General features: G+C 33.0%; 18 protein-coding genes and 1 long non-coding RNA gene across 32 annotated transcripts; 11 read left to right on the top strand and 8 right to left on the bottom strand.

The window, feature by feature from the left end:
• LOC109332310 (AT-hook motif nuclear-localized protein 24-like) lies at positions 5,721 to 7,339 on the top strand. Its single transcript, XM_019567255.1, has one exon. It carries the CDS (start codon positions 6,030 to 6,032, stop codon positions 6,915 to 6,917), a length of 888 nt encoding a protein of 295 aa, XP_019422800.1. The 5' UTR covers positions 5,721 to 6,029; the 3' UTR covers positions 6,918 to 7,339.
• On the bottom strand, positions 14,397 to 26,441 carry LOC109333139 (kinesin-like protein KIN-UA). Of its 3 annotated transcripts, none has more exons than XM_019568447.1 (19): positions 26,142 to 26,441; positions 25,735 to 25,835; positions 22,671 to 22,793; positions 22,028 to 22,213; positions 21,613 to 21,834; positions 21,331 to 21,487; positions 20,723 to 20,872; positions 20,078 to 20,166; positions 19,692 to 19,895; positions 19,337 to 19,450; positions 18,831 to 18,962; positions 18,595 to 18,726; positions 17,416 to 17,551; positions 17,216 to 17,308; positions 16,686 to 16,811; positions 16,449 to 16,574; positions 15,270 to 15,413; positions 14,939 to 15,067; positions 14,397 to 14,850 (listed from the first exon to the last, which is right to left on the bottom strand). In XM_019568447.1, the coding sequence occupies exons 1-19, from the start codon at positions 26,284 to 26,286 to the stop codon at positions 14,690 to 14,692; spliced, it is 2,670 nt and encodes an 889-aa protein (XP_019423992.1). In that variant the 5' UTR covers positions 26,287 to 26,441; the 3' UTR covers positions 14,397 to 14,689. The 3 variants fall into 3 exon arrangements, with proteins under 3 accessions (XP_019423992.1, XP_019423991.1, XP_019423993.1); XM_019568446.1 differs by lacking the exons at positions 25,735 to 25,835; positions 26,142 to 26,441 and adding exons at positions 22,930 to 23,030; positions 23,337 to 23,636; XM_019568448.1 differs by lacking the exons at positions 25,735 to 25,835; positions 26,142 to 26,441 and adding an exon at positions 22,930 to 23,035 and having other exon boundaries at positions 22,671 to 22,804.
• On the bottom strand, positions 31,609 to 34,405 carry LOC109333490 (ycf49-like protein). 2 transcript variants are annotated; one of them, XR_002106023.1, is made up of 5 exons: positions 34,061 to 34,405; positions 33,881 to 33,959; positions 33,690 to 33,758; positions 31,979 to 32,152; positions 31,609 to 31,794 (listed from the first exon to the last, which is right to left on the bottom strand). XR_002106023.1 is itself a non-coding variant. In XM_019568992.1 (4 exons), the coding sequence occupies exons 1-4, from the start codon at positions 34,330 to 34,332 to the stop codon at positions 32,048 to 32,050; spliced, it is 525 nt and encodes a 174-aa protein (XP_019424537.1). In that variant the 5' UTR covers positions 34,333 to 34,405; the 3' UTR covers positions 31,886 to 32,047. The 2 variants fall into 2 exon arrangements, 1 of the variants encoding a protein (XP_019424537.1); XM_019568992.1 differs by lacking the exon at positions 31,609 to 31,794 and having other exon boundaries at positions 31,886 to 32,152.
• On the top strand, positions 35,140 to 38,706 carry LOC109332919 (transmembrane protein 64-like). The gene is made up of 4 exons (XM_019568077.1): positions 35,140 to 35,594; positions 36,123 to 36,362; positions 36,599 to 36,816; positions 38,147 to 38,706. Exons 1-4 carry the CDS (start codon positions 35,337 to 35,339, stop codon positions 38,325 to 38,327), a joined length of 897 nt encoding a protein of 298 aa, XP_019423622.1. The 5' UTR covers positions 35,140 to 35,336; the 3' UTR covers positions 38,328 to 38,706.
• On the bottom strand, positions 36,823 to 54,713 carry LOC109332918 (leucoanthocyanidin dioxygenase-like). 2 transcript variants are annotated; one of them, XM_019568075.1, is made up of 3 exons: positions 54,136 to 54,713; positions 53,106 to 53,653; positions 36,823 to 37,664 (listed from the first exon to the last, which is right to left on the bottom strand). In XM_019568075.1, the coding sequence occupies exons 1-3, from the start codon at positions 54,636 to 54,638 to the stop codon at positions 37,420 to 37,422; spliced, it is 1,296 nt and encodes a 431-aa protein (XP_019423620.1). In that variant the 5' UTR covers positions 54,639 to 54,713; the 3' UTR covers positions 36,823 to 37,419. The 2 variants fall into 2 exon arrangements, with proteins under 2 accessions (XP_019423620.1, XP_019423621.1); XM_019568076.1 differs by lacking the exon at positions 36,823 to 37,664 and having other exon boundaries at positions 52,736 to 53,653; positions 54,136 to 54,711.
• On the top strand, positions 41,772 to 45,711 carry LOC109332916 (probable LRR receptor-like serine/threonine-protein kinase At1g12460). 2 transcript variants are annotated; one of them, XM_019568071.1, is made up of 3 exons: positions 41,772 to 43,763; positions 43,850 to 45,389; positions 45,460 to 45,711. In XM_019568071.1, the coding sequence occupies exons 1-2, from the start codon at positions 42,595 to 42,597 to the stop codon at positions 45,348 to 45,350; spliced, it is 2,670 nt and encodes an 889-aa protein (XP_019423616.1). In that variant the 5' UTR covers positions 41,772 to 42,594; the 3' UTR covers positions 45,351 to 45,389; positions 45,460 to 45,711. The 2 variants fall into 2 exon arrangements, with proteins under 2 accessions (XP_019423616.1, XP_019423615.1); XM_019568070.1 differs by having other exon boundaries at positions 41,989 to 42,049; positions 42,087 to 43,763; positions 43,850 to 45,711.
• LOC109332917 (protein TPX2-like) lies at positions 47,016 to 52,361 on the top strand. Of its 2 annotated transcripts, none has more exons than XM_019568074.1 (17): positions 47,016 to 47,371; positions 47,469 to 47,561; positions 47,644 to 47,697; positions 48,290 to 48,431; positions 48,824 to 48,932; positions 49,355 to 49,405; positions 49,808 to 49,905; positions 49,992 to 50,067; positions 50,161 to 50,223; positions 50,389 to 50,475; positions 50,695 to 50,753; positions 50,839 to 50,917; positions 51,117 to 51,182; positions 51,290 to 51,352; positions 51,481 to 51,558; positions 51,666 to 51,710; positions 51,883 to 52,361. In XM_019568074.1, exons 1-17 carry the CDS (start codon positions 47,197 to 47,199, stop codon positions 51,913 to 51,915), a joined length of 1,371 nt encoding a protein of 456 aa, XP_019423619.1. In that variant the 5' UTR covers positions 47,016 to 47,196; the 3' UTR covers positions 51,916 to 52,361. The 2 variants fall into 2 exon arrangements, with proteins under 2 accessions (XP_019423619.1, XP_019423618.1); XM_019568073.1 differs by having other exon boundaries at positions 47,026 to 47,371; positions 51,875 to 52,356.
• Positions 57,113 to 57,367, bottom strand: LOC109332196. The gene is made up of 2 exons (XR_002105882.1): positions 57,279 to 57,367; positions 57,113 to 57,248 (listed from the first exon to the last, which is right to left on the bottom strand). It is a non-coding gene; the product is annotated as an uncharacterized LOC109332196 (long non-coding RNA).
• Positions 57,204 to 62,316, top strand: LOC109332195 (protein FIZZY-RELATED 1-like). The gene is made up of 10 exons (XM_019567087.1): positions 57,204 to 57,661; positions 57,797 to 57,919; positions 58,245 to 58,349; positions 59,703 to 59,882; positions 59,991 to 60,053; positions 60,155 to 60,349; positions 60,961 to 61,062; positions 61,160 to 61,222; positions 61,362 to 61,430; positions 61,832 to 62,316. Exons 1-10 carry the CDS (start codon positions 57,233 to 57,235, stop codon positions 61,883 to 61,885), a joined length of 1,383 nt encoding a protein of 460 aa, XP_019422632.1. The 5' UTR covers positions 57,204 to 57,232; the 3' UTR covers positions 61,886 to 62,316.
• Positions 63,606 to 65,551, bottom strand: LOC109332267 (protein STAY-GREEN, chloroplastic-like). 2 transcript variants are annotated; one of them, XM_019567194.1, is made up of 4 exons: positions 65,155 to 65,544; positions 64,880 to 65,053; positions 64,221 to 64,388; positions 63,606 to 64,129 (listed from the first exon to the last, which is right to left on the bottom strand). In XM_019567194.1, exons 1-4 carry the CDS (start codon positions 65,281 to 65,283, stop codon positions 63,734 to 63,736), a joined length of 867 nt encoding a protein of 288 aa, XP_019422739.1. In that variant the 5' UTR covers positions 65,284 to 65,544; the 3' UTR covers positions 63,606 to 63,733. The 2 variants fall into 2 exon arrangements, with proteins under 2 accessions (XP_019422739.1, XP_019422740.1); XM_019567195.1 differs by lacking the exon at positions 64,221 to 64,388 and having other exon boundaries at positions 65,155 to 65,551.
• LOC109332318 (ubiquitin carboxyl-terminal hydrolase MINDY-2-like) lies at positions 67,537 to 73,572 on the top strand. 2 transcript variants are annotated; one of them, XM_019567262.1, is made up of 12 exons: positions 67,539 to 67,956; positions 68,877 to 68,995; positions 69,091 to 69,197; positions 69,282 to 69,369; positions 70,097 to 71,159; positions 71,282 to 71,336; positions 71,452 to 71,533; positions 71,692 to 71,772; positions 72,213 to 72,320; positions 72,405 to 72,454; positions 72,669 to 72,789; positions 73,071 to 73,572. In XM_019567262.1, the coding sequence occupies exons 1-12, from the start codon at positions 67,785 to 67,787 to the stop codon at positions 73,155 to 73,157; spliced, it is 2,133 nt and encodes a 710-aa protein (XP_019422807.1). In that variant the 5' UTR covers positions 67,539 to 67,784; the 3' UTR covers positions 73,158 to 73,572. The 2 variants fall into 2 exon arrangements, with proteins under 2 accessions (XP_019422808.1, XP_019422807.1); XM_019567263.1 differs by lacking the exon at positions 71,282 to 71,336 and having other exon boundaries at positions 67,537 to 67,956; positions 71,469 to 71,533.
• On the top strand, positions 77,476 to 82,686 carry LOC109333189 (homeobox protein HD1-like). The gene is made up of 5 exons (XM_019568518.1): positions 77,476 to 77,960; positions 78,051 to 78,171; positions 81,487 to 81,677; positions 81,777 to 81,908; positions 82,172 to 82,686. The coding sequence occupies exons 1-5, from the start codon at positions 77,691 to 77,693 to the stop codon at positions 82,310 to 82,312; spliced, it is 855 nt and encodes a 284-aa protein (XP_019424063.1). The 5' UTR covers positions 77,476 to 77,690; the 3' UTR covers positions 82,313 to 82,686.
• Positions 83,207 to 83,803, top strand: LOC109332575. The gene has a single exon (XM_019567552.1). It carries the CDS (start codon positions 83,207 to 83,209, stop codon positions 83,801 to 83,803), a length of 597 nt encoding a protein of 198 aa, XP_019423097.1.
• Positions 88,427 to 94,045, bottom strand: LOC109333188. 2 transcript variants are annotated; one of them, XM_019568516.1, is made up of 9 exons: positions 93,827 to 94,045; positions 92,636 to 92,787; positions 92,254 to 92,341; positions 91,429 to 91,663; positions 90,586 to 90,639; positions 90,194 to 90,291; positions 89,737 to 89,862; positions 89,511 to 89,600; positions 88,427 to 88,785 (listed from the first exon to the last, which is right to left on the bottom strand). In XM_019568516.1, exons 1-9 carry the CDS (start codon positions 93,896 to 93,898, stop codon positions 88,660 to 88,662), a joined length of 1,041 nt encoding a protein of 346 aa, XP_019424061.1. In that variant the 5' UTR covers positions 93,899 to 94,045; the 3' UTR covers positions 88,427 to 88,659. The 2 variants fall into 2 exon arrangements, with proteins under 2 accessions (XP_019424061.1, XP_019424062.1); XM_019568517.1 differs by having other exon boundaries at positions 92,636 to 92,740.
• Positions 95,199 to 98,995, bottom strand: LOC109332426. The gene is made up of 3 exons (XM_019567407.1): positions 98,417 to 98,995; positions 96,058 to 96,172; positions 95,199 to 95,962 (listed from the first exon to the last, which is right to left on the bottom strand). Exons 1-3 carry the CDS (start codon positions 98,876 to 98,878, stop codon positions 95,436 to 95,438), a joined length of 1,104 nt encoding a protein of 367 aa, XP_019422952.1. The 5' UTR covers positions 98,879 to 98,995; the 3' UTR covers positions 95,199 to 95,435.
• Positions 100,264 to 102,804, top strand: LOC109332288 (pentatricopeptide repeat-containing protein At4g39530-like). The gene has a single exon (XM_019567226.1). It carries the CDS (start codon positions 100,328 to 100,330, stop codon positions 102,620 to 102,622), a length of 2,295 nt encoding a protein of 764 aa, XP_019422771.1. The 5' UTR covers positions 100,264 to 100,327; the 3' UTR covers positions 102,623 to 102,804.
• On the top strand, positions 104,012 to 105,565 carry LOC109333096 (HMG1/2-like protein). 4 transcript variants are annotated; one of them, XM_019568372.1, is made up of 7 exons: positions 104,012 to 104,216; positions 104,345 to 104,446; positions 104,558 to 104,615; positions 104,710 to 104,754; positions 104,906 to 104,986; positions 105,073 to 105,144; positions 105,236 to 105,565. In XM_019568372.1, the coding sequence occupies exons 1-7, from the start codon at positions 104,176 to 104,178 to the stop codon at positions 105,248 to 105,250; spliced, it is 414 nt and encodes a 137-aa protein (XP_019423917.1). In that variant the 5' UTR covers positions 104,012 to 104,175; the 3' UTR covers positions 105,251 to 105,565. The 4 variants fall into 4 exon arrangements, with proteins under 4 accessions (XP_019423917.1, XP_019423915.1, XP_019423918.1 ...); XM_019568370.1 differs by having other exon boundaries at positions 104,014 to 104,216; positions 105,233 to 105,565; XM_019568373.1 differs by having other exon boundaries at positions 104,014 to 104,216; positions 104,906 to 104,987; positions 105,077 to 105,144.
• Positions 106,986 to 109,376, top strand: LOC109333095 (cancer-related nucleoside-triphosphatase). The gene is made up of 6 exons (XM_019568369.1): positions 106,986 to 107,036; positions 107,116 to 107,203; positions 107,294 to 107,384; positions 108,271 to 108,355; positions 108,832 to 108,988; positions 109,098 to 109,376. The coding sequence occupies exons 1-6, from the start codon at positions 106,995 to 106,997 to the stop codon at positions 109,211 to 109,213; spliced, it is 579 nt and encodes a 192-aa protein (XP_019423914.1). The 5' UTR covers positions 106,986 to 106,994; the 3' UTR covers positions 109,214 to 109,376.
• Positions 109,702 to 119,609, bottom strand: LOC109333094. 2 transcript variants are annotated; one of them, XM_019568367.1, is made up of 24 exons: positions 119,148 to 119,609; positions 117,098 to 117,234; positions 116,869 to 116,947; positions 116,671 to 116,724; positions 116,405 to 116,496; positions 116,207 to 116,310; positions 115,996 to 116,071; positions 115,506 to 115,893; positions 114,978 to 115,304; positions 114,666 to 114,869; positions 113,957 to 114,052; positions 113,793 to 113,850; positions 113,556 to 113,683; positions 112,851 to 113,097; positions 112,525 to 112,679; positions 112,309 to 112,433; positions 111,990 to 112,113; positions 111,851 to 111,909; positions 111,568 to 111,667; positions 111,303 to 111,492; positions 110,974 to 111,075; positions 110,723 to 110,844; positions 110,336 to 110,395; positions 109,702 to 110,023 (listed from the first exon to the last, which is right to left on the bottom strand). In XM_019568367.1, the coding sequence occupies exons 1-24, from the start codon at positions 119,190 to 119,192 to the stop codon at positions 109,919 to 109,921; spliced, it is 3,177 nt and encodes a 1,058-aa protein (XP_019423912.1). In that variant the 5' UTR covers positions 119,193 to 119,609; the 3' UTR covers positions 109,702 to 109,918. The 2 variants fall into 2 exon arrangements, with proteins under 2 accessions (XP_019423912.1, XP_019423913.1); XM_019568368.1 differs by having other exon boundaries at positions 117,098 to 117,231.

Here is a 120,942-nt window from a genome sequence, read left to right as displayed (position 1 = left end):
TGTAGAAAATGAGGCTGATATTGTTGTTATTTGGCATGATAGAAATCAAAGAAAAGTTAGATGAAAGTAAAGTTATATTTATATGTAAAATGATGTATATCTCGTATGTTATGATTTTTATCCTCCTTTTGAAAATTACATAAATAAGTGTAAATAAGATAATATTGATTTATGTTTTTAACTAACATGTAAATTAAAAAATATAATATAAAAATAGCTATACATCAAAAGATAGAAAAATTGGGATGAACTAACGAAAAATAGCATAGGATGAAAAATTAGAATATTATTAAACATTGGAAAACATAGTAAACATATGTCCCGTTTCAGACTGCTTCGCTTTCACCATGGTGAAAATTTGGTCAAATTGATACGGCACATATTAGTTACTAATTAATAATAATCTGATAAAAAAATGCAAACATAGCCTAGTTAGTGAGTGAAAAATCTAGTTAGACAAATGGAGGAACGATTTATCATCTTTTGATATAATAATCTCTTCTCACCACAGTTTTGATATAATACTCGAATCAGATTTAGTGATTAGGTAGAGAGCTCTTATTAAAGTAATGACTATTGACTCAAATATATGGCGTGCACATAAAGTTGTATACCTAGAATTGCTCATGTTTAAAAGTTTTAATTAGGTTAATACAAACATAATTCAATTATTGAAAAGATAGTATAATATACCTTAAAAATTAATTTATAGACACACTTTAAGTTTAGTTCAAAAAAATAAGTAATAAATAAAAAATTAAATAATATTATTTAATGTACAAGAAAATCGTGAAAAAACAGGGACAATCCAACAACTCAAAAAGAGCTTAAGTTAAATTTAACCTCTATTATATGCCTAAAATTACTCCCAATTATTTCTCTATGCACGTGAATACATGCATCAAAATTTAGAACCTCATATCTAAGAGATATGATGAGTCTTTTTTTTCTTAAAGCAACACACATTAGATATATAAATTCTATTCATAAAGGGTTTTTGCTTAGGGCAGTGATTTTTCTAAAGTAAAAGAAAACTATTTTTCTAAAGTGAAAGCAATCACAAAAACCCTAAATACACTGATAACCACCAAAACTAATAATAACAAAATCAAAAGTATAATAACAATATTAAAAGTTGTATATCTGCCAACTTTTAAAAAGTCAATATTTTAATTGTCCAAAAATGACTCTACATATATATTTTTTATTATCCATTGCTCTCACCGGAATCATGAACAAATACTACTGTTCTCCTTCACTCATTCAACAGACACATAAATCAATGTTATAAGGTCAAAATTTAAATGAGTTAAATCAATTAAACAGAAAAAAAATGGTCAAAGGTTCTACTAGGAAGGCTTGCTGCCCTTTAGATCTGGTATAGGGACATGATGATCGAGGTTGTTCTTATCACTATTCACATGGATGTACCCCACATGACATCCTTATTGTCTCTCGATGTATCTGTATATAAATAAGACTATTTTAATCATGTTCTTGAGTTTTGAATTTTAAATTGGAGTCAATAAATGTAATGGGCTGTTTGGAATGAACAATTTTATATTTGTTTTCGGTCACAAAAGTGTTATTACATTATATATAAAAGAATAAAAATGTTTTATCATTTTTTTTGTTTTCTATAATAGTTGCCACTCCATTTATATTAACTATGAAAGTCAGAAGAAAGGGAAATGAAGTCAAAACACTAACAATATCTTTTACTGTTTAATTCGAGTTGAGAGTATCTAAATTTGTTTAATTCATACTAGTACGTCAACCTGCAATTCTAATATTATATTGATATCAAATATGCATAACTTCACTTAAAATTCAGTTTTAATCAAAACCAATTTTTACAAAATCACATTAGTTAAAAATAAAGTTTGCAAATGCTACTCATCCAAACATAGACACATAAAAGTTTTAGTGAAGAGTGTAAGTAGATAATGCATGAGTAATATTAAGGGATAAGAGTTAGAGAGTTAAAAATGGCATGCGTGTATGAATCTGACAGAAACACGCAAAGAGAGAAAGTGTTAAGGAGGCCGACAAAGAGCATCTTAGGGTGCATGTGGTTTTATTTTACACAGGAGACGAGAGTTGTTACATGTTAGTAGTTATGAGAAAGAGATAAAGGAAGAAGAGTTATCACTCTTCACTTGGTGTCTCGTGCTTTTTAAAGATGCTTCAGTTTCAGTAATATTTCAGCACACTCTCCGGCGATCGTGCCGTTACAACTCTTTTATTTATTATATATCTCACTCACCTTCCAGCGCCACTTACGCGTCTTTTACTCTCGAGATTATGCGGTCAACTATACGTGCTTTCCACTAAACTTCACACCCTCTCTCTACTTTCTTCATTCCTCTCATGCCAACATGTTACTTTAAAGTCTACATACTTCACCAACATGACCTAACATATTTAACTTGTTTTATTAAGAGAACGATGGTGTATCATTCATATTTAATTATTATTATTGACTCAAAGATGAATAATGTAGTAATAATATATATATTCAAAGAAAATACACTAGTACAAAAAAAGTAGGCACACATCTTATTAAACAACTCAATTAATTACCTAATTTGTTTGATCTTAGCTTTATTTAGAACTCATTATATTATAAAATTATTAATTCTATCCAATCAAGTTTCTAACCTACAATAGATAGAGATTGTTTGTCTTTTTTAGTGTCCCTAATTGTGTCCTAATCTAATTAGAGAATGACACTTAATTAAAAAATCATAAAATAATTTTTTTATATTATTTGTTGGAATTTGATTGGCTAGAGATAATATTTAGGACACTAAGTTAGGACAAGTGATCTCAATCCTCATAGTTAATTAGTTGGATTTTTTGAACTGTGGGTCACAGGTTGTGCCCCTACCCATTTAGCAACTCATATAGATGTAGGTTCCCACATTCACCCATCCATCCTTTCCAAGTTCTAATCGCATCCCAAACAACTTGAAGCTGTTTCCCATATCTTAAAATGTTGCTACATCGTTATCTCTTTTTTTAAGGATGAAAAGAGTCTATTTATGTATTAAGTAAGATGTTTGGAACATGACCCCTAAATTATGATTAGAAAAGTAAGCCCCCACAGACATCACCCAAGCCTTTATAAAGTAAAGGTGCAGAATAAAAAAAATGGGCACCAAAATGTGACTACAATTCAGCAATACCTAAAAAACAAAAAACAAAAACTGAGCGAAACTTGCAGCAGTAGGATAGAAGATAGATAGAGACCAAACAACATCGCTATCTCTCCCTTTCCGTTACTCATATTTATCCTAGAAAATTATGCTAAAACAAAATCAGCTTTTGCACTTTATGAACGCTTTATTAGTTTTGTTCTGTATATTTTGATCCAATTCGATGCTTAGAAAGTAAAAATTGGTAGAGTTAATGAGGTAGTGCATTCATATACTGTACCTTCGATGCTTGAAGTTTGAACCAACCAAATACACCAGATAGATATAAATTATTTTATTAGGGCAGTGTAAGAATATGCTGAGCCTATTCTAGGTAGTTTTCTCTTGTTCATTCATCAGGCATGCGTGGTTTGTAACTTGTTAATTATAAGAGTTGTAGCTTGTAGGGCATGAACATGAACAATTATTTCACTCCAAAGGCCATGAACAATTAGATAATTTGTACCATGGACAACAAGGAAAATGGCCTGAAAATTAAAGGATTCTTGGAGCTATATATGCATGAAATTAAGATACTATTTAGTATCGAAGAGTTCAATATTGAATGAGGACTGTGACATGTGACACAAATCAAATTTTAACACATACAATTTAAAGTTATATTTCAATAAAAATATAAAGTAAAGACTCATATCCCAATATTAGAGAGTTGAGTATAGGAGATGAGTTGAGTACCAGTACCAATACGAGAGAGGAGCTGAAGCTATATGCAAGAGTCATGAAATAGTTTGGAAAATTAACATAAAAGTGAGTCCTGGGAAGCAAAGATAAACCGAAAGAATCGGGGGAGTTGACACTTGTCATGGTGTGAGTAGTGGAATTCATAATTAAGATTGATAAAAATGAAATTGACAGTGCATGTGGCTGGTCATAGAAATTTGAAGCAGAAACAAACAGAGCCAGGACTATCACCTTTTCTCCATGCCGTCCATGACAATAGTATTCCATTTAAGTTGTTTTAATTTTGCCAGCTATTTTGTTTCATTAATATAATTAAGTCTGCCATATTCCACCGCATTTCTCGTTTGTGTTGTGGATATTGTCAGAACACGACAAAATAAAAAGTACTTCCCGCACAATCAGATAAATTAATGTTTTTGTTTGCTCTCTCCTTCATTGTAATAATCACTACATGTAACCAACAATTCAAGTTTCTGGTCTTTTCCGTAGTTGAATAGCTTATCAACCTAAATTTCTGATTCTTTTAGTAATGTAACAACATATAACCTCATAATATGTAATAAAATGTTTAACTGCAAAGTGATTTTGATAAGCTTCAAACTTGGTAGGAATAATGCTTATTGCTTGTCTTTCAGTTTATTATTAATGCATGACTTAGAGTTCAATTTTGAAAATCTTCATCATATAAAAATTTGTAATCATCCCATCATAATTAGCTCTTTCTAGCTAAGATTAATAATTTGTTCAAATATTTAAATGAAAGAGCCTTCAATATACTCAAAACTCTTATTTAGAATATAATAATATATAAAAGCAGCTGAATGCATTTTCTAACCCAAAAAATAGGTAAATGCAATCTCCTGTTAACATTTAGTCTTAAAAAAGAAAAAGCGTTTCATGAATATCAAATATAGTATTAAGTTTGTCCAAATCGACACAGATTTTTCGCACACAGCATGTGAAGGGTTTAAGCTATTCATTGTGTATACACTATTAACAGCCTGAGAGTTGGGTTAGGTGGAAGGATGTCACGTAAGGCATGCACCCTTGACCCGATAAATAGCTTCATGATTGGTTGCTTAGGTAAATTATTCTTGCATTTTCATTCTTACTACTCACTTTTCATTCCTCTTATTGAGTGATTTGGTTCCTGGAATGTTTCTTTTAATATCTATGATAACCACATCCCACATACCACATACCACATACATATAAGGATTATCTGTCATATAATTTTCCTGTCCCTCTATTCCGGATCAATCAAACTTCACAAAAAATTATTAAAATATTAATTTCTATTTTTATAATTTTTCTTTTTAAATGAATGTAGCTTTATGATTGATTTGGTACACCAAATAAAATATGAGTGAGGACATATATCTCCATTCCCATATAAACCCTTGGCCTTGAGGAGTGGTTCTCCTTACCTTAACCAATGAGACCCACATAACTCTCCTAGGTATTGTTGGAACAAAATATAATGAACAATCATTAAAAATCTCATAAAATCTCTGAATCATATATATCTTTTTAAACACTGCTTTTTAAATTGTATATCAATTATTAATCTTCAACTGAAACTAAGTCGTCCTCAATCAAATTACTTGCATTTAGATTTATATAGATAAAGAATTAGTCTCTTTTAAAATATATGACTATCACTCCAAATAAAAATCTCTCACACGAATTAAATTTGTGATCTATTTAAGAGGACAGTTTGAATTAGGGAAATAATTGTCCATTATGATGGAACAGTGTACATCCTTAATTGAGGAATACAAAAATAATTAAAATCTATCTGTAGTGCAGAGGTGGGGACCCATCCACCGCCCATAAACACGCAGTGTTACCAAAACCTTGGATCTGTTATCTCAATCTAACCCTAACCCAACACACAACACTTTCAATCCAATCTTATATCCTCTTTCTTACATGAATTCATATCAGCAAGAAGATCCTCAAAGTTAGTAAGGAGAAGAAGAGACACACTCATCATCACCGGTTATCCACCTTCTTCTTATTCTTGTTATTTGCAAAGGAGCTACTAAATAATTAAGTATTAAGAGTTAGAAGTGAGAACTCATAAGTTTGAGAAATATTATTATTACATAGATACATAGAAGTACAATAATGGATCCAATTTCAGCGCATGGACACTCTCTTCCCCCTCCTTTCCACACAAGAGATTTTCATCTTCAGCAGCAGCAACAACAACAATTCCACGCTTTACATCAAAACACAGAAGACTCTCAAAGCGAAAGCAGCGGTGGATTAAACCTCAAAAGGGAGCGCGACGAAAACAACAACAGTGAAGGGAAAGAACTCGGTGGTGAAACTGAGATGTCAAGAAGACCTAGAGGAAGACCAGCTGGATCCAAAAACAAACCAAAGCCACCCATCATCATCACACGTGACAGTGCTAATGCCCTAAAAACGCACGTGATGGAAGTCGCCGACGGTTGCGACATCATAGAAAGTGTGTCCAACTTCGCTAGGCGTCGCCAGAGAGGTGTTTGCATCATGTCCGGCACTGGAACAGTTACTAATGTAACTCTTCGGCAACCAGCTTCTTCTGGTGCTGTTGTCACCCTTCATGGAAGGTTCGAGATCTTGTCCCTCTCTGGATCCTTCCTCCCACCACCTGCTCCGCCCGCCGCATCGGGTTTGACCATATATTTGGCGGGCGGACAAGGACAGGTTGTGGGAGGAAGTGTGGTGGGGACACTTTTAGCTTCGGGTCCGGTGGTGATTATCTCGGCTTCATTTAGTAACGCTGCTTATGAGAGGCTACCTTTGGAAGAAGATGATCCTTCTTCGCTTCCACTTCAAGGTGGTGGTGGCTCGATTGATTCCCCGAGTGCTGGTGGTAGCGGTGGTGGAGTTGGTGGTCAACAACATCAGAATCAGCTTTTAGGAGATGCAACTGCTCCACTTTTTCATGGTTTGCCTCCAAATCTTCTTAATTCTGTTCAGATGCCTTCAGAAGCATTCTGGAATACTGGTCGCTCTCCATACTGATTGATGATGACTACAATGATATGTAAAAGCCGATGTTTTATATTGCGATCGTGGTTGGTGATGAATATGGTTTATGCAATAACAACTGCAGGTTGCAATGAAGTTACATAGACAATACAAGACAACCGAAAACAAAATCGAGCCCTAAATTGTGGATTGCAATATAAAACCTTGACAACAGTGTATCATTGTATGTCCCACGCACAGTATTGCTGATTTCTTAATTTGAGTCGTTTCTATCATGTCATCAGCTATTTAGCAAACAATTCACCATCTTTTTAAGTTAGGAAATTATGCTAGGAAATAGGGATGTTGAACGTTTCATGGATGCGGTTTTATGCGCTTCTTTTGTAGAACTTGTGTGTTATTTTGATGATTAATTGGGTGAATTGAAATATGCTTACGTGCATTATTGAGATTGTAATTAAATTTGAAGGATTCTGTGGCGAGTTTGATTCTGTTTATGAGAAGAATAATGTGGTACATTTACTTCCATTGACTTTGAGAAGAAGTGGTAGAAGTTACTCTAAAGTAGTATGAGGAATGAATGTGTTCTCACCATCATAACACTGTTGCATAAATGTTATGCCTTCTATCATAACTTAGTGAAGTGTTTGAAACAGTCCTTTGCAGGTGAGACAGACATATATATTTGGTAAGTTATCGCATTCTTTGATATCATTTTTTGTGTTTCTTATTATAAGCATATATATTATATATCTAAACATTTGCATATATTTCTGAACTGGATTACACATAAATTTATGTGGTTTCTCAGTTTGAGTTAAGGTTCATTAATATACAGGGTGACGTTCTGACGGATTCAGTTGTAGTGGCTTCTTGACCAAACACTTGAGTTAGATTTGAGAGCATATTTATGATCTTAGGTTGCTCAAGTTGGGATTTGCTTAGTATTACAATAGAAGGTAATTAATTAATTCAAAATGGTAATATTAATTTAATATTTTAAATCTTTAAAAGCTATTTTAATATTTATTAAAATATTAATTAGATAGATTTTGTAAATGACATTAAATAAGTTTTAACCACTATCCTTAGAAAACTAGTGAATGAGTGACTACTAAATGTTAAAATAATTAGATATGCATTTCATATTTATCTTGTTCATTTTAATGTTTATTTACAAATTGAGTTTTAAATAAAATATAAAAAATGAAAAGAGTTATATCATTCTATATATATAATGTTTTTCCTTCCATCCATTACTTTCAAGAGGAAATTGACAAAATGACCCTTAATAAACATTTTTAGGTTAAGTTGAATTTTTCTACTTATTTTCAATAACAAAAATGTAATTTCATGTTAAATAAAAGGATAAAAATATTATTACATTCTTTTATTTATTGTGGGATACATGTATTTCCAATAATAAAGAGAATCCTTACTGTGTAAGTTGGGCAACTTGTTGACACGTGCAGTGTCTGATGGAAGCTGTTTTTGGAGGCAGTCACCCACAGTCCATCAATAGAAGGCAACGTTAACCAAGAAAACAAGGTTCCCGAGCGTTACATATTACCTTGTCTCTCCCACCCTCCTTCTCTCTCTATGTTCAAGTCAAACCCGGCTCAGATTCCATGCACCTATGCTACTTGCTCCACCTTAAAAAATTAGACGTGAATCTATTGTTCAAAGTCTGTCTCAAACCAATCACAATAAATCAAAAATAGATAAAGTCATAAATGTTTCATTTTTCTTAACTGATGTAGTATGTTGTGATTGATTTATATAGATTGGTTTGGTTGGATTACTATATGAACCAAACAAAACAGTTCGGTTTAGCTTAATTTTGCATCTGTTACATTATTTAGTAATAATACAGCTGAAACAATCAAACCAACCATATACAAATTAGCTAGTTTCGTTTGGTTCATATCGTTTTACTTGTTCATTAATTTATGAGAAAATAATTCATAGAAGATAAATTAATTAGCAAGTCATTAGATAAATCTAAATCACATAAACAGTAAAATGAGATTATTAAAGGAAAAAAGTTATAAAAAAGAAGAGTGAAATTTGCATTGCAAAAGGAGAATATGATATTTTCTACTTTCTAACTTAATAAATGTCTTTAAGAAAATGTTAAAGACTACTTCGGTTCGAAGCAGGCTCAAAAAACAAAAACAAAAACGAATTATCTCAGTGACAAAAAATCCAAAACAAACCATTGATTGATCCAAACTGTAATTATTTTTGTTTTGAAATGGTTCAATTTCATTGATTTCGCATTTTAGTCAATAACTGCTTATGAATGTAATGGTGACTATAATCTAAATGAAAAAAAAAATGAAGTTATAAAACATATTTCACAAAATAGAGACATCAAATAGTGTTTGATTTTAATCCCTTTTTTTGATATATTTTTAAGTGAGTGCATAAAAAATAATTGTGTAATAAAAGATAAATGCATGTTATTATCAAATTTGATATTCAAATAAAATGCATGTAAACTTAATCATCCAATCATTTTCATTCCCTAGGGACAAAGTTTTGAATCTTCAATGTAACTTTTGTACTATTTGAATGTTGTACTTACTCTGTTGGTCAACCTAATTTCCAAAACCCTAGGTATGATTCTTTTCAAAACAAGAATATGTTTTTTTATTTGTTTATTTTTTAGTAGTTTTAACTCAGTAGTTCCCTTAAAAAAATTACATAGTTGTGGATTCCTTACCAACCCACCTTCGTTGAAGTTTTAAACATCATTTGCCCATGTTGCAGCTCTAACCACTATTATTTTCAGATTTTTTTTATAGGTAAACGTTAATATTTGTTGTGAATTATGTGGGTAAGTTTCAAATCCTTATTCAAACTTATGACCTTTTTTACTTTAATTTTTAAACTCTTAATTATCAGATCACCCTAATAATTCCAATATTGTTTTCAATTAATTACTTTTTCTTTACGAAAGAAATTTTTTTTAGAAAGGCTGAAATTTAAGTGCTTTGAGAAACTGTACCACTTGGATATGACATAGAGAACAAATAATACTATCTAGGTAATGCTATTTGTACGATGAGAGTTTGGGTATTGAACATAATATTAGACATAATTTCACCAATCTCATTTTGGTGTTTCCTCCAATTCACACTAATCAGCCCTTCTCTATTGTTTTTTTTATAAGCAAATATATTAAAAATAGACATAAGGGTCTTGTTCATTAATTGTTTGCTAACCTAAAAACTAACTGAATAAAAAAATCACATGCATAACTACAAGTGAATTTTATAGTTGGGTATCGGGTTTTTAGGATTTTAATGATTTAAAGGATTCTGGAAGATTGTTTTGATGATGTGTGGTTGATTTTGTAACAACCCGATTCTTTTGTGAAATAAATAAATAAAAATGTTTTTATAGAATTTATTTCTCAACAACTATTTATGACTATGAATTTCTTCCTTCATAGATTTTATTTATTGTGGATACATTTAATAAATATGAGTTTCTAATTAAAAACCATGGCCCAAATGACATAACAATATATTTTTAAGACTTCAACAATTCAAGTTCATTTTCTATAATTATGTGAATAAATAATTTATTTCCAAGAATCAATTTTCCTTATTTTAATGACTAAGTATATATATTTACTTATCAATACTTTTGTCATTCTAAAGCAACCTAATAAAAGCACATGTGATAATATCCATCAAAATGTCATGACTAAAAGTCATATATAACATGTTTTACAAACAACTACATAATAACTATGATCTATCTATGGGAATGCAATTTCTAGTTAGTTTTAGTTGCATACATACAAATAACTTATAGTTTTTCCAAGTAAAGTAAAACTTGTGTTCCTAGAGTATCAGAAGTTAATTTCATCCTTACAACAGGGTACCCCAATACACAAAAACATAACACAAAACAGAACACCTAAGGTAACCCATTTTACCAGTCTTCCAAAAATATAAGTATCCAACATATCATTCCAATCACACACCAAGAGTAAGATAAGATATACCAGTACACAATATACAAAAACAAAGAGAGAGTAAGTTATCCTTTTAAGGCACAATATGTGGAATTATATGGAAATTAAGTATCATGACATAATATAAATAATAGATATCATAACATGGACAATCATAACTCAACATAAGCGATTATAACACAGTATAAGCGACATGACACAACATAAACGATTATAGCACAACATTAACAATCATATTATAAAATAAACATATCACATTTCTCAAACATAAAACTCAATCTCATGAGTATGGTGCATAAACTATGCAATGTATCACCAACTAGTCCAATATCAAATGCAATGCATATGAATCCATATTCAACCTTTCACTTTTCAACTCAACTCCCATTATTTTTCAACTCAACTCCTTTTGGAAAGCAATCGGGAGTACAAGACATCCTGTATGATATAATACAATAACTAAGTACACCTATCAGACCAGGTGACTCTCATACCAGGAGCTCTCTCACCGATCCAGATAACTCAAAGGGGGTGTCAGAAATCACTTGGTTAAGCAAGACTATCCTGAGTATGGTGCATAAACTAAACATATCACATTTCTCAAACATAAAACTCAATCTCATGAGTATGGTGCATAAACTATGCAATGTATCACCAACTAGTCCAATATCAAATGCAATGCATATGAATCCATATTCAACCTTTCACTTTTCAACTCAACTCCCATTATTTTTCAACTCAACTCCTTTTGGAAAGCAATCGGGAGTACAAGACATCCTGTATGATATAATACAATAACTAAGTACACCTATCAGACCAGGTGACTCTCATACGACTCTCATACCAGGAGCTCTCTCACCGATCCAGATAACTCAAAGGGGGTGTCAGAAATCACTTGGTTAAGCAAGGCTATCCTGATCTACAGGGGATCAACCTGGACCATCACTGGACTACCCTACCCAAGCAACCCTCAAGGTTTTCATGATGAATCACCATCATTAACCACCCCTATTCATTTCCCAAGATATTACTATCTTGAATCTTTCCATTCTGCCACAAACCTTCCTCCAATGTTATGATGAATGTATGTATGTCAAATACCATTTTATATGTACTGAAACTACATTTCCATTCTATTTTTATGTACATACATAAGTGTATGTAACATCAACAACAATCATTTCATTTCAACCACATCAGCTACAAATTCATCACAACATTCACACTATTTACAAACATATATTTTGGATATCACAACATTCACAGAATCTATCACACCATTAATCAATGTGGGTTTACTAACTATACTGTTCTCAATATTGATTATTATACACACACAAAAAAAACAAAGGTAATACAAGCTTGCATCCGACTTTGAGGTTATCGGACCATGCTATGACACAAAGACCAAGACCACAAGGGCCAAGAATAAAGTCTCTCTCACCTTGAGTACTATGGTTGGGTGCTTGAGCTTCGCGTAAGCTTACTGGTGTTCCTTCAACACTAGAACAAATTCCTGATGACATTAACATCATCATAGCATACCAGTACTAATTAATAGAAGTACTTATATTATTATATTCTATTTTAATCAATTACTAAGTACATTTCTTATTGTTATTATTCCAAAAATTTATATTAGTCATAAGGCAATTTGGATTGATAAACCTATAACAAATCTTATAATTTAAAAGAATCAATCTAACTATGCTACTAATCCTAAATATATTATATCATACTCATATTCAAAATCTCATGTTCTAAAAATATATGAATAGATTTAAAAAAAGAAAACATTACACTTTAGTACAATGTTTTAAATACACATATATTCTCAATTATATAATAAAAATCAATTTAATACACTAAACAAAATCCTAATTCATATTAGGAAAAATATAGGCGTTATAGATTTAATTTATAGAGTAAATATCCATTTTAGTTCATCGTATTTTTTAACCTTACTAGTTTAGTCCTTCAAAAAAAGAAAAGATCTAAAATAGTTACCAATTTTTTTAAATATGAGTCAAATTAGAGAAAAAAAATTTGAAAGTTGGTCAATTATGAAGTTTTAGATAGAAAGAAATAAGAATGAATTAAAGAAGTAGGAACGAGGAGAAAATAAAGAATGAAGTTAACGTATATTTTTTTTAGTTGAAAGTTTACATTTAGACTAATTTGTTTGAGATAAAATGTATCATGAGAAGAAAGTGAGAAAAGAATACAAAAATAAAAGTGAAAGCTAAAATAAATATATGAAACAATTTATCTATTTTCTTTTGTATAAGTATTTTAAAACTACTATAAAAAATAAAGAGACATCAAATGATGTCCCATTAACATATGTTGATGAAAGATACTAAATAGATTGATCTTGAACTATGCCCAATTATCAGAATTCATCCATTGCAATCTATCAAACTATTACATCCCTAACTAATTATTAGTAATTGAGAACCAGGTTGAGGTGCCATTGAAGATGTCATTATTGATGGAGACAACAACTAAAACTGTCTGACTTATTTTTATTTTTATCAATCACTATATTTTAAAGTTGTAACCCCAAAAATAAATAAATAAATAAAATAAACGTTCAGCCTAGTAAACGGTTGGTATATCACGGGTCTTGATTAATTTTTCTTCAATATGTTGGGACATTAGGATTTCAATTAAAAAAATATTAAAACAGTAACTTCCAAGCATCAATTTCTGCATGTGTGAAGAAGATAGAGATGTGTATATAAAAAAGGGTTTCAATTGCTGTATATCATAGGCTATTTATTTATAAAACGATGTTGCCTTTTAAAAGGGGATGCAGTTTATTTTGATTGGTAAGTTATCCCCATATATTGACAAAATTACAACTATACTAAACCAACCAGCCATAAGAGTACTTTGAATTATTGATTTTAATTTTTTGATTAGACCCATTAATGCATGATTAATGATTTGGAAATATGGGACCATGCAGAAATTTCTCATGTGATCACCAGTAAATAAGGGCGCTAAAGGTGATTACAGCTTTTGGCTTTCCCTACTAATTTACATATTTACCATGCAATTTCTCCATCAATAGACCATTGTCCCTTAATGAGTTTAACACTTTAACTAGGACAACATTAATTTTTTTGTACTATCAATGATATCTTTCATCCTTTTAGGTAAGGAACCAATCCTTTTTAGAGTACATGGTTATCTTCTTAGCAAGTGTCGCTCTCAAGAATCGGACATTTGATATTTTAGTCATCCTTAAATATAGTAAGACCTTACACCATTAGATCAACTGTTTGTTGGTCCCCACCATTAGTTTGATGAGACTAATTAAATTCAGATGCAAACACCTTTCCAAGCCCCATTACCCCAATGATAATAATAATAACTAAAAGACTACTTTTTCAAATCCTTTTCTCAGTCCCAAGTAAGTTTGAGGAGCATATGCCATGATGTTGATATTGACATTATAAATTGTCTATATAATTTTTGAAAGAAGGCCCACACTATATAATAAGTCTATAACAAGCATATTTTGGTTGAAGCAATTCAAATCACCACTAATCAACAAATCAATTCTTGTCCTTACATTAGGCAAACTGGCTAAGAAAATCAAAACAATCACTACCCTTCTCTATATTTATTGTATATACAAATCAATTTACAACCCATTGACTAAATTAGATTAAATTATGACAGGTTCATTGATGGAAAGAAGCCACTTTCACTTGTTTAAAATTTCAGCTGGAACACTAAAGATAGCCATCCAAAATACTGAAAAGCATTACTTATAATGGGAACATTAAGCTCACTTTAGTTTTATTCTTCAGTAATTTATCCGCAAGCGCCGCATTTCAGTTTGGAAAGTGGGACTGGAGATTAGTGTTCTATGCGCAAGAGTCTTTATATCTTCTCTTGAACATTCTCGCGAGATACGAACTAGCTCCCATAACGCACCTCCACTAATCATGTCTCTTGCATTTACTTCTGGAGTTCATCAAACAGAGGATCTTAGTGACATGCACCAGTGCAAGTTTAGTTTCTAGTTCATAGAAAGAGTGTGCTTAGTACTTACCATGTTGTGCTAAGTGACAGAGTGCAAGCTCAATATGTCGCCTAATTGATGACGATTCATTATTCGCATTTTGCACAATCCATTGAAGGGCACCATCCTCGATAAGGAAAGATCTTCCACTCTTTGTCCCTGTACAATGTGGTAAAATTTGAACTCCGGGCAATAGTAGGGTATTTGATTGACCATAATATTACATCCAAACAATGCCAAGTGCAAATTATGAAGGGTAAAAAATATGGATGTAATGCGTTAATGATATGGAAGAAATCAGTATCATTGCAAGGCAAAAGTGTGATTTTGATGAACTTGGAGAAATGCCGATGTAAGTTACCTTGACTAGATGCTCTTGATTCACACTTAGCGAAGTTCGCTATTCCACGAGCAACCTGTGCATGTACATCAGGATGTCTGCATCTGACCATTCCCAGGAGTGCCTTGATACCACCTTCGCTCCTTAGTTTCGTTTGCAACTTATCTAGATGCAGGGACACCGAACTTGTTAGAAACAGCATGTTATTTTGTTTGAAGGGAATCGACTTGGTACATGACACCTAGACTAGAATTTACTCCCACTCTTAATCCTACCCAGTCCGTGAGATTTATCAACCAACTGCATGACATTTCCAACTCAGGATACCCAATTAAATGTTTTCCCTTTACTCTTCAACAGTTCAACGTGAAATTTTTTTAGCATATTCACCGGACATACAACAACCAAGCCTTAATCCCACTAGCTGGGATTAACGACGTTGATCGAACAATGTCATAATGTTCTATTATAAATCATGTTCATTGATAAAACATTGATCTATAAATCTTTTATAATTGTTTCGTCTATGGTTTTCCTTAGCCCCTTCTTCCTCTAGGAATTGGGCTAACCTCCACTTACTCTACTTTCCTTATTGGGGCTTCTATCAGTCTCTTCCACACACATTTAAACCACCTAAAGCGCGATTCACCAGACATAAGGGCAAAAATACTATAGAAGACAAGCAACTGATTTTAGTTGAAAAAGTAAGATATAATCGGTTGAAATCAGCATCCTGGTGAAGATCTTAACAAATTCGACATCAAACATTTTAGTGATCAAAACTTCATAACTTTCAGAGTCAAATTTAGTTTGCCAGTGATTCTAATTATACACATATATTCAACAGATATCTGGAATTTCAGCTAACAAGTAACAAGGGGAGCAGATTGAACTTTTTTTACCAGAAGTAACAAACATTGAAGTATGACTGTATCCTACTAAAGCTAGAACAAGCAAATTATTCTGTCTATAAAGCTTGTATTACACACCCAAAATAAAATAGAACAAAACATACAGTAAAGCATGTGACTCAACGAGTTTGTTGTTCATGATTTCTATCCTACTGTCCTAAATATCACCAGAAGGATCTTTTCCCAAGAATGAGTCAGTAACATTGCATGCATTAGCTACATGGCAGTAAAATCCCACCACAACACATCAGGTGATTAAACAATTTAATCAATAAGATCATCATCTTACCGTTGCCACAAAGATTAGCGATGGCTCCAGCAATCATTCGAAGGGTTTGAGGATCATCAGCATTGTCTGCTGTCATTGACAACAAACTAATGCCCCCTTGGGCCATAATGAGTTCTTGGTTGGTTTCTGTTATGACACATAACAAGGTTGCAAAAACCAGGAAAAAAAGATAGCTAGTAATAAGTATTTTTATTTTATTAAATTACTAGTTGTAAAGAAGTGGTATAACAAGATTACCATTCATTGCCAAATTTGCAATTGCACCTGCAGCAACTCTATGTATGGTTTCATCTTGTGAGCTCTTAAGCAGCGTAAGCAAGGATGTGAGTCCACCCGCTTCTACTATCTTCCCCTGATTTGTTTCTGTAACATCAAATTGGACAGAAGTTAGGGCTTGTGATCTTATAACACCTAGTTTTATACAATAAATATAGTTTAGAAGGAGATAGTTTCATTCCTTCTCCGAATCTGTGCATTTTATACAACAAACCAAATATATGGTGTATCAATATATCATAGGCAGAGAAGGAAGAGAAGGTTCAATATGATTTTGTGAATTGTGATAATATTTTCTTTTCCCAAAAAAATCAGAATTCTGAACTTTTAACTTTCTCCATGGATTCATTGACTCCAAATAAAACAATTCATGGATCACACTAAATTTTCAGTATTTTTTTTTGTTGCTACAAATTACATTTTTGAATCTTAGTCCTAGAAGCAAGACCACAACTATAAGGACTTTCATCATAAGCAGGTAAAACAGCAACCTTCAGCAGCTAGATTTGCCACAACTTTTACAGCATGAATTCGCACATCAGCATCTTCGGCTTCAAGCAATGATAAAATCTTGTGCAATCCCACTGTAAGTATTTATTTCATCAGAAAAATATAATTTTAAAATAGACACAACAATCTATAAACAAAATATGTCAATTTGTCAACACGCCCAATATATACTAGTTCCTACCCTGTTCAAAGAGCTTGGCCATTGAGGGCTTCTCTCCATTTCCTGAAGCATGTTGTTGAAGTTTAACCTGGGAAATGAGAGAATCAAGACTTTCCACTTCTTTTTCAAATCCAGCTCTGCCCACTTCTCGTCTTGTCTACAAAATAAATATAAGATAGATGACACCAAATAAGATTCTGACACATGACCATAGATGAAGATGCATGAGCAGTGCACATAATGATCGGAAATGACAGAGCAACAATTGATTTGTTCTCATTTACAATGTCTCAATAAAACTCATTTGCTGATAGTTAAACTCCAAAAGTTTACTCCAGCTGCTCAACACTCCTATTACACCTCCAAAGAATCAAAGATGAGTGTATTTAAGAAAAGGGAAAAAGTTGCAAAAAGAGGTATACTAGATTATAGTTTTCACCAAGGTGCTTTTAAATTCTGCAGTATTAACTAAGTGTTTCCATCAGATAGACATCATAAGGACTTCAATGGTTAATTCACAGTCATTTCTTTAATGGCCCATAAAGACATAAATCCTTCAATAGTCTGCCCGAACATGACAATCAACATAAGCCATGACTTATGGCAAGCGAATCAACCAACATGTTAAGCTCTCAGATTTCAGACTACTGCAAGTAGCCAAAAGTGAAGGGCTTAAAGATGCAATACCTCCCGTTGGCATAAATATGACTCCACAGCAAAATACATATACACACACATTTCACATAATCATGTCAAGTTAGTTCGAGCTGAACTAAAGATATTGAAGAGTACCACAGTTTAATAATTGGTTCACCCTTTGTGCTAATCAAATGGGGAAAATGGTATTTGGGACTGTGGTATCTAAAAAAATCTTTAATTGCTAGATTTCAAACAATAAACAAGTAAACTGTAAATGATAGTCATTTCTTTCTCGTAATTTTTCGTTCATAATCATACAGTGAAGATAAAAAAATGGGTATTGAGTTTTTGTTACAACTTACAAAGGCTCTGTAAATGAGGTTAACCATTCATTTATGAATCAACGAGTATACATGGCAATAAACGCAAACTGACTAAAATACCTATTTTTTTGCCATGAGAGGAAACAAAACATAATGAAAAATTGGTCATCCTATTTGAAACCTCAGCTAGATAAAAGCCAATTATCTATGACATTTATGCAATTCAGATATAGCTTACCTCATGTGTTTCAAGACTTGACTGCAACAATTGACTTTGTAATATTGCTATTTCTTCTTCTAGTTTCTCTTTCTGACGTACCTCATCTTCGAACATCTTATGAAGTTTTAACATCTCTGTCTTTCCTGATGCCTACCACAGTAAACATAACTCCATGTAAAACTAGTTTAGGTACAAACAAGATGAGGAAAGTTAATGCATGTAAAAATACAAATATTGGAGGCATAAAAACATACCTCTGACATTTTTAGTTCAGCCACTTTAATTTTCAGATTATTTACTTCCCCTTCGGCAGCTTTTCTTGAAAGAGTCTCTTTCTGAAGCATTCTTTTCAAATCACCCAGTTCTTCAGCAGACACCTTGGGAATCTTGGAAAAGATAACGCAAGTGAGACTGACACAGAAAATGCTTGATTGGGGGAAATCCCCAACACAAAGTGGGCATGCTTTATTATTAAAATGTCAAGCTATCAAATTGCTTTCAAAACCACAGATTGCAATTTCGTTTGGCTTCACTGGAATATTTAAGTCCTTAAATATTTGAAGAAAATGCCCAAACATAACTCAAATGATAAATTGAGATCATAAATCACCAAGAAAACCATTAAATTAGCAAGTTTGGCTACTAAAATCCGTATCCAGATATTACTCCCCTGAGTCATATTTCTCCTCCAAGTTTCCCAGAGGACTTGATCTTAAACCCTTCCCCTATTGTATTAACTCAAAACAATATAGAATACTACCTCCCCACTTGGTTTCTTATGAAGGTCGTCATTCTTTCGATGATTTATTACCAACTGCTCTTCAAGCTTCTTAATTGACTCCATATAGTCTTTCTGATATTTCATTCTTTCCTTCTGAGAAAGGAAAATGAGTATCAGTACAAGTTCAGTACGAAATCAACCACATGTTTTTGCAATTGAACTTCAAGAAGTTACTTAAGTCACCCTATCATTGCTATGTGCCAAATATTAGTTACATGTGCTACTATGGACACGTTGTACCAGAAACTATGTGATTAATGGCTGTGTCAAAGAAACTCTTACAAAAACCTCCAATACATATGTCATACACAAATAAAACTGATATAGAATCAACCTCCAATGAATCTGAATGGTTTCTTTCAGCCTCAGATATCCGATGTTCTGCTTCTGTGGCTAACCTTTCGATTTCATCCTCAAATGCCTTCTGCTGCCTTTCATGTTCCATTATGAGTTTCTCTAATTCTATGTCTAGCCTTCTAGATAAACTTTTGTAATCAAATTCCTCCTTTAACTTTACCATATTTTCCACCTTCATAGCCTGCAAGAAGCACAGATATGCAGCATCTTAATAATAATTACAAGACATCCAGTCATATCTTACTCTATGCATTACCTCATGAAATTAATTTGCAACACCACGGACTGGGTAATCTGGTAATGGCATGTCAATCTTAAAGTAGAGAGAGAAATAAGAAAGTTAGCAACGGAATTGGAACCTACCCTCTGTCCAAACATTATAGTACTCGCAGTCTCTCCTCTATGCCGTGGAGATGGTCCAATAGTAATGATCAGTGAAGTTCTTGCTGTACCTGTTAAAACTTTTACATGTCAGGAAACTCAATGCACATATTTGATTCATAAAAATTAAGTATTTCTGGCAATCTTAACAAAATATGGACAACATGATACTATCTCTAACATAGAATTAATTATTTTATCTAATAATTTCTAACCCAATATTTGTTCCCTCTAATCACAGTGTACTTCAAAAAGAGGTGAATTCAGAGTCATTCAGCACAACTTTTTTAAATATATCTTTAGAAAGAATATACTTAACAGTGATCAGCAACATATTTTTAAATGCCAAATTACTACTTCCAAAGCATCCTAAGTTTCTCCATCTCTTTTCTATGCATGGATTGAATTTTTTACAGAATATTTCCTTAATTACAGAACTAACTTTTTATTTTTACATGCAGAAACTTGTGATTGACACATGTTTCCAATTTCCAGAGTGTTATACCCATGTCAACATTCAATACATAACATACCATAATTGAGAATATGGTGTTTCATAGCAAAAAAGGCTGATAAGATCAAGCCAAAACAAAAGAAAATATCAACCCTTGTATCACTAAATCTTACCTCCAAATGAATCACGTAACAATCTAGTAAGCTTTGAGTCACGAAATGGCACATGCACACTATTCTCTGCAAGTGCATTAATACACTTCCCCAATGCACTCAATGACAGATTGATAGATTTGGCTTCTTCTAAAGTATGTCCTTCACTTCCTATTAAGCAACAAATAGTGAAACAATCTCAATAAGTAGTGTGGATGTTTTACCAAGCAAAACAACCTTGATTACCTAAACTAGAGGTCTGTGACACAATTACATGATTTTATTGGCCTTAAATTCTTAAACATGGCATTTAGTTTTATTTCGATAAGAATTCATATGTTGTTCACAAGCAACTCATGTAAACCTGATGATAACCTTTTGTGTTGGGTAACTAATACTTATCTTGAGTATGGAAGACTGAACTATGTTAGCCAGGCAATTAGAAAGATTTTGTGTGTTGTCAAAGTATTTTCGTCTATCATGATATATACAAAATAAAGTAACAAAAAATGTGGTAGAGACATGGATTTTGCTGGAAACCAAAACGTCATATAATATAAAGCCCCTAAGCCACTACAAACCGACGAAGATGGAGAGATCACAAAGTCCCCTTTATTAAATCTACTAACCTGACTTGTTAATCCGCTCTGAACCAGCAAGGTCTATGACGACCAACTTGCCTTTCCGAACAACAGGCAGCTTTAACGATTTAACCATGTGTTGGTGATTACCATTTTCAGTTGAAAGAGTTGCATCTCTTCCATTGATGGATCTCTTTACATGCACCTATTCCACCGGAGGTATATTTCGTCATCCACCAAGATTAGAAATGGAAATATTGAACAGTGAACATTAACACCTAGGAAAAGAAGAACACGAGCACCACAAACAAGATATGTGAAATGATTTACCATCAGAATAGCATGACTTCGAGATGATTCTGTATTCAGCTTTGTATTTGCAGCAAAGCGTTGAGCTTCTCCTAATCTTAGTAGTTCTATAAAACTCTGTTGATCCCTAATCTCAACTATGGTAGCCCCAGGTAGTGATACATCACCTGTTTTGGGATCCTCTACAATGGTTATGTTATCATTTGTGGGATCCAGAAGATCTTGTATAGTCTCCATATAAAGCTAAACATGGAAATTCAGAAATGTCATATTAGAAACTGCTGATGTAGTTGGATGTTCTTTACCCTGAAACTTAACAGATACTTCATAACATATGATAAATTTGACTATATAAATGTGATATATATAGAAATGGCAAGAGGCAGTGAAATTAAACTATAAAAAGCATACCAAAATCTATTTTATTGCTAAGTACCTGCAAATAAGAGACTGAGACTGAATCAGTTTCAAAAGAAACATTTGCAAAAATATCCTCCATAGCACGCACCATTATTCCTCGTGCAGCCGTGTCTTCCTCCCCAAGGCGCCCAAGAGTATAAGTTTTACCAGTACCTGTCTGCCCATATGCCATAATTGTCCCATTGTAGCCATCCAGTACAACCTGCAGAATTTCAAAGTTAGGCGTGTAAATAAAAGGAAGTTCCATTGTTGCACAATAAGAAAGATAATGGTTGCTCGAATTCATATATTTTTTAATATGCAAAGTCCACCACATTTCCCTGTGATGAGATACATGCATCAAAATAAAGGTAAAGTCTAAAGAATTGACTCTTTACAAAATCAATTATGATGAAGTCCATAAAGCGGGGAAATTCCAAGTGAGAAATCATACTGACTCATACAGTCAATCTACCTTACTTCACTCAGAGAAGCATTGAATGCTGAACATTAAAGCATATTTGATCAAATAAAACAGCAATTAAAGTTCCACTATAGATCCTGAAACCAGTTTTTCATGCACTCTCCCATATTTTCTGAGATCAAACCTGATTCTCAAATGATTACAATTTTTGAACTTCGAAACACAAACTACTGGATGGTGATTGATGAAAACCCACCTCCACAACAGGCCTGGCCACAACTTCATAGACACGTTTTTGCGATGCAAATTCAGTGAGCACCTCATCAAACTGATAAGTATCAGCATCCCAATTGTTCTTCCGAAGTTTTAACCTTTTGAGCTGAAATAGAGCTAGACAAATAGGATTAACTGTCCAACAAACAGTATAAAGATACACAAAATTGAAAAAAGATAGTAAAACAAACCGAAATTTGTTGAAGCAGAAGTTATGGAAATTGATTTAGTATGTAATATACCTCTGGTTGTAGTTCTACACAATCAGCAAAATCAGCATCTGCCACTGATTCCTCTGCATTACGGGGTCGCAACCTTACTGCTACTCTAACTCTTCCAGGAACTTCATCCCAAACCATGTTAGCATCAAAATAAGATTAGTCCTATAAATTAAGCTTCAATAAAGACTACCCTTCACAGTAATTTATTTATTGTTTATTTGCAGGTTATCCATAACAATTTAAACAATATTAAACAATTTTTCCTACACAACAGAAAACCATTCATTTCTGAGATGTTATACATCATGGAATTAATGCATAATTTAAAATTATTCATCTTACCCCAAAGTAACAGAAAAATAAAAATGCTTATGATATATAAAGTAGAGAATGTATTGTAAGGTAAAAAGGGGAAAAGAGGAAGTAACCAGCAACATGGTGGTCCTTGGCGGTGCTATTCCGGCGATGGGTAGCGGTAGAAGGTGGCAAAGATTTGGACTTTACATTTAGCTTCGGATTTGAGTTTCTATAAGTGCCATTTCTGTAACTGTTACCACCACCTGAAGTGGCCATTGTTCAAAATTGAAGAGAAGAAAGAAAGGGTTTGCTTTTTTTCTACTACAATTTTGCTTAGAAGTTACTCCATTCATTCAAGTATAGAGTATTTGACTTGGTGTTCATAAATGGAGGTTTGTGATGTGAGTGATGGTCCTAACAGTGAAAATCGTGGGCCTTCAACATTGATTTTTTCCTTTTTCTTCCGTATCTATTTGTTGTCCCATAAATTAAATAACAAAAAATATTTTTAAGTTAAAAATTTAATTATTAAATATTTTTATGATAAATTATAAGCAGTGATATAGTGTGAAGCAGAAGATGTCCACCCAGTTGAAGTACTAAAACACCCTTACAAATTTCAAAATTATTGGTCGTTAAACATGGGTAGGATAGGAATGTTGTTGGTTTTCTAATTCCAATTATGGCAAATAAAAGAGAATAAGGTTTCTAGTCATAACTATAACTGCATTTAATCGAATCGGAGGCCGGTATCATTCAATTAATCAATTTCAAGTCCCTAGCCTCTCAATCCATCCATTGATTTCTTCTTTATTCAAAGAGATTCTCATGATGTGGCTAAAAAGTAATTAGGTTCTATATTTTATTTCATAAAATTGAGTGCTTTAATTGTTCTATGTATTCACTAAAAACAATATTTTAAATTTACTAAAGCTTAAAGGAGTAATTTTATATTTGAAAAATATGAATATATTTTGTTGTACTACCATTTTACCAAGGGTATCACCTTAACTTTTGGGTAATGAATCAATTTCTTTTAGGATGTATGATACTCTCCCAATAAGTGTCGTTCTTCAGAATTGAATTATTGAATTTTTGGACTTTCTAAAAATCTAATAGAACCTTACAAACATCTTTTGGCAATATGAATTTATTATTATTTAAAGATGGTGAACTTAACTTTCCAAAACATAATTATGAATTTTATTCCATTATTATCTAGTTTGAAGCGTCAAGTTAACATAATCCAAAAAATATTTAGACTAGATTGATATTACATTCCTCTTTCTATATTTTAGCTATATTAAATAAGAGTTTAAAATATATACATTCACATTATAAATATTTATACACATGTACTTCACTATTCACTATTGATTTGAATTACAATTTTTGAAAAGTCAATCATAATTAAATATTATTGGCGAATAATATAATAACAGTGTATAAAACTCACTAAACACATATTTTTCTCATTAAATAATTGTATTGACTTTTACCCATAAAAAATAACTACATCTATCTATGTGTTTCTATATGAATGTATGGATAGTAGATAATGGAAGGAGATGGTGTAGCACATAAAGTTATAATGTCTAATAAGTTAATTGTCGTTTATGCCATTTCTTAATGATGTTTGTCCATTCCGCAATTGGCATTTTAATTAGCCAATACATCACACGTGGTTAGAGGAGTTCTTACCACTCATTAATGCCACACACATGCGTCCAAAATCGTAGACCGATGAAGTTTCCTAAAATTAAATATTACTTCAATGTCAAACTAAGGAAATCATAAAACCAAATGAAGATAGTGTATATGTAAAAAGAAATTATGAAAGAATTGTACAACTTATAATACATAGATATTATACTTTAACATCAATGTTTATTTAATTTTAGTGCCACATAACATTTTGTATACAAGTTTTTCCAACGCAACTCAGAATGAAAAATTGTCCTATCTTTATCATAAATCACTCAAAATAGAGTACTACAATGATATCTCAAATTATGTGTATTTCCTTGTACTACTTTTAAATGTGTATAAATTAGAATATGTAGTGAATTGGAAGATTTATCTGCAACGCAAGAGTTTATAACTCACCATAAATACTTTATAATCAAAGTCAAATCAATATGGACAAGCACATTTTATTTGTTAATGTTTTTTGTGTTTTTAAAGTCAAATAATGATATAAGAACCATTAAAAAGTTGTTTCACTAAATCTTGGAATATTATATATGCTCAAAAGTCAAGGTTTCTCAAAATTTTTACTTGAGTACCCCAAAACAATTTAACTGCAGACTTTGCAGTTGTCACAAAAAAGTTTGACAATCAAACTGATAAGTATCAGCATCCCAATTGTTCTTCCGAAGTTTTAACCTTTTGAGCTGAAATAGAGCTAGACAAATAGGATTAACTGTCCAACAAACAGTATAAAGATACACAAAATTGAAAAAAGATAGTAAAACAAACCGAAATTTGTTGAAGCAGAAGTTATGGAAATTGATTTAGTATGTAATATACCTCTGGTTGTAGTTCTACACAATCAGCAAAATCAGCATCTGCCACTGATTCCTCTGCATTACGGGGTCGCAACCTTACTGCTACTCTAACTCTTCCAGGAACTTCATCCCAAACCATGTTAGCATCAAAATAAGATTAGTCCTATAAATTAAGCTTCAATAAAGACTACCCTTCACAGTAATTTATTTATTGTTTATTTGCAGGTTATCCATAACAATTTAAACAATATTAAACAATTTTTCCTACACAACAGAAAACCATTCATTTCTGAGATGTTATACATCATGGAATTAATGCATAATTTAAAATTATTCATCTTACCCCAAAGTAACAGAAAAATAAAAATGCTTATGATATATAAAGTAGAGAATGTATTGTAAGGTAAAAAGGGGAAAAGAGGAAGTAACCAGCAACATGGTGGTCCTTGGCGGTGCTATTCCGGCGATGGGTAGCGGTAGAAGGTGGCAAAGATTTGGACTTTACATTTAGCTTCGGATTTGAGTTTCTATAAGTGCCATTTCTGTAACTGTTACCACCACCTGAAGTGGCCATTGTTCAAAATTGAAGAGAAGAAAGAAAGGGTTTGCTTTTTTTCTACTACAATTTTGCTTAGAAGTTACTCCATTCATTCAAGTATAGAGTATTTGACTTGGTGTTCATAAATGGAGGTTTGTGATGTGAGTGATGGTCCTAACAGTGAAAATCGTGGGCCTTCAACATTGATTTTTTCCTTTTTCTTCCGTATCTATTTGTTGTCCCATAAATTAAATAACAAAAAATATTTTTAAGTTAAAAATTTAATTATTAAATATTTTTATGATAAATTATAAGCAGTGATATAGTGTGAAGCAGAAGATGTCCACCCAGTTGAAGTACTAAAACACCCTTACAAATTTCAAAATTATTGGTCGTTAAACATGGGTAGGATAGGAATGTTGTTGGTTTTCTAATTCCAATTATGGCAAATAAAAGAGAATAAGGTTTCTAGTCATAACTATAACTGCATTTAATCGAATCGGAGGCCGGTATCATTCAATTAATCAATTTCAAGTCCCTAGCCTCTCAATCCATCCATTGATTTCTTCTTTATTCAAAGAGATTCTCATGATGTGGCTAAAAAGTAATTAGGTTCTATATTTTATTTCATAAAATTGAGTGCTTTAATTGTTCTATGTATTCACTAAAAACAATATTTTAAATTTACTAAAGCTTAAAGGAGTAATTTTATATTTGAAAAATATGAATATATTTTGTTGTACTACCATTTTACCAAGGGTATCACCTTAACTTTTGGGTAATGAATCAATTTCTTTTAGGATGTATGATACTCTCCCAATAAGTGTCGTTCTTCAGAATTGAATTATTGAATTTTTGGACTTTCTAAAAATCTAATAGAACCTTACAAACATCTTTTGGCAATATGAATTTATTATTATTTAAAGATGGTGAACTTAACTTTCCAAAACATAATTATGAATTTTATTCCATTATTATCTAGTTTGAAGCGTCAAGTTAACATAATCCAAAAAATATTTAGACTAGATTGATATTACATTCCTCTTTCTATATTTTAGCTATATTAAATAAGAGTTTAAAATATATACATTCACATTATAAATATTTATACACATGTACTTCACTATTCACTATTGATTTGAATTACAATTTTTGAAAAGTCAATCATAATTAAATATTATTGGCGAATAATATAATAACAGTGTATAAAACTCACTAAACACATATTTTTCTCATTAAATAATTGTATTGACTTTTACCCATAAAAAATAACTACATCTATCTATGTGTTTCTATATGAATGTATGGATAGTAGATAATGGAAGGAGATGGTGTAGCACATAAAGTTATAATGTCTAATAAGTTAATTGTCGTTTATGCCATTTCTTAATGATGTTTGTCCATTCCGCAATTGGCATTTTAATTAGCCAATACATCACACGTGGTTAGAGGAGTTCTTACCACTCATTAATGCCACACACATGCGTCCAAAATCGTAGACCGATGAAGTTTCCTAAAATTAAATATTACTTCAATGTCAAACTAAGGAAATCATAAAACCAAATGAAGATAGTGTATATGTAAAAAGAAATTATGAAAGAATTGTACAACTTATAATACATAGATATTATACTTTAACATCAATGTTTATTTAATTTTAGTGCCACATAACATTTTGTATACAAGTTTTTCCAACGCAACTCAGAATGAAAAATTGTCCTATCTTTATCATAAATCACTCAAAATAGAGTACTACAATGATATCTCAAATTATGTGTATTTCCTTGTACTACTTTTAAATGTGTATAAATTAGAATATGTAGTGAATTGGAAGATTTATCTGCAATGCAAGAGTTTATAACTCACCATAAATACTTTATAATCAAAGTCAAATCAATATGGACAAGCACATTTTATTTGTTAATGTTTTTTGTGTTTTTAAAGTCAAATAATGATATAAGAACCATTAAAAAGTTGTTTCACTAAATCTTGGAATATTATATATGCTCAAAAGTCAAGGTTTCTCAAAATTTTTACTTGAGTACCCCAAAACAATTTAACTGCAGACTTTGCAGTTGTCACAAAAAAGTTTGACAAGTGAATATATAAAGATAGATCCTGTATGTAGATATGTTCAAATTGAACGAGGTATGGAGGGAAGAACCCATTAAGGTTTGAAAACAAAATATGCAACTTTTATCCTATGCTTTTCCATTTGATCAATTAGTTGCAACTTTCATGAGTTACTTTTTATTATTTGAATCATGTAGTATATCCAAATTTCGGTAAAGTTTCTTAGTCTTATAAAGTGAATCCAAGTCCCATTGTTTGAATTTGCCCTTTTTCTATAGCTTGGATATGAGATTGATAAATTTGAAAGTGTAGAGATCACTTAAATGAGTTTTATCGTTATTAATAAAATATTAGTCATACTTATATTGTAACTTTGGCATGTTATTTAAAAAATCTCAGTTATTTGTTAACTACGTCCAATGTTATTGATACTTCCAAACAGTGTTGTGAGAGACTACAATAGAGGATAATGTTGCATCTTACATATGCCCTTTGAGTTAAATACGACATTAATGTATCCAAAACCTCATAAGGCATACACCATGAGCTAAAAGATAAAAAGTTTAAAATATGTGCGCACTGACAGTGTAAAGTCAGCACATCATCTACTATTGACTTCTGACTTGTATTACTTTTGTTTGAGAATCAATAGTGGTTAACAAATCAATGGTGGATAATTTACTGACAGTGTAAAAAACACTTACGCTATCAGTATACACATATTAAATCCAAAGATAAATTATGTTACCCTGAATGAACATGCAAGTCCGTATGAAAGTGATAATTTGATGTTGCAAAGATGGAAAGAATAAATGAATACGGAAAGATGATGATGTGTATTTAGGTAGTTGTCAGAGGTTGTATCATATTCTCACCTACCAATGTTAATTTTTTAGCCAAGGATTAAGAATGATCTAACTTACAAGTAAGCAGTAACATTCAAGTAGATGTGTACCAACAAAAGAAGAAGAAAAAAGACATTCTAGTAGTTATCTTGTCCATTAATCAAATGAGGCAAAGTTAGGGCCCTCTTACTCGTTTGATGTTACACAACACATAAATTATAATGAAGTGCTTCAGCGGGAGGTTAATTAGGACAAATTTAAATCTCAGGGAATGTTTTAAGTTGGTGACCCCGAGATACTTTATCGCGAGTATGGTGTGAACAATGATCCACTGTTCTAAAAATCATAATATAAGAATATTAATTTTTGTTTTTTTATGATTTTTCTTTTAATAAAATGAAATTTTCTAATTATGTGAGAATATAAAATGAGATAAGAATGAAGACATGTGATCCCAATCGGTAAGGGGAAGCTCTTCCCCTCCTGCTTTCATCGTAGTGTCTTAACATTTGAGTTGAATTTAGCTCAAGTTTTAAATCATGGTTACGTTAGGGACAAGCTAATGAGGCAACAATTGAAATTGTGACATGGTTGCGAAGATAACCAAAATCTTATGATTATAGTTTTGGTCTGATCTTAGCTAGAACATCGATCCCATAACAAATGACTTAAACATCTTCCCTAGTTTTTGTTGTGATGTATTCTCTTGGTCTCCAAATTCAAGGCTTATCTATTGCCACATTAGGACATAACTAATGTTTCTTTTTCTTACTAGTTTCACCGGTAGGATATGATTTAACTAAAGGAACTCTGCAATGCAAAAAGTGGATGTTATACTTTATCTTTTCCTAGTCCAGAAGGTTAAAAAGCATAGCCATAGGACACTTTTTACGATGATTTCGAGAAATAAGGGAGGAGGAAGGTGTGCTCCACCAACATAGACCTTAAGATTAAGGGTGACGTTGAACCTCCTTGGATTCACACTTTCACTTTGCATGATGAAGACTTCCCAACAAAGAGTTCAAAAAGTTCAACATTTAGAGTTCAGTGACTGGTCCCTGGTCCAATAATAATAGCCCATTTGAATGTATATGTTGAATTCCCTTATATCTCATAATTTCACAGGAAGAGCTTCAAATTTATCAATGTTTTAAGAACAACCAACTTTCAACAGCAAGTTGGTGTGGATAAGAATGAATGAAAAGATAAGACTTAAAAGTCATGAAATATACTGATGAAATAACTCTAAAGTTTATTATAAAATACATTTATGAAATATCTCTAAAACTCAATTCGTAAATAGAGCGTTAGACAACATGTATTTATCATGCGAAAAGTACTGCATAATTGAAACCTTTAAATGTGAAATTCTCCTAGTAGTGTTTGGCAACATCATCCCATAACTTACACATTAGTCAACTAATTTATTTATTAAAAAAATCCACTAATTATGTTTGGTAAGCTATTAGGTGTAAGTTGTAGCTCATAAGCTATGAGGTACACAATATATTTATACATGCCAACTAATCTTATCAATTGCTTCCAATTCAAAAGATTAGGTTATAAATTTTGAGCTCTTACCTTATAAAAATTCAACTAGCTTATATGATTTCAATTAAGTTATATAGTTTAAGTGTAAGTTATCACGTCATTCTCATTGTACCAAATGAAGTGATAGTTTATCCAGTTCTATTCATTATATTTATCTCATTTTCCCGCCAAGTTATCACATTCTATGACTACTTTTTAATACTCAATGACAAAAAAATGTATGCATGACAATGTATGAGTTTTATGTATTATTATTGCACCATCTACTATTCGAATGTTTTTCATTATTGACTTTTTAAAAAAAGTAATATAAATGAATGGTAAATAATATATTAAATATATATAAATCTTTTACACAAACAATGCATATATATTAAACTCTACTTATATTCTCTAAATTTCCCCTATCTCACTCTTTCTCATTTTCAGATGCACAATTCCAACTGAGGAAAAGCTACAAAGGGATATAATAAGAATTCGGCCCATTCAAGATTTGAGTGTCATGATTTTCTATGAAAACAAGTGAATAAAAACTCATTGATGTCAATAATGAATAACAAGAGCATGTTATAAATCCATACTCAGTGGCATGAACATGTAACTTTATTGCAGAATCTAGGCCAGCATACAGAGCTAACTTTAGATTCTTCATTCATGTAGAGCCGTGACTTGTGAGCCATGCATTTTTCATAATCATGATAATGGATGTCAGAGCTTTCCAATAGATAAGATGTAACATCAAAATGACATTGCATAATATGGAATGGACCACAACTTTGGACGAGTTAAAAGCACTACTACTAGAGCTTGTGGATTGAAAAATTGAAAAAGTTATATTTGATTTCCCTTCATAGTTTTTCTTCTTTTCAATAAAGCATTACAGAACTTATATTCAAACATGTGGTAATTGAAAGCAACAAAGAACTTCGGATCAATACACTTGATGTACAAGTAAGCTAAACAATGGAGGATCTTCATCATATACAAGCTCATAAAATAGTTTAAAAAGTCATTGATCTGAGTCACAGGTAAAAGCCACTTTCAGAGAAATTGAGCATCTTGTAGCATGTCTATCCTGTTACAGTTAAATAGAAGACAATTGGAAACAATAAAGGAGACCGAAATCGGGAGGTAATGATAACTCATTTGGTAAAAGGAAGAACTGTGTATCTTCTGGATTCGATCTTTGTTACACAAAATATCTTGGTAAATCAACAAACTCTTCACATATTCATACAAGCTAATGAAGGATGCCTTACCAAGCAACATAAGAATAGGTCTCCTATCGAAGCATATATACTGCTTTCAGATACTCGAATGCGAAGAATTCAAAAATTCTTGGAGCCTTCGGATGATTTGTATATCCGGTATGCAGCTATGCACATAGTCGCATTACCAATAACAGTCAGTGCCGCTTGAATAGCCACCAGTACCTACAAGGCTACGACTAATTAGAGAACCCCATTCTTTTGCAGACTCAACCTAATTCACATTCAATCAAATGTTTTACAAGATAGGACAGTATATCAGTTTGTCACACTGCATAGATAACAATATGTAAGACGATAATGGATCTAAAAGTAAAACTCAGTAACCCAAAATTTTTACTGTGTCATGTTGTGGCAAGTATAGATGTGGATAAATCAAAACATAAGGCAGCATTCATATAGAACTGGCAAGTAATATCTATAGTTTAGTAGAAAAAGGATTCTCCGGCATTGTCTCTAACTTTCACCTTTCTCAATAACCAAGTTTTCCCTTCTACTATACCTAAAGGAGAGAAAATAGTCATTTCAAATTAGCCAGAAAAATCCACCACTTACATGCACTTCATACTTTTAAGAAACTGTTCTTTTAATTTTTTTTATATTTACAAATTGAAGTAAGTTTTTATTCACTTTGTAAATATAGAAGATAGAAAAACAAATATAAGGCTGTCATAATGACTCAAGTTAGATTTTAGTTTACAACGGCATCGTGGGTGCACCTTCTAGTCTATCAGAAGAGATTGGCCAAAGCAGAATTATAAGTGGAGGTGGTGGTGGAGGTTAACTGGAAAAGAAACAAGGAGAGGTTGACTAAGTTAGAGAGCAAGTTGGCAACTTCTACCAAAGTCCTAACTCTGTCCATATTCAATCCCCGGGAAAAAAATACTTAACGTCTTGCTTATATTTCTCCAAAGCAAAATGCATTCAAGGACATTAATTATGCACTTTTTGTGATATAAAAATTGAATAGCAACAATTCCTTGTATATCTACATACCGCAATGTATGTAACTCTACGCATTCTACAAGGATGGAGTTCAAAAATGCTCTTATAAAATGACACTTAGAGATAATTATACAACACAGTAATCTTAACAAAGCCATTGACTCTGTAGTTAAAGAGACAGTGAATAGGTCCCATAAGGTGCAGGTGGCAATGGTGCATAACTGCAAACTATAAGTCAAGTTGATTAGGATGCATTGTAGAAATTCCGTTATATGAATGCAAAACTTATTGATCATTGCTACCACAAATACAGGGTGTGTTACTAGCTGAAGACTAAAAACCCAGCTAAAGTTTGAAAAGTTGTGGACTAAAAGCTTATGACTGATAAGCTAGCTGATTGAATTGAAAGTGTTTGGTAAAGTTAGTTGATCATCTAAATGATAAGTGTTAAGTGATGTAAAAGAGATTATAAGTCCTAGTTTATATAATTCATAAGTCACTCCAATTAACTTATCAAAGCCAGGGTTATAAGTCACTCCTTAGCCAAACAAGACTATTGGGACTGATATAGTTTTGGTCACATAAGCTCGTTGGCTGACTTATAAGCCCTTCAAGCATGTTACCAAACACACAGAATGTCAAATTGCATATACATAACATCACAATATATATGCTCAACAATGTCCAGACTCCAGAGAAAGTCATAATTGGCCAAAATTCCGGGTAGATTTTTATGAAGGAAGAAAGGTTTTGTTACCTCGAGAGACTCAGAGTTATAAAAGAAATGCCACGTGCATGCACAAAGTGCTCCACCAAGTAGTGGTACCTAGAACAATCATACAATACACGAATATTAAAAATGAAAAATCCCAAATTACTATATAAAAAATCTTAAATAAGGTAAAACTAGCTTTGTAACTAACTCTGCAAAATAAGAAGAAAACTTACCATACCCCAAGAAAGGCCCTTCCAAGCTTCATATCCAGATTTCTCCCCGTATTGCCACACCAAAGTCATGGCTAAAATCCTTCAAATATAAATTAAAAAACCAGCAAATGAAAAATGGTAACATAATAAAGCTACATTCAACTCAATGGGAGCTTTAAGTATATAATATATGAGCATTACCATTCAAGGACACTGGAAACATGAACAGCCCAAGTAGGCAAAGAAAGAGCATTGGCTGGTTCATGTAGCTGCAGTAGTTGGAGTGATGAGGCTGGTTCTACAAAAGTCAGAAACTGTAACATACTTGCTCTAACTACACCAACTTTTGCTTTTCTTTGAGGCTTTCCAATTATGTCACAGATAACAAGTTTTCCATTTCCACTTGGTTTTGACAGGAAAGGGATTTTCGGAGTAAACCATGGTTTTGCTAAGTACGAGGTAACAACAGCCATTGCTGGATTTTCTTCTGCTTCTCATGTCATGTGTCAACCCACCACTTCAGATAACGTTTCATTCATTCCTTATGTAATTGGGCCTTTTGCTGAGTGGTCCGTATTATATGAAGCCCGACATAAAAGTTACTAATTTTAGTGTTTACTCTCACTTATATAACAAGGAATTAATATGTATATACTAATACCGTAAAAGTTTTTTTATACTATCAGCTAATCATCCATTATTAATTTTTTAATTATTATTAACTCTCAAACAAAAGTATTATAAATCAATAATAGATGATATGCTGATACTATAAATGCATAGATTTTAAACTCAAAAATATATTATCATCTCTAACTTTTTTTTACATTTAGCCTTCCATTATAGTGTTAATGCATCTACATTTACATTTTCTCAGTTTTTGATAAACGCAGTTTTAACTATTTATTGTTAACCTCATTTCATTTCGATAAACAAAACATAGTGGAGTTTATCCTTATGTTTAAAATTAATTGAGTCTAATAATGTTTATGATTAACTATTTATTTTTAATGAACCCACGATTGGATACAACTTTGTAGTAATTAAATAAAATAGTTTTTTGTATAGTTTTAAATGATTGATGTAATAAATTAAATTGAATCTATTTAAACTTTTCAATTAACTATCCCTAATTACTTAATCAGAATTGAATAGTCTAATTATCCTTTAGATTTTTTGCATTTAAATTCGAAAACGTTTTAATTGTGCCATATTTTGAGCCTTATAAACGTTTGCGATAAGTCGACATTATTGCGCGCTTAACGGCGTCGTTTCTTTTCATTCATTCTTAGCATATTCCCTGTTACCATGGTCAATTCATTCATTTTCGGATCTTAGGCTCTTATCGATTCTAACTCTGCAAAATCAGAACAAACACTTTCTCAGGTTTGGTTCACCAATCGCCATGAACCATTCCTGAATTTGTTTCTATTTTCAGAACCAATAAGGGATCCGATTCTCTGCCACCACCAAAACGATGACGTATTATGACGGTGGTCGCAGAGGGGATGAGGTTGACCCAGATCAAATACATACCCATCATGACAATGGGGATTACGTTAAATTGATGTGGGACCCTCTCGTCTCTCAGCCGGAGTCCACGGTGGTGGAATTTTCACCGGCGGCGAGAAGAGCGAGTTTCTGGTATTGGGTTAAAGTAGTGGCGTCGTTAATATGCCTCATCCTCTTGGCTTTTGTTGGTTTCAAATGGGTTGGACCCTTTTTCATAGAAAAGGTTTCATCTTCCCCCTCATTGTGTATTCTGGGATTTGTTTTTAGCTCTTAAAGTTTTCATTTTTGTTAAATAAATTCATGCATTGTATTTGCATATGTGGGAACTTTTGATTAAGTTACAAATTGCTTCTGTGGGTTCAGTATTTGTTTGTTATCTTCGATTTTGAAGTTTTCATATTTGATTTGTTCCTATGGTTATTCATATGATGGTGATGATGAATGGAAGTACATAGTATTTCTCAATGATTGTTATTTTGAGAATTAAGTCTCACCTCACCGACCTCGATTTTTCTGATGTTTTTGTATTACAACGGAATCATTCCACTTAATGCTGTGGACTTATTTGTTCTATATTCTTTTTGATTGCCTCTTAACATCATAACATGGAATTATGGTGCATTGAACAAGAGTTTAAGTAACTACCTCTAGCAGAAAACATGACATGATTTTTTTACAATGCATTGCTTGCATCATTTGTAATCTAGAATGTTGTATCACATATCACTTTTATGACAAATTTTATTCTCAGGTGATTATTCCTTTAATGAATTGGGTGAGAAACACGTTCACTATTCCAGAGTTAGCTATTCTGGTGGTTGCTTCCGTAGCACTCTTCCCTACTATACTTTTACCATCTTCACCTTCTATGTGGCTTGCTGGGATGACGTTTGGTTATGGCTTTGGGTTCTTGCTAATAACATCAGCCGTAGCTGTGGGTGTATCACTCCCCTTTTTCATTGGTTCAGTCTTTCTCCATCATAAAATTGAAGTAAATGCCTAATCTTCAGTCTTAGTTGGTTCCTTCTATATTTGTTTACCCCAATTGTGCTAATTAGCAGAATGTGAGCTTCGGCGCAACAATAAGGTTGTTTACATTGTGACCTGGAGGTCATGAGTTCAAATCCTGTAAACAACCTCCTCACTTGCAAGGGGTTAAGGTTGTGTACATCTAGGCCGCCTTATTTACTTGTGCTAATTAGCATCCCATTTCATGATTCTTGACAGGGGTGGTTAGAAAAGTATCCGAAGAGAGCTTCTATTCTAAGAGCTGCTGGTGGAGGAAATTGGTTTCATCAGTTTAAGGCAGTCGTTTTAATCAGGATTTCTCCATTTCCATACATACTCTACAACTATTGTTCTGTGGCAACAAATGTAAAGTATGGGCCTTACTTGTTGGGATCCTTGGTAGGAATGCTGCCGGACATAGTTCTTTCAATTTATACGTAGGGTCATCCCCCCACTCTCTCCCTTTCGTACACTCTTTATTGGTCATATTCGGGGCTTGATCTTGTTTTGCCTGGCTATTCTCATACACAGATGTCTTACTTCTTGAATATCTAATATTTGCCTTAAAATGTAGATAGTCCTTCAAATTGGTCTTACTTCTAGTTTTCTGTGATTTTCTTTAATGAGTTAATCATACTTTCCTTATCTATGTTTCCATCCAAACTGATGTATTTTTTTATAGTCATCAAGATTTGTTGATTTTATATATCAATACTCCTTGATCCATTTTCATCCATGAATTTAACACTTTTTTCACTTTGAAACAATCTTTAGAAGTTGATGGTATTAGATAGTGAGATGTTATTTTAAATATGAAATATGATATTGTTTTTCTTAAAGAAGCTGTCTTTTTATGCTCGTTTATATAATGTCTTGGGTTTTATGTGACCTGTATTCCTTGAACTTGTGAAGAGATAAATGAACTATTAGTCCGGTACTCGAGTATTTTCATCATAAGACAATGTGATGGCTTTGTAAGTAAATCAATTTACTGGCATTTGTCATCTAGTTGTATAACACTATCAGTTACAATGGTGGGGCTAATAATAGTTACTGACTGGTCTTAAGTGGAGCATTTTGTTCCCACACACACCACTGAGCAAAAAACTGAATAAGATTCTACCTGGTTTCTTTCCTCTTCTTTGACTCTGAGACCATTTTATTATCTTTACAATAAATATCCTGGATGGCATACTCATGGTTACTTGAGAGGGCAAATGTAATTTCAGTAACTTTACATTCATGCATGCTACTTTGTCATGGATGTTATTGGCAGTTTTTCCCTCTTTAGGAACGAATATAGGATTTTGGAAAATAAACTTTCATATGATATCATAGTTGTTTGATTCTCACCAGCCATGTATGGTATTTTCTTTAATCATTTTATTTTGAACGTGCTTCTTTACTTGGTCAGCAATAACACCATTCATGTGCCAGTTCTTTTCTTTCTTCCTATCGTGCACCTTTCCTCCTCCACCCCCGGTGGTTCACTTGATCTGCAATACTATCTTCACTGTCATTTCTTTGCTTGGTTTCATCTATCTTCAGCAAAAAGATTTTATTTTCTTTCTTTTTTTGCAACCAGCAAAAGCACTTTTATGAGTTAGCTCTTCTAAGTAACTGATCCTCATCTTCTATGCATTTTGACATGAAGTTTATGTTGTTAGTCATTTCAAATGCCGGTTTGTTTATAATACTTACAGAGATAGGAACTGATGATGTAAATATCCCTTCTTCGACTAATTGTCTCATCCTCTTTCACTGCAGGGGAAGTTTCTTACAGACAGTGGCTGATGCTTCTCATAAAAAACACAATCTATCTGCCATGGAAATTATAGTTAATATTGTTGGCTTCTGCATAACTGTGGGTACAATAATCTTTATCACAATCTATGCGAAGAGGCGGTTGAAGGAGTTAGAAAAGGAGGACGAGCTGCTATTGCAGTAATCCAGTATTTTTGCCATGAGGCCGTTACTGCAATCTCTTATCGGAACATAGTAGTGCATGCTACACACCATGGCAATGGGAGCGGGAGTGTTGAATGTCATATTTGTATATAAAATGTGTGGAAGGTGACCGAGGAACAAGAAAAGCTAACACGACCAACCTTTGTTGTCATTTCTATATCTTTTCCCTTATATTGTCTGAAAAAACATGGCAAGATCTCTTTTTGGCTGTAAATAAAAAACATTGTAGACTTGCCAGAATTGCAGATTCCTCTTTGTTGAGGTACTTTTGTTAATTTTGTACCATGTCCTAACTCCGAAAACATAAGAACCAGTAATGGCAAAAATGATGGAAATGACCAGTGATTTGTTCATCTTCAGTTCTTCACCTTATCCTTGTCTCATCCATTCCATAAGTGCCTTCAGAATTAAAAACTAGAACCAGACAGGGAGGGAATGAGTTTGTATGAGCCATGTGTTTCTTTTGGTAGACTCAGACAATAAAGTTCAACACAACTCAGTAGTTAAAACTTGAAAGTATAATATAGCATTTAGGACATTGAGAATAAAATATCTTCTCTAAAAGTATGACATGTGTTCTATTTAATCATTTTTTATAAAATTGTTTTTAAAACTAGACAAAATAGTATACATGTTATAGTTTTACTGGTAAGAGAAAATAAATTATCTTCTGATATGACATGAGTATTAAGTATTAATTATTGCAAAATTCCGCTTAAATGTAGAAAGTGAGAAGGAATGAAAAAATCCCCTTAAAAGGGAAAGTTTCAGAACATAAGTGAAGAGAGTCTGGCCCCTCTTTGCTAGTAAAATGCAAAAAGACAAATTTGAACAACCAAAAAAGTAACGTTAAACAGAAGGAATTTTGAGAAAATCGTAAAACCGGAAGAGAAAAAAATAAACATAAAAAGGAGCAAATAGAGGGGCCATTCTTTGTTCTATCGACTCTTCCCCTCACTTCCACTCAATGAGGTCGCATCCCAATAGCTGTATAATGAATGCTATATTGATATAATAGATTAATCACTGAGACAGGAGCACATCTATCATTATATGTGGGAAAAGTTACTTATAGAGTGTAGTTTGACTACACTATTACATATTTAGTGTATGTTTCAATTCTCATCCTTTGTTTATTTTAACTTTAATTTTTTTATAACTTTGACATATATTATTTATACAATGACTATAATGCATTATGGTTAGATTGTATTATATTTATTACTGAATTTTATACATTGTTATTTTATATTTTTTTAAACAATTAAGTAATATTTTATAAGTAATGGGTGGGTATTGAACCAACCATGAACCTTTAGGTTACCATAAAAACTAAGCACCAATAGGCTACATAATATTTTTATTACTAATATACAATGTAAATCGTGTTTAGGGTACACGACTTCTAAAAAAATTAGAAGTCGTATATGGGATCCACAACTTCCCTAAAAAATACACTAGTTTCATAAATATTTTGAAACATACAATAAATGTATAATAATATAGTCAAACTATACTATACACATAACTTTTCCATTATATGTGTTATCAAATATGGTTAATTAAAAAAAAATATTTAATAATTAAGTATCTTTCTAATTAATAATCACAATTATTAATAATTGAAGTAACATAAATTATGAAACAAAATATGTATCATCCTTGATGAGACATTTATTAATAACCAAATATAATAGATTTATCATCTCTAACCATCATTTTATTATATTATATATTTAAATAATTTTATTTTAATATAACTAATATTAAATTTTAATACAAAATATAATTTACTTTTTGATGTTTAATGAGTCTACTTAAAAATATATATGTTTATCTACTTAAAAATATTTTTTCAATATATTTAAAGACTTCATAAAGTTATAAGCTTTTAAATACTTATAAATTATATTGTACTTTGAAGCAAGAGAGAAATGTGCCTTAGTTTTTTTAACTCTTATATTTTGTAGCTAACATTTGGCCCACAATATCATCTTTAATGTTACTTAAATAACTGAAATTAATTAAGATTAACCATGGAGTTGAAAATGAGCCGAATTGAGTCAAATCAAAGCTCATTTCATTTCATATTGATAAAATTTTGTTGAGTTCGAAATTCAACTTAAGTTTAATATGAATTATTTCTTAGATCAAGTTTAACTCATTTAAAGTTTACGAATTGTTCGGTTCTACTCAAGTTGGCTCATTTAGACCATTTAAATAATTAATTCATTTTAATAAAATATTGCACAACGATAAATATAAAAAAATAGTTTATATAAGATTTAATATATATATTAACAGTGTAAGTGTTTTTTTTACACCGTCAACAAGTCATACACCATTGATTTGTTAACAATTGACTCTTAAACTCAAACAAAAGTAATACAAATCAATGGTAGAGATGATGTACTGACAGTGTAAAAAAAACTTTACATTGTCATTCTATAGATTTTAAACTCTTATATATAAATATATATAGGAGGGATCCACTTACTCTAACAGTAATTTTTAAAACTTACTCTTTATCTTATCCATCAATTTTAGAGACATTTGAATTAAGAGTAGATCTAAAACATTAGATGTCCATAAAATTGATGGTTAAGATGTGAAGTAAATTTTAAAAACTTACCCTTGAAGTAAGTGGATCATTCATCATATATATATATATATAGATCAGACCAACTCATAAACCTAACAAATCAAACTGTATCCTACTCAAATTTAGCTCATTTATTTAATGAACTCAATTTTCAGTTGAGGAACCAAGTTTATCGAACTAAAGTTTTTGTTCAACTTATTATCGGTGCTCTTAAACCGAAAGTATGAAGTACCTTTCTAAATGTTTTGACCATTTTCTGTTGTTATTGGTACTGCAGTTGATTAAGTATCCTCATAACTATGGCGAATTCCAACAAAAAGTGTTCCTAACGTAACGGATATATAGACCTTAGAAGAAAACGCCATCACACACGTACCATTAACCCAGCATTATTAGTGATAGTGAAATTGACCTATACAATTTTCCCTCAGAATGCACAATTTTAAGCAAAAACAATCCATTTCTCATCAACTCTCACTTAACCGTTATAATCTGCCCTTATTGAGAAAATCATCCACTTCCCAACAACTTCTCACTCCAATTGATATTCTACACATTTCTATATAAATTATGGGATACATATATTAGACGTTTGTAAATACTTAATTTATGGTTTTATATTATGTTATGTTTGGGATGGTCTCATAGCCACTTTACAAACTTATTTGATTAAAAATAAGCTCATAGCCCCTTTTGGTTAATTAAAGGATATTTATATGGTAAGATTTATACACACAATATATCTTCAATTATTCATGCAGATTACTTATATTAAATGTATCTTTTTATCTTTCAATATTCCCAACTTATCTTCACTTGCGTGCCAATTAAGATGGTAATTATGATGGTGGTGGCTTAGTTGGTGAGAAGAATAAATGCCAAGGTAAAGACACAGACCCTACAACACAACAAAGGACAAGGTGGTGATGGGTCTGAGAGAGTGTTAACTGTTAAGTATCTCACAGACACATATTAAGGTTCCCATTCTTGAAGGGCATCATTGCCTAAAAGAAAAGTCTTTAGAGAAATAGTGAGAGACAGAGAGAGAGAGAGAGAAATTGGTCTCTGATTCTCATCTCATGCACGTGGTTAAGCCTTGAGTTGGTGGCAATCTCTGAATATATAAATTTCACTCAGAAGCCTTATTTAATTGTCTTTCATTGTCTCACCTGCTTCTTTTCCAGCAAAGGTACAGCCACCATTTCCACCTTCTTCATTTCATTTACTTCCTACCCCATTTCTTCTTTGCCTTTAATTCTCTCTCCCATTACTTAAAGCTCTCATTTTTATGATCCCATTTCATAGAAATAATACAGGTTTTCCTAAATCTGTTTGTGGGACAACCTGGACAAAGCATAGATCGAAATTGTATTTTGTATTTTATGTTTATTATAACTTCACTTCAGTAATGTGTTAAAGTAATCTTTTTTAATTTGTTTTCTCTCTCTTTCTCCTTGAATCTCAGTCCCTTAATGAGAATGCTCCTAGTTCATGATTGTGATGTTCGTGTCTTGTTTCTCATTGGACCCACATTTGGAAAACCTCAAAAGTGGTTGCTGAAGAAACAGCAACACCTCAAAACCCTTTCCAATTTGGTTGTAACAGTGATGAATGATGCCTAAGGGATAATCACATTGTTTTGAGCATGAAGAAACTCAATCAAATTAATCTCTCTCATGCTCTATTGTGTGTCATTCTTTGTTTCCTTTTATCTCTCACTGTCTCATCAGCAGAAACTGAGAAGGAGATTTTGCTTCAATTCAAGGGTAACATCACAGATGATCCCTTCAACAGTTTGAGTTCATGGATTTCAAGTGGAAACCCTTGCAATTACAGCGGTATTTCGTGTAATTTGGAAGGTTTTGTAGAAAGAATTGTTCTTTGGAATACTAATTTGGCTGGAGTGTTGTCACCGGCACTGTCAGGGTTGAAGAGATTGAGGATATTGACATTGTTCGGAAATCGCTTCTCTGGCAATTTCCCAGCAGAATATGCTGATCTTCACACATTGTGGAAGATCAATGTGAGCTCCAATTTGTTATCTGGTTCAATCCCAGAGTTCATAGGTGATTTACCCAACATTCGCTTTCTAGATTTATCAAAGAATGGCTTCACCGGGGAGATACCTTCGGCTTTGTTTAGGTACTGTTACAAAACCAAGTTTGTTTCTCTTTCTCATAACAATCTTGTTGGTCCAATTCCTGAGTCATTAGTGAATTGCTCTAACCTTGAAGGATTTGACTTTTCCTCCAACAAATTGAGCGGGGTTGTCCCTTCGCGACTTTGTGATATTCCAAGGTTATCATATTTATCACTGAGAAACAATGCCTTATCAGGGAGTGTGCAAGAGCACATTTCTGCATGCCAAAGCTTGAAACTTTTGGATTTGGGTAGTAATAGATTCACTGGTTTTGCCCCATTCAGCATCCTTGTAATGCAAAATATAACCTATTTCAATATATCCTATAATGTGTTTACGGGGCAGATTCCTGATATCACTGATTGTAGTGAGAGTTTGGAAATCTTTGATGCTTCAGGGAATTATTTGGATGGGGTGATTCCCTCCAGCATAACAAGATGCAAGAGCTTAAAGGTCTTGTACTTGGAGTTGAATAGGCTGAAAGGGAGTATCCCGGTGGATATTCAGAACTTGCAAAGACTATTAGTTATCAAATTGGGGAATAATTCAATAAGTGGAACGATTCCCCGGGGTTTTGGAAACATTGAGCTGCTTGAAGTTCTGGATTTGCACAATCTAAACCTTGTTGGTGAAATTCCTGTCGATATAAACAATTGCAGGTTTCTTCTTGCTCTGTAAGTTCCATAACTTTCTCAAACTGCTGTACATTAACTGAAACCTTTCGAATCAAATTTGAGTTCATTTTCTTATGCTGGTGCAGGGATGTTTCTGGTAATAGCTTAGAGGGTGAGATTCCTCAGACCCTTTACAACCTGACAAACCTAGAATCCCTTGACCTGCATCAAAATCAGTTCAACGGGAGCATCCCACCGAGCCTAGGAAACCTTTCAAGGATCCAATTCCTAGATCTGTCACATAATTCAATTTCTGGATCAATTCCTCCCACCCTTGGAAATTTAAGGAGCTTAACAAATTTTAATCTCTCATTCAATAATCTTTCTGGCATCATTCCTCAAATTGAAACCATACAGCATTTTGGTCCATCTGCATTTTCCAATAATCCTTTACTCTGTGGCGCACCTTTGGACACTGCTTGTTCAGCAAACGGAAATGGATCACCTTCAGCTCCTAGGACAGGGAAGACAAAAGTTTTAGGTGTCTCTGTGCTTGTTGCAATTGTTGCTGCAGCTGTAATTCTTACAGGAGTTTGTTTGGTGACCATCATGAGTATCAGGGCTCGTAGTCAGAAAAATGATGATCAGATTATGATTGTCGAGAGCAGCACAACTGTTGGATCATCAGAATCAAATGTTATAATTGGAAAGCTGGTTCTCTTCAGCAAAAGTTTACCATCAAAATATGAAGATTGGGAGGCGGGTACCAAAGCGTTGCTTGACAAAGAGTCTATTATAGGCGGTGGATCAATTGGTACAGTCTACAGAACTGATTTTGAAGGCGGCATCTCAATCGCAGTGAAGAAGCTTGAGACTTTGGGAAGGATGAGAAACCAGGAAGAATTTGAGCATGAAATCGGGCGACTAGGCAACATTCAACACCCTAATTTAGTTGGTTTTCAAGGTTACTATTGGTCCTCCTCTATGCAGTTGATTATATCCGAATTTGTCCCAAATGGGAATCTCTTTGACAATCTTCATGGGATCGGCTATCCTGGAACTAGCACTAGCAGTGGCAATAGGGAATTAAATTGGTCTAGAAGGTTCCGAGTTGCACTTGGAACTGCAAGAGCCATTGCCTACCTCCACCATGATTGTAGACCTCCGATTCTTCATCTCAACATTAAATCCTCTAACATACTCATAGATGACAAGTATGAAGCTAAGTTGTCTGATTTTGGTTTAGGAAAGTTACTTCCCATTTTGGACAATTATGGTTTGACCAAGTCTCACAATTCTGTTGGGTATGTTGCACCAGAGTTGGCACAAAGCCTGAGGCAAAGTGAGAAATGTGATGTTTACAGTTTTGGGGTCATTCTTTTGGAGCTAGTTACCGGGAGAAAGCCTGTAGAAAGTCCATCATCAAGTGAAGTGGTGGTGTTGTGTGAATATGTAAGAGGTTTGTTGGAGACTGGCTCGGCTTCAAATTGCTTTGATAGAAATCTACTCGGATTTTCTGAGAATGAATTAATTCAGGTTATGAAATTGGGGCTAATTTGTACTTCAGAGGATCCCGTAAGGAGACCGAGTATGGCTGAGGTGGTGCAGGTCCTTGAGTCCATTAGAAATGGATCGGAATCACATTAACCAGTAAGAGCTTTTTCCATCCAACTCCGGATTAAAGGAATTGCTAAACTGTTAAATTCTTCTAGCAGCAGATGTATCAGGTAGCAGACATATACCGGAGGAGGAAGGGGGAGGATTTAGGCATTCAAAATGAAAAACAGCAAAAGGCAAAAGTTCTTTTGCATTCATTTTTACATCACCATTATTTTGTTATCAAATTTGTAATATTTGCAATAAAAGGCATTTGTTCACTCCATTGCCTCACATTTATCTGTTTTTTTGTTTGTTATTCACTTTTGGTGTCCATAGCATGTCACATGTTGGGAAAACGTGTGATGCCATGCTCTGGTTTGATTTCTAATCCTAATATCCATTTCCAAAATATTGTCTTAGATGAGGAAACAAAGGTCACTTCTTACTAAACTCCTCTTGCATCAAATCTTTTTTCAATTATTACACCAAATACTAAACAATACAATAGGACTTTACAATGCTCAAAGGATATGTAATGCTTTGATATAAGACTGTGAAGTAAAAGCAAATGTAAAGTGGAATGAAAAAAGGGCAATCATGGTCATAGCCAAATTTCAGTTTTGCAAGGAGTTTACCTTTGCTTTACTTCAGACTTTTCTCTTGTAGGCTCATTTCGTAGTCCCAATGGAGCCACTTCACATTGACATTAGCAATTGTTGCTTCTGTTGCATTTAAACCTTTTCAATATAATCCATTGCTAATAGTACCATTTAGTCATAGTTACACAATCATCTCATATCACATACACAATCCTAATCCACCTTATCACATATCTACTATTGACAGTCTATGAGTTTTATACACTGTCATTGCGTCATCCACTATTGCTAGTTAATAATTAATAAAGTACATGTGCATAAATCTTTACTTTTCAGTGTATATAGATTTTGCACTCCTATTTATTTACACCTATGCATATTTTATTTCAATACAGTATAAAATTAATAGGGCTTTTATCTTATTTTTCCTTTATTTTATATATATATTTCAACAACTTAACTGACTATAATGGTAAACCTCAATCATTGTTCTCAGAAAATAAAATTACAAAATAGAATAACGGTATATTTTTCTGACTTAGACATGATTGCCTCTTATGCAATGATACATCTGATAAACTAAAAAAGTTGTAAAATAGAAACTGTAGACATTGTGAACACTTTTCAACTCATCACTTTGCCTTGGCAAGGCATTTCTTTGGATTCCATGTATATGGGCCCATATGGTGTCTAAAGAGCTATAGTCCCAGCCCAAGTTACCGTGAGAAGATAAACATGAGTAATTGTTACAATTGGATGAATGGATTACGAGACAACAGAGGAGGCGCCGAAATTTCAGTTTCCACAGTTTACAGAACCAACCAATATTGGACAGAATATTGTGAGAAGTTACCACACCAATAAGAAACGCAGAGCCCAATGCAGATGAGGAAACCCTTTAAAATATTGTATATCCATTGTCCTGTCCCAATATCCAAAGGGCAAATCGGTCTAATACCCTTCCTACCCACAAATTCAAATTTTAGATCGTTAGTCGTTACACAGAACTAGTACACATTGGTCCCTGCGAAACAAGACAAACTAAATCACAAAACCAATGCTAGTTAATTTAATTACTCCTAATTTTCTATATTTTATTACTACCATTATTTTGTCATTAACTCAACTTCTCGAAATTAAACGCATCAAATAATATTATTTAAATTTAATAATAACGCGATTTTTGGTATTTATAATCATTACTCATTTTGCGTTGTGGCTTTGCCGCTACATTGCATCATTTCACGGGTCAGATTCGGAGCTCCATAACCCGAAGGAAGAAGAAGAAGAAGAAGATGATGGAGGAGGAAGATATGGAAGTAGAGAATCATGTATGTGTTGTTCATGATATAGATTTTGATTATGAGTTTGATGCATCTCGATTCTTCGATTTCTGTGTTCAAGAAACTGCTTCTCAGGCTCTTCAAGCTGAAGTTTGGTTTGAAACCGCTGGGAGTTACCCTCCTTCACGTAAGTCACTTGAAACCTTGATTCATTATTTTCTTCACATGAATGAATGCACATTGTTTGGTGTAGTAATTATTATTGTATTGTGTTTGTGTTTCAGCTTTTGTGACAAAGCTTTTGCTGAGAGAGGAGAATGTTAATGTTCAATCGGGGATGGTATTTTCCCACACCGTTTCTCAGAATGATGGAAATGGTATAATCACTCAATCTTAGTTGTTTTCTTTTTTAAATTATGATATGTTTTGTGGATGAATAATCTAATTTGTACTTTCTAGGCGGAGGAGTTATTCAAAATAATGCTATGCAACCCTTACAAGTAACTAGTACAGGTAATCAACTATTTTCATACCATGATTGATGATAGATTTTAGAATAAACCAATTTGTTAGTGATTAGTGACGATATAGCATCTTAGAATCCTTGGAAGCATCAATTCATTTACTAAACCACCATCACCATTACTTTGGCTACATAAATCTCTTTCGTTAAATCCGCTTGATAACGTAAGCTGATCATACCGCTGTTTCATTCATGATTCGTCCTTGTTTATGTTGAAAGTAATCTTCCATCCCATCATAATTTGTTGTTGTTTTAATTCTAGTTTGTTATGTAATTCATTAGATTATGTTTGTGTGATGTATAACATATTGTAGCCCCCAATAGTGTTTGATTGTAGTGGAAATGAATTTGACCTAGATGAAATGTAAGGGTTGCGAATATTGAAGTCATCGCTTTGGGGAGGACTTTACTTAAACACCACCCCGGTTTGAGGGTTAGTCTCACAACTACACCTGTGAGAACGCCTTGCCAAAGACCAAAAAATGTGTAGCACAATGTTTGCAATTCTCTCTTGTTCTTTCTCTGTATATCAACAATTTTTTTTCTTTTTTTCCCATAGCATGTATTTATGTCTCTTTCTAGGAATGACCTTCTCCAGTAAGACAATCACTGGTGGTTTGAGTTCAAAGGCTAAATCTGCTGGGAGGAAGTGTTCAACACTACTGAAACCTACAGCTAGTCAGTTGGCTAAGCAAAATCAGCCCACTCAAAATGTTGGCTCAAGGTGACTATTGGATAAACTTGTCCTTTTTCATAGTTCAAAATCATGAACCTTTAGGAAAAAAACAATCTGCAAAGCAACAAATGTACTAGTTTACTTGGCAAGCTTTATAAATGTATCATACCACTGCATTCTATCACAAGATCTCTGTTTGTTTAACATGCTGCATTTATTTAAGTGCTATATCTATCTTTGGTGGTTGCCTTGTACTTTGTACATCACTAGTTCTTAAATAATTCAGACTGCAGAAGTATCAATGCATTTATTCTCTAGCGTCCGTCTTTTAAGCTGTGATGCTAAATGGCAGTAGCCACTAACTATCTACCTCTCTAATCCGTTGATGCCAGAAGAACTTCATCTCATTCTATTATCTGCAACTCTTTCATTGCTCTCAGGTTCAAGAAGCTACCAACTCAGAACAAGGAAATGAATTTACCTATTTCTTCTGGGGTAGAAAATCAAGCTGCCAAGCGGCAGAAATTAGAGAGTGGTCTGTTGCACAAGGTCTGTTTATTATTTTTTCTTCCTCCTCTGATTATATAATAATTGAATAAGTCAACGGTTATGTTGTCTGCTTGAACTGCCAAAATATATGCCAGAATTGATCTCAAAATTGAACATTTAGTTCGGTAACATTTTGTTCAACTCCTTGTAAGTTGCACATGATACGTCTTATGAAAATATTCCTAAGATTGTGTTGCATTATTATTTTTTAGAAGTGCTCTACCCGAGTTATGAAAGCTAGTCAATAATTCTCACAATTTATCAGAATGCCAGTTAATAGAATTGAATTTTGGTCCCCACGCTTGGATGGTAGCATGGAAGTACTTGAATCATGAATGAGGAATTTAAATGTGGCTTGATTAACATTGGTGTTCCACTTAGACAAGGAATTTGAAATGCTTATCATATCTTCTCTATGACAGGCTGGTGTCATCAAGCAGCAAACTGATTTTTTCCACAAGGCACCTAAGATGGTATGAAACTACAAATCCTAATGCAAATGCTTGAATATTATCTTCCCTTATTAAAATAGATTGAACAAAATTGCGAAATATCTTCTGCATATGACTTGCATGGTGCTGATGTTGTGTCCCATATATATTTTTTGCCCTCATTTCGTATTAATCATATTCTTCACATATTTGCTTTTTTTTAAGAGAAGACACAAGATTGTATACTCATTGTTTTCCTCATACAACCCGGATGTTATGACCTATGAGTGGAAATTTATTAAATAATGGTTCACGGGAATACCCTCTATCAAGTGTCTAAATCACAAATTGGAATTTTAAATTCATTTGGGCAAAAGGTCTTACTTATTAAGGGACAGGAAAGATGTTCGAGATGGTGCACTATGAAATTGTATATTCTTGCAGGTTTTAAATGTTGAACAAAATACTGGACATTCCAAGCTAAGGATTACTATTCCTAGAGAGCCAGACCTTGAAACAGCCCATAGAGCACAAAGGACAAGGTTTGTTGTTATGTGCAGTGAAATTTGCTGAAGACCAATTTTCTTCCTCGAATAATTTAAGTTAAGATATTATGTATGTTTTTCAGACCCAAAAATGCTGCAGAGGCAGAACTTGTGACGGTGGCTGCCTCCAGATTCAAAGCACGACCGTTGAACAGAAAAGTTGGTATCTGCTTTAGATATAATTGGTTTTATCAGGATAATTTAGTAGTATCTTTTTGACATCTCCTCTAACTAATTATGCTCACAATCCAGATTCTTAATGCTCCTACAATGCCACTTCACAAGAGGAGCACTCCACGGTTGCCAGCATTTCAAGTAAGCTCTTGATGCTTGCTTCCTTAGTTCATCTAATTTTGTCACCATTTCGTCAACTATTATAAATGGAAAAGAAATGAACCGACAAGTGAACAACTATCAAGCAAACAATTTTTTCTGCATTGTTTATCTTAAAGATCAGATTTTATATGTCATGCTTCTCAGGAATTTCACCTCAAGACGTCAGAGAGGGCCATGCAACACACATCTGCTACTTCATCATCTTCACTTCATTGCAATGATTCTGATGAGGTTAGTTTGATTTCTACAATTTAAGCAGTGCTATTCATGTGTCTTCACATCAATGTGTATTGACATTCAATGTTTTTATACCCAGTCAATATGAATTACATTAGCTGTGAAATTTATGAAGCCATGGTTCCTTATGATTGACACATATTTTCTTGCTTTAGTTACTGTTATAAGATAGATATAATTAGTCTCTGGGAAACTGAAGTTTGCTGGTTGCAGGGTTTTGACAAACATCACGCTGTTTCTACTCAAGAAAATAGGACCAAAGATTTGAGAAGGTAACAAATGCCATGATAAATGTTACTCACAACTTCATAATTCATGAAATAGTGGTACTAAGTTCAAACTACACTCTTTCCGTAGGCCATCTGCCGGAGGTGCTCTAAAGCATGATAGGTTGGATTTTGCATATAATTTTAAAGCTCGGCCTCTTGATAAGAAGGTAAGGACACACTAGTAATAAATTTTTAAGGGAGTATAAATTCGTAATTATGTGCTTGGAAAATGTCATAAAGAATGTGGAAGTTTAGATGAGTTTCTACTAAAAATTCTTTATTTTTCCATCTGTTTTCTATATCAAGTAGGTTCCACCTATTCCTATTTTTAATCTGCTTATTACTGACTCTAAAATGGTACTACAGATAATTTCAAGTAAAGGAGATATTGGTGTTTTCCGGAATAGAAAACTGGAAACCACTGTGCCAACAGTGAGTTTGTTCATCTGTTTTCAATTTCCATCCCTAAATATTTTTCTATCATAGTTTATATAAATAAAAAGTTATAATGATATCACATCTTGCTTCAATTCATCCAGGAATTTAATTTCCATACAGAAAAGAGAATCCAGCATAACCCACCAACTGACCTCTTTAGCAAGGTAAATTCATGCTAATATTTTTCTAGAGCCCCACATATTGAATTACAAAATCAATTCACTTTTACTATATTAAGATATTCAATTCAATTCCTATCATTCTCATTTTTTCTTCATTATTGAAATGTTAGCTGTCCCTGGCATCTGAAGTCCAGTCAAGTAATGGATCTCAGTTGAAATTGCCTCAGCATTCCAGGGCATTTGGAAAGGTTTTCCTTCTACAATTTTGAATGTGACGATCTTTTTTATTTTTATTATTGTAACCATTTCTTTTAGTTATAGTAACATACTTGAGTTATTTGTTTATGGATGCAAGGATTCAAAAGAAAACAGAGGAACTTCTTTTCATCTAGACCAAAAGGTAATAATAGCACTTTCTGAACTCTGAACAATCTAACTTATATTTAGCATGTGATTTTTATGTGGGTTCTTCTTTTTCCTGTAATTTTGAATGCTAGCCTATCCTTTACATGTTTACCTCATACACATCAAATATTCATCTTAAAGCTGACACTAATGATGTAGGAGAAGAAGCCTTTCATGTTAGGAGGAAACCAAATTCATAATGGGATTCACGGTTGCATCAGTGAAGCTGGTACTCTGTTGGGTGCAAGGAGGTAACCATAGTTAGCACCACTACTACTCTTCATCTTTAGTAAGCTTGATTGCTTAGATATTCGGTGACAACAAATGAGGGCAAAACAAGCTTTTGTTATGGCAACTTTTCGCTGTTAAGTTGATGTTCAATGACAACCTAGCTGAACATGACAGACAGCATAACAACTCTTCTCAGAATGATAGATGGTTCTTTTACTGTGCACAGAATCTTGGGGGGAAATTAGGACAAAGCTAGCATACTATGATACTAAATGTCTAACTACTTCAAACATGTACCTTGTACGCCTCAGTTACAATAAAATCATTAAAGGAAAGCGTATTAAAGCCATTTTATAGCATTAATTAATTGGGTATTCATAACAATTTCATTATTTATACACCAATTTTTTTGGCATTGAATATGATACAACACTACACATTTATCTCAAACTCTCCTATACTTTTTTTCTTTTTATATATATGTTGCTAATATAGATGAGAGTCATTTTTTATGAAAGAGTTTGAATTCAAAAGAGAAGATTATTTGTGAAAGAGAGTTAAAGTGAGTATCCTTGTTTATGAAAGAGCATTCACTCAATATAAATAAAGGTTATGGTTCTCAAATCATATGCACTGATCAATCATCTCATTTCCTATTTTAACATCCCAACATTAGAAAAGAGACTTTCTAGTCATCAAGAATAATTCTGCATAAAAGTTCATCATCTTTAATAAATCCTTCCTTAAAGTTTTTCAATTAAAACAAACACAATTTTGCTAAAAAGAAAATGTAGAAACATGAATATCAATATAGTTTTTAAATGAAGTAACTAACCAACCAATTACCCAAAAGAGCCAAACAAATTTAGGCCGCATACATGCAGTAATATAAAGAAAGATGGAGAAATTATTCCAAGAGGTTACTTTAGTAATATGACACTTAGTAATTATGGATTTCCATTACTCCTAAATATCATATTGCTATTGATCCAGGATGATATTAATTCTGACCATACCAATATAAATGGCATGTGATTTATTGGTAAAGCATATAATGTTGGCACATTTCATTGGGGGGCACATTTTGCTGAGTCTTCTTGAATAGTCTCTGTATGTTCTGTAGTTTGTGGCTCTTCCTGAATAGTCTTCCGGAGGAGACCTTCCTTATTCTTCCTGAATATTTTTTGCTGAATATGTTGAGCAAAAGTACGAGGAGTAAACTTAGCTGGTTCAGTCTCAGTAACAAGCTCTGATAGTGGCTTCAATATTATCTTATCCTTTGGGGGCTCACAGAACACTGCCCAAGATATTCTAACTTTTTCCTTGTTCACCAATCCCCTATGAAGAATACTCTTGTATTTCCCATTGCTCAATATTTCAAGGGTGTCACCAATGTGCACCAGAATGGAATCAGGGACACATTTTGCTATGACCCATTTTCCCTCATAGAAGAGTTGAAGACCAGGGACCATGTTGTGAAGGAGGAAAGTGAGTAAACTTACATCAGTGTGGGCTTCAACTCCAAGTGCTAACTCTGGCTGGGGACAAATGGGGTAATAGTTTATCTTCAGTTGAAGTAAAAGGTCTTCCATACCCCCAACTTCCTTCTCTAGTCTATCTTCTTCCACTCCCAAACAAAGAGACAGTGCCCCCAGTATCTTTGTTGTGAGCTCTCTTAGTTGCCTTGTGTACTTGGTTGTAACCTCACTGCATGCATGAATTATAGTTTTAAACCTTTCTCAGATTGGTTCTACTTATGAGTTTCAATCATATATGGTGTATTATTGCAATTTATTGAGATAATAAACATGTAAATGGTGTAGCATGTTGATATTTTATACCAAATGCTAAATAGATAGGTATGTGATCCAGATAATATATTATAACATCACAAAAGTATTTGTGCAGCTATACCTCCTACAACTTTTTTTTGAAAGAAGAATATGAGATTTATAAAATATATCAGCATTTTCCATTTTTTTATGAAAAAGAAGAAAGTTGCAGAAACTGCACATACACCATTACTATTTGACATGGTCATACACTTATAGACCTTTATCACATTCATAATTTTGCACATCTAAACCTTTATAATGAAAATAACTGTTTTCCCACCTCAAATCTTTCTCCTAAGTTAAACCCAAAAAAATGGAAAAGAATGAGTGATAAAGAAGAATGAAAAGACTCACATATAATCAGAGGGTGTCTTGGGCCAAATAGACAAGTCACGTTTATCTTCAGGAAAAGCAAGATGGAAGAAATAATCTTCCCACTCAAGTTGTCCACTAGCATTATTAGCCAACTTGCTACCATACCCTTGAATTTTCCCAGACCCTTGATCATTAGCATACTTTTCCTTCTCCTCAATAGGAAGAGAAAAGAAAGCTTCACCAGCTTCCTTGAGTCTATTTATAACCTCATTTGGTATCCCATGGTTAACCAAATACATCACACCCCATTCTTCTGCTGCTTTATTCAACTTCTCTCTACACTTTGCCCTAACTTCCTCATCTTCTGACTCCATTTCTTTCAAGTCAATGGTTGGAACTTGAGGCCCTTCTTTCTTCTTTTCCTCTTCAAACACATTGGCTATGTTACTCAACTCTTCTTCTGGCCTCACATATTCCTTGGGTATTGATTGTATTCCACTGGTGGCTAAGCTTTCAACTCTTAAGGCTAGTGCTGGTGCCATGTTTAATTAACTTCTCTCTTTTTCTTCTACGTACCCTTGAATGTTTCAGTAAAATTTTCAAGTGTGGAAGTTAAATGAGTGCGTGAGGTTTATATAGTGTGTGGGTGAGTTGTAATTGGAAGCAAATGTTGGAGTGAGTCAAAAGATTTGCATGCAAAAAATGGGAAGTTAAAGAAGTTGTCACGTGATGAGTGGATACATCAGACACTCAACATTGGACTGTAGATGTGGATGTGGGTTGACCGGTAACTAAACCTCGTGATACGCACCTCAACTGAACACGGATTCTATGTACTAAGAGGATTATGTTTCCATGTCTCTGTCCAATAAAGTATCACCGAATAATATAAAATGTTACTTTACATTTTTTATAATTTTTTCTCTAAATAAAATAACATATTTTGATTGATCCGGGACACGATTGTGGATACCAATAGTAACAGAGGATCTTTATCTCACCTCAACCCACCTAACGGTCTTAAGGATACTTGTCAAGTAAATCATAAGACTATTGATATCTCTATCCATGTTTCTTTTTTTATATTTCATTTCATAATAGAATTGATCCTTGATATCTTGATATTTGGGAGTGTAGTTAAGTGAAAAAGTGATATTGTTTTGTGTTGGGCAAAACTAGTTTGTAGTTAAGTGGAAGATTGTAATCATGTATGTAATTTGCTCTTTAAGTTTATTAACAAATTCAAAAGATATAAATTTGTCATCTAAAAAAGTATCTATATTGGAAAATTAGAGTTAGGATTAATAAAAAGGTAAGTGATTATTTTTCACTTAAATATGAGGGTAAAAATATTATCTTATTACATCTTAAGAATAAAATATTAAATTATATTTTCTTTTATTTTAAGTATATTTGTTTCTCTATTAATAGAAATGATCCCATAAAATTAATTAGAGAAGTTTTACGATAATATAACAAATGTGGATGTGAGATATCCACTTTTGGATTCAAAAGGTGGTAGTTTGAGCTTTGGAGTTTAATCATAGCATTTTTAAAGTTAATTCAACAATAATATTCTCACATTGCTAGTGACTCGGTAGGGTAATATTGGAACTCACTTTCCTTGTAGACACAAGTCAAATCCTTATCCTTGAACCAACCTTGTAAAATAAAAGTTCACTGATTCTCCCAAGGGTTGAACCTTGACTCTTATGATTGGCCTAAGCAAAAGCCCCTTAGTAAGACCTCTATGTCCCAGAGATGGGGCTTCAGGGACATTCAATAATGGGCTCATGATTCTAAAAGCTTCTACCTTATCCTTCTCCATGAGTTGAAGCTTGGGCACTACTATTCCACATTGCTAATTAACCCAACATAATTAGAAGTTCATAGAAATTTTATTTCAACTATGCTGCTTTTAATATGAATTTTAATTAATATACGCTCACTTAAATATAAAACTTGTAGTACTCACACCAAATCATAGTCTAAAATACGCAACACAAAAAAAAATAAACATTACATTAAAAATAATCAAAAAATAAAAAAGAAATTCAAATTCAAAGCTAATAGGAGTTTGTAGACTCAGTTTGAATGTTTTTGTTCACCTTTATTTATTTTGGACTGTTCTTTAATTCAAAGATGTTGACGCCCATTAATATTTAACATAATACCATAAAGTAACTAAAACAGTAAATCAAAAAATTAATCTAGTTAAAAACTACAACCTAATAGTCCATGTATTTGATATACTACTATTTGATTTTTGTGTTTTCCAACAAAAGACATACTACAAGAGATGCATTCAATTCGAGTCATTCCATCAATTGGAGATTTGTAATTTTTTAAATTTATACATAAAAAGTCTCAAGTGTAAAGGTAGGAGATTTTCTATATCTTTATGACTCTTTACATAAAAGGAATACCAATTAAATTATTATTATTAAGATACAAAAGACTTCTTTAATTGATTTATTTTCTTTGTTTTTATTATAATTTATATGTTCTTTTTAATTTAAAATACAGTAGTGTCAACTAATGTATTAAATTCACTTAAAGTTTTAATATATTATATTTATATTTTAGTCAAAAAATGTAATATAGCAACTTATTCAGTAAAAAGACTATAAACTAAATATATAGTATTATAATATGATAAATATATATACACAATATTTCATTACTTTTAACCTCTACCAATCTAATATCTACAAAGCTAGTTGAAAACAATCCAACAAAATATACTTTTGATTGATTATAGATTTGTTTAGATAAAATTAGATTAGATTTGAACAACCCAAACCTTAACACATTCTCTCACATAAACATGTATATAACATTGCATTCTTACCACTTCTTTGTTCTCACTTTTATCTTTTACCCATCATACCTTATTTTCTTCCCATCTACCTTTCCTTATTTTCCCCTCAATCACCTTCATCACTTTCTTTCTTACCCCAAACATAAGACAAATATTCTAAACACATATAAAGTTAAAAAGAAAAGAAAAAAAAAGAAAAAAAAGGAAAGCTTTATTTTTTTATTTTCCCGGGAAAAGTGTGAAATTTGGAGCGAAATAGGTAAGGAAGGAAAAAAAAGGGTTTCACTTTCTGCATCATCATCATCATTGTTCTCTATGGACAAAGATTCACCTCATAATCTTCCTTCACCCTCACCTTCACCTTCTTCTTCTTCTTCTTCTAATCATGTGAAGCGTTTATTGAACTCTGATCATTATATTTCACCTTCCAAATCTTTATGTTCCGATAGATTCATACCATGTAGATCTACCTCCAATTTTGCTTTATTTGATATACCTTCATCTGAAAAAGATAACTCCACCGCTTATAATTCCCTTCTTCGTACAGCGTTATTCGGACCCAATGCTCCCGTTACGCCTGATAAACGGAGCTCCGGTAATATTTTCCGTTACAAAACGGAGACACGCCACAACATGCACGCTCTATCTCCCTTTCTCGTCCATGATGATGTGCGTCCTGATACTAATTACAATTATACCCCTGTCGTTAAGCCTCATAGGAAGGTTCCCAAATCTCCTTTCAAGGTTTGTTTTTTTAATTTATGAAAAAAGTTTCAATCTTTGAAGTTTAAATAGTGAAAAATTGGATTTTGGGTTTTGGGGTGTTTATGTAATTTTATGGTGATTATAATGTTGTATATTGTTTTTGTGTTGTACTAGGTTCTGGATGCCCCTGCATTGCAAGACGATTTTTATCTTAATCTTGTGGATTGGTCTTCCCACAATGTTTTGGCTGTGGGTTTGGGTAGCTGTGTGTATTTGTGGAACGCTTCTAGCAGCAAGGTTCGATTCAAAGTTTAGACCTTTTCGATTTCTCTCCTTTTTCGATATGATATGAGAATGCTCGATTTCATGATTTCAGATTAGATGTATTTAGGGTGCGCTATTTGCTGATAAGATTGTAATTTACAGATAGTATTGTTACTTTGTGAGCCATTAAATATACTCTAATATGCTACATCGCTATAGTAAGCTCAGTTTCATGATTTCGAACTTTTTTTGTGGGTTATTTGCCAATATGATTGTGTCGTAGCTGATGTTAAGTCAAGGAAATTGAAAATTTATTCCTTTGTGAGACATTAATTTTATTTTGATATGCTACTTGTAGGTAACTAGATTATGCGATTTGGGGATTGATGACTATGTTTGTTCAGTTGAATGGGCTCATCGTGGTACATACATTGCTGTTGGAACTAGCAAGGGTAAAGTCAAGGTAAGAGTTTATGGCATCTCATGCAAGTATAATTATCATTTGTTAACGGATAACCTATGGTTTCAAAGGAGTGTCTTTGATAATATACTTACCTGTTTCAATTAAATGTGAGGGTAACTGCTTAAGATACATGTGGAATCTCCTCGTAAACAATTGCTTTAAATTTACGTCCTTCCTGTTTTCATCGTGACATTTACTTTGCATCCACATTGTACTATTCTTATATATATTTCTTAAAGAAGGCAAAGGTGTGCATACTATTTTTCCCCCTTTAGGGAAGATCTCTGTATAGGAATGGCAAATACCATTGCAGATGTGATTGGTTATTCTGATCTTGGAATCCCAATGTGTTGTACTAATCTCACCATCAGCCAAGTAGAAGATAGTAAAGTGACAAAAAAGAGGGAGCTCTGGTAAAATGTAAATTTTGATGATGCTGTATTTTATTTTGATTGGTGACAAAATAATTTGAAGGAATAAATACATAATTGATACAGTAGATGGGAAGCCATGGAAATTGGATTATAGCTATCAGGTGGTCAATTAACTGTTAGACACCCTGTACTCAACTAAGCCTCAACACGGATTTCTGTGGATATGCATCTTTAGTGAGGAAATGAGTGTGAAACTAGAAGCAAACATCACTTTATTTGGCTGGATTATATGGGATGGAAATAATTTCAGTCATTCAGAAATGAATTATGATGGAAAATGCTCTATGTTCTTTTCTTTGTGTAGATAGTTCATGTTGGTAATAGGAGTTTAGATATAAATTTTTGGGGGATTTTTTAGAATAAAAAGTAAAGGAAAGAGTTTATATAGAAAGTGGGTGAATGTTTAGTGTGCAACACATGATATGATATGACATGTTGCTATATCTTGTACGGGAATGTACAATACATGTTGCACACTTGACAGTGCATTACTGCTTCTTTACACAGGTTTCCAGCCATGTTTTCTCATAAAACATGCTGTCGGGTTCTCTTTTACTTTTGGACCCGTCCGTGACCAGAGGGAGCCTCCAACCATCGGGAGCCCTTTGTTATCGGGCATGGGAAGAGTGAAGAGTTACAATTAAGACACCATGTCTTGAACCAAAACCTTATGGCAATAGTTTCATGAGTCCTTTTCATTAATAAACTCTTCCACTCATCCCCATTGTAAATGTGGTTGGGACTTCATCCTTGAATATACCCAACAATTTTACTGTTCTGTGATATCAATATATTTTTATCCCCATCGCATCCTTGGAACATGCTAACTTCTCTTTATTCTTTCTTTCATGAAGATCTATGCCTAAAATGTTGCTAACCAGCATGAGTTGACTTAATTATCTAACTATTCAATGTGCAGATTTGGGATGCATCTCAATGCAAGACGATAAGAACGATGGACGGTCATCGACTACGTGTTGGGGCCTTGGCCTGGAGTTCATCTATTTTATCCTCTGGTGGCCGGGATAAAAGTATTTATCAACGAGATATACGTGTGAAGGAAGATTTTATCAGTAAAATGTCAGGGCACAAGTCAGAGGTATACCTTTTTATTTGCTTCAACCTAATCTGGTCAGACCAATATGCTACCTACTGTACATGGAACTCACTCTGATTAACTCTTTTATCCTTTCTTGGTTCTTCAAAGGTTTGTGGACTGAAGTGGTCTTATGATAACCGTGAGCTGGCATCCGGAGGAAATGACAACAGAGTATGCAGTCTCAAACTTTATCTTTGTGAACTGCCCCATTGAACTATTACTCCTTTACTTCTCCTGCATTAGTAACTAATAATATATTTGTATGTTTGCAGTTGCTTGTGTGGAATAATCACTCAACCCAGCCTGTCCTGAAGTACTGTGAGCATACTGCGGCTGTTAAAGCTATAGCATGGTCTCCTCATGTTAATGGACTTCTTGCATCGGGGGGAGGTACTGCGGACCGATGTATTCGTTTCTGGAATACAACCACAAACTCACACTTAAACTGTGTGGATACTGGAAGTCAGGTAAAAGTACTTGTCCTAAATCTTAGACCATTAATTTTTTGGTCTAATACAAGGCTGATTATTGGGTGGCATTACAAATTTTTTTTGACTAGTTGCTAGAAACAGCGCATATCCCGATAAGAGAAAATCTGGTAACTCATCTGAAGCGTGAAAGATTAACAAAACCCTACTTGATGGAAAGTGAGATGAATAAATCTCCACATTTAATTATGGAATAAGTTCCAGATCGAGAAATTATAAAATGGAAAGGGTAAGGGATCAATAACTGATATGGTTCTCTTCTAGTGGGATCTGAAGCCTTTGAAATCCTTATTTGCTTTATATTCTATACAGGTAGGCAGATACAGGGAAATAACATCAGTTTAGTGTTCCATAGACTATCATCACGATATCAAAATGTCTACAAATGACTAAATTTAAATGTCATGGCAGTAATGATTCATAATTGGAATAGTTATATTATTTAAGATTCTTATTCGTTTTATGAGTTATTTCAGAATTAGTGGCATTTGTGTTCACATATTTTGATAAGGATAAAGGGATTCCTTCCGCCACCTCTTTTTTCTATTTTCTATAACAAATAATTGATGTTTGACCTTTTAATATGGCAGGTTTGCAATCTTGTCTGGTCTAAAAATGTCAATGAGTTGGTAAGCACACATGGCTACTCCCAGAACCAGATAATAGTTTGGAAATATCCCTCCATGTCGAAGGTACACATAATATATGCTGTGACATAATATACATATTATTTTTTCAAGAAAGAAATTAACAGTTTTTAGCATTTCACTTTATGTCCTTTCCATGCAGGTAGCAACTCTTACAGGCCATACTTATAGAGTTCTCTACCTTGCCGTCTCTCCTGATGGGCAGGTATTTTGCTCTTCCTTCCATCTATTCCTCTTTCTATGCAAATGAGTTGCGCTGAGTAGCCGTCGTTGATTACAAAAATGATTTTCTATTTTTTAACTGTTAATTTTCTTTTTATGATGACTTATACATACTATTTCAGACTATTGTTACTGGAGCTGGAGATGAAACACTTAGGTTTTGGAATGTGTTTCCTTCCCAAAAATCACAGGTAAAGGATACAGAAAAAACATATGCTATCCACTTACCCTGTTTTTCGGATTTACTTGATTGATCTTGTGTTCGAAGAGTTAGTTTCATTTATACTCTGAACCGTGTTTCCATTCCCTTAAGTATGCGTGGAGGTACACCAGTACATGAAATTCACCTTAATATATTGGTCACAAAAGGCTGCTGGCTGCAGCATCATTTTCTTTTCTGTGTAAGAATTTCAAATGCTCTGCTTTGTCAGTGGAAATGGATAGTGTAACATTCATTAATCTGATGTTTGATACTGGTGCCACGAAATTGATTATGTAAAATAGTTGACATATGTACAAATGAGTACATCTTGTGATTCATTTCATTGTTTATATGTTAAAGATTGATATATGGTTGTGATCATTGATGCAGAATGCTGAGACTGAAATTGGAGCATTTTCTTTTGGAAGAACTACTATTAGGTGACCCCTCATTGTTTATTTCTTGCTCAAGTCATATATTCCACGCTTTTATTGCGGTGCCGGAAGATATCTCAGAACAGTGATAACACAATGGTGGAAAATTTTACACGTAAAGGACTTCAACATTTGGTATGCTTTACCAATTAGGGAAGCCTTGTGGGGAGCTATGAAGTTACAATCTATCTGGCAATGTTGAAAAATCCTTGCCATTCATGAAAAGTCTCATTTCATATAGAGAAAAGGAAGTTAGTTTTATTGAGCATCTTAGATTAAGGGAGTTGTGGCCAACTCTGTTTTTGTCCCTCTATTTTAATGTTCCTTTCAATAGTCCTTGGTCCATTGCTTTTGTATATATTTTGGATAAGACTACGGAGAAAACATGTTTTGTGTGTAATGGAGCAGCCACTGTAAATAATATTCTCTCTTGAGATGGTGTTAATTTTAAGTGTTAGCTTTGTGTCCCTTAATAAACAGGGCAAAAATTTCTGAAATAATATGAAAAGTACACGAAAGATGTCTAAAGTGGAAGATATGATCTTCAAAAATCAAAATTCTTCTCCCTCATTTAAAGTGCGCAAATGAAGTTTTATTTTTTTGGTACTACCAAATGTATCCCCTCACTTGTTTGGATAAGGAAGTATATTTTTTTGTACTACCAAATGTATCCCTCACTTGTTTGGATAAGGAACTAATCCTTTCTTGGGTCCATGACTGCTCCTCCCAATAAGTGTTGTTTTCAAGAATCAAATCCTAGCTAAACAAAAGACAAAAGGGTAACCAGTTTGACCCAATTCGGAGGGCACTTTTTGCATATTCTTTGGAGAAAATATCTGTTTCTGGTACTCTTCAGAAACCGAATATCAGGATTATGAAGCCAGGAACATGGGAGAAGTTTTGTATTTTCATAAGAAAAATGGCATAAGCACTGTAAGGAAATGTGTAAACCGCCTTAACAGTTAACAGAATATGGCTATAACTCAACAAAAAATTCCTGTCACCAAAAGGAAATATCTAAACCACTTAAACAGTTAACAGAAACATATTACACCCACATAACTGACAGAAGCAGAAGCAGTGTTTTTTGAACGAGATATGTATAACATTAACTGTTTGTTGTCTCCTAGCAATAGCATTGTAACAATTTCGATACAAATTGCTTAGCCAGTGCAAATCAAAGTCTCCAACGTCCCAACCGAGTGACCGACCTGAAAAAATATATTCCTTTATTTATTCATTCATTATCTATAGTAACAATCACAATGCAATTTAACATCATCGGTATTTAAATCACATTGGCAATATAAAACCATTAACGAGGTACATGACGAAATATGTTTGTTGGCATTACTCATGTTTTAAATGCATCTTTATAAAATGTAACAGTTCGAAAAAAGAAGTTTGTTGTTTCATATCTTTGTCAGACATCAATGAACATAATATGTTAATTAAAATTTTTAGAATGTTCATTAAGATTGTCGTAAACATAATATATTAAGTAAAAATTTTAAAATGTTCATTAAGATTGTCATTTTTTATTTTATTATAATTGGCGCGAAACAACATTCAAGGCAAGATGCAAAATATCCAAAATTTCTACATGCATTCGGATTATTATTATTATACACGGCACGCTTACAATTACTAGTTCCTAATAGAAGCTAAAAGACTAAAAACCAACCATGCATTCAGATTATTATACACAGCACGATACAAAGCTAAAATCAAAAATATAAAATAGACATATAACTTCCCTTAAAGGGATTAATTTTGTATTTCTAATGATGAATACAGTAACTGCAGACCAATTATCCTATGACCTTTAATATTGATTGTGACGTTTGTTGAATTCAATTTACAAATTTTGTCTTTGTTGGGACCCAACGTTGGGAACTTGTTGATCATAAGGGTGACTATGAACCTCTTCAGACCAAGACCAAGACCAAGGAATTGAGCTCAACCTCATAGGAGGAAAGCAACATTCACAAGCTTCTTTGCATGATTGTGGCATAGCTAAATCCTCAAAGTCTTCGTTACTTGAAGTTGGAGTAGATTGCATACTACTATTACCCTCTTTGGAGGACCTACTTTCACTTGAGGAGGGTGCAGATGCTTCCTTTAGTGGACCCCAACATTCTACCTTGTTGAATTCTTGAATGTTTGAGTGAAAATGAACCCAAACTAAAGCTTCCTCTAGTTCTGGATAGTTGTTGAATAAATTGCCATCACCGTGAACAAAAGCCCTCAATACCTAAAAATATACATTACAAATATATCATATAGTTTAATTCCATTCATTTTAATGAAAATTGAATAATTGATTATATAATTTGGTTGCTTACCACTGGAAGTTCTTTGCAGAAGATATAGTATCTTAGTCTAGCAAATAAATCCAATAGAAAATGACCTCCACTAATATGGCAGTGAACATGTAGATACATTTTTCCCTTAACCTGTCTCCACTGTGCCACCACTTCATCCCTTTGTAATTTGTTGTACCACCCTTGTAACTGCAAAAGATTCATCCCTCGCTAGTTAACAAAAGATTCATCTTTTATTATGTGGGTCAGTGTAATTCACATGTTACCATCTCATATGATCCCCAACTCTTTGTCCAATAAAATGTTCCCTTTAACAACTAGAAAATAAGATACATTATTTTCCTCTGTTTTGTGACTTTAGCAAAAACCATGGTGTATTTTTTTCCTTCTTTATTTTGTACTCAATCACTACTTGCATAATAATTTACAATAACATTCTGATATATGTATTTTTCTTTTGATCTAAAGGACAAAATAAAACACGAGTTATTATAGAATGAATTTAACAAATCCTGAATAAAACATGTATGTCTGTTTTCTCTTTAACTTCATATAACATTAAAAAGAAAATTCCAGAGAATTCATTATCTGTTCTTCTGTTAATAGTGTTAATAATGATTTCAAAAGAGTAGGAAGACAAAATTGCAGAAACCAAATCCATGGTTTAAGAAGATAAATACCTGAGAGTTATTTATGGTCTGAGAGATAGCCAAAGTAAGCTTAGAGGTTATATCACTATGTGTTAGGGTATAAGTCCTTGGAAGTTTTCCTGGGTGTTTATTATCATCCACTCCTAAAAACAAAACCTTCAGCTTTGAAGCTTCAAATATGGCTGGTCCAAACAACCTAGCAACCTGATCCAACCCACACAAAAAACAACAAATCATTCAAAATCCATATAAGGCACACCCTTTACTAAATTTATGATAAAAATCTAGAAAAAAGAAACACATACAGGTACAATTGTTTGGTTCTTCTTATTGAGTCTCCTTCTATGAGGAAAAGGAGAAAGTTGTTGGAGTGAAAGTGAAGGCTTATTAAGCTTAGAAGGGAGGACAGGAACTGTAGTAGTAAGAGTACCCATGTCACAGGAAATCCAAACAAGTTGTTGTGAATTATACAAAGATGAAAGAAACACAATATTAATGATCCTAAGTAGTCTTTATTTCTATGCTTTAAATTGTTGATGTTGCCTTTGTGTCTTGCTTGATAATATGCTTTAACTTTCTTGTGCTTTTGCTTGTTAGCTTCAGCCTTGAGGCTCTAAGGCTTTAATTATTGTTGTCTTAAGATGAGAGTTTAGAAGCGTGTAGTAATGTGTTAGACTTTGGGGCCTAAGATTGTGGTTGCTTTTAAGTACTAACTTTGGTTCTGATTGCTATAAATTTTGGTTATTTGTGTCTCTGCTTGTAGTAGACACGTTTCTGTGGTTTTAAGATTGCACGTGGTGTTGTTGTTCCAACTCCTCTCCAATCGAGTGGTGACACGCCATCTTTTTTTGGTATGGCCAACTTCCTACCGAGAAAGACTTGTATGGAGACGAAAGTATACAGAACAACATATTAATATTTTAATTATAATTTAATTTTAAATGATAGAATAAAAACTATAAAATATACTTGTCTCCAAATATAACGTATTACATATATCTCCATACAATTTTTTTTGAAATGGAGGCTTGTTTGCCTTGCCTGTTATGAACGGAATTTTTTTTCTTATATTGGAATTTCGTTTACTTGAAATCAATTTTGGGTTTATTATATTTATATTCATGTCATGTGTAAATAAACAATCTAACTGCATCTTCCAATATGGCTATCATGATTATATTTGACTTGGTCAGGATTGTCCCTAATTGATAGAAGGAATATGTGGATTAGACAAAAATATTACAGATAAATAATAATGAGTACGAGGGTATTTGGGTAGAGTTTTCTAGAGAGTACTACTTTTTCTATATCTTCTCACCACTGTGTATCTCTGAATAACAAATAAAATATTTATTTTTGCATATACTATTTTATAATTTATTATAATTTTTTATGAAACAAAGAATAAAATATTTTTTCTTCACAATAGCAAACATCATCTTTATTTTTATTTCGACACAAAATCTATTTTTCATAACATTTACTTTTCTCTTCATTTTTCATAACATGAAACTAAAAGTTAATGATAATTAATAATATCAGTAAATATTTGACTTAATTTTTTTTATCATGATTAGCACATCAATAACACAACATAAAAAAGAAAACAAACTATAATTTTTGTTTATAAAATATTAAACTGTTCAGTACTACTGGCCATAAACCCATCTATTTCTTCGTGTTGGGCGTTTGGATTGAGTGACATACATTCCGTGATTTTAACAAATATAAGTCGTTACATGCTAATTTTCAAATTCACCTAATCCTTTTCCATCCAACGCTGTAATTTAAAACCCGTAGATCCGTAATATTTTTTTGGTTTAGATTTAATATGTATACACTGATAATATAAGTATTTTTTCATTTGTAAGCAAATTATCCACCATTAATTTATTAATTGTTGTTGACTCTTAAATAAAAGTAATACAAATCAATAATAGATTGTGAACTAATAATGTAAAAATTTTTACACTGTCCATACATAAATTTTAATATCTTTCAGTTTGGTGTGGTCTTTATTCAAGAGCCATGATATAATGGTGCAGTAACCGAAGTCCTTGTGCAGCCTGTAAGGTTGGATTGGGCTTACCTCCCTCACAATAGTTTTGTTAAATGCATAAACAAGAGATTTGAGTTTTATAATCTAGTATTTAAATTTATAATCTACTATTTTTAAAAATGTAAAATATAGCATTTCCTAGGATTACGTATGAGTATTTTTCCTTCATTTGTCAACAAATATTAGTTCAAGTAATACATGTTTGGTTCTCTTTAAATAAATTCTCGGGTTCGAATTTTGTGGATAAACCCGCTGAAAGAGTTAGTATCATGTACTTCCCAATTCGAACATAATTCCTTCAGTTACGAACATACACCTTTGGAAACAAAAAAAAATGTGTAACTTAAGTTACACATGTTTTGCTTGACATGCCAAAACCATTATTACAATTTATGTGACGAGATTTTCGTGCATAAATACTAAGGATCATGAACCAAACTATAAACGATATTTTTATGAGGTAATTGAGTTGAAGTGAGTAGTTAAGAATTAAGATGTAATTTAGATAGAATTTTGAAAAAAATGGAGACGAGGAAGAAGGAGATGAAAATGGATCTTTTCTATTAAAAATAATAATTTAGTGTTTTCTATTATAGATGGATTGTGAATATTAAATACCGAGTAGAAACTCAAATCCCTTTATTGAAAAATCTTAATTATGAACCAAAAAATAATAAAAAGAACTGAAAAAAATGGTAATTTGTGAAGGAGGCAGCATATATTGAAAATGCAAGAAATGATGAGGGATTGAAGAAGAAGCTTTATAATATGAAGGATTTGTCACTTTCTCTCAAAATCCCATTTGATTTCTCTGTTTAATATCTCTCTCTGAAAATCAACAACGTACTCACTCGTGTTCTGCTGAGTTATACAGAAATGGCAGAATCATCGTGTTCTTCCATTTCCCCGAACACGAATCATGAAGAACACGAGGAGGAAGAAGCATTGAAAGAGTTAATTCACAAAACCAAATCCATTCAGTTCCTTGGGCGCAACACTCCTATCATTCTCCAAAACGACAATGGCCCTTGCCCTCTCCTCGCTATTTGTCAGTTATTCCTTTCCTCTAGGGTTTCATTTCTTTTCTCTCCTTTTTTTGGATTTATGTTATTCATTTTTTATTAATTACTCTTTGATTTACTGAGCCATTGAAATTGTGTTTTTTATTCTGTCAATCAGGGAAAACTAATCTTTGATACTGGAAATCTTATCACATTGAAACAATATCAAATATATTAACAAAAAATAGAATATATTTGGGCTTAGTTTTATAAATACAAAATATGACGTATATGATTATGTCGTGTTCTCATTTTTCAACGATCATGTTTTTGTTTTCTCTATTTGTAAAATATGGCAAATTTATAATGTATTGATGCAGAATAGAGTCTATCTCCAACTGTTTGTGGTTGATATTACAAAATAAAACTTATTCGAGTATGAATATCAATTATGTTTCAGATTGATTATTACTACCCAACATGCTATACTATTACTCCAATGCAGTGTGTGTTCCCATTGTTCATTATTTCTCAACATAATTCTTCACTACCTTACCTTATCTCTAATTGAATCTAGCACTATATTTGAGCAAACGTTGTTTGTATGTTAATTCATTTCTTATATCTTATATTCTTGTGTGCTATGCATTCATCATACATTCTCATTTGCTATGGTGTCATTGGAAAAACTCTATCATCATCTATCACATATATCGCGGCAGATATTATGGTGTCTTTTTATAAAATAATGATCATAAACTTCATGAAAAGGATATTATTTGAGGATGCAAAACTCCGGATTCAGTCTCCTTTTCCATAGTTTATTATTGTGAAAATGCTAGTTCTGGAATATTTACTGTTTTCAATGCAAGTGCCAATTTGTATCTTAAAGACATGATAGCTGGCATAATGTCTTTTGTTGTTTGTGTATCTTATGGGTTGTTGTTTATGTATTGCATTGTTTCAGGTAATGCTCTTCTATTACGAAACAACTTAAATTTGAATCCAGATATTGCTGAAGTCTCTCAGGAGAAATTGCTTTCATTGGTTGCTGAAAGACTAATTGATTCCAATACTAATGTGAATGTAAGAGTTGGATGTTTTTTATTGTTTGAAATAGTTGCTCTTTGACAATGCAAGCAGACTTGAGTACTTAACAATTTATTCTTATTGTCTTGAAGAACAAAGATGCTGGCTATGTTGAAAATCAACAACAGAACATTGCTGATGCAATTGATTTGCTTCCTAGGCTTGCTACTGGCATTGATGTAAATATAAAATTTAGGAGGTCGGCTTTGCTATTTCTTTAGTAGTTATGTGCATTTATCATCGATTTTGAAGTTCTGATAAAAAGAATACTTATTGATTGCAGAATAGGTGATTTTGAGTTCACTCGAGAGTGTGCCATATTTGATCTTCTGGACATCCCTTTGTGTCATGGATGGATAGTTGATCCTCAGGTATTTTATTTACCCTCAATCCAAATTAATTAGTTTTGCATCACCATATGACCTCAATGATATGATTTCTATACTTTGTGGTTCTAAATACGTTCTGTTAAGATCCTTTCATTTTGTTCTACTCATTAATTGATAACTTACTTGATTCCATGAGCTTATTTTAGTCCTTTTGGCAAGAATTTGGATGTAAGGTAATTTCAACTATAATTGTATGTGTTGTTTATGTTTTTTCTTGTACTTTTGTAGTGATTATTTTAGGGATATCATTAGGTTGTTTGAAGTCATTTTTAGCATAACTGACTTAACTGTGGCAGAACTAACCTCTATTAAGATACTATAGAGTTATGGTAATGGAAATTCTATAAGATCTTGTCTTGCCACTTGCCAGTCAAGTTTAAATTCGCCCATGAAAAGAGCTGCTATGCGTAACATGAAATACGAGATAATTTTACTCATCAATGTTAATCTTAGTCTAAGGATATCCCGTTGTGTTTGATGAATGCAGGAATTTTTGCTTACTAGTTTCTTGGTTATCTGCAACATGATACCAAACCATTTTTTTCACTTCACGCTGCTGTACTGCATCAATTTGCCGAGTAATCTACTTTGAATAATGCTAATCAAAGTTTTGGTTGTATGTTTTTCTTATATGATGTTTGGTTTATTTCTTATTTTTTATTTTTAATGTCTTGTTTGATATCCAAATCTTCATGTGCACATGAGCCAGGATTATGATACTGCAAATGCACTAGGATCAAAGTCCTATAATGCCCTTATGGTAGAGCTTGTTTCTCTTGAAACACTAAACATGGAAGTCCAACATAAAAATGATCTTGAAGAAGATTGTGTTGATTTTGTGGCGGCAACAACAGCTGTTCTTGGAGTTCCTTCTCCCAGCCTTTCAAAAACCAGATCGTTTGATGATTCTCTGGATTCTGTTTCGGATGAAATACCAAGAAAAGGCGATCTGGAAGAAGAGGAAAAATTGTTGAGAGCTTTGAAGCTATCTGAGAATGATTCTAAAGTTTCAGTGAGTGATGCGATTGTAGGTCATGCAGATGGGGGAGCAATGTCTGTTAGTATTGATGAAGGTATGCATAACAAGCAGGTTATACCTGTGGATTCTGGAGATAAATTAGAAAAGAGCACTGGTGCTGGCATAAATGGCTTCCGTGAGGCAACTGAACCTTCCATATCAGAGGATTGCCCGGATTCTGTCAAAAACATGGATGATCAGATATCTTCTGCATCTATTCTGGGAGAAGCTACTAGTTCAACCTTAAAGACAAATGCCATAAATGACCAACAATCACCTAATATGGGACCTGAAGAGTCTATTGACCAGAATGATGTGACTGAGAATGTTGGTCTTGATTCATCGGTTCAGAATGAGAGTGCAGCTATACTTTCTCCTGAAGAACACTCTGTCTCTTTGTCTGAGAGTTGTGCTGATGTGTCTGGAAGGGGTGGAAAAATTCACGATCAACCCACTCTCACTACTAGTGACTGTGCAGTTGTAGATGATTCTCAAAGATCCATAAGCAATACAAATTCAGATTCCTCTGGTGTTAGATTTCATCAAACTGATGTCTCTGGCGCATTACCTTCAACTGTTGATGATGGTGAGCCCATATATGAAGGAGAGGAGTGTGTATTGGATACAAGAACTCAAAATGTTGAAGATCATGAACCTGTCTATGAAGGTGAGGTGGTGCTTGCAGAACAAGCTGAAAAAGGCACCTTAGCTGCCTCTGATCTAAGACCTAAGGATGAAATTACTCCACAACAAGGTCAGTGTTTCTATATTGTAAATAACTGAATTTACTATCATCAAAATATTACTTTTTAGACAACTGCATATTGTTATCTTCAATCTTCATTGGAAGATGCTTGTCTTTTTCAATGGTGTTAGGGGAATTGATCAAGACTTTCCTGAGGAATAATGCTAGTCAGTTGACATTTTACGGGTATGTTGACCTCTTGTTGGTCTGAATATGTTGAATCATATCTCTGACTCATATTTCACTTGATTGACTATGGGAAGTTTTCTCTACATGTTAAAAATTGTAAATGCTTTTGCAGCCTTTTCTGTTTACAAGATGGCCTTAAAGAGCGTGAGATATGTGTTTTTTTCCGGAACAACCATTTCAGCACCATGTTTAAGGTTAGGAAAAAGCTTGAAGATATTCTTTTCTTTGGTCATTTGGATTACTGATATGAACTGCCACTAGCACCTTTTTATAAATTCAGAACATCTTGTCGGCTTTCTTTGTTGCACTGGTTTACTTTTCAATCATAACATTATTTTTCTTTTATTCACAGTTTGAGGGTGAGCTATATCTTCTAGCTACAGATCAAGGTTACATAAATCAGCCTGATCTAGTGTGGGAAAAATTGAATGAGGTAAAACACTTCCTTTATGATCTTTTTGCATCCAGGCCAGCTTGAAAAGTTGAAATATTATTGTTTTTTTCCATTTTTATTTCAATACTGGTAGTGGTGGGAATTAATGTGTTAGTTTATATAGTGTTGATATTCTCTAATCATCCTGAAAATTGGAAGTTTGCATGCTTGGTGAATTGAGAGTCTTGGTTAATTAAGAGTTAAGAACTCCTCTTTACAGTGTCTGTTTACTATTTTATTTTCAATTGTAAATTTGTAATGATGGGGTAAATTTCCTTCATCATTCTGACTGAGTAACTGTAAGGTTCCTATCTCAGGCACACATAGATTGGTGTGTTCTTTCAGGCCCCCTTATCTATGTCTGTGTGATTAAAAAAATAAGCATCTCATTATTATGTAATATTAAATCGCAGAAATTATGTTATGAGCTTTTCTTTCAGGTCAATGGCGATACATTGTTTATGACTAGTAACTTCAAGGAATTCAAGGTAGAGGAAAACCATGAAAGTAGCACCTGGAATGAGAACAATGTTATGACCAGCACTGCTGTATGTATATTCTTTTAAAAGTGAAACATCTAATCTTGCAAACCAAATCTTCAATTGATATAAAGGCAACTTCACATGTTTCAGGACTATCTTGCCAGCATAGATAGTGCATCACAGGCAGACTTAGATATCAAGTAATTTTCTGCACTTGCTAGTGGTACATCTGTAATATTTTTTAACTTAACCTCCCCCCTTCTCCAAAAAATAAAACAAAATCTAGTAATAAATATATGAAATATGGCATAGAAAACTTGTAAATTGTTCTCGTTTCAACTTTTAAGTTCAGCTATAAGTTTAAATATTCAAAATGATTTGGTTAAAACGGCATTATCTGTATTGGGAGGACAGTTCTGATCTGCAATTAGCAATAGCTTTACAACAACAGGAGTTTGAGCAGCAGCCGCCGCCACCACGTAATCCACAGCAATCATCCATTAGTGGCAGCTCCAGACTGGTCACAGGCCCTCAGGTAAATGTTCTTTTGCAACTATGGCTGGGCCTAATTTGCTCTCTTTTTGTTGAGTGCTCATTATCTGCACTGTTCAAATATATGTTCATCCCTGTAATCTTTTTCCTTGATCTCTCATGAGTACAATTGGATTATGGGTCATTTTTAACATTGATTCATTGTCGGGGATATTTATAATTGGTAGCAAATGTCATCACTTTTATACAAAACATGTTGCTTTGGCTATACCTGAAATTTGAAAGTTGAAACTTTTATGAATTTTCTATTAAATGCTATTCCAGGTTGCAAGGAACACTGGGAGGCATTCATCTTCATCGTCGTCTCCCAAAACTGATGGAAAATCGAAAGAAAAATGTACAGTGATGTGAATTTCAGTAGCAGTTGTTTGGAAGCTTGCAGTTTAAAATGTGTGCCCTTGATTCTATTGTTTATACTTTTTACACTTCAACAACTTTATTCTCCACCTGATGTATGTGATATTGGGTCAAGTTTCTTGTGTAAAAAATGGATACCACAGTGTTAGGTCCTTTGTAACTTTCGACCCCAAACCTGAGTCTCCTTGTCTTCTTTGGAGTAACTATCCCATTCCCAACCAAGGTTTCTATAAGCTTTGGCCTGTTTTATGCTGATTGATTGTGCATATGAGCAGAACATTAAGTAACAATAAAACCCCAGCCTAATATTCTGTTAGAATTCACAAGTGATTTTTGTACCATTATAAAAATAATAGTGGTTATGAGATGTATCGAAATCCAGTGTGTTTTCTGAAGTTTACAATGTTACTGAAGCTATAATAAATAATTTTTTTACTGATGCTTCTTTTAGTTTTATTAGTTATTAGATTAGAGATATATATTAAATAGTTAATTTTTATTTATGAGTAGTTAGTAAATAGACAAATTCATTGACAGTACTCAATACTTTTTTGTTGTTGTTTTTTTCATTGAAGACCAAATAGTACAAGACTTGTGTTTAAAAGAAAAACTCCATAATATTATTAGTTGCACCTTTCCTAAACGTTAGAAGATAGTTTAGTATGTATTTTACAGCTGAATGTGAAACAATGAATGAATGAATCGAGCATGCTCCAAATGTGAAAGTGATGGGTGATCACTTATGTTACCATCATAGTTATGGCTTCCTTATTTAATTTGATTCAGTATATCATATATCATATATCTGATAGAGAGTGACAAACCACATACTACTTAACATCTTACACCATATGCATTATTATCAGATGAATCTTTTTATCATGGTACATTGTTTACTGTATTTAATAAATCGGGGACCACTTATATTTATCTTGGTAACAATAATAATAATATTGTGTACAAGGAAAAGATGAATTATAATGATTAAAGAGATGGTGACGTAGGTGCAGCTGTTTCTTATCGGATCATAAACCATTGTCATCTGAATACTTCAAAAACAATGACACATCAATAGCCAATTTCAATATGCTTAGCTTTTTTATTGTTTAAAATCGAAATTTTTTTACAAGTTTTTATTTTGTTATATTTTTTTTTAAAAAGTGATGGTAATTTCATGTACATTTCTATCAATTAACATTATTATGTAAAATTATTTTTTGAATACAGATTATATGTCTCGATGTCCCATTCCTTGTATTAGAGCAATCAAATTTTAATAATTAATATAAAAATATTACCTTTTGTGCTTAAAGTTTTTCTTTTATTTATTTGACAATGTCTAATTAGTTTGTGATAGAGAATAAGATACATTTGAAGACAAATGGTATTTGTCCTGGAGTAAATATGAAATAAAGATCACCTATCTCAAAATTATGTCTCATACTATATCTTATCGTATTAAAAAAATATCATTTTAATTTTGTTTTTCACGATTTATTTTTTAATAGGCATCATAATGTTATTTGATAAGACAAAATTTGACTTACATTTTTATAACAAGTGATCTCTAATGGTAAATATGCACCTAGGTGCTAGGATTTTTTGGAGGAGGAAATAGTGATTCTTGAACTTCAACGGTGTACTTGTCTCATTGATATTTGGACACTTATTCTTTCCAAGGCTAGCAATTTAGAGTGAAAATCTTTTATTCTATTATTTCTCTGTATCTTTATACTAAGTCAATAAAATTATGTCAACTAATAAAATTATGCTAATAAATTTTTTATCATATATAAAAAACAATAACTACTATTAGTTGACATAATTTTATTGTTTTGATATAAAAAAATAGAAAAATATTGGTATACAAGATCTTGACTCAACAATCTAGTTCTTACACTGAGGTACCATAATGGTTTTATAACATGGTTGAACAAAGTTGCCACACATGAGATGTTAGTTAAATGTATTTCATTGGAGAATTTTGGATAAAATGCTCCTTGTTTTCAACGCAACAATGCCCCTCCAATCAAAAGTATAATCAAGAACAAAGTGGAAAGAATATTCATTTCAGATGTTTATTATTTCCCCTCTTGCTTTATGTATTTTATAACTTTTCCTTTTTCAGGATTCAATCACTGGACTGTTATTTTTACCCACCACACCTTACACCTATAGCCTCCTCTACTCAAATCTCATTCCAATAGTTGCAATCTTGTTTATTTATTAATACTAGCTTCGGAGTAAATTAGATTTTGTTTGAGTTTCACCTATAACAAAATTTTAATAAAATTCGACCAATAAAATTAAAGTTGTCTAAAATATTTCGGTGTTAATAATATTGCATGCATATTTGTATGATGAATTTAAATAGTTTTCATGTGATTAAATTATAAAATTCTAATAACTTACAAAATGCTATACCATATTTCATGTGAAGAAATATGCAATTGGAGTTGCAAAAGTCATCTTTAACTTACAAATTGCAATTGGCATCCATTGATTCATATACCATATTCCAAATAATTTGCATATTGTTGTAAAATCCTTTCATTTCAAAGTTGGTGGTGAGTCACCTATATTTTTCAGTTTTAACAGCATGCTTTCAATGCAAAATGCATTTTCCAATGCTTTGATTTCAAACCCAATATTATAAAATTTGAACTTCCTATAAATAAAATATAGGTAAATAAAATAATATAGGTGTGAAAAGTGAATATTAGCATAACAAGTAAAGATGAAATGCATGTATAGCACCACCAACAGTAAGATGAAATTAAACATTGACATCTCAACCTTTAGCAGACTTTATGAACAACTAACAAAATTAAAACTTAATTAAATAAAGGTTGGTGACAAAAGGATATATATCTTTTCTTCTTTAGATCAGTGGAGCACTATAATATTTTGGTGAGATTTCCCTTTTTGCCATATATTTTTATTGAACCTACTGGTTGGAGATCGATAGAACCATGTTTCTTCTTTTATGTATGTTAATACAAAACATTAAATTATAGCAACTAACGTTTGTTTTAACTTTCTGGTACAACTAACGATTGTTGAATTTAGTGATTATGAAGTTTGTCCTTGCGCTACTCTTAATAGTTGAATCCATAAATCACCCATAATGGTGATTGATACTAAACCTAAAAATTTAGCTTATATATTAATTGAACTTCTTAACGGATTATTATTGACATATTTTAACTCTAGCAACGTCTTCATTCTTGGACAATAATATAATTATGGGACGAGTTCAAGATAAAGTACTACATATACAAAATCCGAAATTTAATATCAGGTAAATAACTTGAACCCAATCACAACGAATTTAACTTGTTAAATTTAGATTGAGTTTTTGGTTCTCAATGTTATTCCTAGAGAGAGAGCACACGAACCATGAAAAAGATTAATTTCTTATTTAAAAAATAGAGAATACTCTTAATAATATAAAAAAAAATGGTTGAGTATTGGCAAGCCACAATTTTTATTCTTTCTGAAAAAACTATCTATTTTCAAATAGTAAATTATCACTCATAAGTGATTGATTTAATTAGTTAAATATTTGTTTCCCCTTAATTAAACTTGGGTCCAAGTATTATTTTATATGAAGAAAATATTCTGAAAAAAGTTAGTTTCACTATTCTGTAAAAATTCTGGAAAAGAACACCATTATTTCTTCTGAAGGATATATAGTTAGACAAAAAAGAAGTGTAAATTATCATGATTACTTTGTATTAACTTTAACATGTATGATAACTAATAGGGCTAGAGATCATATATTCCAAATAGTGTTTCACATTTCAAGCCAATTAAAATATTATTTTATATAATTTTTTTATTTTTAAAAAATTTCTTTTATTTATTTATCAACGGTTAGCTTGAGATATAGAATGAGATACAGTTGTTGACAGGTGTTCCCATCAAATGTGAGAAAGGTGGGTAGATACATATGATCCTCTCACATAGAATAAGAGCAAAATATCAAAATTTAATTCCTGAAAACAACATTTGATAAGCAACTTCAAACTCGGAATCACATTAGTTTCTTATGGTGAAAAATTATCATTACCGGTGCCACAAAAAAAATTAATTCTAATACATCCAACCACCATATAGAGAAAAAAGAAAAGAAAATGTGAGGTGACAGAAGCAGCTTTATCTCTTTTTTTTCTCTCTGACTTGGCTTCCATCCCCTTGATAGTAATGATTCTGCTCCACCTTCCTCTCTTTTTTCACGAAACAAAACTTAAATACTCTCCCTCCTCAATTATATATATTATTATAAATAAAGACACAATCTCTCGCTTTTAATGCTTTTGCTTCACCCTCTTTCCCTGCCTATGTAAAATCTTTGTTTCTATCACAAAGTTGTGTCTCTCAGATCCCTATGTTACTCACCGATTACGATTACTCACTCTCTCTCTCTATATATATACATATTATATAGTGTGGTCCTCAACCTCAACTCCACCCCTTTTCCCTTCTATTATAATTATTCAATATATTGAGTTAAGGAAGGAAATAATGCAAGAAGCAAACTTGTTAATGATGGGTGGTGGTGGAATCGGCGGCGACCACCAACACCGACAAGTGAAGGCGGAGATAGCCACTCACCCTCTCTATGAACAGCTTCTAGCAGCACACGTGGCATGTCTACGAGTTGCAACACCCATCGATCAGTTACCACTGATTGATGCTCAGTTATCACACTCTCATAATCTTCTTCGCTCTTATTTCTCTCAACAAACTCATTCTCTTTCACCTCATGATCGCCAAGACCTTGATAACTTCCTCGTACAACTACTATCTCAAACTCACTCTAATATCTTTTTGTCTTATTCTTTTTTTTATTTGATTGGATCCATGTTATTATTACAAGTGCAGGCACAATATTTGATAGTGTTGTGTACTTTCAAAGAACAGCTTCAGCAACATGTTAGAGTTCATGCAGTCGATGCTGTCATGGCTTGTCGTGACATTGAAAATACTTTACAAGCTCTCACAGGTACAACCACCACTTTGCTTTCCTTTCTTTCTTTCCATTTATTCATTTCATTCTTTACTTCTCTTTCATTAAGGAACAAGCTATGTATTATTACCTTTACAATATAATATTCATTATTAATAAAAACAAGTAACGTATTTTTAACTACTTTGGCGGCTAATTGTGGGGGTTTAAGGTGAGGTTATTTTCTTTTGGGATAAAATTATTTTTCTTACTATATATGATAGTCCTTTATTGTTATGCATCTTCTTTTAATTCCTTCTGTCTTGTGTTTGACGCGGTTTTGGAAGAAAGAAGATATTTATTAGCTGTGTGGTTTAGATATTGTTGCAGATTTTCAGTGGGAGCATTTTTTTCTGGTACATTTAAGATTTTTATGTAAGTTTTTGAAGGATAATAAATGAAATGAAAAGGATTAGAAGATAAATACATTGGGACATGTTATCAAGCCTTCCCTTTTGTTTCTTAAAAAACAATTTTGACAAACAAATCCTAAAGTATTGTTCAGAAAATGGAGGTGGGTGGTAATGATAGGGTCTACTAATGTGGTTCTGGAAGAGTACAGACAAAGGGTTAGTTAGGTTGGTGAAGAACAATTATTTGAAAATGGAACTGGTCATGAAGACACTGATTCACGGTACCACAATGAAACTGGTACAATTGAATAGAATATATTGTTATAGAATACTTGATCCAGAAAAAAACAATATTTTCCAACCAAATAAGAGTTACTCCTAGGAAAGTCACACAGTATAATTAATCATTAGCTTGCACCTCTTTCCACTTTATCTCCAATTCCCCACCCAAACAGAACTCACAACCTCCATCAATAGCCTTTGAACCACTTCTTGGGGGAGTTGGGTTGGCTGGTGAAGTTGCTCCAACCTTATACCAATCCATCACCAATCTTTCATGTTGCCATCAATGTAAGATATGGGAGAACATCACTATTTCTCATTTTCTTTTTGTTGAAATATGCCACAACTTTCTAGAGAGGTTCTATAAGGATGTAGCAATACATAATATTTACTTGTGTCTAGAGAGTTATGATAGATATAATTTGTATAATCTAGAAGCTTCATGAGATTTTTGAGTTGGTGAAAATAGTTTTATAAATAGGACTTATGAGATTAAATTTAATGCGTGTGGTAGTGAAGGATACTTTACTATATATAAAAATCTAGGTCCTTCAACTCATAAAAGTACTCCTTCAACTATTAATCAATCAAATATATGTTGTTACTAGTCTTCATCTCCAATTATGTTCAACTATCATTTATATCATCCTCCGAAACTAAAACTTTCATTTTTGGACAGATTCAGATAGTAAAATCTTTTGATCTGTTTAATTGTTGTAGTGGATAAGCCAATTAGATAAATGATGGTCTAGTTTTAATAATATTGGTGAAGAATGACAATCACTCCACCTTGGCATCCCCAACAACCTCTAATGCCATAACAAAATCATTTTCTTCCTACAAGGAATTTTCGTAACTCATTTTTCTTGTATTTTTCAGATAATATTCTTACATTACTATATTTTGTGTACTTTACTTGTGTGTTTGCATTTTAGTATTAATTAATTAAATAGAAGTGTACAACACACACTAATTAAAAACAGAGTTATGACTTATCTTATTTATAAGAAAGTAATATGAGTAGTTTGGAAGTTGGAATAATTGGTTGGTTGTCCTCTCTTGCTTTGGCTTCAATAGAATCCCAAAAGTATAAAGTTTCTAGTCAATCAGCACCAACTTTCTGTTATGATTTGTGGACAACGTACGATTTTACTGCTAGGGATTCTAATATTATTCCTATCTACACCACTTTCTGTCCATACACATGCATTTTTTGTTTGTTATGGAGGTAATATACTTTACATTAGAAGTCCCTTCTTATATATAATCCTAAATTTGCTTGGTTCTGTAAGCCTGTGAGACTAAGACTAAGACAGTGTTAGGAGTCTCACATTGAATAGAATAGTAAACTCAATGTGGTACTTAAGTTATGATGTTTTCTCATCTAATAGATTAATATTTTAGGTTGAGCTCTTCTCATAGACTTAAGTCCTAATAGACAGTCAGCTATATAATATGTTTTGAGCTCATAATTTTGGCACCATGCCACTTAGCTTAAAGATGAAATTAGAGAAGAGGCTTTACATTTTTCATCCAAAAAAATTGTTAGAAAAGATTAACCACTTATTCACATCACTTGTGAGTTGTGACTACCTTAGTATATATCTATTTCCCCCCTTTTTCTATTAGAAGACACCATTCCGTTAATTGCATAGAGAATTGGAACTAAATTTTATTTGTGATAGCTTTCAAGTGAGTTAGTATCTAATTCAAATGTATATTTCCAAGTTTTGGAATGAAGTATATTGTAGTGTGAGGATCATGAATAAGATATGCTTTTGTACTATTTTTTAATACTTTTTATCGAATAAAACATTTCACACCCTTTTATTTTAAATTATGTTTTAAACATGGTGTGATGTGTAGATAATAAAAAAATGTTATGGTAAATATACAGAAAATTTTATTGTTAGTATTTCTTATATATGTATTAATAAAACTTGATTTACCAATGTACAAATATGTTAATATTTCCCGAAATTCATGTATGCATAAGCAGCATATATATGATTGATTAGTTCAAAATTTAAAGCATGAATAAATCCTAGATATCTCTTTTTCAACATAAAACTTGTTATTATATACCTGCAATGAGGTATCATGCAACATTTATGGTTATATTTCTATTTGAGGTTCATGAAACAGATGTAACATGGATGTTTAAGTGTGATGAAGACAACATTAATTCAACTGTCCCTTTTTGACGTCTTCTATGACAAATTAATAATTTCATTTGTCCTTGATAAAAGGCACCTGTAAATTATTATTAATGAAAATTGATTATTAACACATCGTTGATGTTACTGGTAACAAATTTTTATGCCTTTCTTTATGTATGATTATTGACCTTACCTGATTTTGAGACCCATCAAGTATCTACCGACAACAGGGGTCCTTAAACTACTAAATTATTTTTTTATCGACAAATATTAATATGTTAATATTTGTTGTTGGTTAGATTTAAACTCTCAACCTATTAAATTTTTGATTATATCTTTCACTTTTATACTTATAAAATAAGAATAATAATATATTCTTACTAAATATTCCTACAAATTCTCTAAATTCAACAAGTTCGTGGGCTAACAAAAAAGTAAATACTATAAGTCGATGTTATGTGGTACAAAAATAAAATTAAGCTATGTTATTAATTAATTCCGTATTTATATTATTTCAGGAGCAAGTTTGGGAGAAGGAAGTGGTGCAACAATGTCAGATGATGAAGAAGATATGCGAATGGATTTGTCATTAGATCAATCCAACGGTGAAGGGCATGACATGATGGGATTTGGTCCCTTACTTCCTACTGAATCTGAAAGGTCACTTATGGAAAGAGTTCGTCAAGAACTCAAGATTGAGCTGAAGCAGGTCCATTCTTAATTCAACTCAACATATATATTATATAAGCTATGTGTCATTCACTACTTTAGTTAAGTTTGAATTACCAAGCAAGTTTAATGTATGCAGGGTTTTAAGTCCAGAATTGAAGATGTTAGAGAAGAAATATTAAGGAAAAGAAGAGCTGGGAAATTACCTGGTGACACAACTTCGGTTTTAAAGAACTGGTGGCAGCAACATGCCAAGTGGCCTTACCCAACTGTATGTCATCACCACCTTCTTTCATTTACACCAAGTTATAGCATATGGAACATAGATCTGTTGTCCTAGATCGTGTCACATACGATATTCTGTATCAATCGTAATGAAACAAAAACAACAATAACAATAAAGTTTAATTTATATGTCATATTTTTATTGACATGAGATATCATATGGAAGAATATAAGATAAGGGATCTCTATTCTATTATGTGAAGATGTGGCTCAATAAATTAAACTTGTGTGGCATTGTTATGGTCTCAGGAAGATGACAAGGTAAAACTTGTAGAGGAGACAGGGTTGCAGCTGAAGCAAATCAACAATTGGTTCATCAACCAAAGGAAACGCAACTGGCATAGCAACTCTCAATCTGTTACCTCTTTGAAGTCCAAGCGCAAGAGGTAGACATATATATGGTGTTCCTAACTATGTGAGGGTGCATATCATGTAAAAAACTTTACACTTACTATACAAATATTAAATTCTATAAATATATGAATGTCCTACTTTATGCTTATTGCTGATTAAAGCTGGTAGTGTAGTGCCACTAAGGATTCAAGTCATATGCAGGAGATAGTAGATGGTTTAGTGATTTACTCTATAATGGATGGAATTTGCAAAATAGATGGGTGTAAATTTGTGGAATTTAATGTTTTTTGTGTTATTAGCTATGGTTGTTTCTATTTCTTTGCTTTTAACTGGACGTTTTTGTAAATGGTTTGTTACCTTTCTGACAAGCTGAAGAATTATATTTATCATTATACAGTTGATTTGAAAGATTACAGGTTCTTTCATTTTTGTGATTGTTTTCATGTTTTGAAATTTTATATTTTAGAGTTTTTGTTTGTTCTTGTTTGACTCGACCATTGTGGAGAGCCTTTAACCATTAGGGAGCCTCCAACCATTAAGAAATTATTGGATATTTTGTAATTCAAGCATTGCTAAAAACATAAAGTAGTTATGTTAGGTATAACTACATGCTATAAATAAAAATGTCATTGTATTGATAGATGAATGAAATCCATTGAGTAAAGACTAAATTCTATTACATTCTTGTTTTCCTTTTCTGCATCTTCTTCATCAACGTGAGTGGATTTGTGAGTTTGAGTGTTGAACTTATCTTCTTCTCCAACAAAGTGGTATCAAGAGCGAGTGTACGATCATCCTCTACTTCTCTTCTACCTTGCTTCTAAAGGAAAGTATTGAAAGATAGGACATTAAGGCACCACCTTCCCTGCAACACTTTCGGTTCTTGATGGCAAGAATTGGAACATGTGGAGCATCCAGATGAGAGCCATAATGGGCTTTCAAGAGCTTGAAGAAATTGTTGAAGAAGGATATCCAGAACTCGATTCTGAAGCAACAGATTCTCAGAGATTAGTGCACAAGGAGAATAGAAAGAAAGATTGTAGAGCTATGTGTCTTATTCATCAATGTGTTGATGAGGCACATTTCGAAAAAATAGCAGCTGCAAAATCATCACAAGAAGCATGGCAGATTTTAGAGAAGTGCAACAAAGGTGCTGAGCAATTAAAGAAGGTTGGGTTACAAGCCATGAGGCGCCAATATGAATTAATGCAAATGGATGTGAATGAAAGAGTTGCTCAGTTCTTCAATAGGATCATCAACCACACAAATCAGATGAAGGCATGTGGTGAGGTGATCAATGATCAAACAATCATTGAAAAGATCCTAAGAACTCTAACCCCTAACTTTGACCACATTGTTGTGGCAATTGAAGAATCCAAGAGGCTTGAAGAATTGAAGCTAGAAGAACTTCAAGGCTCTCTTGAGGCTCATGAGCAAAGGCTCGTTGAAAGATCCTATGATAAATCCATCAATCAGGCCCTACAAGCACAGATGTCCAAGAGAGGAGGATATTATAGTAGGAAGTAAAAACAGAGGAAATGGGAAAGAATTCAGAGGCAAGAACACAAGTTTTCAATTTCAAGATCAAGAAAGGCATGACTATGATCATCCTAGTAACACAACAACAAGAAGAAGAGGACTGAGCAATTGAAAAGGTGGGAAGAAGAGGATAGACAGAAAAAAAATCAAATGTTTTAACTGCAATAAAGTTAGACACTTCTCAAATGAGTGTCAAGCTCCTCCAAGCCAACTTGACCTTAACATCAGGAACAATAATGAGGCTCACATGGCAAAAGAAGAAAGTGTAGACAAGGATGAGGAGAGCCATGTCTTACTAATGATGATGACAAACGAGAAGAAAAACAGCGATGAAACTTGGTATGTTGATTCTGGTTGTTCTAACCACATGACAGGCCATAGGGATTGGCTTGTTAACTTTGATCCAAGCAAAAGGAGTAAGGTTAGGTTTGCTGATAACAGAATGATTCAGGCATAGGGTACAGGAGATGTGGTGATAGAAAAGAATGATGGAAGGAAAGCAATGATTACAGATGTGCTCTTTGTGCCCAATATGAGGAACAACCTCATAAGCTTGTGACAGTTGCTTCAGAAAGGATTCTCAGTCAACATGCATAATGGATATTTGGAGATCTTTGATTCCACAACAAGAAAGATCATGAGGGCTCCCCTTGCACAAAACAGAACCTTCCAAGTAAGTCTCAATGCAATTGAATCACAATGCCTCAATCTTGAAGTATTATCTAATGATACATGGTTGTGGCACATGAGATTAGGTCACCTTAACTTTAAAGACATTAGTCTCATGAAGTCAAAAGATATGGTTCATGGACTACCATCAATACAAATACCAAAAAAGGTATGTGATAATTGCCTAATCAGTAAACAATCAAGGACCTCCTTTAGCAACTTTACAGCATCCAGGGCCAATAATCTCTTGCATATAGTATACTCTAATGTTTGTGGACCATTAGAAGTACCTTCTCTAGGAGGAAACAAGTACTTCGTAACTTTTGTAGATGACTTCAGTAGGAAACTTTGGCTCTATTTGATCAAGGCTAAGAATGATTTATTTGTCACTTTCAAAACTTTCAAATGCATGGCTGAGAAGTACGCAGAAAAACCAATCAGAATTCTGAGAACTGATAGTGGTGGTGAGTTCAACTCTAGAGAATTCGAGGCATTTTGCAACGAGAATGTAATTCTGCATGAAGTAACAACGCCATACACTCCTCAACACAATAGTGTTGTTGAAAGGAGAAATAGAACAATTCTGAACATGGTGAGGAGTATGCTAAAATGTAGGGATCTGCCACAGAGTTTGTGGGGAGAGGCTGCAACAACTGCAGCTTATGTGTTCTATCATTGTCCTACCAAAAGACTAGAACAAAAGGTCCCTCAGGAAGTATGGACAAGTAAGAAGCCATCAATCAAGCACTTTAGGATTTTTGGATCACTCTGCTACAAGCATATACCAGACCAAAGGAGGAAGAAACTAGATGATAAGAGTGAACCAATGATCCTAGTTGGATATCATCCTACAGGGTCCTACAAATTGCTCAATCTGAAAACACTTGAAGTCATGTTCAGTAGAGATGTGCAATGAATCTAGTTCTTGGAAGGATGTCAAACAAGTCATAGAAGTTGCCATACAAGTTCCTCTTGAATGGAATTCCTGTGACAACAATTATGAACCTCAACACTTGGATGAGGTTGAGCCACAATCAGAGATCAGAACCAATGAAATTGATACAGGAAGACCTACCAGAATAAGAAGTCTACCTGCTAGATTGAGTGACTGTCAGATCTCACCCGATGATGTAGTTACAAATGATGGGGAATTAGTTCAATATATTGCCTTATTTGCAGACATTGAGCCAATTACAATTGATGAGGCAGTTAATAGCAAAGTCTGGAAAAAGGCTATGTAAGAGGAACTAAAGTCCATCAACAAAAACAAGACTTGGGAACTAGTTCAACCACCAATAGACAAAGTACCTATTGCTGTAAAATGGGTATTTAAAACTAAATTGAATCCAGAAGGGGTTGTGGTTAAACACAGAGCAAGACTTGTTGCAAAGGGCTTTATGCAGAGAATAAGAATTGATTTCTCAGATGTATTCGCTCCAGTTGCAAGATTGGAGACAATTAAGTTGTTGGTAGCCCTGGCTAGCTGGAATAACTGGTGTGTGTGGCAATTAGATGTCAAGTCAGCCTTTCTCAATGGCCCCCTTGAGGAGAAGATATATGTCAAGCAGCCACCAGGTTTTGAAATCAAAGGCAATGAGGATAAGGTGTATAGGCTAAGAAATGCCTTGTATAGGCTGAGACAAGCTCCAAGAGCTTGGAACAAAAGGATAGATGCATTCTTCCTAAGTTCTGAATTCAAGAAATGTGATGTGGAGCATGGTGTGTATGTGAAGAACCTAAACAAATGTGACATCCTAATCATTTGCCTCTATGGGGATGATTTGCTAATCACAGGAAGCAACTTTGATAGAATTGAAGATGTGAAACAAAGCCTCAAGTCTGAATTCGAAATGACCAACTTCGGCAAGTTATCTTACTTCCTTGGGATTGAATTCAAGCAGGTTGATGAAGGAATTTTTATGCATCAAAGAAAGTACACACTAGATGTATTAAATAAGTTTAATATGGAGAATTGCAATCCTGCTGAAACAACTGTAGAGGCAAATCTAAAACTGAACAGAGGAGAAAAGGAGTCTGCTACAAATGGCACCATGTTTAGACAAATTGTTGGATGCCTAAGGTTCATATGCCATACCAGACCAGAAGTATCATATAGTGTTGGTTTGGTGAGTAGATTTATGAATGATCCAAAGAAATCCCACCTTATTGCAGCCAAGAGAATTTTGAGATATCTAAATGGCACACTGAACTATGGCATACTACTCCACAATCAGAAAAGTTGCAGATAGAAACTAGTAGCCTACTCTGATTCAGATTGGAATGGCGACTTGTTAGAGAGGAAAAGCACCATGGGGTATGTGTTTCTACTCTCTAGTTCACCCATTTCATGGTGTTCCAAGAAGCAAGAGGTTGTGGCCTTGTCAACCCATGATGCAGAATATATCTTTGTGTGTCATGCTGCATGCCTAGCCATATGGATGATTTCACTACTTGAAGAGTTGGAGGTTGAATTTGGAGGCACAGTTGAATTACTCGTGGACAACAATTCTGCCATTAGTCTTGCTAAAAATCCAGTTGCCCATGGACGAAGTATACATATTGAAAGGAAGTACCACTTCCTTAGAGATCAAGTGGGAAAAGGTAGATTAAGCTTGAAGCATCGTGGGACAAAATTACAAGTAGCAGACATCATGACCAAGGCTTTAAAGCTAGATAGGTTTAGAGAAATAAGGAGAACGTTAAGTGTTGTATGTTTGTAATGACTTTGAATTAAGGGAGAGTATTGAATATTTTGTAATTCACGCATTGCTAAAAACAGAAAGTAGTTATGTTAGGTATAACTACATACTATAAATAGAAATGTCATTGTATTGATAGATGAATGAATCCATTGAGTAAAAACTAAATTCTATTACATTCTTGTTTTCCCTTTCTGCATCTTCTTCATCAACATGAGTGGATATGTGAGTTTGAGTGTTGAACTTATCTTCTTCTCCAACAGGAATCACATTCTTACTAGGTAAGAGTAGCATGGCGAATCATGCACGTATACATGTGATGCGATGCAGTGCTATTCACAATTTATTGATCACGCAGTAACCAACCTTTCTTTTTAATAGTAGTAGGTTTTACTAGAAGTAGCTAATATATGCAGAGATTATTTCTTAAATTTTATCATGATTATTGACATATATGCAGAGATTTTTATGCCTAACATAATTGACTGTACTTTAAATTTCTATGAAGCTTGAAACATGAAAATGACTCGGCATAAGATAATAAAAAGTCTTTTAAATCTAATCTATGAATCCCACGGCATAAAATTAAGTTTTTAAGTGTGTTAGAGCAAACCGAAATCCGGAATTGGTCTTAAGAAATAGAACCACGACCTGTGCACTAGGTCTTTCGACCAAACCGAAATCCGGAAAAATATTGAACCATGATTTAAAGGTGATGAACTTGGAATAAAATTATCATACTTATATTTCATAGTCTTAGACTCTTGGCCCATAAAGTACCCTCATGGCCTCACCCTTCAACATCCATCACCTCTATTTAGAAAAAAGAGCCAAATTAAACTACACCTTTTAATGCAATGACCCCCTCTTCCTAGAACTATAAATCAGAAGTACATTTTCTATCCCATAATAAGTGTCACTTCATATGTTATAAAATGTATTATTAAGAAAATACTTCAAAAATAAATTTTAACTTAAATATTTTTTTTAACCAATTACAAGGTTGAGATACATGGAGTGACACTCATTATGGGACAGCAGATGTGCCCCATGTAAATCATATTCCAATTAATTTTCTTTTAATTCTCACAGCCACCCCAGAGATATATTTTTTACAAACTGATCAAAACAAAATTATGAAATCAATTCTTTCACTCAATGTTGAGTCTCATAATATTTGTGGATTTTACAGATGTATTTTACCTTGTAAAAAATATAAAGTGAGGTCCGAGCAATGTATGCATCACCTTTAAATAATAATTGCATTGATCTAATGTATTATAGCCGACCATAGTCACCTACATTCTTCTCTTATGGTACATAAGCAACAGTCTCAAAAACACAAGGTTTGGCAACACAGAATCTAATAAATAACATCTTAAAAAATTGTAGAAGGAAATTTGAAAGAGGATCTAGTATTGAATTACATTTAATGGCTCAAGCTGGCACAATAGCACACACAGTTCTTGTTTGGACTCAAGATACTGGAGCATACTCTTGGATAGTTGATGCCAGTTTATTTCGATCTTCTTCTGTTTTCATTCGGATCAAGAACGTACGTGCAACAACACTATCATTATCTCCACTTCCATCAGCATTACCCTACAAAATTCTCAAGAATTACATTCATTTTTGCTAGCTATTCAATCATAGTAAGTAAGGCGAAATTGCATAGAAATAAGAGAAAATATGAAGAATCTAAATGAAGGGAAGATTCATATAAAAAAAATGTTTCTCAACACCCTTTTGGGTGTAGAAGGGGCAAGGGGGATGAATAGGAAGAGAAGTGAGACATGTGATTGGTGATATGATTAGGCAGGAAGTGAGATAGAAAAAAGATGAGCTGTAAAAAAGGTGGTGTCTGACAAAAAATGAAAAGAATATCATTATTACTCAATCATATAACAATCATCTGAGACAACTAGATATTGCTTTTAAATAAGACCAAGGAATGATACCAATAGTAAGGACTACTATTTTTAGTTAACCTATTTTCTCTCTTAAAGAAAAACACTTACATAATGTTCCATCATGGTAGAAATAGCATTTGAAAGGACAGACAAAACAAGTACTGTGATAGGGCCACTTCAGTGACATAATAGATAACAAACCTAAGATCAGGTTAGCTCATGGGCTATTACACCTGAGTTGGATGCACGATCACCCTTGTTATTCTATGACTTCATACTCAGAAAGGTTGTCCAAACATATCAACTTTCCTTTCTACTATCATAAAATTCAAGCATTGTTTTTCAAGACTGTGGGTTTTCTATGTTTATCTGCAGTTTTTTAGCTCAATATGCAACTGCTGAACATATATGCCTTACCGAAGTATGGAATATTGCAACAACAGAGTTCTTCTGCAGATTTGTCTTGATTCCTGGATACAGTAAAGCATTGAGAAGAATTTTTCCTGCCTGCCATTAGCAAATGTGACAAAAACTTAAACAATAAGTGAAATTCTAAATAAAAGAACTAAACATTACATTTAGGTCAATTCCATATAAACATAAAAGTAGATAAGCACTAAAAAAAGGTACAAAAAGATTGAACCTCGTTGCGAACAATGATTGTAGGTTTTGATTCTTTGGTAGCCTTGGTGACACCCTCTTTGCATTTAACAGACAGTTGGCCCATTCCTTTATCTTTCCATGCATCCTTATCTGCTGGATCACTTGACTGAACATACCAAGGGTAAGAGGCATCAAAACATTGCAATGGACATCACAATATCATGATGGAAACAGAACAAGAATAAAGAAAAAAAGTGCAGCCGTTAAACAATGGTGACATAGATGTCAGGTAGCATTTGGCTTTATATGTGTTGTTTATTTGGTTTCACCACCTTCAGTAGAACCAAAATGGTCCACCATAGTATCATGTCATGTTCTGTTCTACAAACATAAGGAACAGAACCCATACATTCTACCATGCTCCGTTCTAACATGTCTACCAAACACTACAATAGCATAAACTTTATACTGGAACTTTGCATCATATAGAAAAATACCTTGACATAAAGCTTGCACTTCACTTCATATACAACCACTATACCTTTCTCTTCCGACTTCTTCACTGATGGGCTGCTAGGCCGCTCCAACTCATTTTCTAAAACCAAATCAAGAAGATCTTAGTCATCATCCAATCCTCTCAGAGAAGTTATAACTTACCATTGTAATGAATTTGGTTAAATGTAACTCCATTGTTACACTTAAGCACAAAAATGTGGCAATTTATAAACATGACAAGCAAGATTATTGATGGCTTGCATGGTGTTGAGACATGATATAACGTCACAATTAAAATTACACCATTATCTAAGTAGAACAGGAAAAGGTATAATGTCACAATTAAAATTACAGCATTATATAAGTAGAACGGAAAAAGGCTTTAAGTCCTCACCACCATCTACATCATCTGAAACATCATGGTTAGAGGGAGCTGAACTCTGATTTCCTAAAAAATAAAACAAGCAAATTTAGAAGCCAGTCACAAAATACCGACATAACCTTCTGCCTAAGTTCAAGGCATAACTTTGAACTGGATAAATAAGTGGCAGTAAAGATAAAAAAACATTCAAGTTACTCTGCAAATCTTTAGTGCTATCTTTCTTCTTTTTTTGATAAGAAAAGAAGGGAGAAATTTACAAGAGGTTAAGAAGCCATCCCAGACAAAAAAGGAGACACCTAGAAACTACACAAAAGGGACATGAAACCAAGCATGCCAATCTCTCTGCATATCTACCATATTAACCCTGCTAAAAAGTCCATGGGTTTTACACCATATTAACCTTCAGTGTTATTTTTCAAAATTCTTTTACTTTACAAATTTATATGCAAATGTAATCCGAAGTTTCGGTCATGATATGAATATCTGAATATAGCATTTCTTCTAAATGTGGAGGACACATTACATTAACAGCATATTCTTTACAAAGCACCAATTTACTACGACATTCCTAAGCCAGTATGACATAAGTTCCGTGGACCATCCAGTCTCTAACATAGAATCTGTCATCTAATTTGACAAAACAATTCATCCAGCATATGATCAGAATTTCCAGCACTCCATTTTATAACTTTAAAGTTAAAAAACTTAGATTTCATGTTGAAAGTGTGATAAATTCAAGAATTAAATGCGAGAAGTGTTACACCAATTTGATCCCAATCTAAAGTTACTTTAAAATGTGAGAAAAAAACATACTGACACTGTCAATATGTCATTAAAAAGTGAGAATAGACCTACCAAATGTAAAAAGGTTTTGACTGTTCGACAATAATCCAGGGCTCCAGGAACTAGCAAAATTTGTAGCAGTACTAACAGGCGTAGACCCAGGTTTTTCTCCAAAACTGTTATTTTCTTTGTTTGTTACTTCGGGCAAGATTTTTTTACCAGCAAAAGAAGCACCATCACCAGCAACCAAATTTTCTCCCTTGTTGGCATTTGCTTTGAGCCAGTTTACAACATCACTAAATTTTGCCTGAAACAATACAAGATCATTTTGTTAAACTCCTAGAAGTTATAACTTCCAACATTAATTAGTGTGCTTAGGCATCAAAACCATCCATTAGAGAAAATTCAAAATAGACATGCATACTAATAGTGAATAATCTAGCACTAGTGCCAACTGCCAAGCATTAATGATGTAAGAGGCCAAGGGTAATGAGCAACATTTCTAGTATAGCCTAAGCTGCTATCCCACCGATGAATTGAAATAGAGAAAAGGTGGAAGTGATTATATTACTGGGTGCCCAAAACAAGAAGGCAGTTATATTTGCCATTTCTGACAATAAACAGACTTCCTCTTCTGGGTAGCACACATACAGAGATGGTATTACAATTATAACCTTAAGATGAATGTTTTCACACATGCAGGCATGCCTGTTAGTGTGCATAAGTCTACTTTTTTTATTGCAGCATCCAGACAAGTAACAAAACTACTAGATAAGAACCATTTTCCCATAAAATGGTAACTTAAATAACATTAGTTGGGTAAAGATACTAAAACTTAGTAAATTACAAATACAAGTGATATATGATGCTACAGCATTAAAATATGCGACGAATTACCATAATACTTGAAGCATGATCTAAGTAATCTCTGATACCATCCTCCCAAAGCTCATCAGGATTATTCTTTAGTTTTGTTTGAACCCAGCTGTTTATCAGGAAGACAGTTAACATAACATTTAAGAAGGTTATGCAACAGCCAACACAACATTCATAATCATAGAAATGGCAAAACCTTTAACCTAGACATTATAAAGACAGGATGCCGTACAAAAATCACTAACAAAATAAGAACCCCAAAATATAGAAAAAGGACTAAAGGAGACCAAATCCAATTATCATAATCAAATCCTTATCTCAATTCAAGAAAATATCAATAAAAGGCAAATTGAAATGCAAAGATCAAGTAAAAGCAAATTCATTGACAAAATATAATATCGACCTTGCAAACTGGGTATTTAAGGCTCTCACATGCTGCTGTGATGACTCAGCCCGTTTCATATCCAATGGAGGTGTCACCACCATTGGTTGTTGGGATGGTTCTGCCCTACGAAAATCAAAGAGAGAGCCTTCCGTTATACTTTTATTCCGGAACTGCGTCATGGTAAAAAAGGAGGTAAAATAAGCTTCCAAGTTAAGATAACAGTGACAAAGTATTAAGGACAATTTAGCATATGCCGACTTATTACCGGCAGCAAGTCAAAAGCCACATTAGGTGAGTTCTTTTATTGCTAATAAGCTAGAAGACTATTCTGTCTCATCCAAATCTATTTAAAAACTCAAAAATGTTGCAAACAGGAGGAATGTCAAATCTCGTCCTCTGGCAAAGCAAATTCTTGCTTGCCTTAAAAACAGCCCATAGAAATTGCCTCAAAAGTTGCATGTATCACTAACAATAAATTAAGAACAATGCAAAGCGGTCCCACAATGCAAAAGGGGTGGGACCCTTTCAACATTGGAAGTATGATAAAATAAATACTGAAATAAAACTAAGAAGAACAATGCAAAACAGTATTAAAAAAAGAAGATCCAATTTCAATTCTCAACACCCTCCCGCAATACTAAAACTAATGGCTTGAAAGACCGACTCTCGAAACAAACAACAAACAAGCCTTATTGATCATTGACAAAGCATTGATCTTTAAATCTTTGCTAATCGTTTTGCCTATGTTTTTCCTTGCCTCCCTCTTCTTCTAAGAATTGGATTAACATATATTTGATCTACTCTCCAGGTTGGGGCTTCTACCGGTCTCTATGATATTAAAGACCGTCTCTCAATGATTGTTAATAATCCTAACCATGTTTGAAGTACACAATTTAGAACTAATCTCCCCTTCCAAGCACTACTGATCTTCAACACAGTGCTATCAATCACTCAATTAAAAACAACTAAAAGCTTTTGTAACGCTAACTACAAGCATCTTCGGAACCCTTTTTACACTCAGTACCACATAAATGGATAGATTAAAAAAACAAAAGAAAAAAGGAATGTAAATTTGCTTCTGATAGTTGAAGTAGAACAAGATGGCAACGAAAATTTGAGCTGAAGTAGAACAAGAAAAAATTGAATAAAATTCGAAGGAACTGAAGCTCCAAAACGACAAAGGGAAATTGTGTTAACAGTGACACATACCTGCGTTTCATTTGAATCGGGTTGGTTGGGTTCTGACGCAGCCAAACGCTTGGAACCTTTCATCATGGCCATTGCACGCAGACTTTGGGAATTAGGGTTTGTTTGGTAAATTACGAATAACAGAATAAGGTAATTGAATCCTTATGCAAAAAAGAGACAGATGAAGAAGAATTATTGAGATAACAAATAAATCGAAAATATATTTCTGAATATTAAATGCACAAATTGGATCCGTTGATCAGGTAGGGAACTTAATTTCAATTGGGACCGTTGGATGTGGTCGTGATTAGGGTTATACATCGGAAATTTCATTCACATGGTGCACGTGCTAATATGGCCCACATGCTTGGTCTTGTTTAGGCCCATGATGGCTTATTATGTCCCCCAACCCAATACAACCAAACTATGTTATTCACTTGTTACTCCACACGAAGTTGAAAAAAATAAAATGTAGTAAAATTTACATTGTAATTAATTTTAGGATAGAAGATATTCATCGGCCAGAAAGGTGTATGGAGTATGAAGTATAAGCAATGACATATGAATTGACATACTTTTATGAATTGCGACATCAAATAGCACAGCATCCCTCTAAATTAATAATCACTATCCAATACCCTTCAAGTATGGTCTATATCTCTCATTATTGACTCACGTTGTACCCAACAATTGAGTATCAAATATTTGCTGCTGGGACCTACCTCGTTTCAAGTGGAGTTTGTCCACCTCCAACCACCACTCGCACTGGATGGATGAGGAGCTCAATCCATCAATAGTAATGAACTCAAAGGCAAACAGACTCACTTATATCACAATGGTTACATTAAGTGTTATTAATGTTGTCCTGGTTATCATACTGCGATCAGAATACTGATACAGTGATTTAATGGTAGTGTAAAGCTTCATTTCATTTTTAGATAGACCAAAATGTCAAATAGTCGATTGTTAATAGTATAATTATTATGAGGGTCAGTCACGCATTCCTAAAAAATAATATTTTTAACTATATAATAAATGTATGGATTTGGTTATAAAGAAAAACATTGATTCACCAGTTAAATTGCATATTAATTAAGTTATATATTATAATAAATATAATATATTTATTAATATAAATAATATTATTTTCAAATATAATTTAATTATTGAAATGATTCAATAGTTAACTATATTACAAAATAAATATCAAGTTCAAAGTTCACACCTTATTATATTATTTTAAAAAATATTATTTTTCATATAAAAACTGGCTTTGATTTATATTTTTCAATATTAATCTATTTAATTATATGATTAATATAATTGTCATATCATACTAATATGAGAATCAGTTTATCATTGTTTAAAAATATAAATAAATCATAATGTTGAAGAAGGGTAGTAGAATTGGTTTGTCCTAGGTCCTAAGAAAGTGATCATGAATCAACAATAAATGCAGTGCTATAATAAAACCAAAGTATACTTCCAATTATATATATCCCCGAGATAGGGATAGGGATAGAGGGGATCCAAACAAATTTACTAAATAATAAACTAAGATACTTCCCCTTGCAGCTTCCCTTATAGCTAGCTAGCTAGCTAGCACTATAGCACATTGGGCACGTGCACATCACTTTATGAGTTCAAGCACGAGTTCGTTGACCAAACTAGAGGAAAAGTCAACTTCCAGTTCCATAACCAGATGTTGTATTTCTTCATCACCAATTCTCAAACTCAAACACTGTTTGTTTTGTTTCTGATGAGGTTGTCCACTTATCCAATCCTCTGCTATTTTGCTAAGGTACTCACGTTGCTTCATTGAATGTTCTATATCATTATTATTGTCACTAATACTCTGCTTGAAGAAATCAAATAGCAACTTCTCTGTCTCACTTCTCAAAGAGTTAGATGATGGAATTGACATTTTAACATGGTTGACAAGGTCATGCGCATTCTGTTCTATGTTGTCACAAACCATGTCACTCTTGCACATAATGTTTGGTAGTAATGTTGGACTAGGTTTTATGTGATGGTTATATAATATTGCTTCATCTTCATGCATTATTGACCATACCATCCTTTTCTCTAATGCAACTGGCTTCAGAGAACCCACTCGATTGAAACGTTGACTCTTCTTGACATGCTTGTGTTTGGTTCCTGTAATAAATAAATCATATACATTAATTTTTTGTCAGACAAAATAAAAATATATTTGTATGAGTTAATGATAAATTCAAGGAAATAGAAATGACCTTCCAAGCCAGAACATGGAGTAGAATCGAAAGGAGATGTAATCTCTTCATCATCATCAAATAAAGGACAATCTAATACTGATACAGGACTAAATTGTTCCTTCTCCTCATTTGGCTGCAATGACAGATAAAAGTTGCAACCCTGATTTATTTTCTCTTGAGAGGACTAAAAACAAAGGAATAAAGGGTAGGTAAATGGCTTCAGTGCAAATCACATTTACTGATTTTCTACATGTTTTGAAAAGATCTTAGTTCTAAGCATGCAATTATTGGAATAGTGAAATATAATGCTTTGAAGATTTTGCTTCATGTAACAAGATGGCAGGCCAACATAATCCAAGGTGAGTATAAGAAATAGAAATCTTCTGTAACTAGTACAGTACTATTACATATGAGTATTTTTGTAGGCAACTCATTAAATATTTTAATAATTTGTTTTTTTAATTTATTTTTTAATGATGTGACTTTTTCTTTTATTGGTGACAAATATAATAGTATATAATAATGGGTACATATAGCAGATTTATATTCAATTACAAAACTGATCCTCAATTACTTTTGACAATCTAGGTTTATTTGGATGGGTTCATATAACAATTTTATAAATTAGTGATTCCAAATCATGCTTTGGTTTTGAGTTCTTACAACCTAGATGTTCACATTTTATTAAAATGTCTATTTTTAATCAAAAAGTATAAAAATGAGTTAAGTGAATAATAATTAACATGTGTTTGGAATGTAATTAAAATATTTTTATACTATTAACAAATAGATAATTTTCTCTAAAAAATCAGCCACACTTGGGTTAATAGTCTTATATAATATATTTATACTAATATTATTTATTTTGAAATAAATACTCTCAAAATATCTTTAATTTTATTTTTTAACTTCTTTAGATCCAAGCAAATTACCCCATCGAGATATTGGGGCAATTGTTCCAATTAAACTAAAGTGATCTCAACCCCATACCCAGTTACACACACTCCTCACAAAACCTTCTTAACATGGGATTTCATTGTTTGAAAAAAAAAAGTACAATATTTCCTCTGCTCCAAGAATGAGTGAGACTCCTCTCAAGTAATAGATAAGTAATTTTTTCTTTTGTATTTTAAGGATAAAATTGTAATCTTATTTTAAATATAAAATGTCAATATATGTTATTTTTCTTTACTTTTATATAGTATTTATCTATTCATTAAATGAGATGTCTAACTCTCCTATCATATGTTGAATTCTAGCCGGCATCCTATTAGTTCAATTCTAGATTTCCTTAATTAAAAAAAAAGAGAAGTAAATTGTTCCCTATAAAAGCCAAAAAGAAGATTTCATTAGAATTTGAAAGTCAACTCATGACCAGACAGAAACATAACAACCACTGTCAACTTATTATTATAAAGAAATGTAATCTAAATTTAAAATGCTAGAGTATGAATTGCAATTTGCAACATAATTACACCATGAATTATGTGATTCAGTATCAGAACCCTTTGGGTGACCGACAGAAAATTAGTGCAAACAACGTATTTTGGTTTCTAAACTAGTAATCTGTGCCAAGTATTTGATAAATAAATAAATAAATCTCTGGCTAAAATTTGATAAAAAATAAAAGAAATAAATAAATCTCTGGCTAGTAAATGTTGAGCGGCGTGGATGGCGCACATAGTGGAACAACACTTACGCTGTCCTTGGAACACTCACAGTAATTAATTGTAAGGTCCCCTCCTATATTCACGTGCAACTCTTGCAATCACTCTCACCTCAATTTACCAACTACCTCTCCGGGACACATTTGTTCTATCATAAATTGTGTTATTACATGTATCATTAATTATGATTGGCCAGGAAAATAATTAATTATTAATATTTTAACTTAAATAAATTTTTTCAACTAATAACATGCTAGTGGCACGTGTAGTAGCATAACTCGTGAAATAGTACCACTCTCATCTCCGATGGACTTGCATGTACTATGAACCAATACTCACATATTTATTTTAGGTGTATCAACTATGAAGCAATGTTGCACATGATAATTTAACTATAGACCTCACACTATGATTTAATTAATGATTCCTTAACTAAAATCTTACTTCAAAGCTTACATAACTTATTATTTGATAGCTTAACATACATAAGGTGTCATGTTAAGACTATATAAATCTTAATTAGATAATTTTGAGATGGATTAATTAGCTATACTACTAACTATCTTTTATTCATTTAATATTTGGTCTTTCTATTCCTTCTTGTAAAGTCTATAATCACATGAATTCAAAATTTGACAGTAAACCACAACACAAAAACTGTAATAACCTGATAAAAAAAAATATGATAATTGAGTTTTGAATATATTTACCCTTGTAGAGTGACTAGAGGAGAAGGTGTTGGTTGTTGTTACTGATCCCTCCATCTCAGTGAAATCCTTAACTGTTGTTAAAGAACAAGTGAAGTGAGACTGAGTCCACTTGCTAATGTTACTACCCATTGATAGTGCTCTAATTCTCCAGAAGCTTTTGTTCATCAACCTCCTAGAAAGGCTTTTAGAAAGTACATCACCACCTTTCTTAGCCTTACATCTTTGTTTTCTGGACAAGGATGAAGATCTACTGGTTAACGATTTGATGGTATTGAGCACTGATTCTGAAGCTTTTTGCAAAACAGATTTCGTTGAAGAAGAAGAAAAAAGAGGTTGAGGGCAACATTGTCGTCGAGGGAGTGATTTGAAACCACTAGATGAACATGAACTTAAGTCATCCCTCAAATAATCTTTAAGCAGCAACATTTGATAACCCATTGGTTTTTCAAAACCAGGAACCATTTTATTTTATTTTAGGTCCAAGATAAGTGTTTGAATTTTGAAAGATAGCAACATAGAGATTATAGCTAGCTAAAGAGAGAGAGAGAGAGAGAGAGAGAGAGAGAGAATGAGAAATGAAATAAAAAAGTGAGTGTGTTGTTGTTATAGGTAGGTATGATATGATCAGAGAGAGAGGCAGAAAATGCAGATAATAATAAAAGCAATATGCAAAATGTGTGGGTTAAAAAGGAAGAAAGAGAGGGGAAGCATAATAAATTGGTATTGTGAAGGATGAGATGAGGATGCTTTTTATTCTGAATAAAGGTATAGCCAGTTACGAGCTAGCTAGCTTAGTTGTAGTACACAACAGCAGTACCTCTACCACTGTGCAAAAATAAAGACACACACATGCATGATGCATATATCACAGACACACACGAGAGAGCTGAGAGAAACTCTTCACAATAAGCAATGGCCAATGGGTATGAGAGTACTTTCTTACTTATTATTATTCGGTGCTATATATATATATATATATATGTTTGTGTGTATAGGGTAAAATATAATTGAGAAATGTTGGAAAAGTCTAGTGAATTTGTATGTGGGATAAGTAAGTAATACTGTAACAGTGTACCAAAAGAGTCCCATGTAGTTGATAAACAGATAAATAGTCGAGTTGTTGGAAGAGTTGAATGTCCCATGTAGGTGTAGAAATAACATGATTGTAATTACATTTCTACCTCACTCCTAACATCATATTCCATTTTATTCCAATCATCTATATTCAAAATGAGTTAACATCCTCTCTTCAACAGCTGAGAAGAATTTCAGTTCTTAATTAATGGATTTATCTATATAATAAACTATTGAACTGTTTATGTGAATTAAGGATGTTTGATTAACACAATTATCAATGTTAAATTTGCCAACAAATGATTTGATTTAACATTGAAATTCGTTCATTTTATCTTTTCACTCAATAATTTTTATTTCCACAAAAGTCTATCTTTAAAAAGGAAGATGATTTTTTTCATTATTTTTTTACCATGTTGACCATCTTCCATTTATTTCTACATAAATGAAAATCGGATGCTAATGCCAGAAAGCAATTCAATATGATATCCAAACAAATAACAGAATAAAAAACTTAAGCTATATTTTATGGGATACAGATCAAATGACCAAACATACTTCATTCACTGTTTTGAGGTTACATAAATAAAAAACTTTTGAAAATAAAAAATAACATTTTTTATATTATTTATTAAAATATAATGAATGACATAAATCATTTTATGTCATTTTTTATTAGACTAAATAACTAAAAAATCATTTTTTTTCCACCTTTCTATCCTGCCATGTTATTCCAAAACTAAATGCAAGGTCTATTACTCTGTTCCATCACTGTGTTCAATGAAGTTTTTTTAATAAATTTGAATTTTTGATTGATGGAATGACCATAGTGTGAAAATGATCCTACAAGGAAGCCACGCAGACTTGTGTGGCAAATTCAGTCATCTCCTTGAATCATTTTTGCTGTCACTTGCAAAAACTTCAAAGCCCATAACCCTCAAACACTGCAATCAAATCCACGCAAACCTCATAACCTCCCAATGCACTTCACAACTACATTTAACCAACACCCTTTTGAGTTTGTACTCCAAATGTGGTCACTTTCGCCATGCCCATCACTTGTTCGATCAAATGCCTCAAAAAAATGTTGTCACATGGACAACATTGATTTCTGCTCATCTTCGTTCTGGGTCTTTCACAAAAGCCTTCCACATGTTTAATCTCATGCGTGGGGCGGATGAGAAGCCCAATGAGTATACTTTATCTGTTATGCTTCGTGCTTGCTCAAATCGTTCTTTGCTTGATGTTGGTTTGCAGATTCATGGCGTTCTTGTTCATTCTGGCCTTGAAAGAGACAAGTTTGCTGGGAGCTCTCTTGTTTATATGTACTTCAAGGCTGCCAATGATGTTGACGATGCATGCCGTGTTTTCCACGAGTTGTTGGAGAGAGACCTTGTTACATGGAATCTTATGATTTCTGGGTTTGCTCAAGTTGGAGATTTTAGCGTGGTTAAGAAGTTGTTTTCTGAAATGTGGGAGGTCCATGGTTTGAAACCTGACCATGATACCTTAGTGAGCTTGCTCAAGTGCTGTTCTTCGTTGCAAGAGGTAAAGCAAATTCACGGGTTTGCTTCCAAGTTTGGTGCTGATGTTGAAGTTGTGCTGGGTAGTGCTCTGGTTGACTTGTATGCCAAATGTGGGGATACAAGTTCTTGCAGGAAAATCTTCGATTCCATGGAGGAAAAGGATAATTTTATTTGGAGTTCGATTATTTCGGGCTTTACCAAGAATAATAGAGGAGAGGAAGCTGTACATTTCTTCAAGGATATGTGCAGAAAAAAGGTGAAAGTTGATCAGCATGTGTTGTCCAGTACTTTAAAAGCTTGTCATGAAATAGAGGACTTGAACATAGGTGTTCAAGTGCATGGACAAATGATAAAATACGGTCATCAAAATGATTGTTTTGTAGCAAGTGTTTTATTGAGTCTCTATGCCAGTTTTGGTGAACTAGTCGATGCTGAAAAGTTGTTCAAAAGGATCGCTGATAAAGATATTGTGGCATGGAACTCTATGATCCTGGCTTATGCTTGGCTAGAGCAAGGATCTGCTCACTCTATGCAGCTTTTACAAGAACTTCGTCGAACAATTTCTCAAATTAAAAGTGCCACTCTAGTTGCTGTTTTAAAGTCTTGCAAAAATAAATCTGATTTACCTGCAGGTAGACAAATTCATTCACTTATAATAAAATCAAGTGTAAGTCATCATACTTTGGCTGGAAATGCAATATTGCACATGTACTCTGAGTGTAGAGAAATAGTTGATGCGTATAAAGCTTTTGTTGACATAGTTCGGAAAGATGATGGTTCTTGGAGTTCAATTATTGGCAGTTATACACAAAATGGAATGGAATCAGAAGCTTTAGAACTTTGCAAAGCTATGTTAGCTGATGGAATCGCCTTTTCCACTTATAGCCTCCCCGTCTGTATTTCTGCTTGCTCTCAACTTTTAGCTATAGATGTGGGCAAACAATTACACAATTTCGCTATCAAGTCAGGTTACACCCATGATGTCTATGTTGCAAGTGCCATTATAGATATGTATGCTAAATGTGGAAACATGGAGGACTCGGATAAAGTTTTCGGTGAACAACTACAACCAAATGAAGTAATTTATAATGCCATGATTTCCCGGTATGCACGTCATGGAAAAGCACAAGAAGCCATAGAAATATTCAGTAGGTTCGAGAAGAATGGTTTGACCCCCAATCATGTAACTTTCCTAGCTGTGCTATCAGCTTGCAGCCATGTGGGATATGTGGAAGATGCTTTGTATTTCTTTACATTGATGGTTAACATATACAAGATTAAGCCAGAATCTGAGCATTATTCTTGTGTGGTCGATGCCTTCGGTCGGGCGGGAAGGCTTGAAGAAGCTTACCAAATAGTGCAAAAGTATGGAAGTGAACCAGCATGGAGAACATTACTGAGTGCTTGTAGGAATCATAATAACATAAAAGTTGGAGAAAAAACTGCTTTGAAGATGACAGAATTGTATCCCAGTGATCATACTCCGTATATTCTTCTTTCAAATATTTACACTGGAGATGGAAAATGGGAAGAAGCTGTTAAATGGAGGGAGAAAATGGCTAAGATTAATGTAAAGAAAGGTCCAGGAAGTAGTTGGTTGATCTAAGGATAACTTGGATCCAATCAACAAATTTGTAAATGGAAAAAAGGATGCTTTAAACATTAAAGACTCACCATTATTCTTTTTTTGCTAGCTATCATTGGAGCACATTTATACATTTCTTTAAATCATGGAAACAATGATGTTAAGACTCATGTACCCTCCCAAACCTTACTAGCTGAGAGAGCCTTGTGCATCAGGACACTAAAAATTCCTTCCAGAATAAGATAAAACATCTTAATTATGAAGTAGACTTGACACCCAAAATTTGTGTGATAGCTTTTCAGTCGTGATAATTTACAAAAGAAAAACATAGGTATAAAATTATGCAAAGTAAAAGTACCCTGATAGAAACCACCCATAAGAAATTCCACCCTCTTCACCTTGGGTATGAGACAAAAGTCTGTAAGATTAACTTCCTTAATCTCTTCTGGGTGCTCCCAAACATGTTTAATAGTTAATACACTGACAAGTACTATCATCAACCACATTCCAAACACCATGATAGAAACCAGCCGGTTAACCATTAGGATCAGGAGCCTTCCAAGGACTCATGCCAAAAACAACTGCTCAACCAATCTTAACCTTCACTTATCTTTGCAAATGGCCCCATGCAAGGATAATAATTTATTATTTTGTCTATTTTTATTTCAATATCATTGGTCCCGATATGGTTTATAACACACTTTAGAACAATAAATGTTTGTCCCATATCCCATCGTTAAAAAATACAGCTATACCCATTAAACAAATGTCCCCTCCATGTATCATGAGATCCACTTATTAATTCTCTCCACACAAAAAAATGACACTTTCTCTGATTAATTGGTGCACCGCCTTTTTTTATCAACTAAATCCTCATGGTTAGTTTAGATCAATATTTATTTGTGGGTGCTAAGCTATGGAGTTGGAAATTTGGGCCTATCATGCTGGGTGAGTCCAAAATGGTATCCAAAAGAATATAACCAACCCAATCCGAGATACCATTTTAACAAAGGAATAATTTAAAATACCATATTTTATCCAGAAAATATCACATGACTGATTTGACCAACTTAACCTTCAGGGATATTCCCCCAACTTCGCGTGGCGCGTTCAATACAATCCCGTGGTATTTTTGTAAAATCTAGAAACAATTCGAGCCCACAATGGTCATTAAACACATGAGATCACACGCGTCTCTTTCCATTCAATACAACATACCCACCCCACGTGTCCACAACGCGCATGTTTCAATCTTTCGAAATGAAACAAAGGGATTCACCCCTTACTTCTCACACTCATAGGAAACACAAGTGCAAAGTGAGGCAAGTACAAGAGCGAATGGCGCGAGAGCACACGGATCGATGACATGGCAGAAGATTTTTTGTTATCCCGCGTAAACACTTTCGCGATTCAATTTTAATTTTCATATTTTGGTGTTACCCTTCTTATCCCTCCCTAGCAACCGTAACCACGTTCTGTCCGTGCTTATAACTTTCCCTTCTTTTCTCAACCCTAACTCACACCGTTTCTCAACTATTCTCTAAACATTCTCGTCGATCTTCTCAACTATCACTATGCCGAAAGCAAGTTCTGATGCCAAACCCGCCGATAGCCGGTGAGATTCAATCGTACTTCTCCTATTCGAAGATTCGATTTCATGATTTTGTTTTTTTTTTCAGTTTCTTAGATCTGTTTCGATTTGTTGTGTTTTGATGTTTGGTGATTTGTTTCTGGTTTTGTTAGGTTGAAGCGCAAAGGCGCTGCAGTCGGAAGGAAGCAGACTAAGAAAGCTGCGAAAGATCCAAACAAGCCTAAGAGACCTCCAAGCGCTTTCTTCGTTTTCATGTACGGTTTAGTTCTCAATTTTTCGAATACTTTTTTTTATTAATTTACTTTACGTGAAGTTAGTTTGTTATGATTACGATCGATTTTTGATTTTTTTTGCGGTGGATGCAGGGCTGATTTCAGAGAGGAGTTCAAGAAGGAGAATCCAAACAACAAATCTGTCGCCGCTGTGAGTGATCTGATTTTTCTTTTGTTCATTAATTTTCCTCTGATATTTGGAAGGTTCCTTAATTTATTTAAATTTTAATGTGACTATTATTTAGGTCGGCAAAGCTTGCGGTAGCAAATGGAAAGAGATGAGTGATGCTGTCAGTATTCTGTTCATATTTTCTTATCGAAAAACTCATTTCCGTATTAATAGATATATTATCCTTAGCTGTGGTTTTGATTTATGATTTATAATTGAATAATTATTGTGTGATTTAATCTAATTTAATATTATTGGTTCATGTTTTTCAGGAAAAAGCTCCATACGTTGCTAAGGCAGCAAAGAAGAAAGAAGAGTATGAGAAAACTCTTCGTGCCTACACCAATGGACTGGTAGTTACTTTTCCCTCTCTTCGTGCCTAGACAAGTTGATTTTGTTTGAACTTTGTTCTGATTGCACATGTTTTTTGTTGTCATAGGCTTCCGGCAAAGAGGAAGAGGAGTCTGACAAGTCCAAGTCTGAAGTGAATGATGAGGATGATGATGACGAGGTAGATTCTTATCATTAATTTTGTTCATCTTGTGAATTTTTTAAGTGCTTAATTGATAATTGATTATTCTTTTCATCATGTCTTGCAGGAGGATGATGACGAGTAAAGCTGTAGAGGACTAAAGGAACCCTAGAATAACAGGAATACAATATCATTTTGGACAGTTGAGCTTAGAAGTTGTCAAGATGGTTGATTGCTTCTCAGTTCTTAGGTGTAGAATAGTACCCCAAAATCCTATTTAGGTTTAATATCATGATCCTTTTAGTGTCTATTTTTAATATCAAATGTTGACTCAGTTTGCCGTCAACTTTTTCATCACCAATGGAATGTTGGCAGGCTATGCTTGTTATTATTTTTAATGAAATGACATTGATTCTGAATCACTGTTTTTAATTTTATACTTAAAGTCTGTTTTGTTGATGAAATTGCCTTCTGTTGATTCCTATGTTTGAAAAAAAAAATTAAACCACGACTGAAATGATTGGGAGTTCAAATTAGTCGCTGTCTGAATTTGATTTTAATAATTTCAATGAGAACATTTAGTGTTATGATGACAACATACGTGAGATTTTCTTATATCGTCTCCTCCCATGTACCATGCAGTGCTGCTATGGCTTCATGATTGAAACTCACTATTATTTTGCATTCCACTACTCATGGGGGAAAAGTACAACTCTCTGAATCCAACACCGAAGCATTTCAGTCAAACCCTGGCCTTAAATTAAACAATCACTAAATCTGAATCTTAACCAAATATCACCTTTTAATAAGCTTTCGTTATTTGTTTTCAGATGAACAATAGAAAGAAAGAAATAATGGTGGGCAAGATGAGTGAATTAGCATTCAATAGTTAAACCTCGCTTATATGTAACTTCCTTAACCTTACGAATTGTATTTTCTCTACATTGATTTTAACTAAACCAGCAAGGTTTACAACATCTAATATAAAATACACTAGTTTCACGGATTTATCGTCGTTTCCCAGAATGTGCCATGCAATTTATTCTTCTCATTTTGCATCAATCATCACACTATCGTAGTTCATCACAACAACTAGTTTTACTGGTGGAGGTTGCAAATTCTGTTTGGGTGATTGTTGTTTGGTTGCAGAATGTGGATTCAAAGGGTTGGGTTCAAGGTTCAAGCAATGCCAACACGGCTATAATACCGTTGTTAATCCATGCATGGGAAACTAAATGTTTGAATCTTTCATACCATGATTCTTCAATGCTCGTGGGATAATGTTTGAATTTTTTCTATTTTTTGAGATTTGAATATAGGATGTGGTGATTTATGTTGTTTCTGTATATAGTTTTTTTTGTGAAAACCATGGATGGTTTGAAGAGAGAGAAGTTTCTGCCTTGAACATGAAGAAAACGAAAATTGAATGAATTGGGATTTTGCATTGAATCAGAAAGTGTCAATAGTGAAAGTATGATCAATGAATCGCTAATACCCAAGCTAAGCTTCCTTAAACTAATTAAAATAATAAAAAGAGATAGTCTATTTTGCTGATTGTGTGAACATGAATTTTATGTCAGTTCAAACCGATGTAATGTACCAATAAAATGTTGATCTAATTATGTAACCTTACTAAATATATGATGAACAAAAGTGATTCTTGGAGTGGTGAGAGGATTCCTTGGTTATTTTGTAGTACAAAAAAACTATGCAATGTGTTTTTTCTCCACCTAGAAGTTTTTTTAACAGAATGATTAAATTAAAAGAAAACATAGAATTATATAAGAATACAAATTAAAATAAATAGTAGCAGGACTAAATCTGAAATTAATGTTTTAAAATGGTCTAAGGAATTTGATGATTATCATTATTAGCATAGAACCAGAACCATGGCTGGTACTGCCAAATGCTTCTTCGTCACGGGTCCTCCTGTGAGTGATTCTTCTCCATTTTCACTTTTCATTTGTAGTCATTTCTTGTTGATAAATAATCCTAATTCGTTGATTTCAGGGTGTAGGAAAAAGCACCCTTATAATGAAAGTGTTCGAGACCCTCAATGTCTCTAATCCAAACCTTAAGGTTCAGGGCTTCTACACTCGTAAGAACCCCTCTTTCTTATTTTTTGTCAATTCATGTATTGATTCATTGCCAAAATCAAAATGGGTATTGCTGGTTGTTTTTTTTGAAGGTGAAATTAGACAAACAGGACAAAGGGTTGGTTTCGAAGTCGTTACTCTTGATGGTCGCACATGCCCACTTGCCTCTTCTAAATTTTCAAGGTACCATTTTCTTCTTCTATTCCTTTTAATTCAATTTATGGACTTGAGGTGGTGCATAGCATAAACATCACTAATTTCTGTTTTGTATAAATAGTTAGTAAGTGTTGTGTTTTTTGTTTGGTAATTAGTGTTTCTTATTGGTTGTGTTTGAGGATAGTAATTCTTTGGAAACAGTTTTTTGTGTCTAGAGTGGACATTAGATGATTTAGTGAGTTAAGGCAAGGCTTATATACACCTATACCTGCTCAATCTATGACAAATCTTTTCCTAATTTTTCATATACAATGTAATCCCTTTGTTCAACAAAGATGGTGAAATTTACCTGAAGTATCGTCTCAAATTAAAGCCAGTGTAAAAAAATGGTTGGAAATTACATTTTTGGTTTATGATTAGGGAATCAATGAAAGATGCATTAAATGACTACCTTGATGATTGGTTGATTTGTTAGACAAAAGATTAAGAACATGTTCCCTTATTTATTTTGACTTTTGAAAGCTTCACCATCTTTGTGAGATGGAGGAAGTATGTGATACGAAATGTTAGTAATATTAACCAGTTTTTTAGAGGGGATTGGATTATCTCAACTCATTCTTCTGTAATGTGGCCACATGGAAAAAAAAGAGTCATACACAAAGGTTATGAATGAATTTCATAAATCAAATTTGTGTCCATTATTAAAATCCCTTTGTACCTATTTCCCTCCTCCACATAACCACATGGGACAGAAAATAACATATTTGGCACACTTTTTTTTATGCAACCCTTCTTAGTTAGGCTCTTGGGCCACATTTTATTCTCTCATTTTCAGATTATAGTTTAAAGGAAGTGAAAGATCTTGACGCTTTGCTTATTTTGATTAATGGGTGTTATTTGATGGCATTTACAGCCCCGAGTCTCTCAGATGGCCTAGTGTTGGGAAGTATAAAGTTGATGTAACATCTTTTGAGTCACTAGCACTGCCTGAGTTGCAGGTGAGCTTGGCTTTCTCGAGACAGTTTGTGTATTGTTTGCGACATGTTTTATTTACGCATTTTTCTTTACTCTAGTAGGAAATTAATATTAAAAAGAGAGCTTGTGTAAGAATGGAGAAATGCTTTCAGTTTCTGTTACAGAGGCAGCTTAATATACAAATGTTGCAGCAACTGATTTTCTATAGAGTACTTGCAGGACTGGTTTTGTAAGGATTTTACATGAACTAATCTGATGAGGTTATTATCAACTTTAACAACGTGACATTCTATTTTATCGTTTTTAAACCTTTATTACATTCATTTCAATGTACATCGAAAATTTGTTTGAAGATAAGGTATAGTGTTCTGTGTTCATAAACTGGTTATGTGCATTTTTAAAGTGGTTTATTTTCTGAGTGTAGACTCGTCTTTTAGAAGATAATATTTGCCATATATTAAATCAGTCTTTGAGGTTTGAAGACGCACATTCGATATAGGTTAGAGAAGACACTGATCTCTTCATCATCGATGAAGTTGGAAAGATGGAGTTATTCAGTTCGTCATTCTTCCCCGCAGTTCTAAAAGTTCTGGAGTCAAATGTTCCAATTCTGGCTTCCATTCCGATTCCAAAATTTGGGAGAGACATACCTGCAGGTAATTCTTCCTGACTTGCACATTCCCCGTTTCTCAATCCGCCTGTTTTTTCTTATCGGAACAAATTTCTTTCATTGTAATTGTAAATCATGGTCGTCACTTTCTGCAGTTGCAAGATTGCGGAATCATGCAGGAGCAACTTGTTTTACATTGAGCGTTGGTAACAGAGATGCTGTTACAGAACAAATACGCTCTCTATTGGAAGATCTGTTGATAAAACACTAGCCATTGAAAATTTAGTGTGTGTGAACTCATAGCATGTTTGTATTTATTGCTCTTGAATTAAATGAATTTTAAGTGAAAAGGAAGAGAAAACTCAACCAGACTTAAAATATGCTGTTCACTAAAATAAGATTATTGATAAAATGAAGGTGTTAAGCATTCATCTTTCAACTCTACATTTTACTAGGTGCAAATAATAATTTTGGTGTTTCTTGAGTTACTTTACATGCTCTAATTATATAACTGTCCAAGCTATAACATGTGTAAATGTGTTGAAAGTGTTATTGTGACTCAGAAGGAATGAAAATAAAGGGAACTTACATAGTTTTTTTTTCTTCCTGTCTTTGAGTAGGGTATCCCACAAGCATTACCATAAGACTAATGCCTTGGGTTGTTATCATTAGGAGATTCTTCAATATTTTTATTATTATTATTATTATAGAGTGGTAGTATATGTGAATTATGGACAAATTCTTTAGCAAGTAAAAAGATAGGGAAGAAACTATAGATCCAATCTATATGACATGATTACAGGAAAATTCCATCAATCCAAAACAAAAGCAATCAGATACCATTGTTGCTAGCTTGAAAAATGTATAAATTAAATACAAAATGATGGTGAACAAACTGACATATAAAAATATATTAAAAATAATATATATGTGATTAAAAACATTTTAAAAATGCAAAATGTAATTGGTTGATGTGTTATGAAGTTCTTCTATCTTGCTCAGTACTTCTTAGCACTTGCTTTGCCAATGTTGAAAAAGATTTTGCTTTATCACTCATCTCAGCAGCTCGTAGGTTGATGCCCTGCCAAGTTCAAAGATAATGTAAAAAACTAAAAATAGATTAAAGACAGGATTTTAAATTAGGAAATAATAAAAGAAAGTCGGGGTATCTCCTATTAAAAAAAGATGGCAAAATTGTGCGTTAGGTAGTTTGGACATGTGTGAAGGAAGACAGTAGAAGTCACACTAAAAAAAGTAAACCAAATGAAGGTTGGTCTAATTTCTAGAGGCAGAGAGGGTCAAGAAAAATCATAGGCGAAATGATTAGGAAATTTTTTAGAAATAAATATTTTGTTAATGGATATAATTGGTTATTATGGTAAGATAAAAGTACCTGCAACTTCCTAGTGTTATCCTGCAGCTTACTTTCTACCAATTTAGCAGTGCGTATTTCCTGCAGCAGCAACCATATTTCAGAATGAAATGCTAAGGTTTAAAATATATTATGTCTATTTATACAGTGATCACAAATAATTAAATAATGATTATATGTGGTAGTATCCTTTTGCTTTTTTATGTAAACTAAAAAAATATATATGAACAAGTCCTTTCTGAAGTTTCTTATAACATGGCAGTGTAATTACCATGTCCACTTTTAGCATTCAAGTGGAAGATATGGCTTAAACCTATATTGACTACTTGAAAAATGATAATAATTCAGTTGGTGTAAACAAAGTTGGTGAACTATGATGAAGGGTGCATATGAAAGATAGCTTCTTACATTGGAGGAAGAAGAAAATCCATATCTCTTCTTAATTTGGTTGAGTGAACCAGCTTTCTCCTCTTGTTGTTCTTCCTTATCAGGTGCTTTCTGGTTTTTGTCCTTCATCACTTTCATTCTTCCTGTACATTGAATGTCACTTTAATTATCCAATGTTTATGGAAAACCCAATAATAATTTTCAGTTCATTCATAAAGAAGCTAGGAGATTGGAAAAGATAATCACATAAAAGAGAATTTGTTGCCACAAACCTTTCATAGCCTGAAATGTGCCAGCCAAATTCTTCTTATTGAGAGCTCCCAATATGCCTTGTCCTTTATGTTTTTCCACATGATCTTCTAGGTCAATGTCATCTATATTGGAGGAAAATAAGTACACCTCAGATTGGTTACCACAAAATCAAATATCCATATGCCAACATGCACTATATTGACCTGTAACTGTAGTTTAGTCTTATTTTATGACATTTGTATTTTCTGACTAGTAGAGTCAGGTCAGCAATAAATAAGCAGACAACATAAATTCATTTACATTTGTACCAAGTAATATTCAGTAGCACATATGTGAGGCATTGTGATACCTATGTTTAGTTCAAGCTGATCTTCATCCACAGTTGAGATATCGTTATTGTCAGATTCATTTGGAAAATTTGCGTAGGAAAAGATTGTCGAGAGTTCCTGGAAACTTTCTTTATCGTCTTCTTTTTCGATGATAGGCACATGCTTTTCTTTACTACCAGTAAAATCTTTGATAACAGAGCCGAATATACCCTGAAAGGCAGAAAGCCAAGATCAAATACTACATTCTAGTCACAATGACAACAGATATAGTTGGATAAGAATAACCTTTTTCTTTTCCTTAGGAATAATGACCGGACCGGGAACAAGCTCTTCTTGTGATAGCCTTCTGTCTTTCTTGTAGACGGAGCTAATAGAGTCCAAAAGCCTAAATGAAGTCAATTAACATGTCAAATGAGACCATTGATAAGGAATTATCACCTCACATTTCAACTCATAAAAAACACCATCACTTATCATCATTCGGCTACAAGTTCTAAAAGAGGCTCTAAATATCTTTTCCCTGTGGGAAATAATGAAATATACTCTCCTATAACTAGACAGTAGTTACCTGTAAGTATTCCTCTGGACCAACAATGAGACAACAAAGATTTCCTGGTCACCATTCAACTATAAATGGATGCTGAGTTAGTTTGATGACACAAACATCTACAGAAACATGTTCTACTAGTGAAATAATAGACTCATACCAAAACAAGATCTCCTCTAGATGAACAACAGATCTGGCTGTCAGAAAATGACTTCAACTTTGGAGGCGAGTAAGTGAAACCTCTAATTGAAGTCTCCGCTATCAGAGATAACTCTGGCAAAGACCTAACATTGGAAACACATGTGTATGTGTTAAATCGGTAAAATAATGATGTTGACGATGATAATAATAAATAGTGCATCCTAAAATCGACATGGTGGGTACTATTAAGAAGCTTGGATATATCAAATTATATTCTAAACACTTTGGCCAATCCTCTCCTATGTTACATATATGCAGACTTATGAAAAGACCACCACCTTAATTCTACTTTTCCACTGGTGAAAAGTAGTATGAGGCCAATATTAGAGGGGGTATAAAATGTTGATGCCCAGCAACAGGAAGAGGAATTAAACTTCTTTTTATGAAGCACCTTCTTGACTCCCTGAAACATTAGAGAAAGAGTAATTCCAGGCATCAGCTAATATTTATTCTTGACTCGTAAGTACGGACAAAAGAAGCAAGGAGCACATTACCTGTACAACATGCACTAAAGAATAGATATACAGAGCCTTCTCAGAACACTGCAAAACATACAGTTGCTTTGTTCTTGCATCCTCAATATGATTCCCTTCTCTTAAGTCTAAGCTATCTTTTGTAACTGATCGTGTGATTGGTTCACCTTGTCCATCTGCATAATTTAATGAAAATACCCTTTACCTTTCAATCATGTATTCTTAACTGCTATAAAAATTAGTATTAAATTTTTGAATTTAACAGAATAAGCGTTTAGATCACGGATAAAAAAATGTCAATGTGCTTTTTGACAGTGGCTTGTTCTGTGAACTGTGCAAACTCTTACCCAATACTTGCATGAAGAGAGCTTTGGAGGGCTTCATAGGATGAACAGTTTCAGTGCCAAGTGTATTTCCAGTTTCGTTATCTAGTGCCAGAATGGATGAATCCTTTGTTCCAACTGCTAAAATGTTTTTGTCAAAACCATTCAATCTGCAGGTTATGAACTGCAGAGAGATGATACCGGTAGAAATTTGACTTGTGATGTGTTTCTGATATAACAGAGATGGGCCATCTATGTCAATAACTGAAACCTGTAACAAATTGGTACATAATTGCACAAATCAGTACCATGAAAATTATAAAAAACTATAAAACATAAACCAAAAGGATGTAGCAAGTTCAAGTTCCACGCGATATATGATCAGGAATAGAATGAAAACTTAAGGCTTTCCAAGTGTTACATAAACCCACTAGTATGTTGCTGAAGGCAGTGACATGATATGCTCTCATTTTATTCTGGTAAGTGACCCCTGGTGTTACTTAATGCGTTGAATGTGAGTTTTGAATGTTCAATAGTCATAACTCATAACTGCAGTGGATCTTAAAGTTTTAAGATAATGTGATCTTAGATTAATCATGTGTCTAGGGTGATTAATATTTTCACATTGCTTGTTATATTCTTATTTTAGAATAGTTGAGACTTGAGACAGTGAACTAAAAACATTTACAAATTTAAAGGGGAAAGTAAAAAGCTAGAAAAGCATCTCACATTTCCTTGTTCAGAACCAACAGCAAGATGCCCTGAGTGGGGATCTATGTTCATACAAATCACAGCACCACTAGTCTTTATAAGTTTAACACTTTGGACTATATGATCTGGCCCTTTCTTTGTAACTCCTGCAAGATAGGAAGCAAATGCAAGCGACTATCAAGGAAAATGTGATGTATGCTAGTTGTTTAATTACTAAGCAGTAGGTTGTAAACTAAGTAGTACGCTATGCAATACCAGCAAGTGACAAGAAGCTGGAGGCATATGGTTCGGGTTTAAACCTGAAGATGCGAACCTGTAGAAACCATATTTCACCAAATTATGCAGGAGGCTGAGAATTAATAAAAATAAAGACAGAAAGATATCATATTTCACCAAATTCATAATTGAATGAACCTCACCATTCCACTTTGGTCACCAGAAACAAGGAGAGAAGAGTTGATATCAAAATATAATGCGGTCAAGGGTATACCACTTAAAGAAAAATCATTTTCACTCTGCATTAAGAAAAAATAAATGAGTAAAAGAATAAGTATGTGCAAAAAAAGATAAAGTAAATGCTACCCACAGTTCTTCAATATGTAAAAGGATGACCTAGTGCATGATGTCACAGCCTTACCCCACAATTGAAGAGGTTGTTTCCACACACTCAGGCAGTTCTAAAATACATAGTACAGAAAAAAACTACCCTTAATCATCCGACAGATTGAACTCACTGACTGAAGAGACAATACTCTGGAGTATGAAAGTTAAGATCTATTATGTTATAGGCACTTCTAAGCTTATTTATGATTGTCTTTATCAATTTAATACAACAACAACTAAGCCTTAATCACATTAGGTGGAGTCAGCTACATGGATTGAACAACGTCATAACATTCTATCATAAATCATCCTTATCAATTTAATACTATGAAATATATTCTCTTACTGGTGCTATCTTTTGAATAAAGGGAAGACAAAATGCTCATCTCATAGGCAATTTTTTCCCAACAGAAATAGGACTCTAATGAATAATGAAGCCAAGAACATTTATGTTTAAGCTAATAGTTTCTCACCACTCAAAATAGGCAACTTGTGAGCATAACATGGATCTGATAAAAGTGTTACCTGTTGCTTTAATTGCAAAACTGGGGTGAAAATGGGACATGATGCATCCCAAAAAGTTATGGCTCCATTGCCATGTCCAGTTATGTACAAGTTTTTAACGCTTGAAAATCCAGCAAAGTTGGCAGAACTGAGGTTAAACCCAACTTTGAGACTTGTGTCAATGGGAATAGGCGGTGGATAAGTTTCCATCAGCTGGCTGTAATACTATATGACCAAACGGAGAAAAATTCCAACTCAATAAAATTATGCAGAAGAATAACAATTTGATAAGGAACATACTCAAGTAAAAGATTAGTTTCACAAGCCTAATACCTCTTCTCCAGAATTTAAAAAGCTTGGATTGTTGGATATGAATTTTGTTGTTGTTATGCTTGAATCTATCAGTGGTAACTTCACAACCACTTCCTTCGGTGGTGAGGTTGTGGACTTAGACTGCAACTGCAGTAGATACCTTTCAATCAAACTATCATCATACATATATACATGGCCTGATTTCCCAAGCAAAATGAAAACAGGATTTTGTTTATTCTTGCTTTGCTCATTTGAGGCTGATATGATCTCCATGTCAATACAACTTTCAGACAAATGAAGTCCCAACTTAACTGTACGTGATTCGTTGTTTTCATTCAACAACACTACCTGCTTCATATAATCATCCAAGTCAACATTTAATACATAGGCATGTTATTTAAATTACCAAACTATATCTAGCTATGTTCATTGATAAATGAAAACTATCAATTCATGCATAGCTCATCATAGAAAAACTAAAAATACAGAAAATTTGAATGCATTGCCCAAGAACAAGGTATTTTGATATAAGAAAAGTGTTGAAATAACCTGTGTCAAGTTTGAAGATGCATTGTCAGAAGCTCCCATGACATATAGGCGACTAGCCTTTCCTTCAGCATAATTCCATTTTACTGATCCTATGGAAGTTTTGTCTGTTTTATATCCTAAGTTAAGTTTTAATATAGGAGTGTTCTGGACACTATAATCAGGTGCTGAACCATGTCCTGTGTTTAAAGAAGGAATGCCCCAAATGAAGAGCTCTCCATTGCTGTACCCTACAACCACTTTAGTCCCAAAAGGACACACCCAACATGCAGAAGACACCTTTGTTTCATTATGCAGTGGCTGCAACATATTTCCACCAGTTCTGAATATTGATCTGCTTTCTCGAACATCCCATAATACGATTTGGCCATTTCTAAAGATTATGAGAACTCTGCAATGAACACATAAGACAACAGAAGTATGAAATTTTATTTATTAACAAAAAAGATCAAGAAAAAGCAAGGATCAAATTTGTTATATAGAAATGTATCACCTCTTACTTTCTGCTGCTGGTTGAGGAAGTATGTGTGTCACAGCAGTATTATTGTCAGACACTTCAGTTGAATTCCCTAATAAAAGATTATTAAGAAACATAAGATGGGATAAAGCAATATCTAAAAGGATACTTGTTATTTACTTATTTTTTCAATCCAAATGCTGGTTTAGAGAATCAATGGCATGGATTCTACTAATATGTATCTCACCATAAGAAGCTGAGAGTGGTATGGTATATTTCATCTGTACAATATGCCATGGTTCTTGATCAAGCTTCAAAACTGAAATATTACCATTAGAAACTCCAACATACCTGAAAATGCCGATACATACTCGTAAATTTTGGTGCACCTTCAAAGTTAAAGTAATTTATTGATAGATTATTTTGAAGTAGACACATTACTTACATATATAGGGTCTGTTCAATGACTGCAAAGGAAGTGATATCTTCTTTAACAACGTAAGTATCAGACAACAGCTTCTTATCTATGTCCCAAACCTAAACGCGAAATATCTTCAGGGCAATCAATTTTCAGAATAAAATGTACTTGAACATGTTGAAAAAATATTGGCAGGGTGATTGGTGAATCTTAATAGTGGAACAGTACCAAGTGAAATTAAAATACAGAGGCAACTTGAAATTTATAATAAACTTGGTAGTTGGTATACTTGCCTCAATGTGGTTATTGAAAGTGATATTTATAAGGATTCCATGGTTCTGGATGAACTGTATGCATATTAAATACCATAAAATACTGTTAATACACATTCGTACTTGACATTCTTATACAAGTAACACTTTTCATGACATGTAGGAAATATATGAGCCATTTGAATGACTAGAGAGGCCATAAAGGAAAGGAAACATAACCTGTAAAAACTTGCTGGGCTCACTAGATTCAAGTAGTGCTTGTGTATTATCTTTTCCAAATAGTTTAATACGTCCATCCCTTAAGTAAAAGATCAACAAAAGTCAGTTTCAAGCATAAATTCAAGAATATGCTTGAACTATACATTACAAGTTTCTCTGCTCATTACATGTCATAAAGGATCTTAATAAAATCAACAAGGACTTGTACAAATGGCAAGGGTGAACATACTTGGTAGAAAGAGCCAGTATTTTGTGAATGTTGTTATAGGCAAACTTGGAACCATTTGATGGCACCCCTTGATGAAAAACCAGGCGTGGATCTATATCGCTAGCTTTTAACCCATCTGATAAATTTCCACTAGGCTGCTACACAAATTCACAGATGATATTATAAAGCTCCTAAATGTAGTAGTACTAATTGTTCTAGCTCTAGGCTTGATGTGAGTCATAAGTTTTTCCTAATTATAATAGAGTTGTGGTACCAGCACATTAGTTATTTAGTTGAATACATGAGAAGTTAAAAGCAAGTCAAATGTTAATCATTTCTTTGTTTGTGCATGTCATCCTACAAGTTTATTTGTGTATTAATTATATAATATAATCTTAACATATAGCCATAGGTGAGCTTGAGCTAAATATATACATGTATGACTAACATTACTCATGGAAATAGTGAATTTTATGTAAATGTGCTGTAAAAAAAGACTAGAGTTTGTGATTGAACTCAAAAGGACAAGGCATTATATAAGATGTATTTCAACTTTCAAAACTAGTTATTTAAAAAAAATAGGAGAAGGACAAAGCATTAAATATTTAAATTAATACAGGACAAAACATGGAGTGGTTAGTGGTACAACATTATTTTTCCCTTCCTTGTTCTGACTTCTGAGGTTCCCTCTATCCTCGGGCCTAGGATTCTTTTGGGCTAACTTAAACGAACATAACTGCATCTAAATATTGCTTCACCCGTGGGTCCACATGAAGATATTTTTTTTAAAACAGACTAATGATTATTTATTGGAAGTGATCATTTTTATAAAGTAAAGTTTTTGAACTATAATAGGAAAAGAGATGTGCATCTACCAGGATTTGAACATCTTACTTGCACTATGTCTCTGAGTTCTACTAATATAGTTCCCTCTCAAGTACAAACAACTATTCATGCTTAATTTATAATCATTTGTATCACACCTTAAAAGCAAAAGTTTTTTCATAGAAGGATATAAAATAGGTTAAATAGGGATGTGTAAAAAAAAGTGTGATTCATTTGAGCTTTATCCTCTAAATTTTTGCCACTCATCTTTAATCATTTGAGCAGCACTGCATTATTACTGCTTTTATTTTAACTTAAAAGTTGAGAGACATTTTTTCATGATTAAAAAGTATTAATGCTCTCTATTTTTCTATCATAATTTGTTTCCTTCACCTCTTTATTATAAATTTATATATATTTTCCGGGAAAAAAGTACAACTTATACTGTCCTCCAAAAATAAAGTAACCATAAAGTTAGTCTTCCACCTAAAATTGTCACCAAATAAGTCTCTAAAGTTTAAATAATCATAAGGTAATGTATGTAATTTTCACTACTGGAATGATTTAGATAACTAGGTGGTCAACTAGTAGTTAATATTTAGAGAACTAAACTGTTTTAAAGAATTTAAACAATAATAGATGTTAGGAACTAAATAAGTTCTAAATCTATAATAAGCAAAGGAAAATGTTATGTGATCAAGAAATATTAACTGTTTGTACAACTGCTTATGGAGGAACAGAAATCTACATTCTTTCTTATTAATCAATATGAAGAGCATTCCATTTTGGCAATGATTTCTTGATTTTGACTTGGACAAGTAATTAAAACAATATTTTAAACTATCTATATTTTCATTTTTGTAATGAAAAGATTAGATGAATCTGCAGTATAAAAGAAAATCCTGCTTGCTAGAATTAACCATAGATGGAAAAACATTCTGAATATCAGAAAATGATGAATAAGTGATAACACATAAAAATTAAAAGGAAAACACCCATATACGTTATGTATGAAAATGAAACTCCTAATTTGTTCATCATACGCATATAACTTCTCATTTATGTTTCCTTACCTATATAATTTTATCAGTTCTGAAGTAAAATACAGTGAAGAGTTAACTGAGAATTAATCCTTATTTTTGCAGAAACCAATACGTAACATATCAAACAAGACGAAACTAAATTAACCATGAGTGAAAACAGTGAATATCTAATCATATAAACGAACAAAGAAACAGAATCTAACCTTGTTTACGGAAGCTTTCTCCACTAGCTTCTTCATCATAAACATTGTTGAAGGCTGTGAGAACCAAAATACAGAGTGATGAATTGAAGGAAATTGGAGAGAGATAGAGAGATAGAGAGAGAAAGCGTGTAATGTAAAATGTTCTTTGTGATGATCGAAAAGGATACAGTTTATATTATAAGTAGTTTAAGGATAGAGATAGATAACAGTTAGTTTATTCTGTGATTTGAAGAAATACGCAAACCAGACAAAGAACATAAGAAGAATGTTTGAAGTGGAATTTATAGGAAAATCAGAATCAATGGTTAGGATCTTACGATGAGAACACGTAGAAGGTGATTAGATTTAGATGATTGATGTAATTGAAAATTATTTGATTTCGTCTTCACCTCTCTCTTTCAGACAAAAGCCAGATACTACAAATAAACAAATTATTTGGGATAACGTAATTAAGGGACGGAGAATTCACTTTGAACACACAAATAGTGTTTCATGAACTGCAAATATAAAATTGTTTTTTTAGAATTAATATAATTGTGAGAGAGAAAATATTTTTAATAATTTTATTATATAATTGGATGATGTGTAAATTTATCATACTAACATAACATTGTATTAAAATTAAATAGAAATACTAGCCACTTTTTTTTATATGTAAAGTATAACTGATAAGGAACAATCTTTTATATTTTTATTGTTTTGCTAACTTTGACCCTTAAGGGTAAAGTGGAGACTTTTATTGGGAAAAATATTCATTGCACTTTATATCTATAAGTGAGAATAAAATATTTTATATTTTTCGATAACTTGTCTCTTCTAAATATTAAATTTATATATGTATTCTATTTTTTATTTTTAGACATAATTTTTTATAAAATATTTAAATAAGACACACATTATAATTATAGTGGTTAAAGGAAATAAATTTTCTCCTCATGAGCTACTTTATATCTTAGTAAATAATTCTCCTAATTCAAACTTATTTTTTATCATTTTAAAAAATCTATTTTATTATTTTATTTTTTATGTATCCTTTTTTTATTTAGTTTTAAAGGGAGGAAGATTTTAACCACAACTTTATATGGTGATTATTTTGGTTTCAAAAAATTTCATTGGCCCTAAAGGTGGATGATATGTTAAGCATAGGGACTCACTTGTACTTGTTGAGCAAATAAAGCATGAAAAATAGGTTCATTCACCATAAAATGTTTGTCAAATGACACCTCATAGACATTATTAAAAAAATATTAAATGTATAAATGTATATTTATTTTGTCAAATATAAAAAAAAACATTTCATTTGTTATATATGCATTTATATGTTATAAGTGAGAAATACCTATTAATTTCTTATTGTATATTAACATTTATATTTTGTATATTATATATGTGTGCACGCTTATGTACTCCTCCATTTATATCTTGAATGCAAATTATGTATTATGTATATATTATTCTATTTGTAAGTTTATTATTATGATAAATTTATTTCTATGTAAATTACTTACTCTTTATTTTATATGACCAATGTATATGCATTTGTATATCTTTTAAAAATTTTATGTAGAGTACATACAAATTTACTTTACTCGTGTTTAAGACAAACAAAATATAATATTTCATATCCTATTCAAAAATGTATATATTTATACCTTAATTTAGCTTGCTATTGCATGACATTAGCAAAGTCGCCCTAATTAATGAGATATTAAAAATAATCAAACAATTATCTTGGGCAATAGTCTGTTCCTGAGTATTAGCAAGAAATAATTAGTATTTGGTTAGTTATGTATTA

The sequence above is a fragment of the Lupinus angustifolius genome, chromosome LG18 (genome assembly GCF_001865875.1).
Source record: "Lupinus angustifolius cultivar Tanjil chromosome LG18, LupAngTanjil_v1.0, whole genome shotgun sequence".
NCBI classification, from domain to species: Eukaryota; Viridiplantae; Streptophyta; class Magnoliopsida; order Fabales; family Fabaceae; genus Lupinus; species Lupinus angustifolius.
Note: the sequence above shows the minus strand (reverse complement) of the source record. Positions and strands in the feature narration are given on the sequence as shown.

Coding starts and splice junctions, on each gene's coding strand:
- LOC109333139 (XM_019568447.1), bottom strand. CDS start 26,286: ATGGCCACTTCAGGTGGTGGTAACAGTTACAGAAATGGCACTTATAGA. Junction 21,835..22,027: donor TCTCAGTCTCTTATTTGCAG/GTACTTAGCAAT, acceptor TTCCATGTTTAG/CTTTATATGGAGACTATACA. Junction 17,309..17,415: donor GGCCAAGCTCTTTGAACAGG/GTAGGAACTAGT, acceptor AAATACTTACAG/TGGGATTGCACAAGATTTTA.
- LOC109332917 (XM_019568073.1), top strand. CDS start 47,197: ATGATGGAGGAGGAAGATATGGAAGTAGAGAATCATGTATGTGTTGTT. Junction 47,372..47,468: donor TGGGAGTTACCCTCCTTCAC/GTAAGTCACTTG, acceptor TTTGTGTTTCAG/CTTTTGTGACAAAGCTTTTG. Junction 47,698..48,289: donor CTTACAAGTAACTAGTACAG/GTAATCAACTAT, acceptor GTCTCTTTCTAG/GAATGACCTTCTCCAGTAAG.
- LOC109332267 (XM_019567194.1), bottom strand. CDS start 65,283: ATGGGTACTCTTACTACTACAGTTCCTGTCCTCCCTTCTAAGCTTAAT. Junction 65,054..65,154: donor AGAACCAAACAATTGTACCT/GTATGTGTTTCT, acceptor GGGTTGGATCAG/GTTGCTAGGTTGTTTGGACC. Junction 64,389..64,879: donor AGACCATAAATAACTCTCAG/GTATTTATCTTC, acceptor AATCTTTTGCAG/TTACAAGGGTGGTACAACAA.
- LOC109332310 (XM_019567255.1), top strand. CDS start 6,030: ATGGATCCAATTTCAGCGCATGGACACTCTCTTCCCCCTCCTTTCCAC.
- LOC109332575 (XM_019567552.1), top strand. CDS start 83,207: ATGGGCTTTCAAGAGCTTGAAGAAATTGTTGAAGAAGGATATCCAGAA.
- LOC109332288 (XM_019567226.1), top strand. CDS start 100,328: ATGATCCTACAAGGAAGCCACGCAGACTTGTGTGGCAAATTCAGTCAT.
- LOC109332916 (XM_019568071.1), top strand. CDS start 42,595: ATGAAGAAACTCAATCAAATTAATCTCTCTCATGCTCTATTGTGTGTC. Junction 43,764..43,849: donor TGCAGGTTTCTTCTTGCTCT/GTAAGTTCCATA, acceptor ATGCTGGTGCAG/GGATGTTTCTGGTAATAGCT.
- LOC109332195 (XM_019567087.1), top strand. CDS start 57,233: ATGGACAAAGATTCACCTCATAATCTTCCTTCACCCTCACCTTCACCT. Junction 57,920..58,244: donor GGAACGCTTCTAGCAGCAAG/GTTCGATTCAAA, acceptor TGCTACTTGTAG/GTAACTAGATTATGCGATTT. Junction 59,883..59,990: donor TGTCAGGGCACAAGTCAGAG/GTATACCTTTTT, acceptor GGTTCTTCAAAG/GTTTGTGGACTGAAGTGGTC.
- LOC109332919 (XM_019568077.1), top strand. CDS start 35,337: ATGACGTATTATGACGGTGGTCGCAGAGGGGATGAGGTTGACCCAGAT. Junction 35,595..36,122: donor GACCCTTTTTCATAGAAAAG/GTTTCATCTTCC, acceptor TTTTATTCTCAG/GTGATTATTCCTTTAATGAA. Junction 36,363..36,598: donor TTCTCCATCATAAAATTGAA/GTAAATGCCTAA, acceptor GATTCTTGACAG/GGGTGGTTAGAAAAGTATCC.
- LOC109333095 (XM_019568369.1), top strand. CDS start 106,995: ATGGCTGGTACTGCCAAATGCTTCTTCGTCACGGGTCCTCCT. Junction 107,037..107,115: donor TCTTCGTCACGGGTCCTCCT/GTGAGTGATTCT, acceptor CGTTGATTTCAG/GGTGTAGGAAAAAGCACCCT. Junction 108,356..108,831: donor TAGCACTGCCTGAGTTGCAG/GTGAGCTTGGCT, acceptor CATTCGATATAG/GTTAGAGAAGACACTGATCT.
- LOC109332918 (XM_019568075.1), bottom strand. CDS start 54,638: ATGGCACCAGCACTAGCCTTAAGAGTTGAAAGCTTAGCCACCAGTGGA. Junction 53,654..54,135: donor AAGACACCCTCTGATTATAT/GTGAGTCTTTTC, acceptor TCATGCATGCAG/TGAGGTTACAACCAAGTACA. Junction 37,665..53,105: donor ATTCAGGAAGAATAAGGAAG/GTCTCCTCCGGA, acceptor TCGTTCCTAAAG/AGGGAAAAACTGCCAATAAC.
- LOC109333189 (XM_019568518.1), top strand. CDS start 77,691: ATGCAAGAAGCAAACTTGTTAATGATGGGTGGTGGTGGAATCGGCGGC. Junction 77,961..78,050: donor AAGACCTTGATAACTTCCTC/GTACAACTACTA, acceptor TTACAAGTGCAG/GCACAATATTTGATAGTGTT. Junction 78,172..81,486: donor TACTTTACAAGCTCTCACAG/GTACAACCACCA, acceptor ATATTATTTCAG/GAGCAAGTTTGGGAGAAGGA.
- LOC109332318 (XM_019567262.1), top strand. CDS start 67,785: ATGGCAGAATCATCGTGTTCTTCCATTTCCCCGAACACGAATCATGAA. Junction 69,198..69,281: donor GTAAATATAAAATTTAGGAG/GTCGGCTTTGCT, acceptor TATTGATTGCAG/AATAGGTGATTTTGAGTTCA. Junction 71,773..72,212: donor TGTGGGAAAAATTGAATGAG/GTAAAACACTTC, acceptor CTTTTCTTTCAG/GTCAATGGCGATACATTGTT.
- LOC109333094 (XM_019568367.1), bottom strand. CDS start 119,192: ATGTTTATGATGAAGAAGCTAGTGGAGAAAGCTTCCGTAAACAAG. Junction 116,311..116,404: donor ATTGAACAGACCCTATATAT/GTAAGTAATGTG, acceptor CGGCATTTTCAG/GTATGTTGGAGTTTCTAATG. Junction 111,668..111,850: donor GTCCAGAGGAATACTTACAG/GTAACTACTGTC, acceptor GACTTCATTTAG/GCTTTTGGACTCTATTAGCT.
- LOC109333490 (XM_019568992.1), bottom strand. CDS start 34,332: ATGGCTGTTGTTACCTCGTACTTAGCAAAACCATGGTTTACTCCGAAA. Junction 33,960..34,060: donor GTTTCCAGTGTCCTTGAATG/GTAATGCTCATA, acceptor TTATATTTGAAG/GATTTTAGCCATGACTTTGG. Junction 33,759..33,880: donor AGGGCCTTTCTTGGGGTATG/GTAAGTTTTCTT, acceptor TGATTGTTCTAG/GTACCACTACTTGGTGGAGC.
- LOC109332426 (XM_019567407.1), bottom strand. CDS start 98,878: ATGGTTCCTGGTTTTGAAAAACCAATGGGTTATCAAATGTTGCTGCTT. Junction 96,173..98,416: donor CCTCTAGTCACTCTACAAGG/GTAAATATATTC, acceptor CTGTCATTGCAG/CCAAATGAGGAGAAGGAACA. Junction 95,963..96,057: donor TCCATGTTCTGGCTTGGAAG/GTCATTTCTATT, acceptor TATTTATTACAG/GAACCAAACACAAGCATGTC.
- LOC109333188 (XM_019568516.1), bottom strand. CDS start 93,898: ATGGCCATGATGAAAGGTTCCAAGCGTTTGGCTGCGTCAGAACCCAAC. Junction 91,664..92,253: donor ATCATGCTTCAAGTATTATG/GTAATTCGTCGC, acceptor GTATTGTTTCAG/GCAAAATTTAGTGATGTTGT. Junction 89,863..90,193: donor AGTGCAAGCTTTATGTCAAG/GTATTTTTCTAT, acceptor TGGTATGTTCAG/TCAAGTGATCCAGCAGATAA.
- LOC109333096 (XM_019568370.1), top strand. CDS start 104,176: ATGCCGAAAGCAAGTTCTGATGCCAAACCCGCCGATAGCCG. Junction 104,447..104,557: donor AGCGCTTTCTTCGTTTTCAT/GTACGGTTTAGT, acceptor CGGTGGATGCAG/GGCTGATTTCAGAGAGGAGT. Junction 104,755..104,905: donor GGAAAGAGATGAGTGATGCT/GTCAGTATTCTG, acceptor CATGTTTTTCAG/GAAAAAGCTCCATACGTTGC.